Genomic DNA, 144,179 nt, shown 5'->3' with positions numbered 1-144,179 from the left:
ATTCTCCCGCCCCCTGTGTGCCCTTGCAAGTCATTCTGTCAGGACGCTTTACTGTTCTCTGGCCTGAGAAGGCCACCCAGCTTTGTCACCTGAAGAAATAAAAGTCAGGCCTGATTTACCTGATGAGGGGTTTTTGTCTGGTCTCTCCTTGACCGCAAACTCTACCTTGTCTCCCATGCCAAAGCTCACTTTTTTTTTATTCAAAAGCAGTGCGTTTGGAAACAACTCAACCCCAGCAGCGTTCAATCTAATTAGATGCCACTGCTCATTTTCAGGAAATAATTTTTTCCCTCTCCACCTCCTCTACAGTCAAGATAACATTTTTCCAAGTTGTCCACTTTCCTGTGCCATGAAGACAATGGGATATCATTGCTAGTCCCCCAACCTGATAATTAACAGCACATCACATATTAAAACCCAGACATGTGAGTAAAGGTCACCTCACTATTATTAAAATTACAACATTTATGTGCCCATCACGTGTCAGTAGTCTCACCGCAGGAGCTCCGTCCAATACGTTTGGTTATGTTTGACCCAATGGCGAATGATATTGAGGAGAGTCACTCAATATCATACGCCATTACAACGTAGTGAAAGCTAATTGATTGTAGCGCTACAAACGTGAATAAATGCAATTTCACAGGCAATCGACTAATGTTCAAGTGTTTGGGCTGGGATTAAGAGTGGTTAATAGTCTTCAGCAAGCACAAATGACAGTTAAAGCACATTTCCATCCACCGGACATTCATCTGGGCCCCTAACCGTCCTCTAATCACTTGGGTGCGACCACTTCATACGGCCAGTCGCAATAGCATTTTATCAATTTGCTTTTGGCCCCAGACACCTGGATATTGCTGTAAACGGCTCATGCAGTGAACTGAGAGGAAATAGAATAGAAAAATCATTCAGAGCTGCCATTGGTTGCTCATCTTGACTTTTATAAGTTAATCCCCTCTGCTAGCATTATCGATTCGCTCAGCGGTAAGGCTACTTTGGTCGCGCATACTAACGCTGAGTTTATTTCCAAGGTATATTTGCACACCGCAGGAGGCCAGCGTGCATTGCAACAAAAAGACGATAACAGCATTTCACAACTTTGAGGATCAAAACTCAAATATTACAGTGAGGTTCATTAATTTCAAATGTATTTATTTTTTAGAGAGATTTCTCATTTTTACTTTACACAATTGACTTGCAGAACTCAGTGACAATGGCGAGGTCGGTGTTCATCAGCTCAGCATGAGAGAAAGTTCAAGTAAAATCTTTCTTGAAGCTGTATAACGATTAAAGAGTTATTCAAACATAAGACAATGTAATTGCAGACTATACTAATTTCTTCTTTGCCGGTGAATCTGAATTAAAAAGTAATTTCAAATCACGTCTTCTTTTTTTGCCCTGCATTTATCTGTCTTTCAAGTTGCTGATGGGTTCATATATGGAAAACGTGGTCTTTTGGAGCAAAGTGTCTGGCCTCCACATGCTGTGGAAAGCTTTTGAACCAGCATCCTTCATTACCTCTGCCTCTACACATCAGAGAGACGCATCTTGAAAGCACCCACACAACACTAAAAGGAAGCTAGAAAATGTTGTGAGGTCAGTTTGGGAAACAGGTGTGTGAGTGAATGCATCATTGTGTGCTCTTCCTCGAGGTAACGCAAAAACAATGTGAAGTGACAGCCATGACACACAGGCCATTAATAATAAATGGGAGTCCCAGTGCTCACAGTGCTATCAACTGTCATCTAGACAACATCAACAACAACAACTCAAGAGTAACTCCCACAGCCACAAACCTTAATATTCCATCATTGGAAGTTCACTTGCACCCATTTCTACCAAAACTTCACTGTCCACATTCTCAAATTAGAGATAAAAACAATTGTTAAAAAGGGCAGTTCACCTTTTTAACAATTAATGAAAACAGTAAAATGAAAATTCTGTCATAATTGCCTCACTCTAGTATAGTTCCTAACCTGTATGACTCAATTTTTATGAATGTACTGACTGCACTTTACCATATAAATGCCATGGATTGATTCAAATTCTTCAAAAGCACTATAAACGCAGACAATTAAATTCCAAGTATTCTGAAGCCACAGCCTGACAACACCAAGGTCATAGGTTCCATTCCAAGGAAATGCAATGCATACTTTGAATGTGATTTAATTAACTTGGGATAAAGTATGGTAACACTTTAGAATAGAGACCAATTCTCACTGTTAACTAGTTGCTTATTAGCATGCTTACTGGCTGTTTAATAGTACTTATACATATTCTGCATGACCATATTCTACATCCCTAATCCTACCCTTAACAACTACCTTACTATCTATTAATAAGCAAGCAGCAAGATGAGAAAATTATGACAGAATTTTCATTTTCATTTTTAGATTTAAAAGTCTCTTTAAATCTTCATACAAAAACAAACACACACACACACACACACACACAATGTCATTATCTTGTTTTCCAGTAAAACATTGAAATGTTTGTAAAGCATGAAGATGACAAAAAATCCAAACTGCATAATACATCAATTTCCTTATTAAGATTTATTTTTCTTGTTCGATTTGCAAGTTGTTGTTGTTGTTGTTTCTTGTTTCAAGCATGAATCTAATGTTGCAGTTTATGCATAAAACAAGAAGAAAACAAAAATTTGTCAATGAGATAAGAAAAACAAACTTTACATATTCTCTGAAAATATGTCTTTTTTTATCTGACAAAAGCCCAATTCAAAATAAATTTACATATCACCTCAGTGATAAAACTCATGGATTCGGATGGTGATATATTCACAGTGGAGGAGTGAGTTCAGTGAAACCTGCGAACCTGGCTCACGTGGCCAGTCACATGATTGTCTGCTGTAAATAAAATTAATTTTATTTACAATTTTATTCTTATTAATGTGTAAAATGTATTTAAAAATACTTATCTAAAATGTATTTTTTTTATTCCAAGCATATTTTATAATAATCTTATTTATTATTTGATTATTTAAATCTCCTGTTTAAAAATAGGAAAATAGACGTGCTATATATTTATATAATTATACGTGATATATATCTGTTTATAATAGACATTTTAAAATTGTAATGCATACCTGCTGCTGCCATAATAAAGACCCATTTCAAATGTTTACGTGCTTTTCTTCTCTTTCTGCCCCCAGTTGCTGCGGTGGAGCAGTTATGAAGTATTGTTCTTTTAAATAATTTCCAGCATTTGAGATATAAATATGTATGCAAATTATACCGAAGTACAACTTTACGGTGTTCGGGAGTGTTCAAAAAGGATTTAAACATTGAATTTTGAATCGATTGTTTCTCGTAAACTCAGAGATGTGGATTCGGCCGGCAATTAAATTACCACACGACCTTGGTGTTTGTCAAAAAACAGTAGGTAATTCGTCCGGGGATTTTTACGGGGGTGGTGAGATAAAAACACCGGCATCCTGGATTCGGACGGCATTAAAATCACCAACTACCCCCTGTATATGGTGAAAATCACGTACGTCCCCCTGAGAAAAAATTACCATCCGAATAGGGCTATAGTTTTGCTTTTATCTAGAATAGACAAAAACTGATTAAGAAAAATTTTTTTTTTTTTTGCTTTTTGTTGACCAGATTCCCATCACAGCTTTGTTACTGTGATTTGGAGACAAGAATTCTGCTGCCACGACACGTGCTGTTCTAGAATCTTCTAATTGTGCTCCTCTCACAGTCTCACTTGCAGGCAGAGAGTGAGAGTGATGTTATATATTCTCACCAGTAAATGAGATTGTCCCATAGACTGCCTTAGGGTCTCTGATGCAGTCAGGGTGAAAAGTGGTGTGGCAGCATAAATTAGCACCTGAGCCCAGAGAATTTCGCAAACAGCGGGCAGGAGAGGATTCAGATGGCACCTGTCCACTCTGTCTGGCTTTCTATTATCACACAGACAAGGCATCAATTAAACATGGCGGGCACAGACAGCAATGCTGTCAGCTTGTTATGCATGTGTGTACACAAGTCTAGCGGACTCTCGGTTGCTGCAGTTTATAAAGTTGCAGGAAGGTCTCCCTGGCTTTGTGACGGGTTTCCACAGCAACAGAGCCTTTTCATAACATCAACTTTTTCCAGCTCAAACCGACTTCCATATGTTACTGTTCCTCCCTGGGAGACCAGTGAAGCTCATTTAAACTTATTCATCTCTCACCAATCACACAGCCAATATTGATGTGTGTACAGAAGTACAGAACCAATATAATAAATTAAAAAATAGAAGAAGAGGAGGACGGTGGTGTGATTTACTTGACCGGAGGGGTCATAAAGCACTGATTCATCTCATATCATTATCCAAAGTGTTACACTGGGGTGCCTTCATACTAGCACAGACATATTAGAGAGAAGAACATGAGTAATAGAATGAAGACGGCAGGGTTTTTTCTTTCTTTTTTTGCTAACAGAGCACGCGGTGTTTCCTCCTGTTGTTATTGAGTAGTTCATATTGGTAAGTGCTGTCGGACCTAATAGAGTTGGAGTTGATATTGGTCCCATAGGGAAAGTAGAGGCCATAATCGGAAAGTGAAGAGGGAACTGCTGCAAACTAAGCCTGTGGAGTGCTGAGTGAAGGAATTCATGAGTAATTAGAGGATGCATTTAGTGAATGCTTGCCCTCCTCTCGGCTGTTATCCGAACGAGTCCCTATTCTGTGTTTAGGGGATCAGAAAAACAATCCAACAACACTGAAAAATATGACGGAAAAATAGATAGACTCGCTGCGGTGGCACATCTGAGACATTTGCAATTTTGTTTCGGGGTTAAAATGAAGTTTTATTACCGTAAGTGTACATTTCAATATGTCTGTTCACAGAATTGTTGCTGGGATGCGTGTCAGGGGGATAAAGTAGCTTGGTTCTGGCGGGAGGAAATCATATTGATGTGATAAAACACATGGCACGATCTGCATCCATCATGCCCGACACCGCTAAGGACATGAAATACAGCATCAATGGCCCCTCCTATTTACATGAAATGATTGAATGTGTTGTCCTTTAAGGAGAATGTCAAGCCATTGGACAGCCCCTATTGAATTTCCCTGACTCGGCCCTGCCAAACACACTTGGTGATGTCTAAATGTTGGCTTGATGGATTGGAGTCAGAGAGTTTGTGACGGAAAGCATTCAGGAGTGTCTGGGTAAACACTTGTAGGGCTGTGTTTTCACATGAAGGACGGAGGTGATCGGTGGTGGGGCTTGTCAGCTTTTTGCCTTTGCCCTCGAGTGAGGTGACACAAGAGCAGGCTGGAGCATGAATACGAAAAATACTGGGATTCAAATGATTGGAATAATGCTGGCATCTAGTGTTTTGTTCATATTAGTATTGTTAAACTAATTGCACCTCTTATTTTAAAATGTAATGATATTTTGATGGAAAAACTGGCGACAGAAAGAAAGTGCCGAAAGAAAAATTGTTGTATTGTTTTTCAAAGGATGATTTAGCACCCTTGGAAGTATAAGGAGCATTCTCTGTTCACTCATCTTTCTCGTCTAGCAGGCACAAGGCTTCGTGATTAATGAAAATTTGCTGTGATCACTGTTATGGACCGAGCACTGGTGGATGTGTATGGAACGAGTTGATTTGTCTCTTTCTTGTGGCTGGAGGCTTCAGCAGGAACCCTGCTGTCTATATTAGCAGTTCAACCACTGCAGAAAAAGGCCCTCAAAATAAAGTATGACCCTCAGGACACATGTTTACGAATTGTTACACAAGAAGTGTTTATTGTTCTCTGTCAGGGATGTTGTTTTACTGTCTGGGGACTGGCTTGCAGAATTGACAGTGAAGCAGTGCCTTGTTCCTCTCCAATTACCAGGCTCAACAGCATTTTTTTTCCTGCACTCCCTCCTGTTTTAGTTTGACATTTGCAAGATGGCTTTCCTGAGTAAAACAAACAAGTGTCTCTTTGATTCTCTAAGGTATAAAGGGGTGGCCAGAACATTAGCCTGATGTTCATAATCCAACATCTCTGTACATGTCATAAAAGGATGCATTGTTCTATAAGAAAGATAATGCACTTTGTATCATAATTATAAAAGTTAATTTCACTGTTGATTCTAATCACACACACACACACATACATACACATACACATATATATATATATATATATATATAATGATGATAATGAATACAACTGATGTTTACAACGACAACAATAAAGAACTAAAATAATAGGCAATGCAAACCTGCCATGGATAAAGGAATGTCGTCTACTGTAATGATAGTAGCAAAATGATGGTACTTTACCCATAATAAAGTATTAACACATGATGTGTAATGAATTCAATTCAATTAATGCATGTTATAGCTGTAAAACTTGCACTCATTCAGAATTCGTACTTATTTAGAAACACATTAACAATTGTAGGGGTTAATACCCATTTATTTTTTAAAGGAAAGCATTTCAGAGCGTACAGAAACAAAAGTGATGCCACTGAGATAATTGTAAGCCATGAAGGAATTACACTGCTAGCCACCTCACTGTGGCAGATAACTCAATGACAATGAGAAGGCTGAATAAACACAATAAGCCCCCTAAAGGCTGTGCCACATCCTTTAAATGGGATTATTTTATCTACCATGATCTATAGATCATCTTCATGTAGGGAGGGTTGAGAGAGCTACAATCAGAAACCATTCATTACCATCTCTGCTATTTTCATTCCACAGCAACACACGGTCCTGTCCTTTACACATCTCTGAATGCCATGTCTGGTGGACCAGTTATAGCGGAGGCACCACTGAAACAAATGGCCTTGCTTGCTGTCCCTGCAGGGACTCTTAAAGATCAGGATCAAGTGTGCTCTACAATTAGACCACATCAATATGGACACTGATAGATTGTGATTGGCCTTGAAAGAAACACTGTGGGAGCTACAGCACAAAAACTCAACCTCTTACAAACAGACAGGCTCAAACAGACAGGCTATGTGTTTAACATCCTGTTTTTTCACATTGAAACAGAATCAGAATGCAGAATCAGAATTGAAGCCTGCACATTAAATGCTCTACTAAACAAGAAAAATTTATGAAAACTTTTAAATGATGTTCCATTCAGATTTATGGAAATTATTTATTTAGTATTATGCAGTAAACCTTGTTTAATAATTAGAGTTGATATGTCAAGATCACCGATTATTTAAAAAAACCTGGAAATGGCTCAGTGAGGAACTCAATCAACAATTTGGCTCGGCGACCTTTTTGCAGGATTGTCGGCTACAATATCTGTCCTAATTTGTTTGTCAAGCATTATTTATGCAGGAGCAGTTTGTAATACTTTCACAGATGGTCTATTGAAGCTCAGTGCCCAATTTACAGACTCTCCCATTTTTTCTTCATGACCAATCGGTTCCTCACAATTGACGACTATAAATCCAAAGAATGTCGCCTCGGTGCTGTTGGCATTGCACATGTGCTTTCATCCCCTAAGAACGTCACTTGGCCAAGTCCCACACATCTCAACATCCCAGGCCTAGTGCGTTTTTTTGCTAGGGCTGTTTGAAGGAGGCGCTAATGATACAGTCTCTTGTGTATCAGCATGTAAACACTGACGGGGTGTGAACTATGGCACTGCTTATTCCCATTTGGTTCAATTACAGCTGAAACCAAGAGCATCAGTGGCACCAGCTCTTTATGGGTCCGTGCCTGTTAGCAATGGCCACATGCTCTCCAGACAAAAATGGGAATAATCAAAGTCCGTAATTATTTGGCCAGTGAGGGGTGACGGTATGTTTTCTCTTGGCTGACGCAAGTAGATGTGCTTTCAGACATGCCTATAGATGGCAAAAGGTGGCAAACTGTTATAACCTCAGTCCACCCTGAAGTGCCGCTAGAATATGGATGTTTTATGCAGGCTTGCATCAGATAAACAACATTTTACAGCAAAAGCAGGATAAAATGTGATAACAGGGTCTGGTCTTTTGAGGTAAGATAAAAATTGGGTGTTTTAGATACTGAACATTCAAAATCTAAGGAAGCACAAAATGAAAAAGTGACCAATAAGTTTTTTTTTTTTTTTTGGATAACTGATAAATGACCAATATTAAGTTTTATGGTTTTGTATAAATAATTAAATACAAACACTAAAAACTTCTACAATTGCTACAAGTGAATTTAGGCATTACAACATTTTAATGTATAAATAAAAATGAATATTAATTGAGATTTACAGGAGTGTAATTAATATAAAACATCAAATATTTTATATAAATATAATTATTATAAATGCTTTGTTTTATTCATACCTTTGAGTGTGCCAATAGTAATCTAAATGTAAAAATGAAAAAACAATGTAAATGTAAAAATATAAAAGAACAAATATGCATGCACAATTAAATACCCAATAGTGACTGATACAATCAATTCAACTATTATTATTATTATTATTATATTATTGATAATTATAATAATAAATAATCCATGTAAATTATTGCTACAATAATAATAATAGGCACTAACCAATATTGTACCAATGTATCATGCAGAGGGATATAAAGATTTTTTTTTTAACCGTCTATGGATGTTCAGCCTGCCTATAGTGACTAAGCTTAGGCACTCTATTCTGTTCCTCTACATAGTGTCATTTTTACTTTTCTTCAGCCCCAGTGCAGCTGGGATCGTGGGCTCTTGGCCAGGCCGTCTGCTGTCTCTACCCTGATGCTGATGTCTTGGTCTTGGATGAACTGGAGGAGACTGACTAGGAGCCAGGGCACAGGAGTGGGAGGAGAGAGCAGGTCATTCAGGTTCTGGTTGGTTTGCTTGTGGCATATTCTCAGAGGGGGGCAGGACTAATGATGGAGATGATCGCATATTCGTTAATCACTGCCACTGGGAGAGGGGAGCACCCGAGGAGGCTGGATGGAGATCATAAAGTCAGCTTGGCAGAACTCAAACAGTTCAAGACCCTATGGAGCAACACATCAACATAGATATATGCAGGCGATAGTGAAGGTGGACCAGAGTTAGATTACAAATGGAAGCTTTTTCAGTAGCAAAAGCAGAATTTTACCGTCACATGAATAGTAATTGGCCTGCTCTTGTCATCACAACCTTTCACTGCAACCCCATCACCACAAACTGACATTTTTCTCCACCTTTGAGTGATTCTGTTTAGCATAGTGAAGTTATGAAAGTGGCTGAGTGCCCCCATGATTCTGAGGGATGTGACTATCTAAGACATTTATGTACGGTATTAGAATTTATGAAGGTTAAATGTGCTATTTGAGGATTCGTTACGTCTTATCTTCCGCAAGAACCTAGAACAGATGGGCCATTTTCCTTGTGTAATGAACACTTATTAACAAGGGGTCAAAGTGTTTAACATCTTCATTTAGTCTGTCTTTTACCTCTATGCTGAATTAATGTTGAAACGACTCCATGTGTGTCAGAGCTTTCTCAGTTTTTAGTCTCAGATTCCTTTTGACAGTCGGATATCACAGTAAGCGAGGCAGCTGGAAATGAAGCTTTACTCTCTTTGACCTTTTAAGAGTCATTAGTACAAGGTAATGTCGCACACTTTTCTATGGAAATTACAAATCTGCTCAAATCTGCCCAAGTACAGCAAAACCCCCTCCCGCCTTCCTTCGCAACCACAAATGACTAAATCAGAAAAATCCCTGTCTATTACTCCATAGTCCTCTAGGTCACTAATAATTCTTTGAAATTATCTTATTTTGAAGTTTAAAGGTGCAGATAACCAGCTCGATATGGCAGAACCACTGCCCTTGTTTTTGGCATTCTGTAGTTGGTTTGTTTATCTGTGAACGTTTACACTTGTCTAATGAATTTGCGGCCTCTTCATCACTTGTATTCTCTAAACACTGCAGTCATGCTACTGCATCCATCTATATAGTCAATTTTTAATGAGTTCAGGCAAAATGACTTAACGGTGATTTTTGTTCTTTTATTTTTGTTTTGTTGCTGACTTCTTGTTGCTGACTGTTCTCAAACCTTAGATCTGCTTTTCTACTCTTACCTTTCAGGTAGTTTGTGAAGAAAAAATAAATCCCCTGGTGGAGGGTTCTTTGTCAAAGTATTGCCGGCCAGAGGGGAAAATAGGTAATAGATCTGTTTTGATCAGTGCAAAATTAGTAGAATTCTAGACATATACTGTATTTATTTCACTCTGTTAGTCTAGAGCTCATTGCTGCCGGTACTATTAGTTGACCCGGAGCACTCAATGACCACTAAATTGTATTCAGGAGGTTACCACAGAAACTGTTCTCTCCTTTCCCACCCAGCGTAAATTGCCGCAATGCTTAATAACAAATGCATACTGTAATTTCTCCATCTCCTGTGTGCTGCGCGGTTCTTCATGCTTGTGTGCATGTCTCAAATGTACTTTTTTAATCAAAGGGGATGGGAGGATGGGGTATGGGGCAGTCTGGTGCAGGCATGTCGTACATTTAAAGCAGTACAGTGGGAACGTATGGCTGTCATGTCTGCTGTTACTAAGCTGCAGCAATGCCTCTCCGATGCCACTGTACCCTGTAAACACATGCAATGCTCCTCCAGGGACCTCCCTGTTTAACATGATCAAAGCGGCAACGGTACAAAATGCAATTTGATGCGACAGACTCCTCGCTTTTGCACGCGTTAAATTTATAGTGTGTGATATCACCGCATACAGAGGCTGATTCAGGCAGAACGTGGTGCTTTCTCTTGTTTTACATTTACTTTGTTTGCTGAAAAAGGGGCCAACATCACACCTAATTTGATATATTTTACTTTTTTATTTTTTTTGAGCACGCTTTATAGAGAGATCGGGGGAAATCTCCGCAACCAGCATGTCCCACATCCACCCGGATGATGTGACGGCAGCCATAGTGTGCCAGAACACCCACTTCACTTTAGACAACTACTTTAAACAGACATTTAAAACTCGAATACGCACTGCACCAGTTTCCCTCCATTTGAACAGATGCCGAGTGACAGCGCAGACGATTTAGTGTGTTAAACTGCACAACAAACTCAGCCCCCCGGTGTGCATCTGTAGGTCATTTCAATAATAACACAGAGAAAACAGTAACCGCTTCCCTTAAGGAAGACTTCAAAGTTTTCAAATTAGTTCAGCACTTTTGTGAAAGAAAAAAAAATAATGAGAGACAATGATCTCTGACCTTTACCCATGCTCCAATTCTCTACTGTGATTTGCCAGAAATAGAGGAGGTGACTAGATGACAAACTGTTGGCTGATTGCATCTACCAAGTGACAGCCAAAAATAAGGCTGCAGTCTGATAGACAGCAGAGGTTAGCACCTCTATTTCTCCAAAAGTGCGACAAACACACTATCCATCTGTGAGAAGTATTGATTACAGTTTTGCATGTCCGTCACATAAGGTGTTTGTTCATTTCCAGTGCAGACTCTTCAGGTATGAGATTGCTGTCAAATATGTGGCCAAAACTGATTTCGAATGCTCTGAAAGATTGCAAAAGATAGTCTGTTAAAGTGCTATTTTCCCAAAAACCAATGCATTTTATGGCTATTGCTAAAATTGGAGCCGTTTTGAAATGCAGAGGATTTTAAAACCATCCAATACAGCAATTTGACCTATAAGCAACAAAAAACGAATAGCGTTTGTATTTGCTCCCAGCTGCGCAGCTTAAATGTGTTAATTTGCAGACCTGTGCTGTGTGTTTGAGGAGAGAGATGGCCCACAGCACGACTGCATCCCAGATGATCTCACTGAAAAGAGTCAGGGTTTATAGGGCTGCAAGCACTTGATCATGGACCAGAGCTTTGGAGGTATCCAGAAAAAACATCAGTGGATTTTAGGTCAGTCCCTCTGCTGCCCCACATGGAGAGGAGGCCAAGAGCCTCTCTTGGCCTTTAATGTTTAATCAATAAAACCCACCCAGCTTATGACTACAGGCTAAAATATTTTGGCTGAAAAAACCTGCATGCATCTGAAAAACGTGACAAGGAAAGTTCGATATATTTTCCTCCCTCTGCAGGTGTGATTGATTGTAACTGACCGGTGCTGGGTGATTCAGGACTATAAGAGCTCAGCCAGTCATTAAAACACATCAGGAGCCAAACATCTGCAATGAAGGAAGATGATAACAGATTAGACAGGAGGATCTTGCTACATCTGACCTTTTCTATGGCATATTCTTTTTCTTTCGCACTCCTTTGTCTCCCTGGCTTTGCAGCGTGATTTTTAACACTCTCTCTTTCATGTATTTCATACTTCTATTCTTTCCTTTCGAAGCTCTCAGGCATGTTTGTGTCTGGATGCAAACGTGTTTTCCTGCATAAGTAGTTCTCGGTATAGACCATTTTGTTCTCGTACGTCATTATTAGCAGTTGGAGCTCAGAATAGAGGATTAATTATAGGGGTTTTGTAGTACTTTACTGAGCACAGCTAGAGCCCATTTAAAGACTTAGCGAGCTGGGGACTTTCCAAAAGTCTCTCATTTAATCTTTTCCATGAGAATGCTTTTTTTCCCTTCAAATGTAACATATACGTACAGTCGCGCTGCCTAATTATAACTATACAGCGACGAATGAGTCGCAGTCACCCACACAAACATACACACAAGAGAAAGCAATGATCAAAGAGAGTGTGTCGCTCTAAAAAGGCCTGTGTTAGACTCATTTCACTAAAGGCTCTTAAAACCTACTTAGCGTGGGGAAAAAATACACAAAGCATTAGCCCTCAGAATGCCAGACATATGTTATTGTTGTCTTGATTGTTTCTGCTTGTATATGGAATGCTTTAAATCTGCTCGTCAAAAACAAATCTCAGTGATACATTTACAGGAACGCCATATATAAAGACTCATATACGATTTGTAATACTGACCCACATTCTACACATTAGACCCAATCTATCCAGTTCTACAACGTGATGATAAAATAAACACGACACCCCAGGCAAAGAGAAGCTAAAGTCTCGTTCATGGATTTATTTTTAATATGATGTAATCCTACGCATAAATGTTTAGCAAGGTTTGTTTCACATTTATACATATTAGTGATTAGTGATTATTAGTGAAGTGACATTCAGCCAAGTATGGTGACCCATACTCGGAATTCGTGCTCTGCATTTAACCCATCCAACGTGCACACACACAGCAGTGAACACACACACACCGTAAACACACACCCGGAGCAGTGGGCAGCCATTTTATGCTGCAGCGCCCGGGGAGCAGTTGGGGGTTCGGTGCCTTGCTCAAGGGCACCTCAGTCGTGGTATTGAGGGTGGAGAGAGCGCTGGACATTCACTCCCCCCACCTACAATCCCTGCCGGCCCGAGACTCGAACCCACAACCTTTGGATCACGAGTCCAACTCTCTAACCATTAGGCCACGACTTCCCCATATGTTGTAGGCTGTTTAAATAAGCAGCAACAGCATTTAAGCAAAAAAAAAAGTAATGTCCAAGAGGATCCAAGTAATTCTAGTAAAAATGTCAGTAAAGGCACAATGCAGCATTCTCAGCCTGCACGCAAAAATGTCAGTTTAGGAGCATCTCCAAATAATTTTGTTGGGCTAGGATCTAACATTTACCAAGCAGTAGTACAGAAAGCCATAATAATCTAGTTTAAATGGGATATGAGCAATGTCTCTTCATCATGACTTTCATTAGATTGTGTCTGAGTAAATTCCACAGGGTGACAGATCAGCCAAGCAGAAATGCTTGCTGAATTAATAGGTAAAAGCCCAACCTGAGTTTCTAATATGACAGATACAGTAAAAGTAACAAATAACAGTTATAAACAGACTGCACAATGTACTATCCTCTTACTATTCTAATGCAGTATTGCAGTACTTACTAGAATTGGCTTTCGCCTTTTCAAGTCAAACCGCAGTGCAAAAATTCAGGAAAGACAAAGTCGATGTGTTCAAATGACAAAATGACCCCACATGAAAAATGAAGAGTTACCGGAACTAAACGGTGTGAGTGTCACCAACAAACTAGCATGGAGAAATCCACCACGGAATCACTTTAACACCACAAGTGAAGCAGGGGACAGATTGACTTTCTCCATTTAAGTGTATTATTTTTCAAACCCATGGGCCGTATTGAGCAAGTGGCAGACATCAACTCTCTGAGTAGCTCTCAAATAGAAACCAATACCACAATTCACTTAACTCAGGAAATAGGAAATAAAAAAGAGAAAAAGAAAGAGAGAAGGATAGAGAGATGTATTGTTCTTAGTAAATATTGTCAGGAAATACTTTACAGAGGATTAAACTCATACATCTTACTTAACATTTTTACATTTTAGATGCAAAAGTATTTTTCTGCCGTGAATGATGCCTAAACCATTATTTGTGTCAGTGGGTACATGCCATAATATTGTGCCAAAATGTAACCTGATGTAACTGCATTGCTTTTTGTTTTTATTTTGTCACCTATTCAAATTCACCAAAAATTAAAATTCTGTCATGTTATTCTCCCTCATGTCATTTCAAACCTGTGTGCACAAAATACATACTGTTTATCCAAACTATGAAAGTCAATGGCCAAAACATTTTTTTAAAATCTCTTTTTGTGTTCCAGGTTTGTAAAAACTTTGAGGGTGAATAAACAATGACAATTTTAATTTTGGGGTGAGATATCCCTTTAATTCTGTTAATTCAGTCAAAATAAGAGTTGAGAGAGTAAAGTTCCACAACAAGAGCAATGTATTTGATGTATTTACACCCTTGAGCTTTGCCACACCAAGTGCTTCTTTTTTACAAGATAAGCTGCTGGTTTTATTACATGATATATGACGTGTGTATTATTTGGACATGTTATTTTGCATGTTGAGTTGTATGCCGAGAGCGATATGTCCTATTTTTAGCACATGGCAAGGTAAACACTACAAGCTGACAGACTGCCATCCTAAAACAGTGCTTGACTAAATAAGCTGACTGATAGCTTTGACCCCAAAAATATGGCCTTGTCTTTGTTCTCTCATATTCCTGGTCACAGCCTCATCTCACCTGATCTACTTGCCGCTGTTATTTCATGTCTGTTAAACTAGGCTGGGTGAAGGCCAAACATGTTTCTGAAAATACATTTTCAAATACACGAAACACGATGCCGTTTTAGCTGCGATGCTCAATGTTTTTCTGATCAAGAGAAGTCTCTGGTCTTTTCAAACAACGCTGAAAGAATTGCAGTTACCAAAGACAGCATCACTGCCTGGATAAAAAACAACACCCTACTAGCAATGTATCAGTTATGGGGCAAAAAACAGTGGGGGTTCCAAAGTCAGTGAAGAACAACTGAGAAGAGAGAGGGGGAAATATCTCACACTTAGCTGATTTACTGAAGAAACCCAACCTAAGCCCAAGGACACACCAAGGGGTCAAATAAACACAGCATGGGCACTGAAATTTGAATGCCATGTCCAAGAAAATTGTGGTCTCCCAATTTTGCTAAAAAAAATGTATCCATTCATCTATTCTCTAAACTGCTTATCCGCTGTAGAATCACAGGGATGATGCTGGAACCTATCCCAGTGTCTTGGGCCAAAGATGGGGAACACCCTGGACAAATGAAAATTGTTAACCATTCAAACATTTTCATACCTTCATCATATAGCCAATTTTTCAGTCGTTACCAACTCCTACATACCATCGATCATACCATGACCTGCATGCTAGTCAATATGACCCTGTTAAGACCTGACACGAATCCTGTTATATTACTATTGATGTGCGCATGTAAACCACTACCATGCTGTTTGCCTCAAGTATTGTTTTTATATATAAAAGGTAGATGTCAGATCCATAATATTTGGATTATAGAAGCTCATTATCTCAAATACGTTTTTAATATGACTTAAAATAATAAAAAACTATAATTTTAAGGTACAGTTCAGCCAAAGGTGAAAAATAAAAACAGTTCAGCAGAAGAAAGTAAATCACACACATTTGGAATGACATGAGTAAATGATGACAGCATTTTCATTTTTGGCTGAACTGTCTTTTTAGTCCTTACAAGAATAAATTTCCTTGCAATGCTCAGGTAATGTCTGTAAAAGAAAGATATTTTTGATAAATGCAGCATAAAATGGCTGAAGTTAATTATTGTGTCTTTAAAGTCATTGTATTCATCAAAGCAGACTCCTTTCCCCTTAGCTGATCCTTTGCAGATACGATCGCACGCCTGAAGCAGTCATCTCTCTCACTGAGGCGATGCAGTGCCATCTTGTGTAAGAACATGCAGTTCACCCCTTACATTCAACACAAACTCTTCTAGATGTCTAAAACCTGAAATCTCACAATAGGCTGAAAGATGCAGTAACATCAAACGTTTGGAGTTTTTTTGTAGTGCTGGTTTCTTTTATATCTCATCTTGAGACATCAAACATTTTGGGATTTTCCTCTTATCTTGCTCCTATTCTCTCCTCCTGATTCGATACTGCATTATATGGTTTTTATGAAAGAAACACTAGAGCTTCTACATGTTTTGAAGGAATGGTAATAGCTCTGGCTAGGAAATAAGAAGATAAGGAGCGAGAGTGTACATTAGTGCTGTGGTTATATGGTGTGTATGTTTGCCTTGTTCTTTCGGAGAGGCGTTTTCCAATCATTATGCTGTAGTGTCTATGTATGGTGATAAATAAGATGTATTGTGTTTCCCTGGAAATCAAGAGAGGCGAAAAAACCAACTGGAATTAGATCCAGAGTTATCAGGTTCCATTCAACAGGAAACGTTTCGGCTTGAGCATTTTCAACCCTTTCCATCTCCCCTCCTTCCAGTCCTCTCTCTCTGCCCTGCATCTGTGCCACAGCACCTTTGTAAATCAGGCTTAAGGAGTCACGCTACTGATGGACTCTATCAAAATATTATCACAGGCCTGCACACACTTTTACACAGGATTACTCTCTCCGCCGTACGTTATTCTGCGACGACAGGACCGTTTACATGAACAGCCTCGTCCTGCCAGAGACAGGTCACATTTACTGCACCCATGTAAATATTTATGTCTTACAACAAATGCACTTTTTGGCAGGGCCCACTATCAAACCAATCCAAACCATCAAAACAAAATTAGGAAGAAGTGAAGAATCTCGCCAAGTTTGCTTGCACTCCAATATCTAGCCGTTTTGTTTTTGCTTCAGATCATGAAAGGAACGACCGCGACGAGATCATCAACTCAAGGTTAATGTGAAGAGGAGTTGGTGATACGCAGCTCCAATCTAGGCCCACTCAGCGCTGCTGCCTTTTCATTTCTAGTGTTCATCTTGTTATCTGTAATTGTTAAGGGATGAGAAGACCAAGGCCGGGGCATTGGCTGATAAGCATTTGTGTGACAGCTTTGCAAATTGATGCTTCTGGTCCAGTGCTGAAGGCTGCCGGCTGAGGATTGTGGGTGGGAAAGTGAGCTGCCTGGGCATAAGACAATACAATTATGAAAATGATCCATTTCATAATGTGTCTTTTAAACATTGACTGATCACATAGCTACAGCGGCCGTGGATGCAATAAGCGGACGGCAGAATGGGGTCTGTTTGCCTGGAAACCTAAATGTAAATATAATGAAGAAAGTGTGCACACCGCGAGAGAGGGAATTTAAAGAACATTGGTTTAAAATGTTCTCGTTTCATAGCCACCTCAGATTGGCAATAAGCACTACCATTGATGTTTTATTCATCTACATAAGTGAGAGTCAAGCCAGTCCCCACTGAAATATTACAAATTATCATTTATATTGCTTCATTTTGTTGGTGGTGGAGAGTGGCTCTCTTTAGATCTAGTGTAGAGGAGACTGGATAGAATGGCTCAGCTGCGGTGGGACAGACCCGAGGTGGAGCTTTAGAGGTCACAGGGATGACAGCGGGTTGGCGTTGAGGAGATCATTGAGATATGTGTTTGAGTATGAGAACAGCAGAGTATGTTTGTTCATTCATGTACTATATACAAGATACAGTGGCCCCACAAAAAACAAAAACAAACAAAAAAAACGAAATGATACTTTAAATATGAACTAAAACTGCCCATAGGTAGCGAGTGAGTCATTAAGTCATTCATTCATTCTACTGATTCAAATAGCTGATTCATTCAGGAGCAAAGCAAGTAACTGTCTTTATGAATGGGCCACTAAATCACTAACATGATTCATTCAAATAGCTCACCTGAATTATTTCTGATTCCGAACTAGAGCAAAAACACACAATATTACATTTTAGACACAGTTCTGGTAACTTTCTTAATATTAGCTCCTTATTTATTAAAGTTTCGCACAAAACCAGCACCGCATTTACTATTGAGCTGATATTCAGTAAAGTTGTCACTCTTCCTTGTGCTTAAAAATATCATGTGATTTAAATATAAAAGACAAAAACTCATACAGGTGAATTATTCCCAAATATCTTGAATTATGAGAGCATCAAAACTGCACCCTAGGCACCCTAGCATCAAAACTGCACCCTAGGGGGGAAGTCGTGGCCTAATGGTTAGAGAGTCGGACTCGCAATCCAAAGGTTGCGGGTTCGAGTCTCCGGCCGGCAGGAATTGTAGGTGGGGGGAGTGAATGTCCAGCGCTCTCTCCACCCTCAATACCACGACTGAGGTGCACTTGAGCAAGGTACCGAACCCCCAACTGCTCCCCGGGCGCTGCAGCATAAAATTGCTGCCCACTGCTCCGGGTGTGTGTTCACGGTGTGTGTGTGTTCACTGCTGTGTGTGTGCATGTTGGATGGGTTAAATGCAGAGCACGAATTCTGAGTATGGGTCACCATACTTGGTTGAATGTCACTTCACTTCATTTCGTGAAGTGAAAGCTTGCACTGTCAAGGCTTGTTTTTGCAAAGTGACTGAGATATTCGATAATGTCAGCTCACACAATGTTAAAACAACAATTACGACATTATCGTAGACAACAAATATTACACACCCCACTTTAGTCACAAAGTTTGAATTTTATTGTATTAGATGCATAAGAGCTTTTCTCAAAAATATATAAACTTTTCACTGATCTTGGTGTCTTTTTTTTAATCGATGTATGAAGTCCCTCTTAAGTTCGCAAACGTGTCCTAGCAGAATAACCACTGGTGTAGTTTGTCATATGAGCATATTCCACAATAAGAAAAGTATCCAAGACCATGTATTAATTTTGAACAGTAAATCTATTGCTTTATTTAAAAAAAATCTGCTTGTGCTTTTAGCTTGACAAAAAAAAGGCCACTTTATAGATCTTTAATCGTAGTGTAAATGTGCAAGCACTTTTTGGGGTCACTGCATGAGAGTATTCTCAGCTACTAGAGCCTTAGATCAATGTTTCTCAACTGGTGGGTCGCGGAATGTGCGGCCAAAGAAACGACATCAACAACAAAAAACGTAATTCTAAATGTTTTTCTGATGCGAGACTTGTATTTTAAAAGACGTGCATGAAAGCTGTTGACACTTCTGTCAGATGCAGTTTAAGTAAGGAGTGCCTGAGAAAAACGCGCTGTCCCGATTCAGTATCTGCGGTCAGATGAGATGTCAGTGTCATTATTCTATCGTTATTTTCGTAATTTGTTATGAAATAAAAAGTGTCTCACCTCAGAAAAGCTAACTATCCTGTGCTACCAGATGTTATACCATGCTCGTAGTGGGCATTCTTCAATAGCACGCGCGAATGCGGTGCCGTGCTGTATATATTAGTTAACTAAAACGCAGAAACTAGGAGCATGCAACGCGTGAAATAAAAGTACAGTACTGATAAATCACATAATGGTACTGCGTATGCTAGCTGGGAAGGATTTGCATGAAGCTATGATATTGATTCTATTCAGGAGCACTTTCCACTTTCATTAAAAGGGTCATAATGCGTTTTTAAAGATCATTATTTTGTGTATTTGGTGTAACAGAATATGTTGACATGCTTTAATGTTCAAAAACACATTATTTTTCAAATACTGTACATTATTGTACAGTATTTGAAACTGTACAGTCCTCTATGCCCCGCCTCACTCAATCGCTTTGATTTCTACAAAGTCCCTCCTTCCGATAAGTGCAGTCTGCTCTGATTGGCCAACTAGCACAGTGCATTGTGATTGGTCGAACACCGATAAAGCGCGAGTCGGAAATTTAATGCCCCTTACCATAATCGCGAGCTTTAGCTTTCAAAATAAAAGTAAAGACAGTTAATAATGTCCTTAGTTTTACCATCAGTTCAAGCCTGAGAGGGGAACAGAGTCGCGTGACAGACACAGTGATGAAGCTCATATGTATTTGCACACAAGCCGCGGTCGTGTGACCGTGTCTCCCTCTCTCACAAACGCGAGCACACACACACAGAACGCACAAAACTCGCATTTGAACAGTCAATAGACAATACTTAAGCTAATAACAAAACATACTTGCAGTCGCTGATTCAGAAGTACCAGATTGTCAGAGCAAAGTCAGAATTACCTCCTCTCCTAGGTTCACGAAACGGTTGTCCATAAAATGTATTGTGATAACATCTGGGTTGTGCTGTTCTGTTGTAAGTAATCTTAATGATTCCTAAATGCATCTACTTTCGGAAGGCCAAATAAAGTGCTTTTGCTTTGCATAGAAACACACAGTGTCTCCCTGCCATGGCTCCATCAACACTACTGCGTTATTGAAACCAAGCCTTACGCAAATATTTCCACATCGTGACATCAAGATGTGGGGGCGTGTTTGAGTTTTAGGGGGGCGTGGCAGAGTCTTAACTTTGATAAAGAATATCTCTTTGGCTTTGAGACTTTAGTCTTTGAAACTTCAGGGATCTTATCTATGCACAATCAGCTTGTAACACTCCAAAGAGGAAAACTTGAAATCGCATCATATGACCCCTTTAACAGTTCATGTTAGTCAGTGGCGGCTCGTCAAGGGAGGCACAGCCTCCCCAAAATTTTGAGGTGAACATGGGAGGAGGAGGACGATTTAAAGTTAATAAAATTCACAATTCATTTCAGTTCATGTCTCAAAATGTGTATTTTTTGTTTGTAATTTCACAGCTGTAATATCATAACATGCTACTGAAGTTGGGGAATATTGGGGAAGTCGTGGCCTAATGGTTAGAGAGTCGGACTCGTAATCCAAAAGGTTGCGGGTTCGAGTCTCGGGCCGGCAGGGATTGTAGGTGGGGGGAGTGAATGTCCAGCGCTCTCTCCACCCTCAATACCAGTGTGTGTTCACTGCTGTGTGTGTGTGCACGTTGGATGGGTTAAATGCAGAGCACGAATTACGAGTATGGGTCACTTCACTTGGAAAGCACCGCTTTTCTATCGTGAAACGCAAATGTGCCGAATCCGCTGATATAATTACAACCGTTAAGTGACAGTGAAGGGGAGGGGCCGGGGGAGAACTGAGCTCTCGTGCCAACGTTGGTAAAAAATTTAAATAAATAAAAAAATAGCCAGTCAGCATCGAGCGTTCACTTTCAGCGCTGAGGAGTGCTGAGAAATGAAACCTCGGGCTAGCCTCCCTTCTGGTATATCAACCAATCATTATAGAGACGTAAATTATGTGATATTAGTTTGAACGTCTCCCGCTGCGCTGATAATGTACGAAGTTACTTATGATGAGTAGCGATATTGAATATTTGATCGCCAACAGATTTAGCAAGCTGTCATTCAAACAGTGTATATACAAATTAAAAATAAAGGGAGAACACTGGATGTAGGTTACAGCAGTCGGTTTAATTAAATGGCAAAACAGGCAGCTCTCTTTTAACACAGACTTTTAAGAAGGGATGGATGTTTTCTTCAAGTGATAGGCCAGGTAAGTGAAATTATATTATCTTGCTGTACGAGTCGTTTTCTTTACGTTTTCTGACTAAAAGCAACCAAAATGCCATTTTAAAATGGTTAAGCAAATACGTTAATAATATTAATAGGCAAGGATCCCCAGACCAAGTGTGTCTCCTCTATTTCAAAACCCACGAGCCGCCACTGATGTTAGTATTGTATAGGTAGGCTAACTGTTGCTTCCATAACCCAAAAATACCATGTTATTTTCACTTTGTGTCATTTTGTATATGTTTAAATGACTGTGGTGGCCCATACCAACTTGTATTAACAAAAACTAGTTTGGGACTGCTATTTAATAGCTTTTCCTATTCAGTATTAGTCATGTTTATTCAGTATTAGTCATATTCTTAACTTAAAATAAATTTGCTTTAGATTTGTTTAACAAATTATTATATATAGGCCTATATATAAAAGTGGGACACGGCTTGATGACCATGGGAAAACGTGGGTCCCAAGGCCAAACCAGTTGAGAACCACTGCCTTAGACCATATCACAACACCACCTGATACCACCACACAGGAAAGCCACTGAACTAAAATGTAGTCTTTTCACACATTTCTTCCAATTGAGCTTACCACGTTGAAAAGGTTAAGCCAAAGCCGACCTGCTAAGTCCAAAACTCTCAGCAACAATCTCCCTCTCGTCCACCAATGCAAACATCACTCATCCCGCATCTGCATCCAGTCATTTAACAAAACCTCTTAATGTGGTCCTCCAGCACGCAATATGCACAACTAAACAACAGCATGAGTTCAGACTAAATTAGTCACTTCCCTTTTCCGTGGAGCGAGGCAGGGGAAAACAGATGACAGAAGCCCAGGATGTTGTGCTCCTATTGAAACAGGACTATGATTATAGATTTTATCCAGAGGATAAAATCAAGACGGCAAGCCGTGATCGCTGTGCACAGCCAGGATATACATCACAGAACAAAGTTGTCCTGCTGAAAACACGCATTCGCTTTGGCTGCAAAAAAGGGAGGCAAAGTAAAGCGTGTGGGTTAAATAAAGGTTTGTGTTGCCAGAGGAGACAGGGTGGTAGCAGCGATATATATCACCCAGCAGATATTTTGCCTCCGAGCCTCCTGGGACAGGGAATCTGTGACTCTGCGACTCTGCATGGGCGGTGAGTCCTGTTTGATGGACAGTACTGTGACAGGCGGTGTCACACAAGCAGTGTGTGGCGGGTGTGGGCTGGGCAGGAGGTGATAAACTCTGTCACTTTTCCAAACTTCCAACGCTGATGAGAAAGGCATCTACAGCTGTCCGGCCATTACCATTTCAGAGTCTCCACCTGCACTGAGCTTATGATAACCAACAGCTGGTTAGCCTGATAAACCAGCATCTCCTCTGGCCATAAAAGCAATTCTGAACATTGCTGTGGTTGATATGTAGCAAATCTGAACACAGCGCTTGGGCAGTGTGTGCATGTCTGTGTGTCTCTCTGTTTGTGTGTGTATGTGTTTGTTTTAGGCAATAGTGGGGGGTGTCTCTGCAACAGTAAAAGGTCATGGCTAATAGTTTTGAATGTGAGGAGGACTCCTGCAAATCCGGATGTGTCGTGCTGAGCTGATGGCCCTGTCACTGTGCCATGAATAGACCTACCCTTCCCACAAACAACACACACACATATTTCCATTTAAGAATAGGATAAGAATAAGCAGGGGGAAAAGATTGAGACTGACAAAACAACAAAAGAATGAATGAAAATTCGAAGGCAAGAAAAAAGGATGAGAGGAATGAAAGAGTGAACCCAGGAAGGAAGCAAACATAAGAGGAAGGAAAGAGTGAATGAAGGCAGGAAGGAGCATGAGAGGAAGGAAAGAGTGAGCAAATGAATGACGAAAGATGAGTGAGAATAAGAATAAAAATAAAAGGAGAAAGGAGGGAAGGATAGGATAAAGGAAAAGTGAAAGCATGAAGAAAGGAAGCAAAGGAGAAGGATAACAGAAAGGAAGAAAGGAAAATGGACGGATGAGTAGAAGGCAAGAGTGAACAAATGAACAAAGGAAATAAGACAGGAGGGAATAAGAGAAGGAAGAAAAGAGTGAGTGAGTGAATGAATAAAGAAAGAAGGAAAAAATGAAAAGAAATAGAAAGAAAGGATGGGATCAAGGGAAGAGCCAACAGATGAAGGAAGGATGAGAGGAAGAAGAAAAGTAAATGAATAAATGAAGGAAGCAAGGATGAGAGAGAAAAAACTGTGAAAGAAGGAAGGATGAGATATGAGATGAATAAAAGTAAACGAAAGAATAAATAAAGGAAGGGAGGGAGGAAGAAAGAGTCAGGGAAGAAAGAAGAAGGACAGAATGGACAAATTAATGAAGGATGAGAGGAAGAGAGGAAGAAAAGTGTGGAGGAATGAAGGATGGAAGAATAAGAAAAAGGACAGAGGGAAGTAATGAATGAAGGAAAACAAGTGGATGAAAAGTAAATAAAAAGAAGGAATGAAGGAAAGGATGGAATGATAACAGGAAGGCAAGAGTCTGAACAAATGAAGAGAAATATGGAAAGAAAGAAGAAAGAATGGCTAAGTAGAGAAAGGAGTAAGAAAACAGTGAGCAAATGAACAAAGGAATTTGGTAAATAAGGAAAAAAATTAAAAGGAAGACAATGAAAGAAGAAAGACAGCCAGAGAGCTCTCTATGTCCCACTGAATGTACAAGTGGAGTCACTCACGCTGGATTGTGGCTGCAGGATTCAGTATCCAGGGATTCAGCCATGATGCAAAAAGCTCTCGTCCAATTAGAGCACAGCCCTGTAGCATCCAGAGCACATGCAGGGCAGCTCTGCCCGGACCACCTCTCTCCGTGTCTTTGTCTCCCTCTCTCTCTCTTTTATCAGCAGCCATTTTCTTCCATCATCACTGCTGTGGAGTTTCAGGTGATGTGATGGGGCAAAGAAGCAGCATTCTGTTGTTTATTTCTGTTGTTTATTTTCTACATGTAATATTGCCCTTTACAAAAACTACAGTACAGACCCCAGCCCTATCAAATATTTCAAGAAAAAAAAGAGAAGAATAGAAATAATGTCATGATAACACAAAGCATAGAATGTAGATTTCTGTCATAGTTCATTATTTTATATTACAACTCAGGTTTTTTTTTTTTGCCTGTCCTCAGTTGTCTTTGACACAGCGAGTAACACACATCAAAGAAAGTGTGCAGGACTTCAAGTCAATATGCTGTTTGTCATAGGCTTATTATTTTCCTTAAGCTCTGGGCTCTGTTTTATCATCATTTTTCGACATTGTTTTCATTTAGGTCTCAAAAAACTTTTCTTTTTCAATTTCAGTTTCAAATTGAAGCTAACTGTGAAGCTCCATTAGAGTGACTCATTCTTAATTAAGCTGAGGACAATTTTTCATCAGCACTATTGTCAAATGTTATCAGAGCAGAGTTTGAAATGACCAGAAAGAAAAGACTTCCAGACTCATTTATTATCTTCATAATAAGTTGGAGCCAAATTAATGTTTGGCCAAAGTCAAAAACAAAAGATTAACAGCAAAAATGTCTGTGGTTACTATGGTTCCATCAATGAAATACATTTAGGATTTGATGGGAAACCTTTTGCTTTTTAATAATTAGTCTCGCTATACAACTAGTATTTTACCACTTACCAGACCATTGGCATTATCTCACCTTCTCTTTTCACTCTCAAACCTCTGACAGCTGTAACGGCTCATATCAAGGTGTTGACCTCCAATGTGTCACTCCCTCTTTCGTTATCCACATCTCTCCTTGTCCCTCTCCATCTCCCCCTCCGCCTCTCTCTCTCATCCTCTCCTTTTCTTTCTCTCAAACCCTGTTATCTGCTTGCGATCCTCTGCTGATAACAATGTCTTTTATCTGCGAGTTACCTGCACAAAGGGACCTCCGAATTGATCAAATGCCAGGCGGCTGATGAGCCCTCAACAGAGTGCTTTTCCAAATCCCACAGGGCCAGAGGGGAGGGCGAACTAGGAGACGGGCACATGGCATGCATGGAAAACACAATTCCAGCAGCTCGCCGGACCCCCGAAGCCATTAAAATGCATCATAAACACAAACCACGCTTCTACTGTCTACTCTCTAGATATACCCCCATTAGAGGCCTTTCCGGCTGCCTGCTGCGAAGCCTTTCTGTAATTCCGAGAGGAAAACTACCCCGCACAGTCAGAGTGAAAGATAGAAGACAAAGAGTTGTAATAGAACATGCTATTAATTTCATATCTACATATATCAAAGAGCATAATAGTAGGGCCCAATGCTTTCCACAATGTGGAAAATGGATTCTTGGAATTCAGTCTTTTTTTTTTTTTTTGCTTGTGGTGTTTTAGTCTTTAGACGTCTTCCACGTCACTGTATGAGGACACTCCACATGAACTTCATCTTCATTTCAGTTCACTACCATTTCATTCAATGAAACTATCTTCATATCTTATACACAGAAACTCAAAATGTCTTCACGACAACCCATCAAAATAAACGTTCGGTTTAACTTGAAGAAATTGTGACAAAATATATCAATATTGTAAATACATTTACCAAACTAATAATAATATTACAACTTTTTAAAAGGAATATTTTCCTTCAATATTTTTCTTTTATAGTTAACCATAAATACAGGAAAATTACAACAGACGGTTAAAACCGGAAAAAAGAAAGAAAGTGGAATTTATTAAAAATAAATTTGAATTTGGGAAAAGATAGATTTCATAGGGCCATAAAATGTAATTTTTGAGCAGCTTTTAATAAACTGTTTTTGGAATGTATACGTTTCATGATTTCAATTAAAGGTGCAATAGGTGATGGTCTTCAGAAACGTTTTTTGTTATGCTGGTTGAAAGTCTCTTCACATTACGATAGCAATCAAGTTAAGTGGTCTAAATGTATTTATATGCATATATTCTGTGGAAGGTGTAGGACCAAGAAATGTTCGTCCAATCAAAATGCTTATTCCGCATCATCAGCATGTTCACGTACGCTATACAGACAGAACGAGAATGGCAGGCAAACATCAACAACCAAGTTTTCTCACTGTGAATGACATATGATGTATTGTAGTAATGTTGTCTCTGGTCGCCTGGTGTGTGTGCCTTCATGCGTTCAGGGGCGTGGCTTTGGACAGCGATTTGCAGGGAGGGTGGGACATTCGCTTTCAGTGCTATCAGGCTAAAGTTTTCCAATATCTCCTACTGCACCTTTAATTCACATACTTTTTAATTACTGAAGTTCATTCTAAACAGAATCCAGAAAAAAATAAAACAGGAAAATAACAGAATCCAGAAATATTACAAATCCAAAAAAAGCAAAAAAAAAATAAGAATTTCTTGGGAAAAAAATAAAAATGGATCTCATAGGGCCCTCTAATAGCACAGAGAGAGAGAGAAGGGAATGTCATCCCTGAGCTACCTAGAAACAGGCTTGGGATGGATCAGACTGGCTTTGATATACCGACACTATCCACAAATCCTCCTCCTTGTTTATGGGTGCATTTGTGTTCACTTTTCAATTCCTCTTTTCCGTTCGCTGGGTGTTCGCATACGTGAAGCATGTTGCCATGTATATGTGCACATGTTCATCTCTGCAACCCAACATACAGTGCTTGTTTGGATCTGCCGCACCTGAGACTAAATATGCCAGGTTATATTTGGACTAGGATGCGTGTTTCTGTTCAAAATACACCCCCTCACCTATATGCATACACACAAACATGCACAGCTGGGCACAAACACTATCAGTGAGATGTCTTTGACAAATTAAACCCCTCCACCTCACCTGTCATTGAGAATGAGAAGGCTTCTGTGTCTCTGGATGGAGCAACATCCTCATATCCGGGTTCAGTCCTCCTGCACGGCTTTGGCCCGTGTTGTGCACTGACCCTCTCACAGCACAGACATAAATAACCCATGCTGGGTGAGAGGACTGCAGTGGCCACAGACGCTCTCGGGTATTCAGGCAGCAGGCACTCTGCGGCAATATCCAGTAATTCCAAGCTGAAAAAGCAGGGCTGAAAATAAGCTGAGTAGTGCTTTGGGTTTAATGTTCTGTTCTGAAGAGGAGCAGGGAGAACAAAGCCGCATTATCATCCCTCATCTTTAAAAGCTTATATTCAGATTTCTGAAAAAGGGCTCTATTATAATAGACTAAAATAGCAGTGGATTATCGACACTACAGAACATCATTGTCCTAATCAGGATTTTGGCTTGTTTCCCTGTAAAATTAACTATCATTAAAACAAGATACATTTATTTGACAAGCAAAAGTGTGTAATATAGTAAGACTTGTTTTCACAGAATATCTCTTGAATTAAGTGTGTATTTTCTTGCTTTAAGCATAAACCTCATTAAATGTTGCTAGATTCTTGCTTTTAAAAGGAAGGAAAAAAATTGCCAGTAGGGCAAGAAAAAGTCTTTGTATCATCATTTACTCACCCACACATTGTTCCAAACACTTTTCTTTCTTCCACAGAACACAAAAGGAGATGTTTAGCAGGATGTTCACACTGCTCTTTCATACATTTAAAGTAAACAAGAAAAAAAAAAAAACAGTGTCAAACTTATTTTTTAACAAATAAATTAATAAAAACAGTAGCTTAGTGTGCAAAATAGACCCAAAAGTGATTGTTCAATGAAAATCATCTCAAATCTCATTTGTGCACTTCTGTGCATATGGTGTATTTTGGCATAAAGACAAATACATTAAAGCAAATACGATTAGTGAATAAAAACTTTAATTTCAGCAATTTGTTCATCAAGAGCATTCATCTGTTTATTGAAAGAAAAATTTGAGGGCGAGTAAAATTATGACTTTTGTTTTGTTGTTTCTAAATAAGCCATAGCCTTTATGGAGTTTTGTTTCTCAGTTAAGATGCTTGTTAACTGCAAAAGAATTGTGAAATGAAGTGAAGAATTAGGTGTGAAACCATCAGAAAATTTTACCCCCGGTTTCACAGACAAGTCTTAAGGCTAGTCCCAGACTAAAATGCATGTTTGAGCTGCCTCAACTAAATCTTGCTATGACATATCTTAGAATATGTCAGTGCCATTGATCTGTCTCAAGATGCACACCAGTAACATTTTCTTCTAAGGCATTTTTTATAAAAGCTGCTTAAATATCTTAATTTAACTAAGGGCTAGTCCTGGCTTAAGCTAAACTCCGTCTGTGAAACTGGGCCTTTGTAGCATCTGCTTATGATCCTTGATGGTCATTGTGGCTTTATGTCTTAAGAGACCCCTTTTAGCCTTGGACATTGGCTAAATAATTCACAGACCTGGCCCCACATTCTACATTTATATGGGTGCTTAATTGCCAGTGGTTGTCTCCCCACTGTCAGATGCTAAGCAGAATTGACTATCTGTTCTCTCCATCGGACTTCAAACACATTCCAAGAGAACTAAATGACCCTCGGTACCAGGCCTGGCTGACCAGTGGAGTACAACACACACGCATAGAGATATTTCCTTTACTTAGACTATAATTATTCAGTTACAAAGGTATCTGGTATAGGCATGTGTTGTTTGTGTGTTTCCTTATTATATTAGCATAGTGACCACTCATTATTTGTATTAGTAAGCTGTAAACACTCATTTTCAAGTGTTTGAATGGATCTCTGGTTTAATATATGTTAGATGTCTCTTTCTTGATATCAAAATGATCTGCTCTTTATTTCTCAAACAATGATGTACACTATGTGAACGTGAAATACATCATAAGATTTTTACTGTACTGTGGGAAGAATTACACCGATCGAGCAGAACAGTCATAAAACATGCAAATAGATGTAAGTGAGACAAAGAAACACGTTCCCGCTGAAACTATGTGCATTGCTATTGGTCAAACTGACCAAAAGTGGGGGTTACTGGATCCAGATAAAAGTTCTCCCACACCCAAAGGGACTCTCTCTTCTCTTCACCTTCGGTGCCCTGAACAGGCACATAACCGTGGAAACCTCGCAACTCCCGTTTCGGGGGGAGTCCGAGCTTCTGGCAGTTTTGAGTTCAGTAACTTTGGCGATTTAACTTTGGACCCATCAACCCATGGCTGGAATAACGAAGCTTTCACTCCTAAAGGAATTCATCAAGAATTAAGAAACGCATTATAGATGCAGCAGGACACTTTACTCAGCATCAACAAACAAGTGCAAGTAACCGCTTCTTAACTATTTAGATGCGCTTCTAGCTTCGACCCCTTTTGATTAAGGTGATGTAATTCTTTGATTGTGCTAACAGGTTGTGTTTAGCTGATGTGCAAATCCTCTCTCTCTCTTTTTAAAAAGTTTTATGGACAGTGGTTGAGAGTGACTGATACGTTGAGAGTAAGTATTTCACAACACTACACCATGTTATTTTTATTAAGTGGCCATATTTTTTTATATTAGCAAAGTCCCTGAGAACTTGATAGCTTGTCTTCTGGAGGCTCCAGGTAGGCTGCAGTTCTGGAAAAAGGCGGAACTGAAAACTAAATGGTTCCTGATGGTTTCACATCTAATTCTTCACCTTATTTCTTAATTCTTTTGCAGTTAACAAGTATCTTTTCTTCTCTACCTTTTTTGTGACCCTGCTGACCATTGAGCATTTTACAACTCCCCAAGAGATAAACAGTTGAGTTTTACCGTTTTTGAATCCATTCAGCCGATCTCCGTGTCTGGCGGTAGCACTTTTAACTTAGTTAAGCATAGATCATTGAATCGGATTAGACCATTAGCATCTCGCTCAAAAATGACCAAAGAGTTTGGATAATTTTCCTATTTGCTGCCGCAAATTTCCTTGATTATTAAGCCGGAATGAGAGTATAGCTCCTAGCCATATCAGCATAGAAAATCGCAACTTTTAATTTTCCGTCGGTCTTAGTGCACGATGTAACTACAGAAGAGTCAAGTTTTAAATAAAATGATCGAAACTCTTTAGTCATTTTTGATGACCAAATGCTAATGGTCTAATCCGATACAATGATCTATGCTAAACTAAGCTAAAAGTGTTACCGCCAGACACAGAGATCGGCTGAATGGATTCAAAAACGGTAAAACTCAACTGTTTATCTCTAGGGGAGTTGTAAAATGAGCCTATTTCCAAAAAAAGTGGAGTGTTCCTTTAATTTTCCAATTTCTAGTATTCCATTAGTATTGAATCTTTCTCATGAGCGTTTAAATTTTTTTTGACTTTTCAGTTTGATTTGATTCTATTTTTTGGCCCATTTTACTGGTAAAAAAAAACCTGCTTAATTATGCACACCTATAAGGCATTTTTCACTTACAGTCCTCGTTAACAATTACATATAACTTATAAATGATTATATGTAAAATTAATAGTATTTTTAAGACTACTGTGGTTTGGAATTGGTCAAATATGCTTGGAAAAAAATATGATCGGAATATCAACTTGCATAATAAATACGTAAGACTTTGTGATTTTTTTACACTGGTGTGTCTAACAACAGCCGTGATGCAGTATGCACTCGAGGAGAGAAGTCCTCTCTACTGAGTGTGCCTTGTTCCAGCTCCAGCCTGGAACAGTGGGAAGGTATTAAGGAGTCAAAACAACGGCCTCTGTTTCTCCTCTTGTTGCGTCTGGGGTGGAACTAATCGTTGCGTCCTGCTGCTCTCCAAAACTACACTTCACAGCCTTTTTTCTAAGGGTTGGTCTGGTAATCACTTCTCCACCAGCATGCTCCGCTCTGGACTAATTAGGCCCCCCAACCCCCCAAACGGGTTCCGGCGAAACGATTCTTTAAATCTTCACTAACTGATGTGATGCCAGGGATGTGAACAGGTAGACGGTGGGCTCTTAGGGGGGGACCTGGCAGACTGCAGAGAGGAGAGTAAACTTCCCACAGCAAGGGCTTATGGGACTCCACTCATCCCCCTCTCCACCTCCGTTTGTGGATCCCAAATGAGAATGTGAGCCTCCCAGAGCAAAACAGACCTTATTGGCGCTGGAGAATGTTAATGATTGTTTATTCTCTCTTTGAGAAGGTGATGGAGGGGGGTGGGGGCTGGAGAGGTGATTGATTTGCTTCATTTGCCGTGATATCTATTGTAATTGTTACCGTGTTTGACAGCTGTGCCTTGGGCTTTGGGCACATGCCGAGAAGGAGAGTGCGCTTGTGGCGCTCGCTGTCGTTCCCCTTAATAATGGAGTGATTTGTAAATATGATTTATTTATTTGAAAGTTATTAGAGGCACACGCTTTATTTGTTTTGTGTTTCACAGCGTCACGCAAAGACTCCCGAACCCGTCAGGAGCGTGGCTTGGCTTTCAGTGACAGCTTGTTTTGTGCTTTAATAACGACAACGGGTAGCAACGCTTCCACAACTCACCACTTTCATGCTCACTTTACCAGAGGCGACGAGTTAAAAAAAAAAAAAAAGATAGAAAGAAAGAAAGCACGAACGAACGAACGAACACAACTTAAATGTGAGCTGTAACTGTCATCGACACTCCCCTGTCTCCTGCTGACAAATTTGACAGCTCTGAAGCAAAACAGTTCCAGGTAGCTGAGATAGTAGTGTTATCTTTGGAGATGGCAGGCCAGTTTTGAGTTATACCTGCCTGTCACTTGTCTTTTACAGGGATCTTCAGAGACAGCAGTGTAAAAATAGCTCGCCTTTAGAGTGCTGAACACCACCTCTGTCAATTTCTATGAGTTTTTTTAGACAAACTATGCACAATGTCAGCGCCACCAAACAGACACTTAAACAAAGATGCTGTTGCCACCAACTAAAGTAATGGAAGTGTGACAGCTCCTGTATACGTACTGAAAACCGAAAACTGTGATATCCCATATATGCATTTCACAAACCTTTAAACCTCACATGTAAAACTCTGCTGAAGCTTTGTACCATGTGCAGTAACACGAAAATGTACTAAAAGTATTTGGGCTGTGAAAAAGAATGTTTTGTTCACAAAAGTGAGACGTCTGACCTTGCTGGATTTCTCTCTATTTTAAAGCCTCAATGTGATTTTTCATTGCTTTCTGGATGGAAAATGTGTCATTGACCCATCTTTTAATGTACTTAAAAATAGAAAAGAAAAAGAATACCGTCAAAAATGTTAGGGTGATATAACTGTCCTGATATCATAAAGAAAACAGCATATTTTGGAAAACATTTAAGATGTGTACACTCACATGTTCTCAATGTTTTGAATTATTATTTTTTTTACTTGGTTACACCACAATCAATTTTTAATATAATAAAACGTACATTTTTATTTCAATAATATAAAAATCTCTTAAATCTGCAAGAATTTTCTTTATTGTGGACACTTTTGCTTCATTGACCCAACTCCATAAAAGTACTAAAATGAAATGTTTTGAATGTAATTAATGCATCTTAACAAATTTGGTGGTCAAATAGAGATACATCAGTCCACAAATCTTTCATCAGAAAAGAAACCATAAACCCACTGCATCTACACATCCTCCTAAAATGCTTGTGTGATCACTTCTTCATCCTTGAAGAAATCTAATTCTGGTTCCTGTCCTCAGAGACAAAGCCTGCAGCTCAACAGCAGGTGAGCACCTCCCTCTACTGGAGTCAAGCGGAACAGTGCTGCTTCACTTCCAGCTTCCACTCGAACGTCCCCGTTCTAAAGGGAACAGCTGGCATTCTTCACGCGTACTATGAAATATGCAGCAGTCACTCAAGCAGAAAGGACTTCACTGACCTGTGCCATGTGCTTCATACCGACGCACAGGTGGCAATAGCTGAGGTGACCCGTTCCCTCCCACTGTTTGTATTACTATGTAAAATAAATCGATGCCCTCCAACACACAGCATCTCAGGGGAGGCGAGAAGAGAGAAGAGGGTCGGTCGGTAGGTATGTGTGTGTGTGTGCGTGCAGGTACGAGGCTGTTTTACAATATCAGGCACATCAGCGCCTTGAAATACACTGACAAGAAATGGATCTGCTTTTGGCAGTAAATTGATTAATTCTGGAGTGTCAAAAGGAAGGACTTCAGATTGCCTGTGGTCTTTAAGGTAATACACCACGACGGTTTAAGATTCATGAAATGCATCGCAATAGCCTTGAAGTGGAGAGGTTAAAGTGGAGGAGAAAGAGAGAAAGAGAATGGGGGACAGAGCGCTTCTCTCGTCGTGCACTAGCGTCTTTTTCTCTGTGCCAAGGTCAGCGAGGCTGAAGAGGAGGCAGCGGTTGTCTGCAGTATAGGAACTGTAATCAATTCTTACATTTCAAGGGGAGCAAAATCTGAACAAGTCGCTCAAAGGAAGATAGATGAGAGAGCACAGCCACAAACACACAGATCAATAATATTCATAGCTCACTGAAAAAAACCCAATAAATTACAATTTTAATCAATGATCTGTGGAGGAGATGTACAGAGACATGCTGCAGTAAATTTGCCCTTAACCATTGCGAAATGCATTATTCAGAAAAGCTGGGGAAGGGGGTGTTTGTGGACTTCTCTTTTTGAAGTGCCAACATTGCACTTCCATGACTCCACTATTTATCCATCTATGTGTGTGGGAAGTGAAAATAAGGGAATATAAGCAGGAATACATTGGGACTTTGTACAAAATCTCAAAAAGATGTGCAGACTTCCAATTAGAAGTTAATAAGACAAATAATAACTGTAATTGTGTTGTATCATGCTGTGTCTGAGCATCTCTGACTGGATTTTCGCAATGGGATATAGGGCAAAAGAGCAAAGCTGAAAGGAAATTTTAGAAATTGTAATTTTCATTTCAGTCAGCATGATGGGCTACATCTTCTGATCTCAGTGCTTTCTAAGTTTGATAAGGTGAGAATACAGTCTCAGTGCTACAATACATCTAGCTCCTTTATCTCTGTCTGTGCAAATTATGTGAAAATGTTCAGTTGTTACCTTAAATGGATGGTTCTGTCATCATTTACTCCAAACCCGTATTGCTTGCTTTCTTCTGTGGAACACGAAAGGAAAAAATGTGATGACAATTTGTTTTCAGTGATCTTTTGCATGCGATCGAATAAACTAAAGCTTTTAAGCTTCAAAAAAGACACAAAAACAAGATAAAAGCATAATGAACGCAGTCCATGTGACGTGTGCTACATTTCACGTCTCATTAAATTATTCAATAGTGTTTTATGAGAAAAAGTCCAAAATTGAAGTCATTTTTCAATGATAATCTTCAGATCAGATCAGTCGATTCATTGCAATAATATGACTCAAAATAACAGCTTTTATGATACAGATATGCTTCTCTCATCAGTGGGCCAAGAAGAGTTAGCGAGGGTGTCAACGTTTTTAGCTGATTTTAGTGACTCCAATTTGTTTCTAACACAAAATGTATAATACGGCTGCAGAAGACACAAGTTAGGGGCTGCTCTTATTAGCCCCTTTAGTTACAGAACTAAAAGTACAGTACTAAAGTACTCGGACGATTTTGCGCAAACTATTTCCCAGTACCATTTAAAGGGTTGCATTCGCACCGACAGTGGGTACTAGGAAGTGACGTAAGATGGTCGACAGCAACGGCAACAATGAAAATAAAGAACAACGACGTTAACACCAGGAGGATGGAGGACGCTGTGATCGGAGCTGTGGTTTTTGTTGTGTCTCACGGGTTTCACAATAACGGACATGGAATGTTTACATAGTATGTGTTTACACTGTGTTTTAAATCATGGCAGGTGAGGGCGTTTTTGTAAGCGTTTAGCCAATCAGCGTACTTTCCTGTGGAATTGTTTTAGACCCTACTCTGAAGTAGGAGCTAATTTAGTTCTTCCAAACGGAGTTCCTGGAACTAAAACCATTCCTAGTTCCCACGGTGCGAACACGCCAGAAAGTGGGTAGTTCCACAATTAGTTTGGGTACTATGAAAAGGTTCCTGCGGTGCGAAAGGACCTATTATGGTACTTTTGCATCCTTTTTGAAGTTTGAAAGTCGAAGTCTCTATGTAAATGCATGGAGACATACGCATAGAATACAGCTTTCAATATTTTCTTTTGTGTTCTGCAGAAGAAAGTAAGTCAGCATGGAGCGACACAAAGGCAAGTAAAAGATTAAATAAATTTGTTTTTCCCTTTAAGGAGCAACTGTATTTCCTTCCACCTGATCTGACCCTTAAAAATTTTGTTGTTGATATAACCCAATATATCCAGATAAATAATATTATTGCCTTGAGTAAAACCACTTAATTGAGATGTTACCACTAAACCATTTTTACTGGGCAGGTTATGAGATGTGTCAAGCTCCATTATACAGCCATATTTTCCCCCCAAAAGCCTGTAAAATGTGGGTGGCATTCCACAAATCTCCCCTATATAGACTTTCTGACAGGGTTTTAATGCCACCAGTAAAACTTTTCAAAGTCGCAGAGCTTCCAGGAGTTGAGACTGTGGGGGTCGGGGGTCTTCCGCTCAGCTAGAGAGGCAGCCACACAAAGGTGGAGCGAGCTGCTATCAGTCCCTTTGAGATGATAATCTGCGAGATCGCTCTTGCAGCGAAAAACGGGGCCACGGAGACTGCCATCTTTACATTACTGAGAAAAGGCCAATGCCGATTGACAGCTACAAATGAGCCCCGCTCCTGAGCCTAGACACAATCACAGCCATCTAAACCCACACTGACGTTTTAATCCTCCCGAAATAACCTACGCTGAAATTCTCCCACAGAGGCAATGAGAAAGGGTGGGTGTGTGTACGCATGTGTAAAAAAGCAAGAAATGGGAAGAGAAGTGCAGACATGGAGAAGGATGCTTGTGTGAATAAGGTTTCTGTATGAATGCAACTGTGATTAGATCAGTTTACACTTAACAAGGGAGTCCAATATGTTCAATATTATGAAATGAGTCATTTTATTTCATAACAATGACACACATCACAATAGTTAATATTTCTGGGAACAAGATTGCTACAACACAAAAACTGTAACATTCTGATACTGCAGCAAACAAAAATAAAAGCCTAATATGCAAAGTACCAGACAGGGACCTCAAGGGATGCAACAAGCAGGTCAACGCTGAGCATGCACAACTGAACGTGATTAATCACAAACAGCCAATCAAAATTGCACGTGGACCAGTTCTCACTATTTCCACTCGATTTCGCTCTTCCAACGGCAAATAAAGCGTAAAACACATACCTTTAAAATTTCATGACTTCCATGATGCTTCTTTTTTTCTACAAAAAAAGTTGATGGGATGTATCAAATAATATCCGATTCCAAACTTTAATAAACAGAACTGCGTGCGGAGGAACATTGTAGCCGGGCTACTCCGCAGCGGTACCTACTCGAACCAGTCTGAAATAGCCCGAGTATAAACACTTATAGGTGTACCGAGGTGATTCAGGACAAGCCAAAACACGATTGGGAAAATGTAGAATGGGGTACTTGCTTATTATATAAATTTTGAACACAAAAAAGTTCAGGACTGCAGCTTTAATATGCATCAATAGTGATCCAACAAGATTTTTTTTTTTTTGACAAAAAGTGACAGATGATTTTAAAAGATGACACAACACACTGTCAAACAACAAAACATGTGCGAAGTGAAACCTTTTAAAAGTTTAGATTTTGTTTGTTTCCTTAACAATACACAATTATATGGATAGTTGCAGTTTATCACTTGTGTTCAGTATTTTCTCTGCTGTCCTATGATCAGAACTGACCTGTGACCCTCCTGTTGTGAATGACTGTTCTATAGGATCCCTCACATGTGCATTCACCCTTTGAGTGATCTATTGCCCACAGGGGCACAGAGTGAATGCTGGATGATAACCTTTAGTTGATGATTGGAGATATGTCTGGAAGAGATGACAGCTTGCACTTCATCTGAGAGCTGGAAAAGAGTGAAAGAGAGAGTGCTCATGGCCAGTGTCCTGTTAAGATGTGATTAGAAAGCCTGTCAGAAGTGATGGGTACTCTAAAGAAGCATCATACTGCCAGAGCTGAAGTGACACAGTGAATTCTAGAGAGTGAAGAGACTGTGTGCTTGTTTATGTGAGCAGGCAAGGAGAGAGAGAAACAAAGAGAGTTTGCACCATGCACAAGAGGATATAGAAATGCCACAGACGTGCTTGGTATTCAGTCTTCATATCCAGTGCATCCACTGACACGGATGAGGAATTGCTCCTTTCTTTTACGAGTCTCTCGATGCTGTCAGAAATTATCACAAATAATTGTACACACAGGAAATTAAGAAATATGACACAAATGACAAATGCGTGCATATTATGAGGAGGAAACGATATTCAAGAGTGTCGAAGGAGGACTTAAGCAAACTCAGTGTGATTTACCACGGCATTTAGTACATGCAGGAACATTTTGCCTGGAACACAAGGAGGAAACAAGAATATGAATGTTTGGGGTATTTAATGTTACGATTGGTTGGGAAACATTGCAATTTGTATTAGAGGGTTTTTTGTTGGGGTTTTTTTCATGTGTTTATAGCTTATTATATTATTATGTCTGGCCCTTAGTGGCACATTTTAAATTATGTTTTATATTTGCACAGAGAACAAGTCTGTTTTCCTTGTCGACAATATGCTAGGGAGTATTTTGTCTAAAATCCACTTTGCTTCTGGCTTGATGTTCATTGTAATTTGTTGTGATGACAGCATATCATTTTTCATTCCTTAAATATTGCAGCATTTTCATCATTCAAAGGCTTCCTGTACTCGTCTCAATCTCTCCGAGCACTAGTGGAAAAAGCGTCACTAGAGGAATACAGTAAATCAAATACTTTTTATTATAAAACTTTCAGTGAAAATATTAAATATCACACTTACAGTGTGCTATTATACAGAAAGCTCCTCTCCAGACAAAACTGTAGCCCAGGAACTATTTTTGACACATAATAAATTACACACTTTTTCAATTCAGACAGTGATGAAAGACATTTGTACAACATATGTAACATCACACGAATTAGGCTAAACGATGTATTTTTCCATTTGTTTGTGATTAGGAACACTTTTAAAGTCAAGTAATGAACAAATGAAACATACTGTAAGAGACCAAGAGTTCACTAATGGAGATCCAAAAGTTATACAACTAATAAACGTAAGTAATCTTTAAAATGGTTCAGGGAAAAAGGAAAGAGCACCCTGCAGTGCAACATCTACTTTTAAAAGTGACCTTTTGCACTTAGTGTATGTAAATGTCCCGTCGAGTCGTTGGGGACTGTTAATGAAGTGTTTGGAATGAAATGAGGACAGAATGAGTGCTTCTGCTACAACTCATGTGCCATCTGCTCCAATGTTTATTGTCAGAGCAGGACCGTCATACCTGAACCCTGGAAAAGGATTACTAAGGTAAAACTCCACTCTTCCGTTAAGCACAAAACAGTGGCCCAACAACTGCAGCAAACAGAAAGAGATGAAGAGCACTAACAAAGTAAACCGAGATGAGGTCCCAAGTCCTTAGAGGCTTGGGTTTGTTAGCTTCTCCTCCTCCTGAACATGACACTCACTCCTGCACACTAATTGGTCCCTACAAAGTGACTGAGAGCAACCTACTCTACTCTCTCTGACACACATCTGGGACGAGCTCAGCCCTCTCGTACACTGTGTGGGAGACAGGGATGCATGAACCGCAGACAAATTTCACACACATACTGGCAGTCATACACAAACTTAGTTCATCCACCAATGGACCCACTATATATTTCAGCAGAAGCACTGATCTTCATCAATGATACATCTATCTTGTCTGCTTTAGTCTTCTGTGGCGATCAGACGGGATTGTGACTCAACATTACAGGTCACACCAGTTTCACAGAGAAAACTGATGCATGTTAATGTATATTAAAATCAGAAGCCTGCATGGTGGAGATGTGACAGGAGGGAAAGTTGAAGTTAGTTCATATATATACAAGAACAGAGTGTTTTTATAGTGAAGTAAACACATGAAGTAATAAAATATATAAGTTTAATTATTTTGTGAAAAAAAGATGATGGAATGAGAATGTGCGCTGCACTTCTTATTGCACCAAAACACTGATTCAACAGATTCACTGACTCAAAGTAAAGCAGTCATGTAAAGCAGGCAGTATTAAGGTGTGGTTACATTTACCATTGTTCAGCAAATTCCAGTCATTTCAATAGGAATCCATGCGATCAAGACTTTTGCATGAGGAAGAAAGGTTTCCCCATGCAGATTTTGTAACAGGTTCAAGTTGTGAAACATAGATTTGTTGCGTTGACCAACAAATAAAGTTGCTTGGTTTGAAAGTGACTTCTGTGTGAGCTGTGCTTCATTCATAACTACACTGCTAACATTAGACAAGGGACAATTTTGATGCAAAATTTCACAAATATTTCACTAATGTGACCACACCTTTAGACTAAATGATTACAGGCTGAGTTGTTCACTGTGAAATATACTGTTTTTGAAATTAAGATAACAATAAATTCACAGTGGCTATAGCTAAACTCTTCCTCAAACAAATGATGAACAGTTGTTACTGATGTTTGTCCTGCCCCTGGTTTCCTCTGATTGGTCCACTGTTTTGAAGCTGACATTTATGAGCTGTGCTTTGTCAAACATTCAACTTCTCTTTACTCGACACTTGTCTTAAAAAAAAGCACTCACATGCAAGAGGTTAAAAAAGCAGCAAAACACCAAGCAACGGACAACCATCGAGAACATGTATACATAGATGAAACTATTAAAAAGCAGTGCAGTGGAACGCTGTGTGAATCATCCCTCAGTTCTGAACAGATCTGCTGGTAAACATTCTGTCTCATGGGTTTGCCTGGAGCTCAAAGACTTGACAGAAATTCTACAGTACTTCAGATGTGCACAGTCACACCAATGGTCATCTGGCGGTCTTCATTGTAGCATACAAATGAACTGATGATGGAAGTCTCTTAATGGCTTTAAACTCTGGTCACATCTCCAATCATAAAAGAACAAGCAGAGATATTTACAATATAAATGGCCTGCAGATTGGTTATGGAAGAACCACAATTCTAGTTATGATACACCACTGATGAAGCCAGAACCAGGAGCAGTTTTCCAATGTACAGAGTTTCTTGAGTTCCTCGGATACCAGGCTCTCATTATCTCTCAAGACATGGTCCACTGGAATACCTCTTTACCACAGAAGGCAAATATCAACTTTGTCCATAGTGGTTATCTGTATGACAATGATTTACAGATCTCAGAGTCAGTGAGGAGGCTCATGGGAAGATCTTCTGCTTTACTGTCTTTTGGAGGAGCAGGACTTGCAGCATTGTTGACCATAGAATTTGTGATTGCAAACACCATGCTGAGGCACCAGATGACACCAGCTGAAGAAGTCGATGCAAGGTTGGTCTTCTGTTAATGGAAAGAGACATAATGACTATTATTTATTCTAACCCTTAAAAACAACAGTGCTAACTAGGGATGCATCGATCCGATACTCAGGATCGGTATCGGCTCCGATACTGGAATTTCTGCCGGATCGGGTATCGGTCAGACGAGACCGATCCAAATCCGATATTGTGCATATACTATTCTGTGTTATTGTTAAGCCCCACGAAAGCACAAAAACATTAGAAAGCATCATAAAGTCAAAGTCCAGGTGTTCTGAAGCCCTTCCATAGTTTAATGTGAGGTACAGATTTACATTTACATTTACATTTATTCATTTAGCTGACGCTTTTATCCAAAGCGACTTACAATTGCTATATATGTCAGAGGTCGCACGCCTCTGGAGCAACTAGGGGTTAAGTGTCTTGCTCAGGGACACATTGGTACAGATGAATATTTAAGTCGTTAAATTCAAGTTCACGTAAATTCTTCTCTCCGCTGCTGCTGTCTGTCCTCCTCCGTTCAGCATTCAAACTGTGTCACGTTCGGTTAAGACAGTCAAGACGATGAAACTCTCTCCAAGAGCGCTCAATAACTGAGAGTTAAAACTGCTAAACGAAAAGGATGAATAAACTATGCACAGATTTCATGAGCTACGCACCAATATCTCTTTCCTTTGTGCTTTGAGCTTCTCTATGCAGAGCTGCGCGCTGTGACTCCGTGCTGATTCAAGCGCATCATTCTGCGCACGGGAAGCCATAAGCGCTTTGTGCCGCTCTCTATTGGAGTTTTCGTATTATAATGCTTTTGCGCAATGAAAGATTATTTATAGCGTTTCTTGTTCTGTCCTATCAAGGCTATTAATAATCTAATGTATAGCACAGTAATGGAGGCAGCAACATTTATGATATATATGATAGATGGGACTCCTATCATATGTCGCTGCCTTCATTGTGCTATACATTTAAAAGAAATGTCTTTTCATTTTGTAGTTTATATTTATAAATACATTTACTTGTTTTCATTAATGTATTTTACAACAATATAAAGAGTAATGTGTAACATTTTACCAGATATAGTCCTTCGCATATTCACTTTTATTTGTTCCCCACTAAATAATGTTATCACTAAATGTTTAGTGCACTCTAAATTTAATTGTGCACTCATGATTTTCTAGAATAAATTTTGCTGCTAAATTATCCACTAACCTAATTTATAATAATATTTTTGTCATAGATTATGAGTGGGCCTGTTTACACCTGGTCATTTCATGCGGTTTCGCTGATCTGATTTGTTGAAACGTTTCAATTTACACATGGCCACAAAGTCGAAAAACGGATATAAATCCGATCTTCAATTCCTGCGCTATATTTAAATGTAATGAAATTCACGTCAACGAAATCAAAAGATAAGCGCTGCATTTGATTAATTATCAGCTCATTTCAAGATCAAAGACCGCAATAGGAGAGCACGTGGCATCGGCACTGGAAAGATAAGTTTGTCTTATACTTTTAATGAAGAGTATTGTGTTGATCGTCTGCATCTTACTTTCAGTTTCATTCGCGGCAGTTTGCGTGTCTGCTTGCTGAAGAGATACTCAGCTACTCATCCGCGGCGATGCGTGTTGCATTAGCGCAGTCATCTGACTATAATGTCATATAGCCTATAACACGGTCTCACACGTTTATTTTTATTTTTTACATTTTGGGACAAGTAATGCATTTACACATGTCCAGTTTTGTTTGTTTTGTTTTGTTTGTAGATGTCCAGACCACCTCCTGAAGTGGTTTGAGTGATCAGATTTATATTACAAAACGCATGAAGTGACCAGGTGTAAACAGCCCCTATATATTTTTTCATGTTATTTTTTCATTAAAATGAAATTGCCTAATAGATTGTTTAACACACAAAAGAGTGACACAGAAGTATAGAAATTCTACATTGATTTAAAAAAAAAAACTGCGCTGGTATCGGATTGGAATCGGTCGATACTCAGAATTTTCTGGATCAGATCGGATCGGATCGGATCTGAAAAAAATGGTATCGTTGCATCCCTACTGCTAACACAAACACTCAGTGTTTTTGTAAGTGCTGTTTACTCTGAATAGAGACATTGTGGGGATGTTGAAAAGCACTTGGATATACTGCACCGGCATACTGATAAGGACCTGACCTGTGCTCAGAAGGCCCTCACACTCAGTTCTCCCATGAGAATAAACAATTATAAACACCTCTGTTCTCTGTGGAGGAGAGATCTTTGTTTTCATTAGCATTATAATTAAGCTGTGTACAGTACATGACAATTATGATTTGTTCATTTAAATTATATTGTTTAGTCACACAATGTATTTCAGTTTCTTATTTAAATCATGGCAGACAGTCATTTGAGCTACCAATGTGGTTTCAAATCAACAAGTAAAAAGTGCATTGTTTTTCCCACTACATAATGAATAAGTGTAAACACCACTGATGTTTATCAAGCTTGATAATTGCATATGATACATATGTAAACAAAGCAACAACAACAATTAACACTGTGGCTGTGGAAAATATACATGTATTATGCAACTGGCATATGCTTTATCTAAAGCAAATATATGTTATCAGTATATGTTTCCTGAGAATCCATGGTTAATGTTTCTGTGAACACTAAGACACATTTATTTAGAATTCTTTAATAAAAATCAACTTTAAAAGAGCATTTTTTTAAACAACAATGTTATGTAATATTATACTATAACTTATAATGTCTGTACTGTCACTTTTGAGCATTCCAGATGGAAAAAAAAAACGAATTTCTTAAAGTCTCACCGACCTCAAACATTTTAACTGTAGTGTACATTGGATTTAAGTGTCTTGTAAATCAATAAATGAAGGCTTGTACCTTTAAGAGTAGGTGAGGGAGGTGGGACGGGGACTGGGATTGGGCCAGGACAGAAATGTGTATTGCAGGCCCATGAGCTTATGGGTCTCTGATGAGGTAAACAGCCCACTGATGGACGCCCTTGTCTCAGACACTGAACGCTACGTGTCTGTACCCCACCACCACAGGACACCGTGCACTGAAAGACACACAGGCAAGACAGGAAGATTAGATGTCTAGCAGAATAGAAACAGAGCAGAACCCCGATTGGTTGTGATGAACTAGTTGCGCATACCTGCAGCCAAGGAGAGGAGTACCACCCCAGAGTCACAGAAGCGCCGCCCCTGTCTGGGCCAGGCTGGAGAAGCTGGGGAGGTGGGGGTTCTGGGCAGGGGCCATTATTACAAGCTCGCTCAAGGTCTGCTTGGAGCTTGCGGAGGTTCCTGCACCTCCTTGCAGGGAACTCTGTGTAGCCTCCTTGGGAGTCTTTCTCCCCACATTGCAGCTCTCTTCTCTTTACTCCTGCTCCACAGGAGGCCGAACACTGCATTAAACAACCGGACAATCAGATAATTAGGTAAATAAATAAATATATACACAAAAATATTCCTGACCCCTCACTACAAGATCAATTCGTTCCTCCATAGCAACGGGTTAACAATGCTGCTAGTTTGGAGGGGAGAGGGATACTGAAGTACAACCGCAGAACGGAAAATGCCACTTAGCGGACTGGAATCAAATGCTTGTTTTTGAATAAACACCATAAGGCTGGGATACACTAAATCTAAAGAGATTTTTAAATCTAAAGAGATTTTTAAAAACTAGGAATCAAACACGTGCTGACTTTGTAAATGGCTGCAGATGAAAAACTGCTCATCATACAACTGAGGATCACACACGCTCAAACCTTCAAGTCAATTCGAACACAACAAACTCATGCAGAAACATTCGCCTCTTCACTAGGAAAACCATAATAACTGAAAACTAAAATCGACTCACATCATCAAATTATAGTTTGAAGCTAATTAATCTGAGCCCATCACACTCTATGTGATTTTCAGTGAAATCTGCAGACTGGCTCTGACTTGTGGCAACTATAGCATTAACCCCTCTAGACTGTAAATCAGGCTAAAAATCTGGGCAAAAGTTCTGTAGTGAATTCTAGCAATGTGTCCTTTCATACTGTCATACAAATACACTTGAAGCAAAATTGAAGAACAAACTGGTGTGATGCCATTTTGAACAAAATCAGGGCAAAATTAAGTTTGTTTGGAATTTGTAACAGCTTGTAGTAAACAGTGATTATACAATAGGCAGCTGTGCTCTCGGGCTCTGACTACTTTGATTGGTTTTCTTAACTGCTGTTTTCTCACCACTGTCATTTTTGTTGTATGTTGATGAAAGCATGAAGCACATGTTTACATGGAATCATTGGGATGTTCATCAACAGTATATTACTTCAATAGTGATTCAAACTTAAAGTGAATAACATTTTTTTTCAAACTTTGCCATGAACTTTGCCATGAATCAGTATGCTGTCTGGATATGGATATAGCATTGTGAGATTTCCATGAAAATGTCTCTTTAACATGCACATGAATGTTTCTTCATTAGGGCTAAATGGGTGAATATATGTGCATGTTACATATGTACTGTTTGTGTGAGTGCTTCTACATAACCTTTGATATTCCTATGAGGGGCCTTACCTCTCCCCAGGCGGTAGTTATCCATTGAAGACGCTCATTCTTGGGGCAGCGGCTCAGCACACAGGTCTCCTGGGCTTTGGGCTTCAGGTGTAATTTACACATGCTGTCAGGCACCACCACAGCCCTGGCACCTGGATCAGTGCTCCTGCAGAAAACACTGCGCTTCTTCAACCCTCGCCCACAGGTCTTAGAGCACTAGAGAGAAGGAAGGAAAGAAAGACAAACACAGAGAGAGAGAGAAAGAGAGAGAGAGTGAGAGTTACCCTCGTGTGGTCTTTGAGAGATGTTAGTTTAAACATTGTAAAGGTCACAGTGGCATGCAGTTCACCTCAAACAACAGTTGATATGAACACTAGAGACAGGCGGTGCGAACTCAACCTGACCTTTAGGAGGAATTCAGTCAATATCAACTTCTACTGCAAAATCTTCTCAAAGATTTATGATTTAACATATTACATAAGATTACACTGAAACAAAAAAGGTTAAAGAATTCAGTATTGCTGCAAATGATGAAATTAACTCTGGCAACGTGTTTCAACAAAGTATACACAAGTAGCAACAGCAAAACAAAATATTTAATATTACAAAATATTAGATTAAACCATGTGTGAAGTAGTCATTTATCTAAAGTTACACTTTCCAACATCACCAAAGTTTCAGAGAGAACACTTTTAGAAGTCCAATACATGCAGAACAGATTCTTAATGAAAGCAATGTAACAGTTAAGAGATATGGAGCACAATGCGTTACATGTGCAATAACAGCAGGGGGCAGTAATGTTTCAGCACTGATGTGACGTACAGATCGATTTCCATTATGTTGTTCTGGGCATCTCAAACCTTCACCTCATTTGCGGTCACTTTTCAAAATGTAATACGCCTGTGCTGTAATTTAGGGAAAGATTTCTATAAAAGGGTATATAGCAGAATTTCAGAAACTTGTTCTGGTCAAGCTCAGACAACTAAACTTTATTCATTATAACTTGATTATTTACACAATGGCAAGAAAATGAACAGGGACAAAATAAAGAGCAAAAATTGCCCTTTTTTAGCCTCAAGGAAGGAAAGAGAGTTAGCGTACATTAGGGTTATTGTACATGAGGCTGACTTGAAGTTAATTTTAAAAACATATTTTACATGTTTGATACTTATTTCTGTAACTATCAAACAGGATGTAATGCTTTAAAGGGAGACAAACCAATTAATACAACAAAATAAGACAAAATGCACTGCTAGTGCTCTTAAGTACCTGGCTTTTGTTAATGTGGGATTTTACAAAAGAATAACAGAATCTGCATGAAATATGACTATTGTGTTTCATACATGACTTCAGTATAAGTTTTATTGTTTTTGAAAGAAATCTCGTGCTCAAAAAGGCCACATTTTGTCCAAAACTACAGTAAAAGAGGAATATTGTGAAATATTATTACAACTTAACAAAAAAGTGATGGCAACTTTTTTTATGATGGCAAAGCTGAATTGGCAGCAGACATTATTCCAGTCCTCAGTGTCGCATGATTCTTCAGAAATCATTCAAATATCCTGATTTGCTAATCAAGAAATCACATTATTCTTATATTTCTTATTATTATCTTTGTTAAAACCATGACTTTCAAATTGAGTGGTTGAGCTGCTTAATATTTTCGTGGATATGTGACTTTTGAGGATTCTTTGATTAATAGAATGTTCAAAAACAAAATTTATTTGAAATAGTAAAGACATTATTATAACGTCGCAAAAGATTTCTATTTCTATTGATTTTAGTCGCACACCTGATGATGACATCTTATTAAATCCAGTGGAGGTAATGTAATGTAGGTTACATGTTTATATAAACATACCTGTGACCAGGAGCTGGTGCTCCACTCTGGAGGACATGCCTGTGTGTTGCAGGGCTGTAGTTGGGCCGGAGCCATTACTGGACATAAGGAGTGAGCCGCCACCTCTTCCCGCTGGTACGTCACCTTCCTCATGCAACGGATGTTTCGCGTCTGCTGCCCACCTCCACATGTTCTACTGCACACTCCCCATTTACCTGTCGTCCAACTGTCAAGACAAACAATTTGACCTTCAGACATGAACCTCGTGTATGAACGTTTCAGCCCATTTTAACATGGAAGAGAACATTTTACACCCATATGGCACAGACATGTGAGACACATACACACACACAGAGAGCCTTCTTCAAACAAATCTACATAATGTGATGTTTATTAGATTATGACCCCACCCCACCCTCTCCTGTGGGCTAATATGGGCATATACAAACATGCACTTATCCTTTACGTTGAAGTTTCCGGCCTAAGAATTTATATATTAGAGACGCATCAAGAGAGTTCATGAATACGATTTCTAAATATGCAACATGCACATTACAAAAATACCACTCCAAGTTTCTGTAACAGATTAATCCGTTTCACTACAGCAATATGATTAATAACAGTTGGCATGCATCAATGTCTCCCTTCTGTATACTCATAAAATAAGAGTGCTTCCACACAATATTTGTGAAATTGTAACAGTGCCCCTCTATGGCCAGTCTTTCAGTTTAAAAAAAAATCACAGAATGTTGAATCTGCGACAGCCTAAATCTTCTCAGTGAAATCACTGACAAACACATACATTAAAGAAGGCTTTTTTGATTATCAGCGAGAACGAAGACAAGAAGAACTCACCTAAATGTATTCTGTATATATTTGATTTATTAGCACATTAAAACATGGACAATAAATAACTAAAGCATAAAGAATATACAGAATATGTTATTCAGCACAGATTTGCAACAAGGACAATATTTACATATTTTGTTAAATGTTGGTATGTTTAAATAAACTAATAAATGCACTTCCATTCAAAAGTCTGAGGTCATTCCTTTTATTATTATTTATTTATTTATTTTATGTTTTTAACTTTTGGCTCACCAAGGCTGCATTTATTTAATGAAAAATACAGTAAAAACAATATTTTGAAATGTTACAACAATTAAAAAAAACTTTTCTATTTTGATATATTATTAAAATGCATTTTTTTTCGCTTTCATTCATGCTGATTTACCGCTTAAGAAAGATTTCATAGTATTATCAATATTGAAAACAGCTATACTGCTTTTTTCAGCATTTCTATGATGAATAAAAACTTCAAACTGCATTTATTTAAAAAAGAAATGTTTTGTAGCATTAATGTTTTTAATCTCACTTTTGATCAATTTAATGCATCCTTGCTGAATAAAAATGTATTTCTTTCAAAAATTAAACCTACTGAACCCAAACTTTTACCAACCTTTGTTTTTGTGGACTAAAAATAATGGAAATCTTGTTAACTTTAGATAATGGATATGACATGATGACAAAATACTGACTAAATTTGGAGTGTATTTATGTCTAAAAGACAAAAATTACAAAAAAAAAAAAACTGTGTAAAACTCAAGACTAGTTGCCAGAGAAGCTTGGTTCCAGTGCTCAGATTGAAACTCTGTCCTTGCTTCTCTTGGCTGTGGATGAAAAGAGGCTTTAAAATAGAGCTGGGCAGTCTGGGGAGAGATTAGAGCAAATGATGACAGCCGTGGCCGCAACACCGGACAGACGCCCTGGGTCGACTTCTTAGAAGACCCAGTTCCACCCAACCACTCACACAGACCTGAGCCACCGAGCTGAGAAAAATCATTTAATTTTCTCTCCAGCCATCTGACAAATTGGAGGGAGATGGTTAAACTGCTATTTTAATTGAGGGAAGAAACACGATCCACAGCACAATATGTCTTTTCACTCACCCTCGTCCTCTCCACATAAATGACAATGTGTCATTGGTCAAAGAGCTGACTTGCCGTGCCTCGCTGCAAACCACTGCTGGCGCTTGTTTTGATTTTGTATTTCTGGAATCTTTCAATAACTTGCATATTTCAAGCTATACAATTAAATAAGACATATCTTTGGGGACAATACTGCAGACTGCTTCACATTTCCGGATACGGTCTGATTTAGCTGGCATTTTCTCCATGTCTACCCAGAATGATGCACCCATAATAGATACTCATTCCAAATCACTCAATGAAATTTAAGCTACCATTGGCTGTACCGCGAGACAAAGGCTGAATTTTTAGCACTCTCTGGGGAATGGTTTGGGTTTGGAAGCATTTGTAAGTTTAAGAGCACTAAGAGAACCATGTATTTTCCTAAACCCACGCAACATTTCGCATTTTTGCTAAAAATATTACTTTAAACAGACCAAAGCATGTGCTCTAACCACTTTAGCTATGTTTGGTTGTATGATATTGAAAATTGCTTTTATTGTTATTCATTACAATAGTCTTTGGTGTTTTGGGGTGATCATGTACACAACAGTTCAAAAGTTCAGGGTGAGTAAGATTTGTTAATGTTTTGGAAAGTTTCTAATGCTCATCAATACTATATTTTTATTTTTATTTTATTAAAAATACAGTAAAACAGTTATATTGTGAAACATTACTACAATTTTAAATACAGCAACTGTTTTTTATTTTATTATTTTTAAAATCATGTGATGCAGGAAAGCAAAGCTTTTTAATTTCCTTCAAAAATCATTCTAAAATGCTGATGTGGTGCACAATAAATATTTCTTATTATTATCAATGTTGAAAACAGCTGTTGCTTTTTTTAATTATTGATGCATATTTATGCAATTATTAATGCAATAATGCATCCTTGCTAAATAAAAAATAATAATTTCTTTACAAAAAGGTGGCCAATTCTACAAGAGTCTGGTAAGAAATTCCTAAATCTATCTGCGCTTCAGGAGTGGTAGTTGAACAGAAAAGCAAACATGCAATCATGCAACACAACAAAGAAACCAAAAGAAAAGAAGGAATATTCAGAGGGCACTGCAAAAGTCTTTAAGGCATGTGCATTTATCTTTTCATGACATTTTAGGGAACAAATCAAGCTGGCCGCTTCCCAGCACATGTTTGAAGTCACCGCGCTCCACGCTTCACAGAAGCAGCAGGGCAGCTTTTGCAGCCGGGAGCACGTCGTCAGACAGAATCCTGTAGGCCATAGTCCGGAGATTAGCGCTCGATTCCTGGCTAGCTAGACGCACTCAATTCCCACAAGGATGCAGCCTCTCTTGCTCCATAATAAAACATGGGCAGACCTGTCAACGCTGAAGATATTTGCTGGAAAGATAAGCAGAAGCTTCTGTCTTGCTCTCCTGTTTTGAATGCATGCCCATACTTTTTCTGGAAGTGTTTCCAATGGTCTATTTATTTTCCCTTTCCTGCACCCTTTTTTTAGTTTTCCTCTTTTCAGCAGTCATAAATCAAAGCACATAATGCCTCAAACAAATAATGTTCCGGGGTCGATATCGTAAGGCCGTGATGTCATTAAATATGGGGGGAAACAGACTCGGCTCTGCATACAGTGGGGGAGGTCATTCGTAACTGTGGGATTTAGGACCTGGCTGTCTGAAGAATAAACAAACTTACAGTATGACCTACACCGAGAGAAGAAAATCCATTTTGAATGGTGGGAATCTCATGAAGAGAGAAGAAAAAGAACAAGGCCATTTAAGATGTAACATAATACCCTGTCGTACTCGTACCTACATTGGAAAAGCACTTAAAGGGATAAAAATGAAAACTCTGTCATCATTTGCTCACCTTCATGTCGTTCCAAACCTGTATGACTTTCTTTATTCTGCAGAACACAAAACAAATTATTATGAAGATATTTTTGTTAAGAAAGACTGAAACACTGACTTTCACTGTAAGGACAAAAAACACTGAGACATTTTTCAAAATATGTTCTTTTGTGTTCTGCAGAAGTCATACAGGTTTTAAAAAATGACATAAGGGAGAGTAAATGGTGACTGAAGTTTCATTTTTGGAGGAACTATCCCTTTAATAGCTTTTCCAATGTAGGTACAACGGGTAACTCATTGTGTGACCCACAGGATGGTGATATCATCACTAGTAATTTCTACTGGTAATCAAAGCCTCTCACCAGGTTACAGTGTCTTAGGGTTACAGGCACACACTGGTGGTGAGTGATGGGAACCCGTGCAGTCTGTCTCCACATATCCAGCACCGCCGCAGACACGCTGCTCTCCCGTCAACCCTGCTGTTGTTTTCAATTACACTGTTATTGGACTATTTGTCAGGCTTTGAATGGGACAAGCCAAATCGGTTAGAGCTTGTTGCTGTAAGGAAACAATCATATGGTCTTGATTTCCCCTTTTAGCATCGCCTCGCCATAGCCCGCACATTATAATTGGTCGCAGCCAACATTTCACACGATGCAAGGCCAGAAAGAAAGAGAGAGCGAGAAGAACGGAGGGAGGAAAGCCAGGAGGGGTGATTTGTTATCTGAGCTCCAGAATGGTGTGTCAATGCCTTTCACCCTGGCAAGTGAGGGATGTTGGGTATGTAGATGCCTCTGTAAGGCAAGAGATCAGTAAATCAAGTCGAGCTGAGTGTTGCTCTTGTAAGAATGGCAGCAGGACTCTCAAAAGGAAGATGAACCGGCAGATTGACTTCAGCTTTGAGACAGCCAGAGAAAGGCTGTTTTGAGCAGTTCCTTTTATAGTCTCCAGAGCCCAGAGGAGGTTTCTGACACCTAGACTGAGAATGTTTTTCCCAGGGTCCCTAGAGAGACGCTCTCTGCTTTTCGTTCTCTTTTTTTCATGCTAAAGGATCATTAAGCATGTTTTTCGCACAGTACAATGCCTCTATCCAATTCATTCATCAACTTCTGTAAGGTGCCTTTTTTCCATTTATCTTCCTCAATCCAAATATAACACTTATCCTTTTCACTCATAACTCTCATTGTAAACATAGTGGGAGTCTTTGATAAATAAGGCTTCAGTTCTTGGAATATTTGAGTAGTAATTCACTGTAGTCAACAAAAAGACAAGACAGAATGAGAGACTAGTATTTGTGTGTGTACACGTGCATTATTGTGAAAGCTGGTGTGTTTATGTATGTATGGGTTTGAGTTTGTATAATTTAAGAGGTGCGTGTGTGGCAGGCTGTGGCTTGGAGCTGGAGTTTGGGCAGTAAGGGTGCAGTCAGTCCCTGTCTGGAGGCTATGTTAATCCTGTTTTCTTTAAGGAATGAAACAGAGAAAAGAAACCAAGGAAGAACGTGACTTCTCAGAGCTTTAGGCTGGGTTCGGCTCATGCTGAAGCCACCACAGCTGATTTCACACAGACATACCAGGGCACCGTGCCCACCAATAGCCCTGGAAAGCAGGGTTGTACAACATTTTCAAAAAAAATTGGATTTGAATGGAAGTAGCAAACTGGTTAAAAATTAAGGAAGTTGAATTAAACTAAAGTGCAATTTAAATACATTTTTAGCTAGAAAAGGATGGTTCGTAAAGAAAAAAAATGAATTAAAAAACTTATTTGAGATCCGCATGAAATCAAAATCCACGATTTGTTTTCTAAATACGTTATTACTGTGCGTGATTCATTCATACATATGTTAACTTTTTTGATGTGATGTTTAATGTCAATGTCATAACTTGATCTTACAGTTGAAATGACAGAAGTAGATTTTTTTTCCATATTGCAGCATCTGAGTGAAAGTAGTGACATATGACTGACTTGAATCCACTCTTTCTTACAATCAACTGCAAGCTTGCATTCAGATCTGCCTCCATCCAATCAACTGACAAAACCAAGTACCCACCCTACATTTCTTTTTCTGTTTCACAAGGATGTTACTGTACAGCGGGTAAAATAAGTATTGAACACGTCACCATTTTTCTCAATAAATATATTTCTAAAAGTGCTGCTGACATGACATTTTCACCAGATGTTGGTAACAAACACATCCATACATACAAAGAAAACAAAACAAATATGTTCAGAAATTAAGTTGTGTAATAAAATGGAATGACACATGGAAAATTATTGAACACATGTAAAAAAATTAAGTAATTAGAAAGCAATCCGGCCCCTTGTCAGTGGAAATTAATATTATCTGGTTCAGTCCCAACACCTATCATGATGATGAAGATGACACGAGGATGGACATTTCAACAAGACAATCCCAAACACACAGCCAAGGAAACTCTCAATTGGTTTCAGAGAAAGAAAATAAAGCTGCTAGAATAGCCCAGCCAATCACCTGACTTGAATCCAATAGAAAAACTATGGAAAGAACTAAAGATCAGAGTTCATAGAAAAGGCCCACAGAACCTTCAATATTTGAAGACTGTTTGTGTAGAAGAATGGACCAAAATCACACCTGAGCAATACATGCAACTAGTTTTTTTCCATACAGGGGGCATCTTGAAGCTGTCATTACCAAAAAAAGGCTTTTGTATGAAATGTTAAATAAATTTCAGTAAGCATGTTCAATACTTTTTCCCTGTGTCATTCCATTTCATTACACATAACTTAATTTCTGAACTTATTTGTTTTGTTATCTTTGTATGTATGGATTACTTGGCTACCGACATCTGCTGAAAATTTCATGTCAACAGCACCTTTAGATATATTTACTGAGAAAAATGGAGACATGTTCGATACTTATTTTACTCGCAGTATATCACAATCTGGAAAAAAAGAACAATCTGTTGCTATTTCCATTATATCACAACTTTAAAGAAGTTTAAAAGGTCTTATGTTCAGCATTTATATATTATTTCTTTCCAATTTAACTTCCAATTCAACTATCTGTGTTGGATGTGAGCAATTCAAATTAAAACTTAAGAACTAAAACGGAGCTAAAACTCAATTGTATCCAACTCTGCTGGAAAGAAGCAAGCATAAGACAAGGAAGTCAGACAGAATAGCACACCCACACACACACTCACACACACACACACAGACTCTTACTATGCAGGGCAGGGCTGTGTGTTGCACAGGTGAGAGCCCACCACAGGTCTGGTCTCAGGGTTGCAGAGTGAAGAGTTGACCTGCGTGTTCTGATCCTGGAAACAAATGGCTTTCGTTGAGACCCGACCTGAGAGAGAGTTAGAAAGAGATACAGAGAGATAGTGAGCATAAATACAACTACTCTCTTTGGATATTTTGCCGAAATCCATCTCTCTAACCCGGCCTAACATATGTCTTTATCACGCGATAAACTAATGCATCCTCTGAGCAATCTTTCGAAAAGGAAAGCTTGGAGCACGCTATCCGTGACTAGTCTTTCTGGGGATTATGGGAGCTCAGGATGAATGGCAGTACTGTAGCGTGGCTTCTGTTGTGGCAAACAAAGCCGGGCCTCTGTCAGTGTGAGAGGCCAGGAGGGGCGGCCCAGAGGTCTGTTCTAAAGAAAAGCATGAATGAAACTGTGTGAGAGCACAGATAGATATCTGGGCATGTCATAGTGCTGTCTGTCTGCCACCAACACTCAGACAACAGACTGTGAATGGAGGAGCCACTATCACAGAGATGAGCCAATGTGATTCGGAGGTCTGGAGGAAGGAGGGGCGCACTTTTGTTTTGTAATATTTGAGTAGTAATTCACTGTAGTCAACAAAAAGACAAGACAGAATGAGAGACTAGTATTTGTGTGTGTACACGTGCATTATTGTGAAAGCTGGTGTGTTTATGTATGTATGGGTTTGAGTCTGCTCACAAAGGTGCATTTGATGGACCTGGACAAATATACACATACACTTTCTTTCTCACCGACACACAACCACAGAAACTCTGCTCTCTAACACTTGAGTCAACCAAGTAAACATTTACTGTACATACAGCATCCACTCACCCCCAGCACAAGGCGCAGAGCAGTCAGAGCGCACCACGGACCAGGTGTAGTTGTGCTTCTTCTCCGGATGGGGTAGAGTGTATTCCCACGATATACCAGGATTTTTACCCTGAAGAAGAATCTGTGAAGGAGAAGAGATGGTCAGGGGTTAGTGAAATCATTCAAGCAACGGGTTTCTGGTTATCCAAGTATACACAACTGTTCAAAAGTTTGGAGAAACTGATAGAAATGTAATATTTGGATTCTGCAAGGATGCATTAAATTCTTGAAAAATTGAAGTCGTTTATAATTTTGCAAAAGATTTCTATTTCAAATAAAGGCCATTCTTCAAACATAAAAGAATCCTTAAAAACACAAACACAGTCCATGATGCATTACCATTTTTTACTGTTTTCAACACTGATAATAATAACACATTAGAAATATTTTTGAGCACCAAATCAGCATATTCCAGCTGAAGACTGGAATAATGATGCTGAAAATCACCCTACTTTTGTTTCAGAGTGCACAATAATGAGGCCATTTGTAGCCCGATTAAGATACACACATGCTGGAGAAAGTCAAACTACAATCACATTATCTAGAGCTATCAGTCTTAAAGGGCATATTCCAGCCCAGACAGCAACATAGTTTTGGCCCAGATCTGGCCCGTGTGAAATCCATGCGGGCCAGATCTGGGCCGATACTGCTTGCTGTCTGGGAGGTTAGAGACTCCAGTGAGTCGATGTATAGAAAAATAATGTAGGAACTGGATTTTCTTTAAAATATACTTTAAAATACGCTATTAAGGCTTCTGGAGTCGTTTTTGTGAGAGAATTTTACTTCTGCATCTGAAAACCGCCAAAAACGGAAGTGACGTAACGAGAGGGAGAGCAGTCCATTTAAACCATAGGAAAACAATGGATCGCAATGACAGTTCGGACACGGAGGAAGTTTTAAATGTTTATTTATACTCGTATGACGAACCACAGATAAAATGATGAGCCTGTTATGCAGCCAAGAGAGCAGAGACAGGCCAGGATTAGACAGAACAACGGTCAGAGGAGACAAATTGAGAACAGGGCAGGTGCCTTGGTGAGACCAGTGTTAGCTTACACATATACACACGTATAACGATATGTAATCAGGCAATAGCAAAGCTAGTATTGGTCATCTATGAGTATTGATACTTACCAGTAACAGAAACTAATGAGCGTTGCTCAGGCGTGTCACACTCGTTAATATCCGACACTAACGTTAATGATATATCGGTGTCTCATCACCGCAGGAGAGATAAACACCTTTTTGTTTCATTAAGTGTTTGGGTGGTAAATGCTATGGTCACAGCTGAAGAAAGTCAGTGCTGCAGGGAGTTGGGTACATTACATACCAGGTCTTTAGTGGAGAATGTAACCCGCACACTTGATGTGCAGTGTCTGACTCTGCACCCAGGCTTTGAGGCTTGCTGTCTGAATCCATGTGTGCTACAGATATGCTACCTATATGCACTTCAGACAGGAGCATGGACCTCTCCAGGCCAGCAGATATGAGTGTGTTTAGGGCAGAGCTCATTTATTACTCTGAGCTAAATACTTGAATGTATAAATACATAGTTTATTAAAGATTTGAAAAACATTTTAAAACCTTCTGAATAAATTTTTGTTCAATTACAGGTTGCCTATATTTAGGTAGGTCACAGCTACCTGTAAGTCACACTTTTTGAAGCCATTGGTCTAACACAATCAATTTTGACAGCATACAGACAAGTTGTCCGCTGGGCCTATGGTGTTCTGAACAGCCCTTACCTGCATGTGTTTGTGTCAGACATTAGAAGACAGTTTACAGAGGAAGGAGGACTTTATAAAGGTTTTGAATGGCCCCATTTTGTTGACAATCAATCAAAAATAATCACAATCACAAATTGTCTTATTGTATAAAAACTTGTTTATGAAGTTTACATCAGATATATATCAAGCAGATCTGCATGGTTAATTCAATTCAGTTTTATTTATACAGCAATAAATCATAAGAAATATTATTTCATAGCACTGTTAATATCTAACTCAAAACACAACACTGCAACTGTTAATTAACATATATATATATATATATATATATATATATATATATATATATATATATATATATATATATATATATATATGTGTATATGTCTGAACCCATGTGTGCTACAGATACCCTATATGCACTTCAGACAGGAGCATGGACCTCTGGACAACTTGTCTGTATGCTGTCAATATTTATTGTGTTATACCAATATATATTTATATATATTATAGATGCACCAAACATACTACCGAAAAAAAAATATACCATCTGACCAATTTAAAAACATTTAACAATCTTTCAGTCAGGGTATCACACTAATGTGTTGTTAAAGTGTGTTAAATCGTGAATGCTGTGCTAGATAGACGCCAACAGCCTCATATTGTTGATCCTCTGCAGGAATCTGGAAAGAGGAGGTGTAGTGGAAGACATGACAGTGCTGCGTTCTCGTGGAGCCTGTGGTGACCTGCAGTATAACACTCTCAGACTGATGCATATGCTGGGAGTAGCAAACACAAGTTTAGATCACATTCACTGCTGACAGTGCTTTTCCACTTGGCCTTCATCACATCTGCATCTCCATTAGGAGTGGATGCTGCAGTCCAGTAGAGGTGGTTCATAACAGCTGGCCTCCACTGCTTCAGATCTTCACACTCCCATCTCCCAAAGCCTTATAAACACACAACATGACAAACAAGTTACCAATTAGTTGTGCAAATAAGCTGTTACTAAGCTGTCACTAGACTTGATGGTTATAATATTAGCAAACTGAGCTAACTTACCAGCTATGCCTTCTCATATGGTAACGTTTTTACACGGTTTTTAAAAAAAAATAACAATATTGCTAATGCTTACAAGCTAGCTGCGGTGCTTTACAACAACCTATATACATCTTGTTGTTTCTCATTATTTAAATAATTATGTTCAATGCTTTGGTAGTTAGCAAATGTTAAAAATCAAAACTTACGGTGCACAGTTGACATTTTCGTGGAGCAGCATCTCCCGTCGGCGGCCGAATCACAGGATGACCAAACCAGGACCCGATGAAGGGGCCGCCCAAGTACTCCTCGCTGCAGACTGTAGCGGTACCTACGTCACGTATGTGTTTACCGCGCATGCGCAAAGTGACATAAGGTATGTCTACAAAACACATGCGTAGTAGCACGGTAAAGTCACATGCCTACGTTACGTATGTATTTACCGTAAATACGCGTGTGTGCCGTACTGCGCATAAACAGTAGGGGTGTGTAATACTGCAAATTTTGGTATGGATACGATACAGAGCAGTTTGGGGTTCGGTGCCTTGCTCAAGGGTCTCACCTCAGTCGTGGTATTGAGGGTTATTCACTCCCCCACCTACAATCCCTGCCAGACCTGAGGCTCGAACCCACAACCTTCGGGTTACAAGTCCAACTCTCTATCCATTAGGCCACGACTGCCCCACGACCTGTGATTTGAGATTCGGTGGCAGTACGTCAAAGAACATTTACTTACTTGTGTTTTCTTAAAAATGTGCGTTTGTGTTAGTGGCTTTTAATTGTAAGGATGCTTTGGTCATAATCATAGAGAGTGTCATTGCAAATGTGTGCGATTTCAAACTTTTATGACATGTTTATGACATTTATGATATGTGTTAGTATTCGAAGTGACAGGGATTCTGCTGGTCTTTAAAGGATCCTAAAGTCTTAATTCGCCTAAAAAGAGCCTTTAAAGATGTTTTAAAATAGAGTAGAAAGACTTATATTAATAAAGGAATGCCATTGATGGTTGCATGTATTGCAAAAAAAAGAAAGAAAAATGTGTCATATTTGTAATCTTTTTCATTGACTAACATTATCAAAGATTAATAGATACTGTAACAAATGTATGGTTCATTGTTAGTTCATATGTTAATTAATACATTACCTAGTGTTAACCAATGACCTTATTGTAAAGTGTTACCTTTTAAATTTACCTTCATGTGACTTCATATGACTTTTTAGGGACATTGTCAGTGAGACGAAATTCAGGGCCCACTTCATGTGGCTAGACAGATAGTTCTTTAACTCCTTAACATGTAGTGAGTGTTCAGTCTTGTCTCATCTTTCTGCCCGTCTCCTCTCAACTATCAGTTTTTTTTTCCCTGATATGTATTGCCCTCAACTGTAAAACTTTCAAATTGAAAAAATTAAAACTTTCAGGCTATGCTTTCTCAAGCCAAGCCAACCTAAACTTTGACTTGACAAACTTTTTTAATTTAGTTGACGTTAATGCTGATTATAAATTAAATCTCTAAGGTACTTTACAGACAAAGCAAATAACACTCTTCTTCTAACACCATCCTATAATATATTTAAAAATACATTTAAAATCTTTTCCTTGTATGGCTCTTTTGCCTTTCTTCAAAATGATTTAATATTGCTTTAATATTGTTTGTTATTTTATGTAAATTAGGTGTTGTGAACTGGAGTGTATACAGACAGGAGTTCCGGGTGCTGTATTCACTGACTGCCACAAAGACTGCCCACCTGGGAATGTCGAGAATGGGGGGGGGGGGGGGGGGGTCCTGCATAGGTTTTATGCATTCAAAGAATTTGAGAGCTACTGCTCGGTTGATTGTTTTATCAGTGATGGAGGTGAATTTCAGAATGAGTAGATACAATTTTTTTTTCCCACCTTAGCGTTCATACTTTTATATTTTATTAGAGTACTCTGTTAAGTATGTGCATGCATTTTAATGACGTGTTACATCACGCACGACGCGAAAACACCCTTTTATTTATTTATTTTATGTTTTTTTATTGCAAATCAAAATTTTACAATATTGCAAAAACACCTAACGTCATCACGCAATGCAAATTACACACGCATGCGCTGTCACCATGTTAATGCGCATGCGTGTTATAGACATACCATACATCACTTTGCACATGCAAAACACATACGTGACGTAGATACGTGACGCCACCACGCTACAGTCTGCAGCCAGGGGTGTCTCGGAACCGCACCAGCTCGGAGTCTCACTCTTCGGTATCATGTTGAACTGCATCATATCGCCGGGATGATAATTTTCCGGTATAAAGGGATTGCTAAGTTACACACCACCGTGTTGTTTGAAGCAGATGCATTAGTGAAGTCCAGTCTCTTCACCCGCACTAACACACTGAGGCCTGGAAGATGCCGTTCTATTTCTTGTTAGGAAACCTGTGGACTCGATGTCCTGACAGAGTTAGTGCTACCTCCACAAACACAATAATTTACCATGATAATGATAAATTGAAATAAAAATAACTACCGAAAACACACTGACTCGCGCCCGCTCCCACTAAATACTTTCCCAGCAGAGTGAGGCACACACAAGTAGGGCCGGCTGCATCCTGTGGTGGACATGCAACCCCGCCCACATCCAAGTGTGACATCATATTGGTAGGTTTAGGGGTGGAGATGGGGTGGGTTTAGGGATCAGGACGTGGAGATGGGTAGGTTTAGGTAAATGTAAGGTGGGAGGAGTTGGATCTGGATCAAACCACGCCCCCTGGATCTTATGGGCTGCAGCGAGACACTCCTCGGCACACAACTCCCTCTCATGACGTAATATGACGCGATGTTGAAAAAAAGCGCTTTTTGAGAGCTGTCAGGCAAAGCGTCACTTTTTCATATAAATTTGTGCCCTCACGCCTTGTAAAACATTTTCAAATCCTGCATTAACGGTTCATATGATATTTTCACACAAGGTTATATATTCACTTGAAAATAAATTTTAACCTGCAATATGCACTTTAATATGCAAAAACCGGACTGGTGTGATTTCAGTTGTTTAAAACCTCAAATTATTGCTTTAGTCTGACTGAAATTGAACTGCTGAAGTGCATGCAGTCGTGCTTATTGTCTTGTTAATGTTCTCATATTCCAGCAAGGCAGAAGGTGCCAGTGTGTCTGCAACTGTTTTGTGGCTGTAGCTCCATTGGGACTGAGAGATGACACCACAGTGCTCCTAGTGACCCTGATTTAAAGAGATGCTTGAATTAGACTGTCTATGTGTTTGAACTGAAGCTTGTCAGCTTGGAAAACGGCACAAGTGGACCAAACTGTGGGTTAGGTGAATCTGCATATTTAGTGGTATACTGAGAGACTTTATTTCCAAGCAAGTTTTACATTGATGTTTATGTTTCAGTGGATCTGTATGCTATAGTTTTGGAGGCTGTTCCTGGAGAAAATCTTGTAGTCATTCATGTGAGACTAGACCACAGAGGAATTTCAGCCAGTTCCTCACTAAATCGGTGCCCAAGGCCAATGAGGACAGCCTGAGGATAACTCTAATGCAGTGGAAATGTTCTCCGACAAGAAGAGGACCTTTGTTTTTACTTAGACTTTGCCACATGGGGTTTTCCTCAGACTATTTGTAATATAAATGCAATGACACCAAATTCACTGGAACAGGTAAACTACCAAACTATATGTAGAAAGTATAAACAAAGCAGCTAAACAAGGATCAAATTGTAAGGGTCACGGAAGAATTGCAGCAATGTTTACACGAACCAACAGTAACTGCAAGGCAGCCCAATTTTCTCTTAAGTAAGAGTGTGAACTTAAGCAGTGGATTAGGCAGATGTCACCCATCCTCTAATTACTATGGATTTACCCTCGGTTAATGTTTTGAACAGGAAGTGTGTGGCAGGCTGCTGCTGATGTGGGAAGATTATCCTTAAATCACAATAAACACAATAATCCAGTCTCAATGCTCTGTCAGATTATTGGGTTATCTAAAACCATCCAAAATCTTTACTAGCCAAACTTGGGTTCAGTTTAGTGTCATAACTATGTTTGACATTACAGATGAAGAGGTACGGATTCATGTGAATTCATGTTTCATGTTCAATGAGATGAAGGTGAATGTTGAGACTGAACCACTAACTGAATGTAATTCAAGTAAGTCCAGACCTGTAGAGGAGGAAAGAATCTGTCAACAGAATAGCAGAATATATTGTGCGAATCAAACAAAGGCAGTATTTGAAGGATGGAGGATTTCCAGAGGAAGTAAAATAAGTATACTGAAACACAGTGGCAAGTTAGCAAACTTTTTAACATACAGCATCTTGGCTCACTCTCCCTCTGAGCGTCCAGGCTGAATCTATTGCCCTGGAAGTGGTCCATGAGACCCTGCACACTAGCCTGTTCAAAGCTGGTCCAGATTTAAAGTTGGCACTCAACACAGAGCAGCTATTCCAGAATCAGGCTCAGGAGGAGGTCTCTGATCCATCTGTGATCCGGCTAGCCATCTGACTATGGATACAACACATGGGGAAACTCTACCTCTTCTGATCCAGTGTCAAGATCCGCAAGAGTCCATTGCACCATGTCTGTGCTCTGATATAGGAAGTCTAGAGTTTCAGTCTTAACATATGTAACAAGAATCACAATTTTGAACATCGATTCAACATGCAAAACATCCTTCCCCATCCAAATACTGTAAAAGCAAGTTTTCTGATGCTTCCTTGCATCGTTTTTTGTCTTGTGTTGCAACCAATACTTTATCTGATGTGCTTCTTGCTCTAGACGCACCCTCTCTATCTTTCACTCTAGTCATTCTCAATAATGACGGAAATCTGGGGTAATTATCGTAGAATATCAGAGACTGAATCAGACAAATTTAAGATGCATCAGAACATTGAAACCTAAGGAGCTGGAATTCAGAGAGGCCCCAAGGAAACAGGACAATGTCATAAATTAGATTCTGGCACCACTAGTCTGAAGCAAGCAAACTAACCAACTTTTTCACAGAACAGCTTACAACCTTGAGACAAAAGAACACTTATTGATAATTCCAATTCAGTAAGGAGACTGTCAAATTTGGGGCAAATAATCAAGACTGATGGTCAAACAGATGGCTATAACGTGTTCCACGATTGAATTCACGAACTTCCTTAGACTGACTTCTCCCCCACATAGAAGACAGACCAAACCAAAATTAATTTGTCTAAAGAACATGTCTTCGTTCTCCATAGAACTATACAAATACTTTCTTTTTCATATGCATATAAAATCATCCTAAAAGGACATTTCTATGCAGAACCCCATATTATGGGGGTGGTGATGGCGCAGTGGATAAGACACATGCCTTTGGTGTGAGAGACCCGGGTTCGAATCCACTGAGAGACACCAATGTGTCCCTGAGCAAGACACTTAACCCCCTAGTTGCTCCAGAGGCGTGCGACCTCTGACATATATAGCAATTGTAAGTCGCTTTGGATAAAAGCGTCAGCTAAATGAATACATTTAAATGTAAATTATGTTTGTAACCCACATATTAGACTATCATGTTTTAATCAAATATTATGTATGTCTTTTTAATCATTATTGAATAGCTGAAGGATTCCTATGTGTTTGGTATGTATGAGTTTGAAAAATCATGGTTTAAATGTTTCTTCCAATCAATTCTTTGTCAAATGCATCATAGTCTTGTTATAGAAACCATGTTCAAAAGTATACTTTGCAAGGGCCTGTAAAGTTCGGACCTCTGACTGAACAGATGACATGTTGATTTATTGATTGGGTGAAGAAACAAAGCAATACCCCGAGCAAGGACAGTATCTAATTGGTCAAGACGTCCAGATGGGACGGTCTGAAAGCCGAGTTTAAAAACTCAGGACACCATCGAACTCTCTGTGAGTCACTCTCTCTCCTCTTCTTCTCTTTTGCCACCGCGTTTTGACGCTGCTCTTTGAGCGTGCTCTGGCCCATGTGCCAGCTGCTACCACAATGAGAAGAAAACCACCTAGTCTCATTACCTCCTTTTATTTTTATTCTTTTACTTTAGTCTCTTTTCTTTCCGTGGAGTTTCGTGTTCTAATGTAAGTTTGCTGCAAAGTTCAGCTCCGACTGCACCCGCTTCAAACTTCAACCAGACCAACTCCGCATTTTCAGCCAATGCCCAAGACCTCACTTCAAAGACTATTGAACTTCCAGCCAATCAGCAACTTCGGGGAACCCCCTTTCTGCAACAACGACGACACAAAGGAACCCCTTAACACAGGCCATGCAAGCAAGTAACACCTCCAGGTTCTAACTGAACTGGTGTCTTTAATATAAATTTTAGCCTCATTGAGAAACTCATAGCGAGGGTTAAATAAGTGATTGATGGTTGTTCAGGTCTATGCAGTTGAACATGTTGCTGTAAACTTGGGATTTCACATTTTCATTCTCTTAAACGCATCCTTTCCTTACTTTCTCTCTTTCTGCAACGTGTGAATGCTTGTGTTCATGTGTTAGATTAGTTTGTCTTAGGTTTATATAAATAAAATCTTATTTATATTGAAAAGAGAAGTATCTTGTGTTTTGTGCTCACAAGTTAATGTCTTAATCTGCCGATCTTGTTACTGTGCTATTAAATAGTGTTTTCACTATATTTTGGATTTTAATATCCAGTGCAGTGTTTGTTATACGGCTGGTTCAGTGAATCGCCGTAACACTGATTCTGTTCAAATCCCTATAAAATCATAAATGATTCCCTTTGAGCTAAATTAAACTATTTCTTTAAATTACATATTAATATTACGTTTTTATTACGTTGCATTATTAAACTCTGTTGAACAGGACTACTAGGACAGGTTCATTATCAAGCACTCCCAGTATAGGGTTCCTACACAAAAATCCATCTGTGCTCTGGCTAGAAGCGTAGCAGTTCCTCCGGTCAAGAAGAAACATGTGACTGAAAGACTGATGAATGCGAGCACAGAAACGACATCTAAATGGATCACTCTGGACTGGTATGTCCCTCTTAAGACATGCCACAAGAATGTCAATACTTAAATTTAAAAAGTGTTTAAATCAGAAGCATGTCAATTTTAAAGGGAACTGCACTGTTATGTCTCGTCTAGTGCCTCTCAATACACATTGCTAAGCCAATTACAAGCTCTGGAACCAAGTCAGTATTTACATTCACATTTCTTGACATGCATTTCCCCAAGCATTCAGTAAGGGTCTTGAATCAGATAATTATCTATTTTCCATAGCAGGTTAAACTGAGAGATCCAGCAAAGCATAACTGACCAGCTGCTTCCCTTGAATCGTGACCCTAAACTCTATTGAGTTCAATTGCAGAAATCTTAATCTTTTAATCTCTCTCTCTACCCTCCTCTTCTTTTTGAAATTACAGAGTATACTTAGAGAGATTAATGCCAACTCATCTGCAAATCAGACCTCTGCTGCCATCGCCTACCCTGGGGAAAACGGAATGAAGAGAGGGCATGTGGGCTGAAGGAGAATGCTGCATGCACGTAAAGCACAGGTTGAGTGCGGTGCAGATCAAAGGCCAGTAAATAAGATCAAAATGAAAGAGTATTAAATGAAGTATGCCTAACTTTTGTACAACTTACACAATACCTGCAGTAATATCAAGGCCAAATGGATTTTTAACAGCTTGAGGTGTTGGTAACAAAAGAAAACTGGAAGTATGATATAATGGATCTGCATTTCTTTTAACTGGTAAGTGAAGTCATTCAAATATGCAATCATATAATTTTTTCTTGGAGTTCAAATGATTAATTCAAACTTTACAATGACATTTTTATTGGTTGAAAAAGATTTCGGCAGCATAAATATTGAATTGTTTGGTGCCACAGCATTATTCTTCATTTTAACTTAATGTTTTCTAGATTTTGACATAACATCTACTTGAAATCTTGACTTAATTTCTCTTAAGCTTGAGGTAAAATCTCAAAATCTTGACGTTATCTCAAGATCTTATTAATTTTCCCTAACCTCAACATAAGCAAAGCTGTTTTCCTGAGACAATTTTTTCTTGGCCTGGAGATAACAAACCTAAGCGTAATATATAAATAATGCTGCAACATGGATGAGCAAATTTTCTGGTAACACTTTATTTCGATAGTCCACTTTAGACATTCTGCAAACAGTAAGTAACTTTGCAACTACATGTCAACTAGCAGTTATTAGAGTATTAGAAGTCTGTCTGCTTAATATCTTCTAACACTTTATTTTGATCGGTCCACAACATACAACATACTATGAGAAACTTTGAAAGTATATGTCAACTTATTTTACTAACCCTAAGCCTACCCTAACAGTCTACTCTGAGAGTTCGTAGACATGTAGTTTCAAAGTTACTTATAGTTAGTAGAATGTCTGAAGTTTCTGGCTATCAAAATAAAGTGTAAACAATTTTCTTTCTAAGAGTGCACGAAACATTAGATACCAGCCCACAGAACTACTACAGTAGAACACAATGTCAATAAAAGGTTGAAATGATTCTTCTGAAATCAAATGATCTCTCTTATCCCCACTTCAGATTTGTGCTGATATATGAAGCGCCCTTACTATGACTTAACCTCAAAGGTCATCTGAAACCATACCCATCATCCTTCATGTAAGCGGTGCTCTGTGCTGCCCATTAGCAAGAGCACAGTGCAGTGAGTTCAAAGCTTAGTGCCATTCACATTGTCGCACCGTTTGATCTTGAATCTCTACATGCTGAAGATGAAAGTCACAATGACCATGTTGGCTCTGGCCTGCAATTAATCCCAAACAGAGGCGTTAGTCTGCCCGTTCAACTCATTTGTGTGCCTTCTCTTCTGTCTCTCCCTCTATCTTACCCTCGTTTGTTTCTCATCTCTCTCACTCACCCACTGTCCCTCAGCCTTGTTTTCATCTGACCGAATGGCCACAGCACTCTTGCCAAGACCCTGTCATGGCTAATTCGCTAACAGGTGTCAGGCCGGATGGGGACGGGGGTGACTCACTTCAAAGAGCAGCGTCTCATTAGTGGGGCCTGCGGCGTACAAGGTCTCAGGCCAGTTGAAAGAGCGTTGATAGTTGAACGTAGTGCCTGCAAACTGGAACCTGCCAGGCCAGTCCACCGTCCAATCACCTGTCAGGTAGTAGGTACCGCGTTTCAGACTGCGGACAGCCAGGTAGCTGGTGGAGATCTCCATCTCCTGCACCCTGATGCTCCTCGCTCCAGCGGGAACCATCACAACGGGGTAATATTCTGAAGAGATGAAAAAAAAAAAAAGCGAAAATAGGTTTGCCATGTCTGCTCACTTTTGCAGTTTCTGCATTTTTAAAGGCCAGAGGGAACAGGCATCTTTGAGCTGATGCATTATCACCTCCTTCAGTCGGAGGAGAGCAATGAGGTGCCAGACTTGCAAGAGCTCCTGCTGTGTAAGTGCTTTAAAAAATACATTGCAGTTTTCTGTTAAGTCTGAGGACAGGATCTCTAAAGTGACAGACTTGCCTATACTAGGCAAGGATTTTTTTTTTTCGTTTCTTTCAGTCTCTGTGATCTCTTATTATATTTTATTAAAGGGCACTAGTTCTTTTACCAGGTTTTCTCAAACTGTTTTGATCAGTATACAGTACCGATTTGTGAAAGATTCAAAACGTTGGGGTCAGTAAGATTTTATTAATAATTCTTAATTGAGAAAGGATGCAAAAAAAATTAATTAAATTGATCAAAAGTGACCTTTAAGGCATTTATGTTACAAGATTTCTATTTGATCAAAGAAAAATGTGCCATGGTTTTCATTCAAAAAAATTAAGCAGCACAACTGTTTTCAACACCCCAGGTGAGAACCACTGCTTTAGGCAATTTTCTATTATTTTATAATGATTTACTCCTTGTTTATTTCTCTCGAAGCCAAAATATTGATTTATCGAGAGAAGATCAGAAGGTATAAAACAAACATGCTCTACAAGAGCCTTACCATTGGCTCTGTGCTGGAGGGTGTACTGGCCACTGTAGAACTTGCAGGTGGAGTTGTCTCCTTTACACACTCCACAGGCATCCAAAGCGGCCTTTGATCCCAACACCTGGTCACAGCCCACCGGCTACACATGAAAAGTTATTAAAACCACATTTTTTAACTGACACACGCAGTTTAGCCCACTGGGCCTGATGACTATAACAAAACGCTTGTGTCACTCAATTGATGCCCGAAATATGACCATCTCAGAATCATCACCTCCTCACATACCTCGCATATCCCATCAATGCACACGCCTCCTTTGTAGTCAGAGCAAGACGTCCCATCTTTGACTTTGCTGGACATAGCGAAGAAAAAATCAAAGTCCTCAGCAATGCAGTACAGCTTACAGATGTCCTCTTCTAGATAGGAGATGAATGGGGTCATTAGATCTTATAGCTTCATAGTGATTTTATGTTAGATCTTCTGAGGCTGTGTACTGGTACCCTCAGCATGCTGCTATGAAGTCTCACGCATGAGGACATATGGAGCGATAATCCTGTGAAACTTTTTCAGATCAAATGCATGTGGAATTTTATGTAAAATTCTTTGAAAAGCATGCACAAGCCCAGACTATCAATGATTCCCATACATTTCAGTTTGAGCTTGAGAATGAGATTGCTCTATCAACAAGCTGCTGTCCAAAAAAAAAAATAATAATAATAAATTAAATTAATGTTTTTTATTAAATTAAGTTAAATTAAATTAAATTAAATTAAATTAAATTAAATGTGACTTTTAACCTTTTTTCTGAGTCACCAAAACACAAAACACAGAACTTTGCTGTCCGTCATGCATCATTTATTTTTAGCAGACACAATGCAGATGTGTACTACTGTCTAGTACTAACTACAGGGCATGTTTAAGCTGTGTGTGGTTGGCTGTGAAGCAACTGGAAGGCTCACCATGCTCTAGAGAACACAGCCACAGAACATGTTACACTAAAATTTAAAACTCTGTTACAAATGGGCCCATAAAGCTGGAATGCAAGAGAGGCGGCTCTATCCAACTCTCCTACTGAGAGAAAAATATGGACCTATCAGAGATGCATCTGCATCCACACAAATCCAGGCTCATTCAATACAACAGCTCAGTTTGAACTGTTAGATGTCTTTCTTTCTTTCTTTTTTTTTATTTAGGAACATATTAGATCATAATTATTGTGCTTTTACTTCAAAGGAATACAAATGATGCTGTGACAGACTTACAGGTCTAGCTGAATAGAAAACTAAACAACAGTAAATCTAACAATAAAAGCTGAATAATGCCCTTAAAAGTAAAGAGGAGGGCAAGCGAAACTTAACAACAGGACACGTCAGTGGTTAATCCAGTTTGATCTAACTCCAAAATCCCAGTCAAACAGGGGTAAGTGCTTCCTAATGTAATGGAGATGCAGGTAAAACCTCACTCCCCTGATCTCAAGAAGCGCATTAGTGACTGATGCTAGAGACAGCAGACTTTATCGTCTTTGTCAGCGCATCCACTTCCCATACCAGAAACGCTGTTTCGAATCCCACTTGGGGCAAGTGCGGGGAGTAGAACCAGTGGGGTTACACTAACTCCTGTTAGCATGGAGCTCCATTCACCACACTGGTCTTTCTCATTAGTTTTAAAAAAATCTGACAGGACAGTACCCAATTGTTGCTATCCTTTCCCTTTTTCACTCCCAGTCCGCTAACACATAAGAAAGCCCAAATACACAAACAGGGTCCTATTCAGGTCCAGACCTGCCTACAGGGTTGATCAGTGCACTGCACTCACAGAACGAGTGGATACATGTTTCCAGTCCAAATCCATGCACAGCTTAGACAACACACATTAGGAAAGATGAATTGCTTGGGTGGAATATATTTGTCCTATGTAACAATCTCAATACATATTGTCAGAAACTAATGAGAATGATTACTATTTAAAAACACAGCTGTTCTTGCTGACTCAGATAACAGAGGGTATTAAAAACCAAGCAGGTAAAGTCTGAGATGAATGCGTTTTAGAGGTTTGTTCTTAGTTATGTCAGACAAGGTTACACATAGGCAACCGTTTAAAATTTCGAGGTAAGTTTATTTATTTATTTATCAACGATGATTCATTAAATTGATGAAAAAGTGATTATACAGGTTTTACACTGGTATCGTGAACAAACATGTGTCACCGTTTCTACAGAAATATTAAGCAGCGCAACTGTTTTCAACATGAATGATAATAATACGAAATGTTTCTTGATCACCAAATCAGCATATTAGAATGATTTCTGAAGAATCATGTGACATTTAAGACTGGAGTAATAGCTGCTATTTTAAATGTAATATTTAGCAATAGTACTGTTTTGCTGTAATTTTGCTTAAATAAATGCGAAAGATACTTTTCTCAAAAACGTTTTAAAAATCTTATAAAAGCTGACGAACTCATTTATAATACATTCCTTTTTTGGAAAAAAAAAAGTGTGAGGCTCCCTCATCCAGTAAATGAAGACGCATGGGGATTTTGAACCCACAGCAGAGGTTTACTGTGCTCTCTTCCAGCTGTTAATGAGACATTTGCTTTTATTCGTAATGAATACACTAAGGCCCAAATATCTTCCATACCTTCCACTTTGGTGTATGGCTTCCATTTGTAGTACCATCCCCTGAAGGGTTTGCTGTTGTACTCGGCGCACTGCTGAGCTCTGAAGTCCACTCCATTGGGCTGGCATGGCTTGGTGTTACACAGCTGGTGCAGTCGACCGGGGCCTTGGCAGAACTTGCCGTTGTGCTGTGGGCTTGGGTGAAACAACCAGCAATTAGCACAAGCGAACATGGAAGCAAGGAGAGAAAGAGAGAAAAAGAGAAGAAACAGATGTGCCTCAGCAAGCATTCAACACACGAGAGGAATGACAGCCATTCGGTATTTTTTGGAAGAGGAGCTGGTGAGATGCATTTCATATGATGCGCATTAGCATCTGCACTAAGGGAATGTCTTTGTGCGTTATCGGTGATGTGTTTCACTGAATCACATCCCAACTGACAGCTGTAAAAGATATAAAGTGTTTGGGATACAATTCCATTCATGAGTTGGACTCGCCTGTGTTTTCAACAGCTATGATTTTTGAATAATAAACTTCAACGAGAACAAGACAACACACAGCTGTGCTGATGTACTTTACACATTGCGTTATCTGAGTCGACTTTGCTTGCAGCCAAATAGGAAACCTGATTGAAAAATGGTTTATTTTGGATGGCCCCTACCATGTTTTCTTAACTAGTCCACCAAAAAGCTGACCTTAATAAACAGTTATTTGGTTGATCCAGCAAAAAACAACCACCAAACTAACATAAACCTGCTTGGAACAACATGGAAATTCATTCATTCATCTTTACTTCTCTAAAACCTGTAATGGCCAACTCTTGCAAACAAGGCTGGATATCATAAAAGGTCAGCCCTGAGGCTTTGGACAATGTGTTCAAACGTCACCCTGTCTTGCTGAGGCCGCTTGAGGCTGGAGAAGAGCGGCAGCCTCCTCCCAATGCCACAGGAATGCCTCCAAGTGCCACATGAAGCAGACAGTCACCATCTTTCCTGAGGGAAAAGCGGTCCAGCAGCTCCTGTAACTGAGGCTGTAAGAGCGGAGGCATGCTTGCGGCATGGCTGCATGTTTTAAAGTGGAAGACTCTTGGGTACCCTCTTGTAGCCTAACCTCAAAGGACTGCACCATGGGCCTATCAATGTGTGTGTGTGTGTGTGTGCGCCTGTACATGTTCCTTTAGTCTCTGGCCTTTAGCTTTTTATTACATGTTCACACTTGAGGTTAGGAAACCACTCACAGAGAGGACAGATGAGCCTTCCACGCACTTCTAAAAATCGCTCATCATCTTTTCTCATGTACAGTGATCAAACAGAGAAAGCATGGGGAAATACACACAGTGAGATAAATGAATGACTTTTCTTCTGAAAACTGTCAACATAGTAGCATTGTCTACAGCCATTTTCAAACTGTGGTTCTTGACCCTGCAGAGTGGGAATAAATGGGTCACTAGTATGGCAGTGCATTCAGATAAACGCAAACATACAGTGCGACCAATTGAACAAATGATTCTAAAGAGCTGATTATTTTAATGAATTGTTTACAAAGAACTCAATTTTGAATCAATTTGATGAACTGATTCTTTTTATTTAAATCATCAAATCCATTAGAGCGCCTACTGAGTCGACATATGACTCACTTACTGAACAGTAAATTCCAGCATTTTTGAACTTCCGTTTCCATCCTGTGAAAGTCAATGGGTTTTTGGTTAAATGTCTGAAATAAAGTCAGTGGTTGACACAAGTTCAATGCATTTTTACGTTTTGTTTTACAACATAAAACACGTCAGTAATACCCCACTCTTTGTTTAAGATTTTATGTGTCGATATAAGGTTGTAGCGAACAAGTGGCTAAATAGGACTACAGAGGTTGTGAGGCAGAACAGGTAAACTCACTAGTGTGCTTTTACAGCCTCATTGTGTTTATACTTGGCTCCTTGCAAACTACGCTAACTAAAACATTCCAGTTTGTAAATTTTAAGTAAAGATCAAAAGATTGGTTGGAAACTTGCGGGTGACTTTGAAGTTGTGTGACAGTGGAGTAGTTTGTTTATAGCCTATTTTAGTTCATAAAAGCTGTTAATTTGTGAAGATTATCTTCACCAACTCATATAAGAATCATAAACTTTTGTAGGTTGCAAAGCTTCTTTTTTTTGCAATAATCCAAATGCCATTGGCAAATCCTATTGGTTTTTGTTGAGGGAAGCAGGGTGATGTTAATTTCCAGGTTGCCCTACAAAAATATATAGGCAAATACTATATATTCAATTACTTTCATAAAAACTTCAATACCTTTTTTTGGGGGGGGTCTCATAAAAAACATTTCACTTTTCTAGGTGCATCCTGGCATGAAAAAGTCTGAAAACCCTTGATCTATGGGTGTGTATAAACATGTTGCATTGGGAAATCATGCCTCACTTTTCAGGAGAAGCCAGTGAGATCAATGATATTCTAACAGTGCAGTTAGACGGCTGTTTCTGCTTTTGTTTTTGGAGCAGGTTTTCAGGCTGATCCTATTAGAGCTTTAGCGACAGTGTACTATGGGCCCATATGGTAGAGCAGTTACAAAAACACACAGAGCACAGAGAGATATTGAAAGAGGAGAGGCGGGGGGGGTGCATGTTTTCTGATTAGACGTTGAAATAACTGTGCCCAAATCAATTTTGTGCTATATGCTAAACTTCACACAAGAGTTGTTGGCAAAAGGGAACATTATTCTCTTTTTCTCCTTTGTCTACAAGACTTTGTAGCATCATTTTCCAACTGGGGAATGTTAAATCTCAGAACAGCAATATAAGTGCAACTTCAGAGGAAAAGGGGTCACCCTGCCTGTCTTCTTGCCTGAAAACTCCCTACATAGACCCACATCCTTCTCTACCCCACTCTCTAAATATATCTTCCTTCTCAAAGACCTAATTTTTTAATCAAACCCTCATTATGCCCACACTGTTAGCCATTAGATATCCACTTTAAAGTCAAGTCATTAAAACAGAGCCCTCTACATATAAATAAACAATACCAAACAATGATGCAATGAAATTTAATCTTTGTTTGTTAGGGGCTTTCTGAAGTCCTGAGGGTGATTGTACAAGCATCCTACTCTTTCAACTTTGCCCTCTGGTAATGGTGCATTAATGCTACCCATACTTTGTTAATTAACACTATCCTGTATGGTAAATAAACTTCAAGTAGACAATCCCATCAACAAGCATCTCCACTACGCTGTTGCCAAAAGATGTATTTCTCAAACACTCATATCAAAGACACATGAACTTGTAAATCTGGCAGCTGAGTATGGATAAAGTCAAGGGAGTACATTTACCAGATCATATTTATTGATAAATGTTGTTTGAGTGAGATGACATCTCATGCCTCTGGCTTCAACAGCTGTCTCCTGAGGACCTTATACTGAAGTGATGAGTATGGGGATTCCCCTTAAACCTCACTGCCAGAAACAGAAGACATACGCTGCAGGTGCTGTCTGAGAGCCATAAGGGAAGATTGTCCATCAAAATGCCTCTTTTTGAAACATTTTCGAGTGAAATTATATAGATAATATGCTGCTTTTTATGCAGAATGGAGGCAGATGTTCAGGCTTTGCACCACAGCGTCTCAGTAAGAAGAGAAGTCAGCTACAATGATCACAGCAAATTTGACTGCAGTGTGAAAAGCAGCGATATTGTCTTATTTTTACTAAACCATTAGGGGGGCGACACTGATAGAGAAAATGGAGGCTAATACCTCCCCAAAATCAGATTATGGTGCATTAAAAGCAAGCCCAGCTAAGCCTCTCTCAGTGGATCAGATGCCATTTAACTAATATAGACCAACAAAATCAGGACAAACAAATAAAACATTAAAGCACTCACACTGAAATCACTTTATTGTCTTGCAATAGAGTAGGAAATGCCTGCTCTTTTCTAGCAACATGCTTCCAAAAAAGCAATCATATTGCAGCATCTATCCAAATGTTGTGCATCTATGTAAAGGATCTTTAAATAAGCCTAATCTTTAAATCTACCCAAACACTTTGTATGAGGTCACAATGGATCATATAGATCATGTTTCGTATGAACCCAATTTAACAAACACACGATTTTTGGACTGGGTATTTCCAGGGCATTAATGAAAGCCTCCACTTCAACTCACATCATTTTGAATAGTTTCTTTCTTGCTTTCTTTCTTTACTGGAACTGTTCATGTTAGACATGTTGGTCTGGCTGTCTAAGGCATTATAAGTATTTCTTATTCCAACAGAAATATGTTAAGATGCTCTAGACAGCCAAATGTTGATGAAGCACAATTCCATGTTCCATCAGCTTGACCAAACCACATGTAGAGCCACCTGTGGTCTATAGAAACCCAATCTCAAATAAACCTGCCACCACATACAGAGAGGAAGCACCTGAACCTTAACACACAAAAACTCCATCTACTATTTGACAGACACTGAAATCTTGAACAATCCTGTTTTATATTATATACCTTAAATCATGTAAATCACTCTTGATACAAGCATCTAGCAAATGTATACATGTAAAAATTTATTTTATTATTATTATTTTTTTTTTTTTTTTATGAATTAATAACTGTCTATTTATTATTTCTAGTGCAGGAATGATTATGAACTTAAATTTTCTAGGTACTCCATAGATAGTCTCTGAAACAGTGAACCCTTACATACCAGGGCACATTTTATCCAAGATTACTCAGTGTGTCAAAGTTCAGGGGTAATCTAGGAGTCGCAGTAGGTCAGTTGGTCAGGAAACACATGTGCTTCTACCATTCACAGCTAATCTGCCATTCATGGCAGCCTTGCGATGAAAAAGTACCATTAACTTTTTACTGTAGTGATAAGTTTTTATTACCATAAACAACCAACCAGAGCGCAATATTTAAATAAGTTCATTTTGCAAATAGAGGCCGTATTTATCTGCATTTCCTCTCTCACACAAATAGAATTTAACCCTATTCTTCAAATGCATAGTGAATAGTTCATTCAAAAAAATATATAATAATGTGTCAGTATCTTTCCATGAATGGGTTTCATCTCTGAGTTTTTGGTTACCTGGGGCTATTGCAGGATCGTTCTCGGTACATGACCCCTCCACCACAGGTGCGTGAACAGTCAGACCACTCAGACCACCCCGACCATTGGCCATGCACTGCTCTAGGACCATGATCACCAAATTTGACACACTGTCCTCTCCGGCACCACTGCATTATGGAAAAAGAGAATAAAGAATCTTGAACACTGACCAGCAATGTATGAAGGCCTGTTTCTGCATTAGATTATTTATTTATTTTTTCTCATACTGTGACTTTCTTGCAATTACAACCTTATACCTCACAATGTTATATTATATCTCACATTCTTGAAATTATTATTATATCTCAATAATTTATGTTATTTCACAACTCCACCTTTACATCTCCAATTTTATACATGTGGGCTGGCTCATCTGTCAATTTTTTTTTTACTCTTTTTTTTTTTTTTTTTTTTTTTTATTCACACAGAAATGTGTTTACATTTAAAACAGCCACCTGGTCCTGAGCAGGCGCTATAGTTGCTTAGGACCAGCACATGACCAGCTTAAACCAGCTCAAACCAACTGCCATGTTTCAAAACACTACCAAACCAGCATATGCTGTTTTTTTTTTTTCAACAGTGATAGCTGACTACTATCAGACAAACTGATTTTTTTCCATGTCAAAGAGAATACACAGTATGAGAGGGAAAGTGAGGAAAAGGAGAAAGTGTTTCTGTGAAGATCTTGAGCCTGTTGGTTTGGGATGGGGCCCAGAGTTACACCTGAACAGCAGGACTCGTCCTAGCCAAGCCACACAGTCCCACACATCAGCACCTCTCATCCCTATCAACCAGTGGAAAGTACTAACTGTCCTTATGGAACATTTACACAAAGCAGAGAACAATACCACAGGTGTGCATGAAGAAAGATTGTGAGTGGGACTGGTCAGTTTGTGTTTCTCTTTAATGGTGGTTCAGTGAGTTCAGGGTGAACAGACAAGCACTCACTCACCATGTCTGGTCCGCAGATGGTGCCCTCGGCAGCAGGCATGAACTTGGTCTCACACCGGTGTCCTGTTCTGTGGCACCACAATGATTTACAGATGTCCTGGTGGGCACGAACACACAGAGAGCACAGTCAAAAACGGGCCTACACCCGCTGGGAACCCTTCAACCTCCCTGGCTTGCACCTCACCACGCTGACCTCTTGTTTCTACAGCAACGGCCAATCAACTTTCCCAACAAATAAAAAAGCCTGTCAAAATCAATCACTGTGCTGCCCAAAAGAAACGCGCTATTATCATTGCATTTTGTTTCTTCCCACAATACGACAATAATAATGGGTGATGAGGGGTTGGGAGTCTGGCCACTGCTGGCCGACGGCCCGATTGCATCTGGCAGACAGTGAGAGAGAGACATGGTTTACAAAAGCTAGCAACACTGGTCTGTGGATCATTGGCTAGCTAACGCTGCTAGCTCCCACGGCTAATTACATTTCAACGACTTTGTGACAAGGACAGGATGGCTTGGGGGGGGGACAGAAAACAAAAACATTGGGTTTTATCTCCACAATCGTTCTTAATTAAGATGTACAGCTGCCTTCCATCAAGGTCGACGTTCAAGATTCTTTTCAGCGCAAGTACAAGGTCTCCGAAGCGCACAAAGGCAACAGGGAAATGAGGAAAAGAGGAAAGTCCATAGCATGAGAGTTAATCCCACAGATAGACTCTCGTAATGTTCATTCCCAAAGCATAACTATTTGCATATCAATGTGTGCGTTAGATGCTAAAGGCTACAGCGTATGCCAAAGGGGGCCCTGTCCATCTTTGTTGAACCTGTGAATGAAGACTTAGGGTAGATTTTGAGACAATGGGTTTCCACACAGAAGACAGTTTTCTTACCAAAGCTCAGATGTGTGTTTGTGTTGATCATGAGGTCTCCACACACAAACATAACAGGTTGAAGCACATTTAAATATCTGAGACTCTAAATGAACTCAGTCTCTGTGAAATCTATTGGGGCATTTTATTTTGTTGAAAGGATTGACTTAAGCTAAATAGTTTAACAAGAGTTGCTTGACGTTTCCAACTTGTGTTCAAACTAATTTAGCATAAAGATCCACTGAAGCGCTCCAACTATGAAGAGAAGCCTAATACCATATTTTATACACTATGGGTTACCTTTACAAAGTCCAGGCTGCACAGTTTAGCTTTCGAGCCAAACTGCCATTTGCACTGTATATCAGCATCATACAGCTGACCTGGAAGCTGCTCAGGGTACTTGTACTGGCCTATCTGCTTGGGCTCATCCACTAGACACGAAGCCTGAGCTGTACTGTGAACACAAACGCATGCAAAGAAAGATGAGCACAGAAACAAGCATAAAAACCATACAATATTATACATATCTCGAATGGCATAACATTTTGCATATTTGTAAAAGCATATGTATATATTATATAAGCAAAACCCATATATATACAGTGCCCTCCATAAGTATTGGAACAGTAAAGACAAAATTGCTCTGTTGGCTGTGGAGTCAAGACATTTGCAAATATGATTAAAAGATGAATATGAGACAAAACTACAGAATATCACATTTTATTATTAGCCGTTTCAACATATACATGTTTTACCAAATAAAAAGAACAGCACTTTTAGAGTTCATCCCACTCATTGATGTGGGCAGAAGTATTGGGACAGTTGAACATAAGGCAGATATAAAAGATTAAAAGCTATTATTTAGTTGCAGATCCCTTGCGCACAATCACAGCAGTGAGTCTGTGACCCATAGACATCACCAGACTCTTGGTCTCATCCTTTGAAATACTTTTCCTAGCCTTTAATGCAGCCAATTCCAGTTGTTGCTTGTTTTGGGGAGTTTCTGCCTTTACTCTCCTCTTCAGCTGGTGAAACTCATGTTCAATCGGATTTAAATCTGGAGATTGACTTGGGCAATCTAAGACTTTCCATTTCTTTGCCCTTATAAATTCCTTGACTGAACTGGCAGGGTGTTTTGGGTCATTGTCCTGATGCAATATGAAGCCCTCCCCAATGAATATGGTGGCATTTTCTTGAATATTGGTAGATGGTTTTGTACTCTTCCAGATTCATTCTGCTACTGTCATCATACATTAAGTCATCAGTAAATTTGAGAGGGCCTGTTCCAGAGACAGCCATGCATGCCCATGCCATGACACCACCTCCACCATGCTTTACAGATGAGGCTGTATGCTTGGGATCATTTGCAGTTCCCTTTTTTCCTCCACATTTTTGCTTTCCCATCACTTAGATAAAGGTTCATCTTTGTCTCATCGGTCCATAAACACAGTTCCAAAACTCTTCTGGCTCACCTTTGTGCTTTTTTGCAAACTCTAATCTTGCCTTTCTATTTTTGGAGCTGGTCAGAGGTTTGCATCTTGCTGTGTAGCATCTGTAATTCTGTGCCAAAGTCTCCTGAGGACAGTAGATTGTCAGAGCATCACCCCAGCTTTCTGGAAGCTGTTGGTGATTTTACAGACACATCTTTTAGGGTTCATTTTCACAGCTTTTATGATTTGTCTGTCATCAACTACTGTTGTTTTCTCAGCTGATCAGGTCGTTGTTGGTTGCTGGTGTCTCTGGTGGTTTCCAAACTCTTGATTTCTCCATGCCCTTTGTTTTTGCTAGAGCTCTAATTGACTTCCTCTTTTCTTTTAGCATCCAAATTGCTTGCTTTTCACTCAAGTCAGCTCCCTCATCTTCATCCTGGTTTGTGTGTGTCATCATCGAATGCAAGATTCAGAATGCAGAAGTAATGGATATAACTGATACAACACATTCCCTGCTTTTAATATCTGAAGAATTAAAGCAACAGGACACAGCTGATCACTTAGAAAGACCTGTGAGGCAACTGTTCCATTACTTATGCTCACATCAGATAGAGGGATGAAACTCTAAAAGTGCTGACCTTCTTAACTGGTAAAACATCTATGTGTTGAATCACCCAATAATAAAATGTGACATTCTGTAGTTTTGTCTCATATTCATCTTTTAATCATATTTGTAAATGTCTTGACTCCACAGCCAACAGAGATATTTTGTCTTTACAGTTCCAATACTTTTGGAGGGCACTGTGTATATATACAATGTGTAATATATATATATATATATATATATATACACACAAAAGAATATATAATATATATTAAATAAGTTTACCCTAAAAATCGGTTCAAGTATTGCCGACTACAGGCAGACCATGAGAAAACACCATTATTCCCAGCCAGTGTGGGAGACATTATGTTCCCTTCAGTCTTCCGGCAGGGATTCCCCTCTCCGTCATGGATCATTCCAAAACTGGGGCAAAATAAAAGGAGGGAGCAAAAGAGGGAGAGATGGAGATTGTGAGTTTTACCCAGTGAGACTATTAATGTAAACCTCAGGACAAAAACCACTCCCGGAGTCAGGTGGGACATTACCTTTATAACCGAAAGCTCTTTCATCCAACAAACCCCATCAATGATTTCTGTACTCTAATGAATAAGTAACAGGATTCACACTCACATTTAGATGTTGACTTTTATAAGCCCTGTGAGAATCAAACTTATTGGTGCATCAATATAAACATATGCACTATAGTCACGAAATTCAGACCTGAGCAGTGTTGGCAAGATGTGCCATGTGTTTCTAAATGACCACTCCTCAATAAATGAGTGATTAATGACTGCTGGCCAGTGAAGATTTTGCTCTAAACACTGTGCACATTGGAGGCACGTGTCCATTTCATTTGACCAGAATGTTTGAACTGCTGAGAATAACAAATCCCACAACATGTTATCAGCCTGATGGTTCTCCAGGATAGATTTTGTTCCAGTTTATGTTGAGAAGGCGCCAAAGGACCGAAGGAATCGAAATACATCTGTCATAAAAACAAAATCTCAAAATCCCCTTATCACAATGGCAACCAGCAAACGCAAACAAAATGCTTGCCTGTTGTACAGCATATGGTTTTCCAAATTGAAATAGTGTGGGACCTGACAGCATGAGTTAACGTACTTATGTCCTGACTCGTGGGCGATGGTGAAAGCGAGGCCCAGCCCCGTGTCTTCATTAATAGTGCAGCTACGATACTTGCTACACATCCCACTTATTGGAGCGAAACCTGCAGACGGGAAGACAGAAAGGACAGACAGATCAAAACATGGGTAGAAGGAGAAGATATGCGAGTGACACGGAGGCAAATTTCTTACAGAAACTTAATCCAACATGTCTTGATGAAAATAGTAATACATTAAGTATCACTAAACACATCACAATGTTTTCAAACCTATAGAATTTGAAACGGGATCCCATTACGCATAAACACACTTTTAGGCTATATTCCTGACTGTATGGTCTCAGCTTCGGTTTGAGTTTCACATCATAGAGAGGCAATTTAAAAGCAGTGCTTTCCCCCTTTGCCATACATTCAAAGAAGTGCATATTTGTGGTTTGGAGCTTTAGAGATGAATTCATTACATTTGGCTGACACCTCTATAGCAAAAACTGAAGAAGCTGCCAACTGACTGCAAAGTGGATTTGAGATTTCTTGGATTCAGGTGAAGTTCTCTGCCTGAGGGCAGACTAGGATACACATCACCAACTACAAGCTCTTTCTAACCTTGGCATTCTGCAATTCACCCTCCAGCAACTCCATTAGCCACTGACATCACAAAACATTACCCACTTCTGCTATTGGAAGGTGAATGTCAAGAGCCTTACCCAAGGTGTCACACGGTTCATTCTTCCAGGAGCAGATGTCCAGCCCCGTCAACAGTATGGCATGGTCGTGCCGCTTGCCGTTTTTACCTATCAAGCCTGATTGCCACTGGCAGAAGCTGTTGAGTGACTGGTCTGCGTGGTGGTTGATAGACAGACCCAGCTGACAGCAGTGAAGCCGAGAGAGATGAAGTGTTCAGAGGGGTGGTGAGAGAGAGAAGACAGAGTACTGAATGATCAGGCATCTTTCAAGTATGAAAAAAAGGCGGAAAAAATTTCTGGGAAACTTCGAAAATCAGATATGACATTCAATTTACCTTTAATTAGAATAAACTAGCTGTGCAACCAGTGCTACATGCACCGTTTAGTGCAAAAGCAAAATTAATCATATTTTGGAGTCTTTGTTGAAAGTGATGCAATAAAAAGACTGCTGCAAATTAATTTCAAGGAATATCAACATACAGCTTACTTCGTGTTAATCCGATTTATGAACCAGTAACACTTGTGAGTCATTCTTTAGTGAATCAAAAACATACGATGTGACCAGTATAGTTTGATTCCCCCAAAAATTCATTTTAAATTAATAAGTGATTTACAGCAACCAGTTGACTCTTATAAAGTCAGTTCTTTTTAGTGAATCAAAAACCTACAGCGCAACCATAGTCTGATTCCTGAATGAATGATTCTAAAGAGCCGATTCCTTGCAGTGAATCATAAAACAGGATGCAGTGACTGGTATATTCTGATTAACAAACAAATGACTCCTATGAGTGATTTTTATTGGATTAAAAATATACAGTGTGATCAGCATAATCTTATTCCCAAACAAATGACTCTTTTGTGCTTGTAAATCAAAAACATACAACGTAACCAACTTATTCACAAAAAAATTACACTTATGCAGCACTAGTATTGTCCGATTCAAAAACAATTGACTGAGCTATTTCTTTTCAGTGAAGAGTACAAAAAGATGAGTTACTGGTTTGAATCACCAGAGCGGTTACCGATTCAAATGAAGTCTGAATTGTTTGAGTTTTGTGTCAGTTTCATGGCCGTTTAGATATACAGACACAGAGACAGGCATACACACTAGTCAAACGAACTGGGCTTTGGGTGTCAAACGCACTCGGGCATAGTTCAAAACGCCTAGTCTAAAATACACCCTTAGATAGATATATGAAACAATGTGTATTTGTGTATGTATATATCTTACCGGATCTTTCTCAAGTAGGAGGAGGCTAACCACAACAATGTTGATATCATTTCCAATAGTTCCATCTTTGAATAGACTGGAGACCTGTTTAGCAAAAAAACACTTTGCACATTACTATAGGTAGAAGAAAAGGTAGAAGTAAACAGTCATATGTTATATGTTGTCTGCACTATGTTTGTATTTTCTGTACTGGAAGCTCCTAACACCAAGACAAATTCCTTGTGTGTGCAAACACACTTGGCAATAAAGCTCTTTCTGATTCTGATTCTGATTCTGATATGCTGCAACAAGGTGTCTTCTCCACAACAATGCTGCTGATAGCTCTGCTCACCATGTTCATGACAGTAAGGACATAGGTAGTGACGTTGTCTCTGCCATGTTTCTCCAGCATCTTCCTGTCTGCCACCACCAGAGTTTCCACATTCAGGCCACCCTCATTGCTTGATGTAATCTCTGAGCGCTTCACCCGGCTTTGCTGCTCAAACTCATCAGGCATGATAAAATTATCCTCTGTAGGAGGCTTGGGAGTATCTGTAGTTAGAATGAGGTGGAGAGATAAAAGTGCGGAAACTCATGAAAAAGGGTGAGAGAAACTGGAAATTGCCTCAAATAACTGCTTTTCCGTTTTTCCATGCTAGCTCCCTGATACAAGTGCCAGAGAGGTGATGACAGACCAGGAAATACACAGTCATTAACTCCACATGCTGTTTCCAAACCTTCATTCAATTTCTTTCAGTAAAACAGATCATAAGGACATAGTAGTTTTGCTTTTGGAATCAGTATAAATATCTCAGAGGACTTTACTGTTGTTTATACACTTGCATATTTTACAAGTATATAACGTGTAATTAACTTTTCATCTAGAAATAACTAAAAGGAAATTTCCTTACATACATTGCTTGCGGCGTCCGCAGAAGTGTTGTCTCTGGAGCTTTCCATGCTGGTGACGGTGGTGGTGGTGATGATGATGGTGGTGGCTCTCGTAGGGGTTGTCTGATTTAATGCTGCTGGACCAGTCAGTCTTATCAGCGTGCACTCTGCGCTCAGCTGATCGTTTGTAGATGACATGTGGATGATGTCCAGAGGGGGCGCTGTAGTTGTGTTGTAAAGCCAAATGATGCGGTAGCGGAGTGATGAGAAGTTCCTCGTCGGAGAACCGGATCAGACCTGACTGCAGAGTATAAAGAAAGAGGAAGCTATAAGTAGGTAACCAAAAACAAACACTGAGGTTGGACTGCATGTAGGATGCATATTACGGTTTAAAATTTTGGGTCAGTAAGATTTTTTTATGTTTTTGAAAGAGATCTCTTATGTTCACCAAGGCTGCATTTATTTGATCAAAAATACAGTTAAATTAAATTAAATTAATTAAAAATAACATTTTTTTTTTTTTTTATTCAACTTTAAAATGTAATTTATTCCTGTAATGGCAAAGCTGATGTTCAGAAGCCATTACTCCAGTGTTACAGTTCAGAAATCATTCTAATATTCTGATTTGATGCTTAAGAAACATTTCTTATAATTATTAACATTGCTTTTATTTTTTGTTTAATCCATGATAAATTATATCTTTTTTCTGCCACTTTTGAACAATTTAATTTATTATTCCAGAATAAATGTAATAATTAAAAAATCAATTCTGGATAATTCTATATGATTTCATCTAAAAAAATAATAATATAATAAAATAATACAATCAAATGTTTTAAATGCTATGTGAATCTAGGCATAACAACATTATAATGTACATTACATTACCTCCAGCTGTCATTATGACATTATGAAAAATAGATTGATTGAAATATTTAAAAATAAAGGAAATGAGTGTGTAAAATAAAGTACCCAAAATAAGCCTGTATATACCATATATTTATATTTCTCTAATATCAGCTGATATCCAACACATCTCTAATTGCCCCCAAAATAGCAGGTTAATAGAATATTTCACGTTAAATGCAAGTTGAGCTCTACTGAACTCTACACACTATACAATGATTGCCCAAAAGATTTCCATTGTAAGCACATGTTGACACAACTATCAGCATGTTTATTGTTTATTTTTACAAACTTTGAACTTGTTCTCAGTGCTAATAAACAGCACGGAACAGATGCTGTCGACAGAGGTCAACTTCTAGTTAACCAGGAGTATTCCTAAAGGGACACGTTAGCCTTGAGATAACCCTTCAGACAAAGTTAAAATCAGAGCACACAGATGTGGGACTGAAAATATATCAAATCAAAGACGTAAAGGTATTTAGGTGAGTTTGATGTCATGGAAGAAAAGCCCTCCAGGAGACCATCGACTTTTACATCCCTGGTTGTGGGGGATTCTTGGTCCCTCCAGCTGAAACTTTGGTGGTTAAAAAAACAGCTGTTGCAGAGTCGCAAAAAACGGGCATCACCATAGTTACAGCTGTCAGTAAACAATAAACAAACGATGACATGGTGGGATGTAGAGCAGCCTGGGGCATCTCAAGGCATCTTAAGGAGCTGCCCATTTATCAAATGTTTCAGTACAGAGAGCAGAAGAAAGTTCATCTGCAGCATAACCTTTCAGCAGCTTGTTTAACAGTGATGATTAGCATGGCCAAAAGCCAGACGTGACAGATATAATAGATTATCATATCTACATCCTCTCTCAACAACACTCAGCCCTTGAAACGCTCTAAATAACTTGTTTTCTCAGAGGAAAAGGAAACTTGAGAGGTAAAAGTGAAGGCACCTACTGTTTAGTATGTTCACAGCTGCATTTATTTGATCAAAAATACTGTAAACTATTAACTGGTATTACTAAATAAAATAACTGTTCTATGGGAGCTTTTAATGGATCTTTTAGCGCTGAATTAGATGGCATGTTTGAGAGGTTGGTGGAGGTCAGATATGCACGAGCAGTTGATTAATGAGGTTTGGGGTCAAAGGCGAGCCCAAAGCTTATCGTCTGCTATGATAGTGACACGCATTGGTGCCCTGGGACACATCCGCAGCAAGCCAACACATGCGCACATGGAGCCATTACTAATAAAACATGTCAGAGCTTAATTGCTTCATTATAAGTCATATACACGTGTCTCCAGATTTATTTGGATTGGGTCAGCGTTTCTACGAAGCCTTTTCCAGCTAAATGTAGCAATATTTCAGTGTGAACCACTTTTCACTGTACTGCCAATGGGAAAAGCAATACATGTCAGTTTCATTAAGCAAACTTGCACTAGGCATTCAGACTTTGCCCTTTATCTTTAGGGTTGCATGATGAATCTTTGCAGGGTATTTAGAAGAGCAGAATCACAGAATCCATAAAAATGAAATAACACAGAATGTCAAAGAATTTGGGAAACTTGGAAGAATAAATTGAAAGGAGGGTCATAAACTTAATTAAATTGTGATATGAACTAGTGTCTGACAATAATAAACTGCAAAAAAGTGCTAAATATCAAGTCTGCATGTCTCTGTGTTTCATCTACACATATTAAAGCATGTTGAAGAAATAATATAGTAAGATATTTCTGTCATTTCTTCAACCAACCTAATTCAAAATTCTTTTGGACTATTAAATTTTAATTAAACTATTAAAATGGAATTCAGAAAACTGTCAGTGACTGGTTACATTGTTCTGCCAGTAGATTTGTGACAAATGATTCGTTTTGAGTGAGCCATTGAATCATTCATGCAATCAAATTGTTCAAAAACGTTACAACATAAAAGGCAATACTGGATGTAAAACGTAAGTTACTCAACATTAACTTTTTTGTTGCTGTTATTTGTATAAAAACAATATAACTTATGCAATCATGATATTGTTCTGAATATATATATATATATATATATATATATATATAAAAACACAATTTTCAACACAACAAACATGATGAAAGAATCTATTATGAAAAAAAGATCACATAAAATATCACAACAATCTATTATGAAAAAAATAATGCTTACATATTTTGAACTAGATTTGATTTACATTAGTTTCTTTAGGTTACAGGGAATTTTTGTATAAAGTTGGGTTCTTTAGGTTTACGCACTGTACATAAAGCATATAATGCATGTGTTTATTGATGTGAAAAAAATCAATGAGTGCTTTACTGCTCTTGCAGACAAGCTAGAGTGGAATAAATGATAAAACAGGTGTATCTCTATTGCTTTATTGACTTTTGTCTCTTTCCTGTCCAATATTTGAAAACAAAATGTGTAACCAACCTACCATTAATTCAGCAACAATGACTATACTCAGCACCTCCTGACAGTCCTGGCTTTACTAAGTGGGAAGTGCTGCAGTTGTAAAATAGGTCATATTACTCCAGTCATCGGTACCTGGACCATATTCAGTCTGGCAGAGCCATTAGTGCCAGAGACAAACTTCTGAGAGGGCGACCGACTCCCTCTGTTATTGTGAACTAAATGAGGGGGATATTTTACCTTCGTAACCGCAAAGATATAATAAACATACTGTGCTAAAGATGAGCCACTCTGTCCTGTCAGAAAGGCTAGGAGATGAAATAAATATTGAATGTTTTCTTAAATGCTGGCTACAAGACACAAATTCAAACATAACATTTGGAGACCTGTGGTGTTGTAAAGAATCCGTTGGTCATGGGACGGTGCATCTTCCTGAATGGCTTGAGCTGCTCTCATCACTGAACTGAAGTCATCTTCCCTCCTTAAGACTAGAATTTTAACCTCTGTCTCCCAGACTGCTGAACCTCACATATTCCGTCTGGCTTTGGAATTCTACCTAATCCCACCCTCCACAAACAGGCAAATCCTTGCAGAATAGCTGTGCATTCAGTCAGTGATTTAACCCCCTTCTGTTCTTCGTGCCCCTGTGTGTTTGATTCCGCGTACCCTGACCCCTCCCATCTCGCAGGTGGCAAAGTAAACACAGGGCACTCCCAGGGCTGAGGCGGTGCCCGCAAAAGCGCATGCTGTGAAAGCAGCGGTAGACCATGGCAGGCTGCTGCTATGATCTGGGGCATCTGCTCCCACCATTAAACACAGGGCAACAGGTCACTCGTCTCTCTCCAGCCACGCTGACCTCTCCTCTTATGGCTAACGGCTTTCTTCCACTAACTCAAGGCAGTAAAACTGACACGACTTATGTGAGATAGAAATTGCCAAAATCTATAAAAGTGATCACAGCAAATACGGAGAACTTGAGTATTTCAGTTAATTGCAACAACATTTGCTATAAATTTAATTTTGAACATGTATGTTCAAAATGTATGTGCATTTTTATATTTGCTAGAAATAATACTGACGTTAAAAGGATAGTTCACCCAAAAATGTGTGTGCTTTCCTCCATGTATGTTGATGCTGCTGACATAGAACACACATGCGCTGACACTCTCTATAATGGCAGAAGATGCTAACTTGTGGGAGAAGAATTGTTGAATAAAGTCTTTGTTTTTGTTTTTGCGTGCAAAAAGTATTCTCATAGTGTCATAAAATTATGGTTGAACCACTGATGTCACATAGACCATTTTAACGATGTCCTTAATACATTTCTGTGCCTTGACTGTACCCTTGCTGTCTAAGGAGGGGCAGAGACATCTCGGATTTAATCAAAAACACCTTAATTTCTGTTCCAAAGATGCACAAAAGGTCTTGGAATGACATGAGGGTGAGTAATTAATGACAGAATTTTCATTTTTGGGTGAACTAACCCTTTAAGTTTTCTTTATATTTTTTTCCTTTGCTATGGAAAAACAAAACATTTGTTTCTTTCTTTTTTACAGATGCAAAAACATTACTGATTTCAACTTTTGATACTTACTGACCCCAGCAGTGCTCAACAAAACAAAATCTCAAAAAAACAAAAACAAGCCGCAACACAAAGGAAATAAGTCACAACATAATGAAAGCAAGCTGCAACACAACGAAATTGGCACAACACAATAGAAACAAACCACAACACAAAGAAATTAGCACAGCACAACGGAAACAGGCCACAACACAAATAAATTAGCACAGCACAATGGAAACAGGCCACAACATAATGAAAACAAGCTGCAAACCAAAAGAAACAAGTCACAACTCAATGAAGTTAACACAACACAGCGAAATTAGCACAGCACAACAAAATTAGTCATAGGCCCATGTGTTATTTTGTGGAGATTTTGTTGTGCGCACTACTGGGCCACCGTACAAAACTACTACTTACACCACATGTACACATGTATCCACATGTATCTTGATGGAAATTCAGCAACAGCATGTAGAATACATCACAGATATCCAAACATTCAAACTGCATGGCATAAAAATGGAAGTACAAAATCAACTGATGTAAAATTTTCAGTAGCAATGCAGCTCTGGACTGAAAGTGACAGTTCTGTCATCTAAACTGAAAATCTCTGACAGTGGCCCTGGGCCAGCAGGACATCCTTATTGTTGAGCCCACTGAATATAAAAATTATTAAAACATGGATACTTGGATTCGGTTTATCAAGAAACTCTCATACCACCACTACTAAAAATGTAATGCACACTGTGGATGCAAAAATGCATTCCCCTCCCTCAGGACTTCTCTTCTCATTCACACTGTCTGTATTTGTGGGTCTCATTTCATTCATGTCAGAGTCATGGTGTGTGCCACTGTAAAACTGAAATCTTCAATCGAGCACTGAGAACATCAAATACATACAGACGACACGCATAAGTTTGCCGTCTGCCACATACAAATCAACCAAAGAAGACCAGTATGTAATTTACTTTCTTTAAATAACAGGGTTAACATTCTTTTTTGATGATAATAGTGCAGAATCGCCCTATTATTAGTGTATTGGAATTACAGTGTAGTTTTACATTAAAACTTTACTCACAACCAGAAAACCAAAGCCATTGATCCATGTTATGCACAAATGATGAAACACTGCTTTCAAAAATAACTGGACAACTCCCGATGCTATGATGTGGGTTTGCACACATCTTTACATTTGAAACTACACTGTCAAAAAATTGACGCTTTGTCTTCATTCATTTCCACTCTTTTTAAGATAAATAAATAATGAAATAAACTCAAAGCATTGTCAGAATGAGTGGGGATGGGAGAAGACGTTTGGGACATTTTAAGAAAAGCCGCAAGATAAACCATGTTAGCACATTACTTAAGATGAGCTTCCTGCAGTGAAGCCCTCCTTGTACAGGGCACCCCGCAAGCATGTATTTAACCAACATCCTGGAGGACCTCTGCAAGTGCCCTACAGTCCACCTCACACAATTATCACACATGTATTCCATTTGTTTTAGAGACATAACAAACTTTACTGTCAAATATCTAACAACTTAGTCCAGCAGTTAGCAGATGGAGGTGCTTTGCTTCAATAATGGGGGCCACTCCATCTGGGGCCAATTTTTTTTTTTTTTAGCTTTTTGGCCATTATGTCTGATGGGATGCAGAAAGAAAGGAGCTGGCTGAAGACACGAGAGAGGAAATAACTGACAACTGCAGGGATCCTATTATCACAACATCAAATGTTTTATTTTATTTGTTTGTTTGTTTGTTGTTGTTGGTTTTTTTACACTGGCAGTAAGGATCACCACTTTTTTTATTTAATTTTAAAAAGTTATTTATTTATTTATTTTTATTAAACATCTGGGAACTGTGACTGTGCAAATGCATTGTTAAATACAATTTGTTTTGTATTTTTGTTGTAAAATCTCAGGGGGTAAATATTTGAAGTCAAATTTGTTCAGCTGGCAAAAAGTCTGGGAGTCTTTCCTATAGAATATATGAATGGCACTGCAATGTTTTTAATGTAATAATGTGTGGCAGGTGATCACATAATTACACAAGTGCCTAACTACAGCCTTCTACAAAAACCACCTGACTACTTAAAGCCTATTACACTCGAGGGAACGAAGGGAAGCACTCAACCACAGTCTCTTCTCCGGGTTTCACATTCATGTGCCAGACTTCTAGTTATCTCCTTCGAGAAACACTTGTAAGAGATGTAGATTAGAGGGACAATGTCTGCTGCCAGATAAACATGTTTCATTTTCACAGTGAACACAGAAACCATGAGAGCTCTTTTAACTCTTACTCCACTCATTGAGTCTTCACATATTCAAAGGAATATCAGATGTTGTGAATTAACTAATAAAGCATGGTCCTAAAAGCACTCTATGAACGACTTAACTGCAGGGAACGTCTGTTTTATGTGGTTTCATTAGAACTGTCTGATTATATCACTAGTGAGTCTTCAGTGCAAGTATGGGAAATAATTTATTGCCTGTCTCTGTGATTCTATGAAACGTAATTAGCATCTCTTTGTGTAAACTGTGAGTGTTTTTAAAGCTTCCAACTGTGGTATTATAATCTAGATGAGTAAGTGTTTACATGCTGTTAAAGGCTGGAAGGGAGAAGTGAGAAACCCAAAGCTGCTTATTACCCAGCTTTAAAACACATCTGCATTCCACTGCTGGGTTACATCTGACCAGAGCATCAACTCTTCTGGATTCAGTGGGAAGAGAGTGAGAGTTTGTGTGCACAGACAAATAATGAACACTTCAGGGGCATTTGGATATATGAGATCTATACAAACTAAATATACTTTTAAATATACTTTTAACCCTGGGTCTAAATATACTTTTAACCCTGGGTCATGAAACACTAGGATTTTTGCAGTGCTAAAATTATTAGGTCTGAATGATTGAGAGTGCTAGAATGTTAAATGCTATCTATGCAATAGACAACCAATTAAAAACTAAAGAGTGTTTTTTCCCATTAAATACTCCTTTGCAATCAAAGAAAATTTGATGTGGTGAGTAAAAGACCTATATCATGTATACAATGATTAAATTACAAAATTCAGATCTATATCACTTTTTTCTTGGGCCATGTTTTGGTGGATTCAGTTCAAAACAGGAAGTCCACTATTTATAGCACAGTCACACCATAATACCCAGATATAAAACATAAGGGAAGGGGGAGTCAAAATAGAAGGGGGAGAGAGGAAAAATGATCTTGCCTCAAAAAAAGATTTACTGAAATTCTTTAGCAATGCTAAAGATTTGGGACATTATGCGGTGTTAACACGTAATGCAGCACACTTTGTAACAAGTTGTAAGACACAAACTTGCAGACTTTACAATGATAATCTTCAAAACACAACTTTCAAAACTGTTTTATGGAGATTTTTTGGAAAGATATTCTGTCAGTTGAACAACTGGAATATTTTTAAACTATAGTACAATCTATTGTTCGCACCCTCACAGCCTCGTTTTCATTCCTTTCAAAAATTAGCCTAAATATGGCACAACACCAACTAAAGTATTTTAAACCAGTTGAAGCAAGATCACAATGAAAGCTGGTCTAGTGGGTAAGCCAGTAAACCTAAATAAACAAGAGACATGACTGAAAAGAAGAAGCTGCTGGCCAAGCCTCAGATATCGCAAAGCTAGGTTGTCAATGACAAAAGGGTGTCCTTTCATAACTCTATTACTCTAAGAAAGATGAATGAGCTTGACTAAAATAATTAAACCTCAGTGGAGAAATGAGAATTTTAAAATGCCCGTCCCAAATGGTCCAAGGCACGAGATATGGGATTCCTTATAATATTTATGGCTTCTCAGAGCTGGTGCGACAGCCACTTCACCACTGCCCATTAGTTTTAGGTCTTCAAGTGAGTGAGAACAAGAGCTATTACAGGACCAGCCTGCCTTTCCTCTTCCTCACTCTCTCCCACAGCCTCTCTCTCTCTCTGGCATCCCTAAGCAGCCTCTACATCATTGTCACCACACAGACCACCAGGGAATAGCCCCTGGCAACTCCTATAGTGCTAACATGGCATAACACCCCGTGAATTATGAAAGGGGGAGTGGGGAACATTTGTAACTACAAAGGACCCCAGCATATATTCACTCTGGTTTCAATTGGTCTGTCTGCCCTCCCAAAACTTAGACAAGTATAAATGTCCACCACGTCACCTGAGCATTGGCACCCATGGTGCAGCGCATTTGAGTCTCAGCTAGCAGACTCAGAGTGGTTAATCCAAGGAACTGAGTCTAATAGTGACAGGAAGAATCACAGACATGCCCCTGTAGCTGCAGGTATCACTAAACTGTGATATGATACATCATTACACATATTTTGCGATTCAGTAAATCACATTTTCATAATGGTATTGCTATGGTAAACAAATTATTGTAAACTGACCAAGCAAGAGAGACTGAAGCTGTGTGCAATACCAGTCTGAGAGTTTCAAAACATTTGATATAAAGGATACATTATATGATGATATCTTTTTAAGGACGATAAATATGAAGGTTCCTAAAATATGAAGGCATCTACATAATTTAAAGTGGTGGTTGATTGCGATTTCACTTTTTTAACGTTAGTTAGTGTGTATTGTTGCTGTTTGAGCATAAACAATATCTGCAAAGTTACGAAGCTGAAAGTTCGGTGGAAATGGAGATATCATCTTTTAAAATTCTGGCAGTTTAAAGCCTACAAAAATGGCTCGTAGGGACTACGAGTTACTTCCCGGGTCTGGTTTGTCACGAACCCAGATAAACCCCGCCCTCGGGAACAGGTAACGAAGGGGGCGAGGCCATACTGTGCTACTCATGAGAAGAGGAAGAGAAAACTAGGGGAGCACATTAAAATCTATTCATATATGTCTTCTCGATTCTAATGGACACACAACTTTCAAAATCAAGGTTCTAAAGCAGCGGTTCTTGATCCTGTTCCTCGCATCCCCTGCTCTGCATCTCTCTTTCTCTCTCTCTCTCTCTCTCTCTCATTCAGATCATCAGCTCAGCTCCAACAAACTGTTCCAATTTTACACTTTTCACATAGCAATGAGAAGCATTATACATGTGGTTGCTGTGCTGTATTAAAGCTTTAATCAGGATAAAACTGTATATTAAAAGCTAACAGAAGCAGTAGCATTTACAAATAACAGTGTATCTAAAAGTATGAACCACCAACAACAAACAAACATACCATTAAGAGCCGTGCTTGCACAGGTTCTGCACGATTCTCTTCACTAATATCCTCTGCGTCTCAATCGGGCTCACACTGATAAGCAATATTAACGACGCCATTGTTTACAATACAACCAGAGCAAATGCTGCTCAGCTGATGGGCGGGACATTTAGACACGCACTAGAGGCAGTTTAGCCAATCACAACACACTGGGCCAGCTGACCAATCTGAGCCCATCACGTATTTCTGAGGGAGGGGCTTCATAAAACTAGGAAATAATCGGGGTGTTTATCAGAGAAGGGACAGAGCGGTGTAGAATAATGGTAAATTATGTGAAAAATAATGTGTTTTTTAAAAAAGGAAGCATGAACACATGTTTGACTGTACCTCATAAACACAATCAAGACTAGAAAAAATAAACAGTCAACCACCCCTTTAAGCCCAAGTTAAGATGCAATCACATTTACCTTTGTTCAGCAATGTTTTACAGGCAAAATCCAGTCATTTCAATGGAAATCTTTGTGATAAGGAATTTCGCATGAGGGCAAATTTTACAGCGGGTTTAAGTTGGGTGCGCTTGGACCAACAGAAGGCTGGTTTGAACTGTGCTTTGTACATCGCTACATTACATGGACCTTTTTTTGCCCAAAAAAGTTCGCTAATATGACCACCCTTTTATACTATGTGAGAAAAACAGTAAATGTGAAGGTATAAAAACAACATTTAAATAAATCATTACTCCCATTTATGTTTTCAGCCATAAGAAACTAAAACATTATCCGGAAAATATTATCTTTACATTTGTTGAAACTATATACATTGAAAGAAAGTATTAACTTAAATAAAAATCTTGATTTATGCATTATGATTCACAATTTTTCCCCAGAAATGCATCCCTAAAAATAATGCATATATATATATATATATAGGCACAGCTATCTTGAATTATTTATGCAAATTCATGATAAAAAATAATCATAGGGTCTTGTTATTAAATTATAATGCCACTACCCCATTGCCCCAATGCATCTGTACTTCATTTATGATGCCAGGAAGAAGGTCTCAAGCAGTGAAAATTTCAACAGAATCTCTCAGTACCAATCATGACAACAAACATGTCTGACAGAAACCCCAAAGCACTTTCTCACAATTTCCTGAAAGAGTCTGAAAAGCACTACAGATGTGCTCTCGGAGTCTGTATGGTAATTCCCAACCTCTCTCTTCCATTGATGTTTGAATGGCCCGGTGCTGTACTCTCACTGCAGTGTATCCACACAAGCTTTGAGCGCACTGACAGCTTTCCTCCTTTCCAGTCAGAGTGAATTAGCATCACAACTGTCCCTAAGTGCAATCCCACATGTTAACGCATCAGCTTGAACCAGCAGGTCTGGTACTGAATAAACACAGCAGAAGTGCTTCAGCAGCAATTCACACACATACACACCTCACACATTCACAGACAGTCTAGCACCCACAAGGCTGGTCTATGGGCCAGGCTATCCATAAAAGATAAAAGAACACTTTGCCATCCAAAAAGACTTCATGAAGCACCCCCATCCCCCAAAGACCCAAGAGAGAGAGAGAGAGAATCTGTGGGAAACCTGTTTAGCAAAAGTGACAAAAAGTGACCTTGTAACTTTTGTGCATACTACATAATTGATTAATTATCTGTTCAGTCATTTGTTTTTACTTGTTAGCACAGTTCACGCAAAAGATAACATTTACATTAATTCACACATTGAATATCACAATCTCCTCAATCAGTCCAATTATGAAGGCTTAACGTTAATTCAGTTCATTCGATATGAGTATCAGGTCCTTTTTTAAAAGGTGGGCTTGAATAAGTTACTCATATAGGAACTTATTTCCTATGTCCTGTCATGTAAACTTTAACTAGGCAAAAGAAATTATAGTCTGACTGTGAACAGAAGAGACAATGAGGGGCTTGGGAAAGGTCATGTCTGAGTTCAGCATGATTGGACATGTTTGGAAAGAACTGAAATTCAGTGAAGGGCAAATCTAGTGAATCCCCTGCCCTACAAAGCCCTACTTGCAAACCATTCAAAAGACCAGGAGGATAATTAACTATACTCAGCTTGTCTGCCTGGTGGACTCTGAAAAACGTCTTGGGTTACTTGTGTAACCCCAGTTCCTCAAGGGAACGAGACGCTGCGTCAACGACGCTTTGGGGAACGCCAACAGCGTAACCGGCTCTGAATACCAATCAAATCTGTCCAGAAATGGGAAGGGACGTCACGGGCGAGGTGACGTAATGACCAGCTGGTATAAAAGCACGTGCGGTGAAACCGGCATCAGCTTCTAGAATAAAGCAAGCGCTGGCAGGGATGCCAGAAGTGTGGCCCCGTGACTCAGCGTCTCGTTCCCTCGAGGAACTGGGGTTACACAAGTAACCCAAGACGTTCCTCTTCAGGAACTCGAGCTGCGTCAACGACGCTTTGGGGAACGAGATACCAACGGCTCCAGACTTCCGCACCCCTGCCCTGTGTGTCCAAAGAGGCGCACAGCTAGGGCAACAGAACGGAAGAACCTGGAGTGGCTCGCATGTCCAGGCCAAGAATCTGACGAAGGTCAGAGGCATGGACCAACCCGCAGCGTTGCAGATGTCCTGAATAGGGACAACTGCGAGAAAGGCCTTGGAGGCCGCCACACTCCTAGTGGAATGAGCCCCGACTCTCATCGGCGAGGGGAGGTCAGAAGACTCATAAACCATGTGAATGGCATCCACAATCCACCGACCGAGGGTCTGCTTGGAAGCAGGCAGACCTCTCTTAGGAGGACCATAGCACACTAGCAACTGGTCCGTCCTTCTCCACATGGCAGCTCTGTGGACGTACGCGTCCAGTGCTCGCACTGGACACATACGGTTTAGCTTCAGCTGGTCAGGCTCCCGAAAGGGAGGAGGACTAAGCCTCAGTGCACCACGGAGGAAACATGTAACTAGGGGTTGTGCGCCCACTGTCAATCCACGAAGAGGGGTGTGGTAAGCAGATTGCCGCCACATAGACCTTCAAGGTGGAGTGGGCTAACCCTGCGGAGAGTCGAGCCTGCAGGAACTCCAGCACTGTACCTACTGGGCAGTTAACTGGGTCGAGCTGGCGATCTCCGCACCATGAAGTGAAGAGTCTCCACTTCAGGGCATACAGTTTCCTCGTAGAGGGAGCTCTGGACTGGAGAATGGTCTCAACAACCTCGGTTGAGAGACCAGAAGCTATCAGCTGTGCCCCCTCAAGGGCCACACCCACAGCTTCTATAACTCCAGGCAGGGGTGCACAAGGGTGCCTCCTGCCTGTGAGAGGAGATCCCTCCTGACTGGAATCTCCCATGGAGAGCCGTCGAGGAGGAAAATCAGGTCCGAGAACCATATTCGGCCCGGCCAGAACGGGGCTACCAATAGCAGCCGGTGTCCGTCCCGGCGCACTCTCTCCAGAACTCCGGGGAGCAGAGCAATCGGGGGAAAGGCATAAAGACGAAGCCTCGGCCACGTCTGTACCACGGCATCCAGCCCCTCGGAGCTGGATGACGTAGAGAGTACCAGAGGGGACATTGCGCTGCCTGAGTAGCGAAGAGGTCCACCTGAGCCTGGCCAAACACTCTCTAGATCTGCTTCCCCACCTCGGTGTGAAGCATTCATTCCCCGGATAACAGCCCCTGCCTCGACAGGGTGTCTGCTCCCCATGAGGTACTAACTCAGATGCTCAGAAGGGAGCGGCATGCTCAAGGTGACCCTCTAAGTTGAGGGGAACAGTGCCAGCTCGACCAGCAGGAGAGCCGGGAGGGAGCAGCATGCTCGTAGGAGACCTCATAGAGAGGGGAGCAATGCTAGCTCTACCAAGGCAGAGCTCTGGAGAGTGGAGCACTTAACTTTCTCCATGAGAGGGAACTCAAGACATTCAGAAGGGAGCGACATGCTCAAAGGTGACCCTCAAAGTTGAGGGGAGCAATGCCAGCTCGACCAACCAGGAGAGCTCGGCCTCATAGCCCACACAAGGATCTGGTGTGCCAGCCTGTACAGGGGGCGCGAACCGCAGACCTCCTTGGTGGTTGCTATAAGAGACCACCGATGTGTTGTCGGTGCGAACTAACACATGGCAACCTCTTAGGTCTAGGAGAAGTATTTCAGAGCCTGAAACACGGCCAGCATCTCGAGCCTGTTGATGTGCCAGGCGAGATGATGACCCCTCCACCGACCGTGGGCAGGGTGGCCACTCATGACCGCTCCCCAACCGGTGAGGGATGCGTCCGTCGCTAGCGTACGCGGCGACAAGGAGCTCCCAACACCAGGCCCTGGGACAAGAACCAAGGTTGTCTCCACATGTCCAAGGCACGTAGGCACCACCGCGTGACCTTGATCATGCGAAGTGGGTTTCCCCTTGGGGAGAACCCCTTGGTCTTGAGCCACCACTGTAGGGGTCTCATGTACAGCAGGCCAAAAGGTATCCCGTTGGACGCAGCTGCCACCAGACCCAGCAGTATCTAAACTGCTTGACAGTGAGTGACTGGCCTTCTTTCACCCTCCTGACTTTCGTGAGGATTGACTCGATCCGAGCAGGAGACATACGTGCCTGCACCGTGGTCAAATCCCCACCACCCCCAGATAAGTGGTTCTCTGTAATGGAGAAAGCACACTTTCCTTGGGGTTCAGTCTTAACCCCAACACTTTTAAGTGAGCGAGAACAACACCTCAATGTTGAGCCGCCCTCCGCTCTGATAGAGCGAGAATCAACCAAAGGTCGATGTAATTGAGTATGCGGGCGCCCCGTAGCTAACGCGGCGCCCACACGCTCGTAAAAGTGTGGGGTGAGAGTGCTAGGCCGAAGGGAAGTACCCGATATTGGTAAGCTTTTGCCCCCAAAAGCCAACCTCAGGAATTTCCTGTGAGTGGGAATGACGGAGACATGGAAGTATGCGTCTTTTAGATCTACGTGTCAAACCAGTCCTCGGACTTGATCTGAGATACTTACCTGCTATTAGACCAGTCCTCGGACTTGATCTGAGTACTTACCTGAGCATCTTGAACTTCAGTCTAGCAGACTGAGCGGTTCAATTGATGCAGATCTAAAAAAGGGACGCAAACCTCCATCCTCCTTGGAACTATGAAGTACCGGCTGTAGTACCCGGACTCTCTTCGTAAGGAAGACCCACCTCGATGGCATCTTTCCTTAAGAGAGTATCTACCTCTTGTTCCATTACCAGAGCCTGCTCGGGGCCCACAACGTGGAATTCACCCCATTGAATTGAGGCGGACTAGAATCGAACTGGATTCTATAGCCTCTCTCTACAGTGCGCAGGACCCATCGAGACACATTTGGCAGTAGTATCCACGCTGCGAAATAGTCTACTAAGGGAACCAGTCTCTCGAGACTGGCCTCTGGTGTAACCCGGAGCGGCTAGTTCGGTGCCCTGAAGCGGAACCCCGGCAGGGAACGGCCGAACAGCTGCTCCAGAGACCCCCGAAGGGGTGGCGAGCATCTCAGCTCCGCTACGATACCGGGCGGAAGAGACTGAGATATGCGCTCGCTGGAGACCGCTGCGCCCTGAAGCACCATAGGTGGCAGGGTTGGCAGAACGATCTCCTGAGGGCGCTGGGGGGCGACAATCGCTGTGCGAACGTCGCTCTACCCCAGCGGGGGCTACCCTCATAAGCCCTGATCCCACTCACATCAGGGCTTCTTGGCCGAAGACGTCTTCGCCTGCTTGGCTGGGAGGTCTTTGACCGCGCACCCTTCTTACCGCCCCCAACCCGCTCCCGCGGGGGCAAGCTTGCCTATACGAGGAGCCAGCACGCAGCAGGGGCTGCTCTCGCCCAGCAGCCCCATGAGCTAGAGAGCGGCGAGGGAGAAACCGCTGGAACGCCGCCACCTGCCTCCCGAACCAAAAAAAAAAAAAAAAAGGCCAGACGGCAAAGTGGGGCGTCCAGAAGGAAGGCCCTGTCACGGTTTTCCATAACACCGACAGGGTCAACCAAAGATGCCTCTCCGCCGCCACCAGGGCTGCCATAGATCGCCTTGACGGTCTCCCTGGCGGCGCGGAGAGACAAATCAGCAGTTTTGCGGAGTTCACGGATGTGAACTAATCCACTAATCCCCTGCCCTCATCCAACTCCTTGAGCAGGTCAGCCTGGCATGCCACCAAGATGTGCAGACATAAGCCAGCCCGACCTGCTGTCGCGTACCCCTTGCCTTCAGAGACGACGCAGCGTCAGGGGACAGATAGCTCGCAAGCGTCTGTTCCACCCGCGGCATCGCTCTGTAACCGCGCTCACTCGTCCCCATCACACTACCGAAGTAATAGAATGAGGGGACGAAGAGGCGGGCCGAAATATTTTCCCTACAACCTCGACACCTCAGTGTGGAGGTCGGGGAAAAAAAGGCAGGCTCAGATGTGGAGGTGAGTCTGAAACCGCAGAGAACGCAGTATAACCCTCTCTGCGGTTCGACAAAACACTCCACAGGCTCCTCATATGGGACGACAGAGTGGGTGCAACATGCTCGACGCCTCCCATGTCAACCTCCTCGGAGGAAGACGCGAGAAGCGCCGATGCCGCTGCCCGAGGGGAAGAAACCGCCACGCGTGCTTCCGGACTCGGGGAGCGGTCGCGGGATCCGGCAGGTGCGGATGGAGAAAGAGACTCGCTCGTCTCCGATCCCTCTGCCAGATCCCGTTGCGAACCCCACGAACGCCGTCTCCGCTCCGCCTCAGCGGAAGCGGGTCAGTGCCGCGGGGAACGCTAGTGAAAGAGCCCTCTCCGGAGAAAAGAGCCTTTCGGGAGCGAAGCACACGCAGAGGAAAACCCTCGCAGTGCAGACAGTCAGCCCCCTCGAGGGCTGCCTCCGCATGCCTCGCTCCCAAGCAAAGCACACACAGTATCCTCCGCACACAAATACCGTTTGCACGGAGGAACACACAGCCCGTATTGCGCCTCACTCCTTTTCCCACTTCGCTTTGACATGTTTACAAACAGACAGACAACGGTAAATAGGACTCACAAGACACAGAGCGCTTAGCTGAATGACAGAAAGCTGATGCCGGTTTCACCGCACGTGCTTTTATACCAGCTGGTCATTACGTCACCTCGCCCGTGACGTCCCTTCCCATTTCTGGACAGATTTGATTGGTATTCAGAGCCGGTTACGCTGTTGGCGTTCCCCAAAGCGTCGTTGACGCAGCTCGAGTTCCTGAAGAGGAACTCTCATTCACATTTCTGTCCTAATCATGAAATGCTGTGTTTACCTGTATATGAGAGCTAGAAAGAACATGTAACAGAAAATACACTACCATTCAAAAGTTTGGGGTCGGTATCATTTTTAAACATTTTTGAAAGAAGTCAACAAGGCTCACCAAAGCTGCATTTATTTGATCAAAAATACAGTATAACATTTTGAAATACTATTCCAATTTAAAATACTAATACAATTTTAAAAAAAAGTATGAATTTTTTATATATTTTCAAATGTAACTTACAGCTTTGGTAGTATACACTCAATAGTAACAAAGACAAACAATCAACAAAGCTGAGGATTTCCTTCATTTAGAGCACTAAAATATCAGGAAATAGCATCTCTACTCAGTTGGACATCGTGATAAAAGCAGTGGGAAGTTTTCCAGACATGCATGTTGACTGAGATAATTAATTGATTCACGTCAACATTTCAAAAGCTAAGGCTATTTAGTCAACCAATTGTTAGCCTATCCAGCAGAGTTTGCTAACATGCTAATTGTTAGCAAACAATGGCATCAATTAACATAAACTGATAAGGAACGTTAAGTTTACGGTCTCATTACCTGCTCCAAAAAGGTAAGCTGACAGGGCAGTGAATGTGTTAAAGTTACCGAATAAGTATAACACCTAAATATAGCAACACTACCAGAATAGATCATACATCAATAATCCATGTTGAACAGTATAATGAAAGATCTCTAAGCCTTTCATTGTGGTACTAGAGCCAATTCTGGACAGCATGGTGGCTCAGCCAGTCAAAACACGTCTAGAAAGCAGGATCAGCCATTTCAAAGGGGGGTGGGATTGAACCTGTCACCAGCCATATGGAACCGTGACCCAGAGAAGGCCCGAGGATGTGGATTTGTCTGTGCCTAGGCTGGAAAAGCAATTCTGAACTTGCACAATCATGCGACACAGCAACTTGATCCGGTGGAAGTTCTGACCTCTGAACAAGAAGTAGCAGAGCAGCACTTCAGAAGCTCCACCAGCTAATCAGCTTTTACAAACTGAAGCAGCTTTGGGACTGGCATTCATATGCTATCCTGGATGCAGCCCACCTAGAAGATTCTGAACCAACTTCAAAACAGCACACATGACCAAACTAATCCACAGATCAACCAGCATTTCATTACTACGATGATGTGTTTTGTTTTAGGGTTGGATGGAAGACGTTTGATCGTGCCGCTAAATCTGGGGCCAGACAATCCATTCGAGGCAAGTGATAACAGCAATTGAAGGGCGCTCAGTAATTAAAAACTTTAAATGAAGCAGGATTTAGCGAGTAAATCCCTCTGTTCCTGATTTAAAGGCCGGGACCGCCTGTTCTTCATTTAACAACTGAATCCCTGTCCATCTGCTATGTTATGCATTGTTTAACAGCGAGCAAGAGAACTAATACAAGCAAATCAGACTTTCATCAACTCACTAACCTAATGGACGGCATTACCTCTGAATGTACCGACTGTGGGGGTTCTCATCCACATTGATTTTACTTTTGGACTGGCATTCTCGCAACACAAAACCTCTCTCTCTCTAAGCAACTGCCTCCTCGGCCTTTCACGGCACAAGGGGTTGCTGCGGATCAGCAGAGGGATGAATGGGTTCTTATTTGTACTTAATCCAAAGCTCCTCATCAAGCGGCGATGACATGGAAGGGTTAAAGTCCTCGGTGACTCGTTCTTTTTCACTCCAACAAAGAAAGGGAGAGTGAAAGAGGCAGAGTGACAGAGTGAGAGACCCCTTTTTTCGCAGACATTTCCTTTTGCTTCTGTACATTTAAGCACAAAATCTAAAGGGACACATAGGTCTCGTTTGGCATCCTGTATATCTGAAATTGGGGCACCTTTAAGACCGCCGAGAGAATCACCTAGAGCTTGGGCCATCGTTCAGAAAAAAGAGCTTCAAAAGAAGGGGGAGTAGATCAAAGAGTCCCTGCAGTCTATTCAGATGCAATTGCTCCCAAATCACATTGTGTTGTCACACAGTTTTAAAAGAATGGGTCACTGCTGTTTTATTGTGGAAAAGCTACCACTAATGAAAAGGACAATGCAAAGATTAGCGTTGCCAGCCAAGCACCTGAAACCTCACTCTGTCTTTAATTGTGGAGAACAAGGGAGACAGGAAAGCAGGACAAACACTAAACAAAAGAGCAGGGTGTGGAGGCAGAGAACATCAGCAGAACTCTGGGTATGATTTTACAGCAGCCCACCATCCAAGGTGAGATGTGATCCTCTCTGAAGGAAAACATAAAGACCGTGTCAAGTATACCTCAATGCTCCACTATGTCTGCAGTTAAATGCTCCAGTTGACCTGTTTTAATAAGCTTTTTTTGCACACTATATACTATATATGCTCTGAGGCACACTTATATACCTAAGCTCCTTATATACCTAAGGCACAATGTATACTTTACTAACTGTAACTTGAACATGTACTAGCAACATTGGTAGCCACTTGAAATTTTCCATGTACTTAATGATTAAACAAACAATGGACAGCACATATAACCTTTGTTCCAAAATCTAATAAGCTGACTCAACAGGCCAGGGGACAAAAAATGTGAAAACATTGGTGTGGCATACAGAAGCTGGAAAGATTTAATAACAGCGATTTCATACCCAAGTTGCTTCTCTTCTCTTTTTTTTTTTTTTTTTTTGACAGGTAAGGGAAATGAGTATTGTGTAAACCGCTATCTAAACCTCACTATTATTCAGGTATTTTACCAAAAAACTTAGAGATAATCATACTGATCAATGTTAATATATAGCAGTGCGAAGTCTAAGTGCACTTAAGACACAAAGCCTTTTCCAAATTTTTAACAACTTAATTACACTACCCCTTAAAATATGTTTTGGTCAAATTCAAAGGCAACATCACAAGGCAATCCCAGAATGCTCTGCAACAAGATCAGTGAAAAAAATCTGAGATGATAGTTGATTACTGAAATAATTACAAACTTCCTAACTATTTGTTGAATGAAATACTTTCATATGATGCATGATTCATAAGTTGCTGCCTATATAGATCATTTAAAATCAGTCACTTATGAGGTTCCAATTAATTTAGGATGCCTTCTTAAAAAGCAGTTGCCTATGTAAGACATTAATGTAGCTCATTTTGGAGTCAGTGAATCTTTGAGCGAGTGTAAAAGGAGCCACTTACCAGACCTGTGCAGGTGGATATAGCCACAGAGGATTCAGAATGGTTTCGGATGGAACCCTGATAGAGACAGTTATGAATAGAATGGTCAAGGGTGGCTGTATTGATGCCCTCTGCACCCAGTGTCTGTACGGTAAACCCCTCTGCCAGCACATGGGACAGCTGCAGGTCTAAGTGTAATTCCTTGCCAAATGCAGAGACATGATAGTGCACTGGACCACCAGATTCTGACAGGGATCTCCTGCTCCTTCCATGTCTTGACACATCGTGGGAAATGTAGCCTCCAAGTGAGTCCACTTCCACTGGTGTGGCAAAATCGTAATCTGTGAGGGGAACCAACACAGTTTAAATCACCTAACTCAATACCAATCCATCACCAGTTATATTGATGACTCATCCAGCACTACAAAGGTTTTTTTGACCAGTCAAACATTCTCAAATGAAGAAAGGAAAACTGCACTGCCAAACCATCCCATGGGGTCTTGTCAATCTACTTGTTGGCTTATTTACTTTCCCTATATTTGGTCTAACTCATCCATTTAAAAAAAAAAAAAAAAAAAAGGAAAGAATTTACCTCCTGACTCTAAATCGGTATATCACTATTTAAACTTTATTTAATTTTGCTATACACGTGTCTGTAAGCAACCTTTCGGTACTGCCTCATGTCCTAGCATGAGATTTCAAACATTTCAGTGCCCAGTGTGCACCCAGTGGAAATTACGAATAAATTAATTTATACTCAGCCACTATCTTTCTATAAACCTAATGTCAAGCATTTCACCAATAGCTCAAAATGAACATACAGCGTTCCCAAACTTTTGACTTGTATCGTAAATATTAATTAAAAAGGCAAAAACTCTCTGTGACTTATTAGGCTACTCAGTACGCGGCAGATAAGAGTGGAGGGAATCCTTCTAATGCGCCCACACGCGTGCTGGCGCATGACCACCGGCACGGAAACTCATATTTGGGAGTATATTTATGTTGTAAGTCTCTTAATTCACCGGATCTGTGTGGCATGCATATTTATATCTTTATGTGTACATGTATATCCAGGTAGGGATCTTTGGTTCAACTAGAGCGGGAGAGCATGCATCGGCATCCATCACTGGCTTGTCATCAATCAGAATAGAAATACAGTTGCAGTGCTTAAAGACACAAACCTTGATAGAGGACGCCGGGGTCGCCGGTAAATGAGACCGATGTTACAGAGTGGTAGCAACAGAACTGCAGAGCCTGCAAAAGTGCAAATAACTCACCACAATTAACTTGATAAGAACAATGAGTATAAAATATATGAAGAATAAATAATTAATTCTCAGCGTGTCACCTGCCTTTATAAAGTTCCCAAACGACACACTCGCCAATAATCTCACTGAAGTGCTGCTTACCAGAGGGACTTGTAAACTCCAGAGCAAAAGGAAAAGGCAATCCATGTTGTCATGCATGCACCTTTACTGTTACCTCTTCGAAAACGGGGAAAGGAACATTCTGCAAATCCATGCAATGCAATATAGAGACATTGCTAATTGTTTAAACTGCCCAGTTTCTGTCGTTCCTCAAGTAAAATCCACGGAGTTCATTAGGGTAACGCGCACCGCTTCTATTTGCAAAGCGCAGGTACAAACAGAACTGCTGACTGCTGAGCAATGACAGTCGGCGAGTGTATGTGTGTGTGTTTGTGTGTGTGAACTATACTGAGATAGTGGCACCGGCTGATGGGCAAAAGGTGGGGGTCTAAATCTCCACCAATCAGCGATGACCATCTGCGGGCGATTCTTAGCCTTCCTCACTGTCCGACAGTCCATAAACAGATCACAGAGTTCATTGAAATGGGATACATGTTTGTATCACTCCCTTTAAATGAACGGTCCGAGCAAGTAAACACACGCTGTCGAAAGAGTTTATGTGTTCAATGTGAATGTGGAGAGTTCTGAATGGGCTGCCGGATGATTTATGATACTTTATGCTGTACTGTTTAATGAAGCGCTTTCACGTCAGGTCTTGTTCTTAAAACTCTACTGTCATGAATATCTGTTCTGCAAGCGCTCAGCTGATATTTAACGCTTAGTCTACACTGAATACAGTAGTTTGTTTAATGGATTATTTTTGGGTGTTCTTGGTCTAAAATGGGACAGCTCATCTACTTCATGTTCAGCCTTTTTCAACGTTGTGCAAACAAGATCTCCTGACAACCTGATTCTGGTTGTAGCCTATAACGTCTTTTTACCAGGCAACTTTTAAGCAGAAATATTTTAGAGATGTGTCTGATATGCCAAATTATGGGACCATTTGATCTGAACAGAGCAGATATTAATCAGAAATAAATTTAGCATACTACAGTTCTTTTCATATGTGACTTTGAATTACCCTTTAGAAGGCACCATTCAAAAAAAAAAATAATAATTTAATTCCCAAACCTTAAGTAACCCAGATCATTAGAGTTATTTTTGGGAATCGGGCTACACTAATCACACGGTTTTCATTCAATGAAGCTCACAATAGTCATTCACTCAGGAAGATCTGACTAATATGAGTCATTTGTTGGTTAATTGCACTTCACTTAAAGCACAATTACATTCACTGGCTTGCTCATTAAGCAATTTTTGCGGTATCGGTCTACACTGATTGCTGATGATGTAAATTTCACGCTGTGGATTCAATACTGTGGTAACGCTGAATAGTAGCAAACACTGTCAAAATATTTTATATGAGTCTGCACTTAGTGAGAAAATCCCGTATTTTTAATAAGAGATTTAACCTGGTCTGAATATTAACTGGTTCTTGGTTCCCAGCCCTATGATAACCAAACAGAGGACTGTTATGGCACACTGACTCCAAAGTCTTATTAAGACAAAAGCTCTGTCTACATTTGGGTGAATTTGAGCACTCACATTTGTTTTCCCTGTTCACCGGTTTCTTAAAGGAGCTCATAAAACTACCTGATTTGTATACTAAAATGTTTATGAATCACATAAAGTTAAAGTCGAGGTTCAGCCAAAGAATAAAAGATCAAATCAAGACGTCATAAGAAGTGGCTTTTAAGTAGTTAGATATTTATTTTGTTTGTTTTTCGCAAGGGTTTCGGATTTTGTCTCTAATGAACAGAGGAAGCCAAGATTACCGTGCTCTACACAATATCAACCATATGACAAGTAGCTCAAGAAAGTCTCCATGTGAAAAGAATCATCCAATGAGTTTAACTGTGCTTTACAATCCATTAGTTTCTTGCTTAATTTTGAAAAGTCCTCAGAAAGAGTGTTGTCAGATGTTTTAGTAAATGTTGGCTGGGGGCTCAGGTTGTCAAAGCCAAATGCATCAAACCCCAAAGGAAGATGGTTTTGCTTTGACTACAGTATTGTTATTTACCCAAGATTCTGTGCCAATACTTCTTTCTCTGGTTTTAAAACTGTGCCCAAACTCCACTGAATGGAGTAGGCACAGATAGCTAAACATGCAACACCATACCATAAGCCATGGTTGACATATGGGTTTATGTATACAGTACATTAAATGGAGTGTCAAAAATAGTCAAAAGCTTCTCTCATAGATGTCTGTCCAATAATCAGTCAGACTATGCACACACCAAACCAATGAGCAGTTAAAGCCTCGAGAGGAGGGCACAGATATAATAGAGTACTTTCCAATACAAACTTCTGGAATAAATGAAATGACTCTTAAACATGCATCTTCATCAATTCAGATTTGCTTTGTGCAAAAGATTGGCACATATGATCGTTTAAAGCAACTTTTGCAATTTAACAATGTAATAGGCAGTGAGGTCAGAACTTAGCCTCTGACCTCATATTTGCTAACATTTGTTCCCCATCTCTTTACATGGCTGTACACCATTTGTTTTATATTTGTTTGCATGTTGTGGAGAAATGGCTTTTCCAGCAGAGGCTCCTGCTGGGGAGAACTATGCCAGGTCAGGGTAACCCGTATCTGCTCCTAATTTACCCCGTACTGGGTTTGGAGAACAGAGTGCAACACTGGAACCGTAATGTCTGATGGTCAGTCGAAGCACATCTCCACATAATGATGATATGTGGGTTTCAATTTGTTTATGCAGAAATACACAGCACAGCTCATCTACATGTAGGCCTATTTGATAACATCAGGTTTTTTTTATTTTGCTGAGGAGGACAAACCTATAAATCATACAAATTGTAGAATTAAACACATTTGATTATATAAAGACATACATACAACCTGCTTGTAAGGACCAATTTCCATTCTACTCAACAAAATTGTTTATCCATAATAGAGTCTATGTGGGCTGTATCTTTGGAAGTAAATGTGGTATCCAGACTAGGATGTTGAATGGAGAGGTCATAAATCTTAAACCCTGACATGAATCTATACACCTTTGAGTGGCGTTTGCACCCACTATTTATTTGACTGTGTCACTGAAACCCCAAACAGTCTAGGAAATAACTAGGAAACAATGCCTTTCAAGCCTGACCTCTTGACTTCAGGGCATACCCTAGAGAACATCCATGATATTTGTTATCTTATGACTTGAAGGCCTGAGGAAACTTCCAACTTGAATTATCTCAGACATCATGACAAATATAGCAGCATGTACATTCATTAAAATTCTGAAAGCTACCAACATTTTTACTTTAAAGGATTATCAGTGTTTTGAGCGCTTGTGTCCACATGTGCGTTATGGGTTATTGATGCTGATATGGCTGTTTACTCTCTGTTTACTATCTGTTTACTATTCCCTGCTATTGTGTACCTGGCCTGAGAATATAGACTTCAAAACAGTGTCAGCACTCTATAAATGATCAAGCATTTTTCATAATGTTAGCACTAAGAAGCAGCCCAGTTTAAGAAAAACAGCTTGACAATGCCAGTGAAACTCCTTGAAGTTCAGAGGAATAAAAAATAAATAAGTCCAATACTATCAACATGACATGACCCAAGACCAGGGTCAAATGCTCGTCTAAATACATTTATGGAAATACAAATACACAGGAGAGTGGTTTGTATATGTGTAGCTCTGTTTTGTAATACCTATTTGTCTAGCCTTTGTGTTTCTAGAGTGCATTGGCATGCAAGCATGCAGTATGTGTAAGTCTGTGTGGGGGGTAAGAGGAAAAGACTCAGATATGTATTAAACAATGCCTCAACATCTGATAAGACTGTAGCTAATGACTACTTAATCTGGGATGAAGCCCTTCCTCCATTCCCTCTTAAAAGCCATCAGTGTTGACCCATAAATCCATTGTGTCTCATTTCCAATACATCCTGTAGAGCACAAAAAATATTTTATTTACCTTTATTGTGCAGGTTAGTGAAGAGCAAACATAAAGTAAGCAAAAAAATATGTAGGATGGGATTTAATTGTAACCATTGATAATTGACTGGATTAGGGAAACTGTAAGGTTACATACCAAAATGAAGTCATGCAGGCAGAATGCGATTTTCACAAAAGTAATGAACAATAGGTGTTGGTTAACATTATACAATAGCACGCTTGGCCTCAGTGATGGCACCAAAAAAGGAAAATCATTTTAGATTAAGTGCAAGTTACTGCTTGGATTAAATATTAAGGAGACAAACTATTTTTCTTCAGATATTAGCATTCACACAGATGAATGATTCACAATAAGACCAGAAACATATACATATAAGTAAACAAATGAATAACAGTATAAAGATTTACAACTGCTTGATACCAAAATACACAGCTCTATAGGTTCTCTTCCAATGCACAAAAAACAAAGTACCTGTGTAAGGTATCACTACAGGTGGGCTTTACCCTGCAGGCTTTAGGTAACGGGAAGATCATTTGTGGGAGACGAGGCACCTGGGAGTCTGCCGATTCCTCTTTAAAGGCCTTTGACTCTGATCTATCACAAACACACTGGGACAGACCTACTGAGCTTACCTGCATGCTCTAGTTTCATTTGTTCCTGTACTCACGCCTTTAAACGTCAATGTTTATTTATTGTTGTACCTGAAAGCTCACAAAACTACTCAAGCAGTAAACATGCAGATCCTATTAGCATCTGATTCATGCTTGTTGAAGCAAATTAGCGTAAACCTCACAACCATTGTGTTCTTGTTTGCAGTGAGCAAACAGACCAGACTCTGTGTATTTTTAGGTTAGCGGTCTGTGCACGAAGAATCTTCTGAGTGGCGTGTTTGACCATGAGAAACCATCATCCTTCATTTGCTCTCAGACATAGAATTTTACTCTCCCATAATTGCAGCCTAAATGTTGTTTTGGTTATTTTCCCCCCCGTGTGGAAACATAAAAACTGCATGTGTGGAGAGGTTGGAGGAACAGGCAGAAGTTTGTTCTGAAGCCTCTTTTTTGACTTACCACAATAACCAGTTAGAGCCGGGGGATAAGGAGTGGCACCAAGGACACTCCAAATACAAAAATCAAGATAAAGATACAGAGCATATGACTACTTTTACTCAAACAATTTGACATGCGATATACTATAGTACGATATGCGTACGATACAATATACCAAGTAGATATACTACATAGCACAGTATGGAACTCGTTTATCCGGTAGGCTACCTTTTGAGATTTGAGAAAGTAATGCATCAGACGATCACGGCTTGGTATTTTTTATAAAAAATATGATCTCGTAAAAATATGATCTATAAAAAAAAGATCTCATCAGCATTTCTTTATTTAAAAAAGTGTCTAGGTAAGGAATAATAAACACCCTAATTTTCATCCATAATGTTTTCTGTAGGGGTTTAAAAAAAATCAAGAACAAAAATTGTTAAAGAGTTCTAAACTATGAACTGATGCACCCAGCTCAGAGAGAATGACAACATGACTAACTTTTAATTTGAAGCCAATATAGATCTGAGGGAAAGCAAATGGGATTTTAATGCGGAACCCAACTGCTGTGCCGTATTTACAACCTAACATTGATTTTATATAAATGAATGCACTTGATAAAGTAATGTGAAGAGGAATGGCAGTTGCACCTCAGTTTTGCATTAATTTTCAATAATCCAGAAAACCAGTGTAAATTCTCCAATTTACACCACTCTCAAGTAGTATTTTTCAGATGTGTAGAACTACTTACACTACAGTTTATACATTTTCCTTAAAAAGCCACACACTACTGGTACTATTTTAATACAATTCAGTAAGAACACGACAAATTACTTTAAATTACTTCAACAAGCCTGGAACAACTTCATAGCCTTGAAAAAAATCGAATCAGAATCAAAATATATGATACTTGATTTATAATTGTCATATACGTATAATCTTGATTTACATATTTTATGTCACATTGACATTGAGTTTCTGAGCATTCAAAGTGTCTTTATGCATTCTTTATACAGATTTCTAAAAGCCAAAAGCTTCTCATTGTTTTGTATCACTGAGCTCTGATTTCAAGGCACCACATGTACAGTTTAGATAAGTTGCCAATGAACTGAATGTCTGAGTCGTGGTGGTCCGTGAGAGCAGAGGATGTGATATCGTCCTTAGTCACCTCATACATCACAGCCTATCTGCTGACCTGGGCTTGCTACTCTTAAGGATTTATCTCCTATGTGGTTACATGTACATCTGACCCTTTGACCACCCATAAAGTGAATGGCACTGTAACCTACACCCCTCTAGAGGATAAAGCTAGTCTTTGATCACACCAGGAGGCAGGGCCCATGTCAGCCCCGAGCAGGTTGCTGAGGGAGCCATTCTGGAGGTTAAGATTAAGAGAGGTGAGTGGAACTTAACATTAAAATTACTGGACAAACAAACAATTGGGAAGAGAGTTATTCACTACAGAAGCATCTTTCCAGTTCTGAATTAATTCTGTAGCCAGGCCCTCTCTCGGGTGCTGACTTTTTAGGTTTTAGCTTGAGGGGTTGAAATAAAAGTATGGATTATTTTCTAAAAGTTCAACTGGTCATACTTACATACATACTATTGCCTACAGCATATGATAGCACAGCTTAATATTTATCTGAGTTAATAACATTTAAAGCTGCACTGAGTGTTAGGGAATTCCAAGAATAGAATAGAATAATACATTCAAAAGTTAAAGGTGCACAAATAAATAAGCAATTTTTTAGTATAATGTCAGTAAATCTAAATGGATGAAAAAAAGTATTCTTATAATTCACAAAGAATGAGACTGGCTTGCTTTCTGATTGGCTAAAAATGTTATTTTATTTTATTTATTTTTTGAGTGTTTATCAGAAAGGCTCAGACTCTGTCTAGCTAACTAATGTATACATGCATTCCGACAGACAGACAGACAGACAGACAGACAGACAGACAGACAGACAGACAGACAGAGAGATAGATAGATAGATAGATAGATAGATAGATAGATAGATAGATAGATAGATAGATAGATAGATAGATAGATAGATAGATAGATAGATAGATAGATAGATAGATAGATAGATAGATAGATAGATAGATAGATAGAAATCATGGCCTAATGATAGAGAGTCGGACATGTAATCTAAAGGTTGTGGGTTCGAGTCTCAGGTCCGGCAGGGATTGTCGGTGGGGGCAGTGAATAACCAGCGCTCCCTCCTCCTTCAATACCAAGACTGAGGTGAGACCCTTGAGCAAGGCAAGGGAAACCCCAAATGCTCCCCGGGTGCCGCAGTATAAATGGTTGCCCACTGCTCCGGGTGTGTGTGTGTGTGTTCACTGCTGTGTGTGTGTGCACTTGGATGGGTTAAATGCAGAGCACAAATTCCAAGTATGGGTCACCATACTTGGCCAAAAGTCACCTCCTTTCCTCCTTCCTTTCCTGATAGGAAAATAACGTCTAATCTATGAAACAGACTTACTTATATTGTGAAACAAGCATGTGTTGTGTGCTATTTTATAGGTTTCATCAGAAAGAACACATTATTTCACAATCATGATGCATCACAAGTCCAATAGCAAAAATTAATGCCTGATGTTTCATAAGCATGCAATGGACACAGCCCACAAATATAGACCGAATAATCTCACTGGACTCACCTTTAATGACTGCCCACATCTCTAAAAGCCAAATGTCATAGTAGTGTGAGTGTAATATTCTACAGAAATCTTTTCTTTTACATTTGGTTTCGCCCAGAAAAGCCTCATTTATGGCTTATTAACTGATTCGTGCTAAAGTCTGTCCTCACAAAGCCGGATTTGTGTTACATGTCTACTGCATGCCTTACCATTTCTCCAGTGTAATGTTCTTTTAAAGCCCATGCATTTCACTTCAGATTTTATTAAGAGGATATTGCAAAATAATGTCCATCTATAAACACAATTTATGACATGTGTCCTGCTGCCAAAAGTTATGGACATAGCAGGAGCTGGTTGATGGTCTGTGTACATGATTAGTTGGAGTTAAAGTGCCTATGTTTGACAGAGAGGTTTAGATTTAGGAACAACTTAGGACATGCACATATTTCTTTTAATTTGATCAGGCTAAAGTGAAGCCATTAAGCTTGAAGTAATGATCAGGCCTGCTAGGATTCAAGACTTTACATTTACATAACCCAAGTTGGCAATGTGATTTTACTAACAAAGGAAAAGTCAGTGAGAGTTGGACAGAATGAATGAGAAAAGACCATAAAAGTGAGAAGATCTTTGGTGAACAGAACTGAGGTTAAAGAGATTGGGAAAAGGAGGGGATGTGTTTCAGCATGCTTTGGGAATTCCCAATGTAGCCCCCTGCTGGCCGGCCCGTCAATAGCATGAAAACACACGGACACAGACACATTCTTCTCTTACTTGCTCCTTTCACTTTCTAAGATGATTTGCTTTCACTTTGTCAAATTAGCCCCCCTCTACCTCTGCTTTCTTACATTCACACGAGGTCTTGCAAATAGCCGCAGGCAGCATTAGCTGTGGGCCGAGTGGCAGTCTGGCTTTCTTCTCTTGTAGAGAGGCTAAAGAGACGTCTCTGGGCATCAACAGGAGGCCAATTCACTCTGACCCATTCACAGTCGTCACTGCCACTGCCTGTCCTCTGTTCAAAGAAACTCTCTGCTCAAACAGCCACTGAGTTTTAACCTTTTTACAGAGGACATTTTTTATGTCATCTTCATAAGATAGTAACTGATAAAACGTTAGAATGTAATATATATATATAAAAATTGGCATAACAAAAGTTTGGTTTAGGATGTTGCCAACCTGCAAAATTAGAATTACAGAATGTTGGGGTGAATGTTGAATCTTCAGTAGATCTTTGATGGTGATATAATGTACAGTATACTATATGCAGCACCACTCTACTTGTCTGTGTCCTTTCCAGACAGACTGTCAGACTAGTTTTTAGCACTAGTTTTAATTACTCTTTCTGCAAGTTACATAGCTACACCAGTAGGTGGCAACAGTAACTTTTTTTTTTACAAACATTTTTAATGGTTACAAAGTAATTACTTATTCAGAGGACTACCTACACAGCCATTATTATGAGTGAGTCATTGAATCATTCATTCATCTGATTTGTTCAACAACATTGATTCACTTAAGAATGAAAAAAGTGATGGTTTTAATAAGTAAACCACTGAATCGATAATTTAACTGACTTGATCAACGACACTGATATACTTAGGAATAAAACAAGTGTCGTTGTGAATGAGTCACTGAATCATTCATTCAACTGATTCGTTAAACAACACTGATTCACTTTGGAATGAAACAAGTGACTGTAGCTAGGTCTGAAATTGTATACTGTACTGTGCACACACTATATTTAAATAAGAACTTACAACTTGACCATTAAAATTGAAGTTCTATATAGTGTGAATGTGTGTCATATGAATGTAGCAACCTGGTCTCATGGCATAAATGTATCTGGGGGCACTTTTTAATGAGACCCTTTTTACGTAGCCTATTACTGCACGTTTCGCCGCAGTTTCAAAGAGAAATGTCCACTGAGTGTTGCTAAAACATGGGTTCAATACATACACCCTGGCACGTGTTTATTACATATTGCTGTGTTTTTATTACGTTGCTTCCGATACGTATTGCGGTGGTTCAGAATTCAAATATCCGGGGACCGTCACTGAAAATTAATGCTCTATCATGTTGGAAATACAATGCCCTACACCAAAACCCAACCCTAAACCTACCCGATAGTGTTGACAAATGCAAAACTGATATAAAAACGCATTTGTTGATGCAACCATGCTATTTATACTTACTTATATGCAGATTTGAACTGAACTTTTGTCAAATCGTAGTTCCACGGGGTTTGAACCAGAGCGCCTCATCTCTCAAGTACGTCAAAAAAACCTACCATCTGTGAAAACCCATAGATATGAAGATATGTGTGGTGCTAACGTTCAAAAGCAACTGTTTTCAAATCCCAGCATATTAATATTGTTTTGAAGTCATAACATGATATTCTTCAAGTAATTGTGTGAAAATAACACTTTATTAATCGAAACTCTGTAAATTTGTGTGAAAAGGAATAAAAGGCGTAGGAGTTTTACTGCCTCTAGTGTTCATTCCTTTGGAAATTGCAGTTATATGTACTTATTGGTACGTATTTCATGTTTTGCTAAAATGTGCCCCGAGGAACGTTTATGCCTTGAGACCAGGTAGTAATGTAATCTGTAGTACATCCTCAGTGTTGTCATTATCATGTGAGTTACACGGTCAGTTGCTTTGCTTCACTGCCACTGACAAATCCTCTCTGTGGCCTCATAGTAAAGTGTCCATTGAATGTGCATTTCAGAATCTCACCAGAAATTCACCTACTGGTTTATGTGTTTATGAATTCAGACATAATACTGTTCTCACATACTATTTTTCACCTACTATGCCTAACAGTAGAAAATAATGCATACTTGGATGCAGCCCACAGTCTATATCGATTTTTTCAAAACCACTGCTTCAGGAGCTTCACTACTGTGTTTTAAGGCAGAATCTACACTCTCAATGTGAATGATGTAACATCATATAAGTGCCACAAAGAAATCCCACAATGTAAATATTGTTTAAAACAAAACTCATTATCAGCAACAGATATATAGGATTCACTGAAGTTCCACAGAAGATTCATCATCCTGCCTTGACACAGTGTAACCACCTCAAAGAATGAATGCACAATGCAGACTCTTCCACATTAAAATACAAAGTCAATCAAGCTCTTAAACAATACAGTTGCTGTAAGAGGGACTAGGCAGATAAATATTTAACTTTCATTGACATTTGGAAGCTCAAGACAGGCGTGACGGGACACGTTGTGACATGGACTCAGTTGTGAATGGGAGACAGCTAGCAGGGCTCCTTCAATAGCAAAGCCACCGCTGTTAACCACAATCAACCATTCAAGTTTATATTTTTGGGTGTAAAGAGAAAAAGTTGGCAAAGACTATGTGAAGAGCTCCAGTTACCCACCCAACAATGCGAGTTTATGACCTATTTTTTTCCTCTTCCTTTTTCTTTGCATTGAGTGCCTTTATGTCAGTGAATAAAAGGGCATTACTTCATTCTTGTCCTAGGTGGACATGTGAGTAACTCATAGCCCTCAGTGACTATCAGTTGATGGCCAGAAATAAAGTGCTGGGCAGTTAGCAGATTGTCCAGGTTGAGGTTAAATATGTAAGTTATGTAACAAAACGCAAATATGCTCACAATTAAAAATTCAGGCCTTTACAGGGTCACTAAAGGCTGTTTGAATGGAAGTCAGTGGAGAGTACGATAAAGCACGGATGCCAGGTTTTATTGCAATGCCATGAACATAAACATTAGTGATTAGGTAACTGTAATTGCTTTTAGCCATAATATTGATCTATAAAAACCCGAGTGACTGGGTGAGTATGTGATTGTTTGCATGCAGGTTATTCCTGTGATGGACTCTTTTGCATTACTCCAATACCACTCTAACTCTGAAAAAAATGCTTGCTTCAGGCAAAATCATGTAACTCAGCTGTAACACAGATACTCAGATACTCCCTTCTCTCTCATTTATCTTTATGCCATCTCTTGTCAACTACCTGATGAGGTGTTATGAGTGTGAAGTGTAGGTTTAGATATCTTGAGATCACTCTTATCATCAAATCTTGGAAAGGAGCAGTCTTAATTTTTAGCTTACTTGCACAAAATGGTCATTTAAACCAAGCAGGACAAAGCTGAGGTTTCCTTCCTACAATGGGCCCTTAAAATCTCCCAGACTTCCCCGGTTATGGCTCTCGAGCTCTGTGGAAACAGCTCATCACTTAATAAATTGCCCGATTGCTTGGCTGCTAATCTTTAACTTGTTTGCCATGATATATTATTTCTGACATAAGCTATATTTGGAGTCATCAATGAAAAAAATGGTTGTTTTAAGAGACGTCAAGAAAGTTTTTGCAACAGATTAATTTACAACACTACACATTCTCTAATTTTCATTGGTTTCGTCGGTGGTTAGAGACTATCGTAAACCTATCCGAACTTCCCGTCGCTCACGTGGCCTGGCAAAGACTGCAGACTCTCTAACACAGTCGTGCCACATCAGCACAGACCCAATGGGTAGAGGCAGAGCTGATAGAGCACAGGGGATATAGCTACATTTTTTGAATAATGGGAGGGTAGAGCAAATCCAATCGCTCACTGTCAACAGCTCGGCTCCACAGTGCCCTCTGGACCACATCATGATCTGCTGCTATATTTATGAAGCCATAAATTACCATCCAGCCGTCCACTTTGTTTTTTTGTTTTATTTCTTCTGATCTTTGGCTGAAATAAATACGGTACGCATGCGTCTCAGAACAAAATATACGCACCCAGAGCAGACAGTCATGCAGATGCCAATGAGAAAACAGGATGAAATAAACAAGCAAGTGACCCAGAGAATAAATCACGTGACGGTTCTCACGAGCCACGTAATGGCTTTTATTAGAGAGGTCTTAACCCAGTCATCATACTGGTGTTTAACGGTCCTGCACAACAGTGAGGGAGAGCTGGGAAAATTAACAGCACCCCATCAAAGCCCAGCACTCCTACAGAACTGTAGGTTCACGGGCTGTAAAGCTTAATAAAGCAAAGAAAACACGCACACTTCGGAGACAGCAGACAGGATCATTTACTTCCCACATGTCTGTTTAAACACACACAAAAGGTTCATGCAGAGAAAGTCTTCTCATTGCAATGGGCAGAAGCATGAGCTCACGCTCACCCATGTGTTTTATTGTGTAAATACATCTGACGTATGGCTTTTTCCCCTTGAGAACATTTTGTCTATCAGCATGTGTTGGGCGCGGGGGCAGATCAAATACACCGGCTTTCTCCCAGAAATCACCACGGAAGCTATGATGAACATGAGGCCTGTGGGGAATATTTGCCAGGGATTACTCAAATGAACTTGGATTTATGCCTTAAAGAGGATCAGCGGGGCTTTGTGTTTGTGGGAGCTGCCTGTCACTCATTAGCGCTGTGGGTCTACAGACAGAGCAATGCTTGAGCTCTCTGTATCAAATACAACAGCTTCACCTCCCAGACAGACATGATTAATATGACCACACCCAAATCCTTTTTACCCGATTATACAGTATCATGTGTGTTTGAGCAATAACCACAACGGTCTATGTACCACAGATGCAAACTATCATAATCGCAATGCAGTTTAGAAATATGTGAATAACAAGATATAAATCATAAGGTCTATTTTTTACATTTATGCATTTGACTGGTGCTTTTTATATCCAAAGTGGTTTACAGTGCATTTGAGGTATACATTTTGTCATCATATGACACTGAAGGCTGCTGAAAATTAAGCTTTGCCATCACAAGAATAAATGACATTTTAAAACAGAAAATATTTACTTGAAAGTCAAGTAATATTTTGCAATTTTACAGTTTTTACTGTATTTTTGAATAAAGACATGCATTTTTGAATAAAGACATTAATACATTTTTCTTATTCATTTTCAGACTGCATTAAATGTAAAAATCCGGTTATACTTTATTTCAATAGTCCACTTTAGACATTCTACTAACTATAAGTAACTTTGTAACTACGTGTGAACTACATGTCAACTAATTCTCATTAATTTGCAGCTACGTGTCTACTAACTCTCAGTAGGGTAGGTTTAGGGTTAGCAGAATAAGTTGACATATACTTACAAAGTTTCTAATACTCAGTATGTTGTATGTTGTGGACCCATCAAAATAAAGTGTTAGAAGATATTAAGCAGACAGTCTACTAATACTCTAATGACTGCTAGTTGACATGTAGTTGCAAAGTTACTTACTGTTAGTAGAATGTCTAAAGTGGACTATCGAAATAAAGTGTTACCGAAAATCCCACTAGACAACAATAAAACTAGACTGTACTGAAAAGGCAGTGTCATTAAAAATACTTAAACGATAACATTTAGAGCATTAGCTTTGTCAGCCCTAAAATGTTAGTTTCCATCATTTGAATGCAATGTAAAAGTCAAACACTAAATAAACTGAAACATGAATACTCTTAAAGAAAAAAAAGATGTAAAAAAACGAAACTAGTACTAACAATCACAGTGTGAAACTAACAAAAACTAAACTAAACTAAACAGAAAAGACAGACTGAAAAAAAAACTAAACTATAAAATCTCAGTGAGCCGGCTGTGCCACATGGCAGTGCCTCATCTAGGAGGACGTGACAGACCTCAGGGTGCCTAAACTCTTCCACCGCACTGGCAGGACACGCTCCTTCAATCTCTCTCTGGTCAGTGTCTAGGCTCAATATGTCAGCATTTCCAAAGATAGAGGGTAAACATCATGAGGTAGACAAATTTGACAAAGTATTTTTAGAATCGTTCTATAGGAAAATTTCATCTCTGATTATGATAATTCCTCTACTTTGTGGTGTGCCTTGTCTATGGGTGGAGTGATTGCCTTTGATGTTTCTTTAAACATTCTGCTTATTCACCACAAAGCAGAAAAAGGCATGTCATTTTGGAGCTGTATTATAATTATTTACTTAAAGCAACATGTATGGCAAGCCGTTTTAACATTTAATCTATAAGCCACACTAGTATCTAATTTAATGTTACTGGTACTTATTTTTTAAATACTAGTATCTTTTCCATTAAGTACTAGTACTTAGTCATTAACTACTAGTGCTTATTCTTTAGCTACTAGTGCTTATTCATTAGATACTAGTACTTAATCAGTAGATACTAGTACGTTTTCATTAGATACTAGTGCTTATTTATAAGGTACTAGTACTTATTTATTAGACACTAGTACTTATTTATTAGATACTAGTACTTATTCTTTAGATACTAGTACTTATTTCAATAGTGACTAGTAACTATTATATTGTTAAGAATCATGGAGACCTACTGTTTATGTAGCCTTGATCTACTAGGCTACATAAACAGCGAAAGCTGAATGTCTTTGCCCATATGGGGGATTTCCTGGAAGTAAGTATCACTAGTGGAGTTTCGTGAGGGAGCCCTCCAGCAAAGAGTATGAATGAAAAGAAATTACATGAATTGAGTATTCGTTATTGCTCACAAAATAACGAGTAAAAATAGCTAAAATAACTATGAACTTTGAGATAAACATTTGCAAATCCTTACATTTTTCTTCAGTGTAGAGAAGTGTAATTGTTTTCCCTTTTCTTGCAGCTATATTTATTATTATATTTATTCTTAAATACTCAGTTTTGTATATCATAGTGAAATAGTGTTATTACAAAAGTAATAATCCTTATTTTGTTTAATGTTTTTTATTTATTGGTATATAAAAACAAATTTGTTGACCAAATCGTGCAGCCCTACATGTACATAAAACCTGTTTTTTTTTTCTTTATTAATAATGTTTGGCCTTTTTTTTCCAAATAAAGAAAATGTTTGTCTGAAAACCATAAGGTTCGGATTTTGTGTGCCCTGTACAGAACATTAATGTAAAAACATTCAGTGTCTGTAGCACCAGTGTTATATGCAAAAACATTAATGCACAGCCCTGATATGATATTTATTGTTTTTACTGGAGGAAAAAGAGGAAAATAACAGATAATAAAATTGGTGTCTTATCTCCATCCTGCCACTAGAGGTCACTCGATGACCAACAAACACATTAGACTACTATGTTTACGTAATTACAGTGTTTACAAAACTGACAAAATAGGTTTTCTATGTGCTTGTGTACAAATGATTGTTTCTTTTCTATCTGATTTCCACAAAAAAGTACATTCATCTCCTTTCCGTTTCTTGTCTAATCTCTCTCCTATATGTTGCTGGTTCATTAATATTCAACATACGATTAGCATACTGGACAGAAATGCTAATTTTAAAAGTACTAGTATCTATTAAGTTCAGGATATCTCTGGTCTAAAACGTTACTAGTAATTAAAAAATAAGAACTAGTTCTATTTTGTCTTAACAAGAAGAGTATAAGTAAATACTAGTCACTATTGGAATAAGTACTAGTATCTAATAAATAAGAACTAGTATCTAATGAATAAGTACTAGTAACTTTAAAAAAGACACTAGTACCTAAAGAATAAACACTAGTACCCAAAGAATAAGCACTAGTAGCTAATGAATAAGTACTAGTACTTAATGGGAAAGATACTAGTACGGCTTATAGATTAAATGTTAAAATGGCTTGCCATACAACATGTGCTTTAAGATATTATTGAAAAGGGGTTGAGTGTTTTTAGGGATCACATGTGATGATTTGCTTAGCTAGATAAACCTTTAGTCACGATAGATGCCATATTTGATTTAGCATGAATGAAGCTGAATCTGTGATGAAAGACAACCAGAGGCCCATCTGGATAATTTATCCTACTTTCACCAATTTCAATCCTGTTGCTAATGTTAACATGACTGGAATCAATCATCTATGCAATAAAACAAGAAGAAACTGCACATAAGGACACAAAACTGCGGCATAGAGCACACAAAAATGTATTTTGGTATTTTTCATTCAAACCCAAAGGCACATAACAATCAATAAGAACATTTCAGAATGTAGAGGATATGTAAGCTACACTAAGCTAATCATTTTTCTGAGTAAAGGAGTGAGTTGTGGGAGTTGAAAGGTCTGTTTGAGCCTAAAGTCCCAGTTATGGATCTCAAAAATCCATGTGCAAGAAGCAATTCACCAACTTCAGTTATTTGAAAGAAGAACACTTAAGCACTGGAAAAATTCAATAAGTTGCCTAAAGCCCAAGACCCAGAAATCATCAAATGCTCAAGCACAGAACGTTTTGTACAGTACTGTTCAAAAGTTTGGCTTTGGAATGATCTATAATGTTTTTGAAAGAAGTAAAAAGTTTGGGTTTCCTACTGACCACAAACTTGTTAACAGTACTGTATTTCAGTCCCTGCAATAGGACGATGGGAACCCTATAATTCAATAATATAGATTTTTTTTACATTTAATATTAATATTTAAATGAATTAATATTACATAATAAAAAGTAATGCTTAAATATTATATGTAATTTAAAAAGCAATTAAAAATATATGAATATATTATTAATATTTTATTTGGGACAATTTAAAGTTTTTTACTGAAAATATAGCTCTGTGAAAATAAAAGTGGGCTTCTTTTATGGGTTGGTGTTCCATGCTGAAACTGTGAAATTGTTATCCAAGTTCTACAAGTTAGGAGATGAAGTGATGAAGTGCATTGGAAACAAAGGTCTTAGTTTGCCAAAAGAGACTCAATAGGAAGATGGCATACTTTGCTTTTTCATGACCAAGGGGTCGAAGTTTGGCAGGTTAGCATGACCCAGTTCACCCCTACTGGTAATTTTTGTAACTACATCCTCAAAAAGCAGGACTGAGCGCTCATGAGAAAAGATCTCAGCGTACTTTCAGGGTTCCTTCTCCAGCAGAATGCCATTAAGATGAATGGGAACGCTAATGTATAGCTTTCTCCAGGTATTATGGACCTCTGTGGCTCTTACTGAATAATTCAAGCACATTTTAGACCTTGTTCTGACAGAAAGCAAAACTTATACCAGGAAAATCGTATGAAATATGACTTTTTGCCAGATGGATCCAAGCAGGTGGTTTGAAATCGGATAAAAATCTGATTTTTGTTAAAGCATCTAGTAAATCTAAAGTCATATATTAGCACAGTGTTCAGAGATGTTATTTTGTTTGCATCGACACAGTCAGCACTTTTAAAGTGAGCACACACACGTAGCAGCATACATACAAAACAGGTATATACAATAGCCCAGTTTTACACAATAGTTGATTCACTCTACAATCTTTGATCTACAGGGTGTGTGGCTGCAGAGGCTCACATAATGAATTAAACAGATCAAAACACTCAGCACTGCACCAGTCCACAGATGATCAACATCAGGAGCAATGTGGCTTTGTCATGTCTAACTTTGTTCTGCAGTGTGTACAGTGAGCTCTTTCCTCTTAGGTGATAAATCAAGCACATTTATTTTGCTTCTGCAGTTGTTTCAGGGGCTTTGGGTATAATAGCGTTTCAACTGGTCTCCGGCTCACACACTGTAAATTATTCTGTCATCAGCTTCATTTCTCTCGTTGAAAGCCTTTATCCCTCTTGTCTAAACAGAAGTGTTAAACCAGGGCTGATACGTCCTGAAAACTCTCCACCCTCAGCGCATCTCAAATGTCAAGTCTCGTTTTCACATTTAAATGAGTCTGAAGAGCGGTGGAAATACATTTCTGTAAATGTAAGAGTCATCAATTAAGAAATCCACAGATGATTTGTTCCTCGTTAAAACATGCTCACTGCGGGAGAGCGGGCACAATGCAGCCGCACGCTCAGACGTGTTTGTCTGCAGTAATTACTGTAAATACCCATTATCCACTGTCTGTCACAGTGTAAAACCACAGCTGAGCATTCGTTTTCTTGACTGTGCACCCTCAATTATTTCTTCTCAAAATATTGGGAAATGAAATTTGACATTTTAGAGTCAAAATGCTCAGTGAAGAAGACAAGCATAAGCATTGGGGAAGTTGTGGCCTAATGGTTAGAGATTCAGACTCATAATTCAAAGGTTGCGGGTTCGAGTCTCGGGCCGGCAGGGATTGTAGGTGGGGGGAGTGAATGTCAGCGCTCTCTCCACCCTCAATACCACGACTGAGGTGCCCTTGAGCAAGGCACCGAACCCCCAACTGCTCCCCGGGCGCCGCAGCATAAATGGCTGCCCACTGCTCCGGGTGTGTGTTCACGGTGTGTGTGTGTTCACGGTGTGTGTGTGTTCACTGCTGTGTGTGTGCACGTTGGATGGGTTAAATGCAGAGCACGAATTCCGAGTATGGGTCACCATACTTGGCAGTATGTCACTTCACTTCATAAGCAACTACTTCTTTTTATTGTTAAACTTTAAATAATATTTTGGTTCAGTACATGTTGTTCCAAACCCGTAAGACCTTCTTTCATCTTCGTAACACAAATTAAGATATTTTTGGTGAAATTCTAGAGCTTTCTGACCCTGCATAGACAGCAATACAACTACCTCGTTTAAGGCCCAGAAAGGTAGTAAGGACATCATTGAAATAGTCCATGTGACATCAATGGTTCAACCTTAATTTTATGAAGCTACGAGAATAATATTTCTGCGCAAAGAAAACAAAAATAAGACTTTATTCATACAATTCTTCTCTTTTCTGCTGCATATTCATGAGAGTACCACGACGCATCGAATTCTGACACAGAAGAGAAGAAATTGCTGAATAAAGTCTTTATTTTTGTCTCGGATTTCATCAAAAATATCTTAATTTGTCTTCCGAAGGTCTTGCGGGTTTGGAATGACATGAGGGTAAGTAATTAATGACTAAGGATGCAACGATTAACTCCGAGCCGGTTGAAAATTAATTAAAATATGTGATGATTCAAATCGGTTGTAATGCTAAACAAATCCCGATTCAATTAGGGGTAGGAGTTTATATGAATAAATGTCTGAGGGGAACTTACTGTCTTTAGAAAAGTTTAGATGGTACTTTTTTCTTTTCATCTTGCCTCTGTAAAATGCATATTAAAGTTCATAAGTGCAACGCTGCTTTGTTTAAAGCAGAAACCAAGCAAACGCTTTAAGCGCCACCTGCTGGCAGAGAGTGAATCTGCGTCTCATTCAGCTCATCTGCTGTTTCTGTTTCATGCAGATATTTTTTATGTATAGTTTCACAAAACTGAAGTCAGACCATTCTGTTTTTGCTTCAGATTTCGAAATTTAATCTAATTCAGATTAAAAACTGATCATGTTGCATGTATGCAGCATCTTTGTTTGGATCGTGATTAAAATGCAGTGGTTGCCTCTAATTTTAAATGGCTAGAGCACAGACAAAGCCTTATTTTGTTTATATGAAGAGATTTATTTTATTTGTGTTACGTATTTATTTGATATGGGGCTTGTTTTAAAATTTCAGTTGAGTTTTGTTTTTTACATTTTGTTATTTAGCAGATGCTTTTATCCAAAGCGACTTACAAATGAGGACAATAGAAGTAACTGAAACCAACAAAAGAGCAATAATATGCAAGTGCTATATTAGTATATTACTATAGTGTTATATTTCAATTTCACAAAGAGACGTGCAGCATTTTGTCCAAGCAATAATAAAAGGATACATTTCATTTATAGTATGTCTTAAATCTAATTTTGTTTAAAAAAAATGTGAATCGAAACAAATCATGAAATCAAAATTGTGAATCGAATCGAGAGTTCAGTGAATCGTTACATCCCTATTAATGACAGAGTTTTCATTTTTGGGTGAACTATCACTTTAAGTTCATTTGACAGCATTTTTGGCATATTACCACGAAAAGTCATTTTGACTAATCCCTTGCAAAAATCAGGGTTACTATAATTTACTTACAATAGAAGTCAAATTTAGAGTAGTAAAATTGGATAATATTTTATAGAGAAATAGACAGTAAGCAATGTTTATACTCAAATAGTTTTAACGTGCATATTTTTGTCGCTATATAACAGTGAGTATTTTAGAGTATTTACAAAGAAACGAAAGCAGTGGCACGTTTTCATCCATATTGTGACACATCCGAGTGAAAATGGATTATCAATAAATAAAAAATGTAGGGACCAGCAGTCATTCCTTTTTTTTCTGTTCCCTTGCCATGACAGTCCGTCCCTCACACCAGACCTCTCAGTGGCATAATGAAAACAACCATATCCCATCATGCCCCACCCTCTAGCATGAATAATTGCATTTTGATGGGATGACATTCATTTCCCAATGACCTGTTACAATAGGGATTGTTAATGTGATCTGAGAGAACATTTTGAAAGGGCTCTTAGGCAAAGGAAACGCTGTGTGTGGGTTGCTGTGTGTTGGCTTGGCTTTAGAAGTCCACGTAGGGCCCTTTGTCTCCAATTTTCCGCCCTGATTGGTCAGAATGAGCAGCGACTCTGTTTTGATATGGCCACGTAGTCCTGGAGTTGTACCACGACTGCTACTCACATTGGAGACAATCAGCATTATGAACAAGGGACCAGAAACATGACATCATCTTACGCTCTGTAAATATTTACATGCAGCGTAGGTGGATACCGTACTGCTCATGGTCAACAGTAAAATTACATTTTGAATGTGTGGTTTATTTTCTCAGTTTATTTATTTATTTTTATTATGATGTTCTCAACCACTCATTCAAAACTACATTTTAAGTCCATTAGATGTAGGCAACAATCTTCAGGTCACTTTTTACAGTGTACTGGTTCAGGTCATAATAAAGATGAATTAATATGACATTACATAAATGATATGGTCTTACTGGTAATTTATTGAAAATTTGCAGATATGAGGTTAGTGCTTGTTTGATATGCGGTACATTTATCTATTAAAGCACGTACAATACTGTTTTGTTAAATATAGAAATATAATAATCTAACAAACAAATCAATAAATTTACAAGACAGATCATTCCAGGATTTGATCATAAGTCCATCCATTTTCCAAACCGCTTGTCCTGTATAGGGTTGTGGAGATGCTGGAGCCTATTAGCATCTTGGTAGCTATTATTATACTTACAATAATAGTAGACTATTATAGTAAATATCAAAACAGATGTTCAACATCGATTGATGTTTAAAGTTAAATAAGTGCACAAAGCTTTAGGCCAGTAGTAAAAAAGAAAGATTAGGCTGATTTGTATTAAGTCTCCAAAGGAACAGCTCTTGAGAAAACAAATGAGAGAAAGAATGGAGAACTGAGATGGATTTAGTATGATCGGGGGAAAACGCAGAACCATGAACAGACAGAATCCATAGAATAAAACTCTGGTTTACACCAGCACCTCCATCCACCCGCAGCATACAGTACTGCAACACACCTCACACTGTGAGAGAGAGCTCAGGCCAGCTTACTTTCCACTGTCTCTCAGTCTAACGGATAGAGATGGCCTTTATCCATTTACCACATTAATGTTTTCAAGTGAGAGTCATTAGTCTCAAAGCCAAATATTGACTTGAATTTTTCAAATAATGGAAACTACTTTACTAAAGGCCTTAATACACATCCCTACTTCACTGAGACTGATCGTGGTTTAAAAATCTGAGCCAGTGAAAGAAATTACAAGTATCCTGGATAGTCTGAACAGTGCTTCAGTGTTGCAGGGTTGCTGGCAGCTGCAGACTCCAACTCTGTGCATCCTGAGGCTCTATCCCGAAGTGTAAAGCTCTTTCCCAGCTTTGGATACCCTGCCCTCTGGTCACTTGCTGAGTCAGGACTTCGGTTTGGATGAACTAAGCAAAGCCCACGTGGCCAGTCAAACCCAGCTAAACAGCAGATGAAAGGACAGGAGCAGATGTGATCGATTAGAGGCCCCACCGGAGTCTAAGGCTTACCCACATACACCCACACAAACACTCACTCCCACATAAAACAGAAGAGCATCACAGTTTAATGTTTAAGCAACCAGATGGAAATCATGCCACACAGATAAATGTTTACCAATAATCTCAATAAGATGTTTTCTATTGTAGCTACCCTGCATAGGACAAACGTTTTAGAAAATAGATGAATGTTTTCTATTATTTAAAGCGGTGAATTTTGAAATGGGGTCCTTATGGGGCCACAAGGGGAGTGCTAGAGGGTTCACAAAATATTAGTTTTTTTGTTTTTTTTTTATCTGTTAAGGTTAACTTAGTATAGTAAAGATGTTAATATATGGCATGTATAGTATGGCCTTATAGTAAAGATATTGATATATGGCATGCATGATTTTTTTACATTACCAAATTAAAACAATTTGATTCTACTGTCTAAAGATTGGTCAGAAATGATTAGATTGATTGTGATTATTTTATTTTATTGACAAAACTAGTAACATAACTTTTCATGAATATATATGTAAATACTCCATTATTCAAAGGTTTAGGGTCAGGAAGATTTTTTTTAAAGAAATTAATACTTTTATTCAGCATGGGAAAAGTGACCGAAAAGACATTTATAATTCTTCAAAAGATTTCTATTTCAAATGAATGCTGTTTTTTATCATTTTCTATAATACATTTTTTATTGAGCATCAGATTATGTGACATTAAAGATTGGCATAACGGATGCTGAAAATTCAGCTTTGCCATCAAAGAAAAAAAAAGTACAGAATGAATGAGAAATCCGATCTATTATATCCTTAAAGAGCTAGTGAAAAACCTTCAATAGGCACATGAATAATCACTCTTCCCATAGATCTTCTTATCACTGTGAGGATTAAAACATTCTGATGGAGCTCTGTTTATGGAGCAAAGGTCAGAGATCATAAGCATACAAGCCTTGAGGTTGAAAAGCATTTATTAGCTCCACTAAAGAGTACTTAAAAAGTGATTGGCAGAATAGTGGCATGGTCTTTCAAATGTTGGGAGAAATAGAATGGTGTCAGCTCTCATTCTTCAATCCGCTAGCTTATGAACAAACATCTGGTGTGTCTGGATGGAACAGTATCTGTAAGCGTCACTCAAGTAAGCTGAGGGGTTTTAAAAATACAGCACAAGAACAGGAAATGACATGTTCCACATTGCAATGCAAAATAATGCATGACATTTGATCTGAATAAGGTTCAGAAAAAGCATTATTGGCAAAGTGCACTCACATACACAAGGAATTTGTTTTGGCTTGCAGGAGCTCTAAGCACTTACATACGTATAAATGTATAAACATCTACACAGAGTAAACAGAACAAAAACGTGCATGAAAGTGTGTGCAAATTGGGTAATAGTGTATCACATAAATAGAAATAAATATTTAAATTATTTATACTAACTGAAGCAACATGTAGTCTGGTGTAGTAGCTTTTCACGGTTCACCAGATGCTCCAGTGTCACACTTCATCACACATTCACCACACAACTGCCATTAAAGGCATGGTTCTTTCAAAAATTAAAAAACTTCTGTGATCATTTACTCACTCTCATATTGTGTCAAAACTGAGGGAAAAAAAAGATATTTTGAGAAATAGAATGATCCAAACTTTGTTCCCATGATTCTTCAAATAAGTTTGGAAAGACATGAGAGTAAGTAACTTATAACAGAATTTAAATTTATTTTGTGATGGACTATTCCTTTAAATTACAGTAAAACATAAGGATTAATTTTTCTAGTAAATGTACCTCATCTGCTGTTTATACAGTAGAAATGATCTAATGAAACGTAATATGTTAATCGTCAGCTCAACTTTATACACAGTTTATTCATTAGTTATTTTGCATTTTTGCCAAACCACACAGAAAAAAGACTGCTGGATATCATAAGCAGTGAAGAATGTATATATCCTGCCTTTTTTTAAAAAAACGTCTTTAGTAGACAGGATATGTAAACACTGAAATCAGATGTGCCTTGATCCACTACTCTTTTTTCAGATTTCAGACCATTATTTGGTCTATTATAAAAGGTGAGCCTCTGGCATCAGCACATGTACAATCATCAACTTTTCCTTCCTCCATCTGACAACTAAGGACACACAGACATTCACACATGTGTTATACAATAATGAGGATTTGATGTGAAAGGAAAGGAAGATTAAAGTAAGGGAGCGCCCCGGTTGTCGTTTCATCTAAAGACATTATTAAAAAACAAGAGTGATCCCTCTAAGCCTGCCGTCAGTGAACAGATGAAAAGTGGGCAGATTTTGGTGCTTGGTGTTCTTGGGAAAAAAGTAGATGAGGACACGACCTCTCCTCATCGTCAGATGGGCCAAGCTTTTTCTTTAACCTCTCAGACCCTACGTTAATATGCAGAAATATCGCTTTCCCCTTTATCCCCTTTATTTCCACTTACATTGTGTCTCCTTTCAGCCAACACACTCTCATGGCAATTTCATGTGCAATGTTCTTTTACGCCCCACTAGCAGTTAGGTTTAAAGCTCGACTTTTTTGCTTTTTTTTCTGAAAATCATACGTTTCTGTACAAATCACATAGTACAAATCCATATGAAATCGACACAGAGAAACAACACCTTAAGTTATGTGACACTAAATAAAGGCAAAGCTAAACATGATACATAATAATATATATAATAATAATAATATAATGGGTTTATGGGATGATTGTTAGAAGTTTATCAAATACATAATTTTAGTTTAGGCTTTCAAGCAATGCTGTGGTACTAGTAATTACTCATTTTCTCCTCAGGAAATGGTAAAAAGATAAATAAGGTAAACAAATGTTACTGAAGCATATACTTTGTTGTCACACTGAATATATTTATCCAGCAGTTTACCACCTTCATCACCTCTTTTAGCTGCTCACCACCTCCCCCCAGTGGCAATGCGTTGTATGATGAGTCTTGGTGTGATGATACCATTCTTAAAACATTTCATGATTCAGCAGGTTGAAGGAGCCCCACTCAGGCATGAAGTCTGTTGGACTGCGAGAGCATGCAACTCCAAGCTTGAGAGGCCTGAGAGGATGTGTACACAACAGACAAGAGGGGCCTCTTTCCGTTCTTTGCTCATGACTTTATCTGCATCGCTTCTCATCACAGACTCTGTCCAGAGCTGTTGCCAGCAACCAGGATCTCATTCCGACAGGGAATATCCCTCTCTCGTGACTGCCTCAGGCACTCTGTTGCCATAAATTACGCAGCCCAGTGCAGGAAAGTGTGTCTACACCTGTGTTATTGGTAGACTCCCTCTAGGATGGTAAGAATGTGCTTCAAAGAAGACAACATCTGCAGTATGAGAAGGTCATTCCTGACCCACATTTGGCACTGAGCGAAACCCTCTCTTATTTCCCATTCTCTATCTTTCAATCTCCATTTGTGGTTTTCACCCTGTCACCCGACGTTTTCACCCTATTTATACTCTTCTGGCTGGCAAAAGTATGTTCACTGCTATCTCAAGTTTTTCAGTCTCTCATTTATAATAATTACTTAAAGCAATAACCTTCCAGTTCCAGAGACTACATTGGAGACCGTATTTTGGACGCGGAGCAAATGAATATTTTGGAGCATGTCTGCACTCGAACAGCTTATTCAAAGAGTCAAGGTGGAAGGCTCTGGAAGCTGAAACTGCATGTTTGTGTTTGTGTGGGTTCATTTAGCTCCATATTTTGTTTCCTGCTCCCCTTAATCCCACATCCTGTCTGGTTCCAAGCAAAATATAGGGTTTACACTGTTTTTTTCTTCTTCAACCCAGTCTGTTTTATTTACAATTTTTCCTTATTCTTCTGCCTCCCCTGCTATGAAGCATCCTCAGACCCCCGCTGTTTAAGAATTCAAACACCACAACATCCACCTACACCCCTGCACATGTGTAGAAAGCATTACGGTTAAGATCCACCTCATGCGGGCATCGAAGCAAGCTCAAGGATAACGTTCCCTCAAGCAGGTAGCATTACATTGAGCCAAGCCAAAAAGGACTGGGGGGAGATTTTAACAGAGATCATGTTTGATTGTGCTTGGGCCAGTAAGATCTCCCTGTGCAAGCACTTGGAAGTGTGAACGCAAGTATCTGTTAAACCCGTCATTAATCAAGAACGTTCCTGCCATATTATTGCCACTGCTTGCCAATGCTTCTGGCTGTGTGGCGTCTGTAACATTCAGGTCAGATTAATTCGGATTCAAACAGACAGTAGAATACCTGCAGCCACACTCCTAAAACAGCCAATTATCCACACTCAGAAACTGAGAAGGACATTAAAATCCTGGCCAAAAATCTGAGCTGTTGGACAAGGTTTGGGTTTTAACAGGTTTAAAGTTAATTTACCTTACATCAACAGCAAACATATTCCCGTTAGTCAAACTTTTCTATTCAAATTTCTTATTATATAATAATATATAACCATTTTTCTCAAGGCATGGAATGGGAATCATAAGGATTTGAATAATTCTGATTCCAAATTGGTTCTGCAGTATTTGATTCACTAAAAAGCACTGGAGTCTTTCTCTCAGAAATTGAATTTTAGAAACAAATTTAAATATAACATTTGTCACATTAATGTTTTGGTATAGTATGAGGAACACAGGTTATAGTTACCATCTTTTTCACAATAAAACACCCCTCTGGCTGCCTGCATGGAATTATCTCTATCCAAAAAGTGGTCATCATACTTTCAGTGGATAATGGGCTCCATCAGTTCACAGTTAACATGGTAATAATTACTGTCAAATTAAACCACTCAATGGTGACTTATCACAGAGGCACACAAAATACTGAGGGGAATGAGGGGCCTCATTTTTTTCATTCTCTTATTTTTAACCCTTCCACTTTTCTACTCACTGTGTGCCTCAGACACAGTTGTCCATTTGAAACTGTTTGTTCTGTAAAATGAAAAACCGAGAGATGAAGCAAGCAATAAACATTTGCTGATGGCTAATGATTTACACAGAGCAGGGATGAGGTGTAAGTCCATCTGCTGAGTGATTCACTGCAGGCTATTCACTAAATAAAAAAATATATGGACATGCTGAAATCTTGATACGATTTCAATTTAAATAATTTAGTAATTTGACCTGTATATTAAAGGGATTCTCCACCCCAAAATTTTAATTTTGTCAATACTCACTTACCCCCATGCCGTTCCAAAACCGTAAAGCTTCGTTCGTCCTCGGAACACGATTTAAGATATTTTGGATGAAAACCGGGAGGCTTGTGACTGTCCCATTGACTGCATAATAAATTACACTGTCAAGGTCCATAAACGTATTAAAAACATTGCCAGAACAGTCTATCTGCCATCAGTGGTTCAATCTGAATTTTATGAAGCGATGAGAATACTTTTTGTACGCAAAGAATATAAAAATAACGACATTTATTTAACAGTTCGTCTCCTCTCTGTCTCTCTGTGTCAGCGTAGCACCATTTTGAAGAGCATCCGATGGACGCAAAGTGCGTATATTCTCAAGGCTGCGCGAAACTCAGCGGCCGGTGCAGCGCATGCCGCGTCCTGTGTGAAAGGGCCTTAAGTACGTCTCTGTACTCTGTGAGCTACCGAACAAACTTTCCGTCTCTGAAAATCCATACAAAGCTGGATATGTGCGATGCTAACATTTGAAAGCATCAGTTTTCAAATCTCCCAGCATATTAATATTGTTCTGAAGTTGTAACATGATATTCTTAAAGTAATTGTGCGAAAAAATACGCTTTATTAATCAAAACTCTGTAAATTTGTGTGAAAATGATGAGTAAAAGGTGTCAGAGTTTTACTGCCCCTTGTGTTTGTTTCTTTAGGAAACTGAAACTGCAGTGATATGTAGTTATTGGTACGTATTTCGTGTCTCGCTAAATGCCATGAGACTAGGTTGGGAATTACACTGTTAAACATTATTATTTAAAAAAATAAGCTGAAATAACGCAGGCTGATGGCTTCAACAAAAGCATATACTAACAACCCCATAGTTCAGAGAAACTGAACAGGATTTTTACTTCCGGAAACCACCTGTTGCACTCTATGAAGTAACGTACTGCAGAGAATCTTTTTACAATCGAAGCACAGATTGAACAATAGATTGACCAAGAAATGTTAAGCAAACAGCATTGAAGAAGGCATAGCTGAGATATTGTTTGAGGCAGTACTGTAAATGGCTGTCTTCAGATAATATAACATGACATCTTGGCCCTCTTTTAACTTTAAATCACCAATTATATAACTATGATAATAGCTATAAATTAGCTATGATTTATTTCATACCTACATCAAGCTGACATTCACAAAATGATGTTGTATTCACCTTAAAAACTTCAAACATGCAACTTTAATCACATTAGCAACCTCTGGTATTTATATGCCATGTTGCTACAACAGTCATGTGGACCTCAGCACCAGTGTAGCAATACGCCAAGCACAATACCATGCCAGAGGTTCAAACCTGACTAATTGATCAAAATTAGACCATTGTTTTCTTTGTGTTTGCTTTTAGGTAGGGTAATTGCAGTTGTCACTCATACCATTTCAAACCTGATATTAATTTGTACCCTGAGTGTTGATTTCCTGAATTGTTTCTCTCTCGACATGTCAGGCCGAATGCAATAAAGCAATTTGAATGTCACTCTAAACTACAGCTGCGAGAAAGTCTAAGAATCTGGATCATGAACAGCCGCAGACTGTCACTGTATGATTTGTGCATTTCACGCAACTTTATTGACTTTCTTGTTCTTGCACGGACTGGAGTGCTTCCAAATTTTCAGAATGTTTATTTGGTGAGATAATCTCTGCAAAAGAGCACATGTTGATGGGTGCACGTCACTCCCCTTGTTCCTGTGCCGACTGTAAAGTGTGTGGAGACTAGCAGGCATTACATTGTCAATGATGGATTGTAATTTTATTCTTTCATGTGTTGGCTTCCTGTATATCTTAGATCCCCAGGACTGCCTGAGGATACAGAATATAAGTATGTGCGTGAGAGAGTATATGATTAAACAGGATAAATATTTAAATTTAAAAGGGTAGAAAAAGCATAAACTGTGCTGGAGAGGTAGTACAGGGACCTACGACTCAAACGGCACAACATATTGGACAGGATAACTACCTTGTAACTGCCATATAAACTACAGAATGGTTACAAGCACAACAAGGGGTCTAGATAGTAAAGGGCAATGCAGGTTACAATAAATCAATGTCATCTTATTAGTAACTGTGGGTACTTGTATGAAGTGTGGTTCTAAGCACACATACATTTTCGCATGTTCTGAAACATAGATTATTCACTTTACATAGATTATTCAATTGTGACAGCATTTTGTTAGCATTTTACAAATTAACAACTATAGAGATGTACAAACATTTAGGAATCATTTTAGGTTACGATATTGAGTCCATGAAATTAATAGGTTGATTTTTTTATTGTATTTGATCAATGAGATTAATTAAAGGTTTCATGCAATTAAATTATTATAATAATAACATTATAAATTAGAATGGTTTCATTTTGTTGTGTATAATTGTTCGTGCTGTATTCATTGGATTTCATATTTCAAGTTATACCCTTTAAATATATTTAAAGTTATTTAAAGCTGATATATTTATCAAGCCATAAAAACAAGGTGTCTGTTGATGAGAGTCCAAAGCAAGGACTGGTGGGACAACAGCTGTCCTGCACCATTTTACAGACAATGAGAAAGGAGAATTTTAGAATGATAGGCCTATTGCAGTTATTCTGCTTGTTCTGTGCATCACACGTAGGGGTGTGCGATATTGACAAAAAATGATATCTCAATATTTTCTGGGATTTTTTTGTTAATGATAATTAGACGATATTTTGCCGAGTGTGTTATTGTGCTGATATCTGACAACCGTGGACAGCTGCAGTTTTTGATATTCTTCATATTCTGTGTGGCCAGTTCACATCAGTGATAGAAATTAATATTTTCCTATAAGTTTAAACTGATTTTGACTCAAATTCTTACATTTAATCAGCCAATTAGAATAATAAGACATTTAGGCTGTTACCAAACAAATAAAATCAGTAAGAGAGCTTAAATGTGCTTGTTTCTGTATGATATAATTTTAGGCTACATATATCTATTAAAATACTGATATTCTGGTCTATAACTCCCCGAACTTCCCTCTGCACTGTATCTTGGTCTCTCATTGGCTGCAGGTCATCGCTGATGTAGTTTTTAGTCAGAAATCATTGCACACAGCGTGATTGTGAATCGCCGACAGCTCCAGATATTTAGCATGCCAAATATTTCACGGGCATCGGCAACGCATCTGCGATTCCCTCAGATCGCGTCTTTGATAATTCACACTGCCCGATTGTCACTCGTGTGAATGAGCACCGATTTACCTCCGATTTTGGGCATTTGTCGGCGATTTATCAAAACCTGTCAGCGAGTGAAAAATCGGGCTAAAATAATGTAGTTTGAACTTGGCATTACCGTTCTGTGGCGGAGCCCATGATGAAAACACACTGCGGTTGGCATAGATATGTATAGATTCCCTATTCGACCGCTCCAGATACGTTGACGCGTCCGGTATTTTGGAACGGTCAACTTAATGTCACTCACCATTATAATCAATGAATATTTAAAAATATATATGCATGTAACTTGCTGTTGTAGACACACACAGTCAACTTGCGCTCAAGGGTTCACAGATAATTCCAAAAATGGTGGATGCTTGCATATCACAGCTCATAGAAACAGTCGCTAATGAGGCATCTACGTATATATGTCTATGGCGGTTGGCGCCGTCCCTTGAGCTGGGACTGAAGATCAAGCTGCACCTTTGGGAGACACTCAGGTTCCCTACACCATAGACATATATAGACGCCCTATTCGACCGCTCCAGCCACGTAGATGTGGCCGCTATCTTGGAACGGTATTTTTGACGTCATTCACCATACTGTAGGTTCACACAGAGCCGTTGAGCCGTTCTGTGCATGATTGTGGCATCTTTCGAATATTCAGTGATTACTATGGTGAATGACGTCAAGTTTACCGCTACAATATGGCGGACAGCTTACGTATAGTGGCCCATAGAAACTAATGAGGAACCTACGTATATATATCTATGCCCTACACTGGTGGAGACGGGGCAGCTTGATGGACACGTCCTTATCACTGAGAGCTTCTCCACACCCAGCAGAAGCTTCACTCCATGAATCCATGTATCAGTGAAGAGCCCCTGCCTGAGGAACCACGTAGAAAGAAGCCCAGACACGTGTTTATCAGTGTTTTCTGAGCAGTTGTAATCGTGTTGCTTTGCGGTTGCTGGGCTCTTGTAGTGTTTTTTCATGCATTGCTTCATGGTTGTTAGGATGTTTGGAGTGGTTGGTTGACATGTAGTTGATTTTAAACCATTGAGTTAGAGTAAGTTAGGGTCCCTCACACGGTTTGCAGCTTGACATGCTGTGAGGGCTTGTGTGCATCAGTGATGCTGAGAGCTACACTACTGATACTTCACAACTACTGGCAGGGTCACCCATAGCGGACAGGTCTCAGCTGAGATGCCAGACGAAGACAAACCGCCTGATTCTGGACAGCAGCAGACTGGCCTGATGTTCCTGGCAGAAGATCACATTCTAATGTAAACGGACAAGTTGGATACAAATACAGTAAATCATAGTTGTCAATTTAAGTTAGTAATTAATTTTGCTGTTAAATTGAGGATTATGAAACCTTTGGTTGAATCGGTTGAAATCAGTTGAATAAAATATTTTATCACAAATAATTGCATGACTTTTTGGAGTAAAAGCTGCAGTACTTAACTTTTTTGGTTAAAATGATCGGAAATCAATTTTTGAGTAAGTATATATATAATCTTTATTACAGGCTCTAGGCCCAATAGTAGGACATACAACACAAAAAAAAAAAAACATTTATATAAACCTATAAAATACACACATTTTTCACAAGAGTCTTAAAAGGCAGTCATACCAATGCTTCCATAGATGTGATTGATATCGGACCGAGCTACACCTGGGACTTGTGAGCCTTACTATAATACCGTTTTGTGACTCATCAAGTCGACACATAAACTTAAACATTAGATTCCTCAAAAGGGCCTGTAAACAGCTTAGCCTCAAGTCACAAAAAAGCTTACTTGCAGTGCTGCTCCTGGGCTTCTTCAACAATATCCTCAGACAATCATTATACCTGCAGTTTACGCATGGTCTCCTTTTTGTAGTTGACCCATAATGGTGCTGCATACATAGGGGTGCAATAAGCACGAAACAAATGCACTTTCACATCATCAGAACAGTAGTGAAATTTCCTAACTAACATGTTCGCTTGGATATACAACATTCGTCTTTGCCTATACATGTCAGCATCATCTTCCATCTTGTCAGTAATAATATGCCCAAGATATTTTGTACAGTTAGATACACAGATACAATGTCCTGACAGGTAAAACATAGGGAAGTGCACCTTCTGATCTTCCTTAGTCCTACATACCAACACAAAACTCTTCTTTGCATTGTACTGTACATCAAACGCAACCCCATACTTGGAGCATATATCCAACAACTGCTGGAACCCAACAGTGCTGGGGGACATAATAGCTAAATCGTCTGCGTACATCAGGTAGTTCAACAGAGTATTCCCTATTACACATCCCGTCTTACATTTCCCCAACTGCTTTGAAAGGTTATCCATGTATAAGTTAAACAGGGTTGGAGACAGAAGCCCCCCCTGCCGTACTCCATTACTTACACTGAAGGATGCCGATAGGCAATTTCCCCTTTTAACCTGCATGCTTTGTTTGGCATACCAGTAAACCAGTATACGTATGATGCATCCCGGCACACCCCTAAGCATGAGTTTAGTAAAAAGCTTATGATGATTAACTCTGTCAAATGCCTTGGACGCATCAATAAACCCAATAAACATTGTAGAGCCCTGCCTTCTATAGGATTCAACAGCTTCTTTCAAGGCATAAATACATAGATCAGTACTATGCTGAGACTTAAAGCCAAATTGATTTTCTGTGGTACAAATGAGCCCACTCAATCTATCTAGTAGCATCTTTTCTAACACCTTTGAAAGAATGCTAGCTAGAGCGATGGGTCTATAGTTGTCAAGACTCCCTATTTTCCCTGCCTTGTCCTTAATGACGGGCACTAATGTAACGGTCAACATGGTGTCTGGCAGTATACTATGAGTCAACAGCCCTGTAAAACAAATGGATAAAAGGGCTGCCACTCTGGGGCTGGCTAACTTGAGATGCTCCGCAGTGATGTTATCTTTGCCACTGGCTTTGTTATCAGCTAGTTGCTCTATAGCATTATAGGCCTCATTGGGAGTAAAGTAAATTACATCCTCATTTAACTCACCCACACAATAGGGCTCACTTTTAATACAATTAAACAAAGTTGCATAATGCTGTCTCCACAGCTCTGCTATATTTTCTACACCAGATACACCCTCAATATGACAAGGCAATATTGTCTTGGTCCTATTTGTAGCTTTCACCTCCTTCCAAAACTCAGTGACATTATTGCCAAACAAGTTTCCAGCCATAGAGTGAGCTCTTAAGGCTTCCTCATGCTTTCCAACAAAGCGCACTGCATATTTATATTTAGCCCTGGTATGCTTTTTGTGTTCTAACTCTGGCCCCTGTCTGGGTCTACCAGCTATAACCCAGGACCTATGAGCCGTCTTAGCAGCTTCTTGGTGGTCAACTACATACTTATTCCAGCCAGGCTTGGTATTCTTAGCCTTTCTGGGGTGTGTATATAAAGGGCGACTGGCATCATGTATGGCACTCACTATACCATTGTACATTTCACGTAGATCATTACAGTGAGTGACATTATCACAATTAATATTTGAACACAAAATAGCACCCATGGGTAGCTGTACTTCCCTTAGGAGAGCATCCGTCCTCCCACAGTAGTACAAGACATCCTTTCTATGTAGTTTATCCCAATCCACTTTGACCATGTTGGCACCCTCTTCTGTCAGACTACTGCAGTCAGGCAAGTTATCAACATTTATAATCATAGAGACAGGTAAGTGATCAGTTGTAGTCAACTCATACAGAATTTCAACTTTTTCCAGACTTTCATGAGCATCAGCTGTACAGATTACATGATCCAGCCAAGATATAGTGTTCCATGCTTCACTAATGTAAGTATAACTACCGGCAGGTAGAAAATTCATACTGGAAAGAACCAGTTTACTATCATGACAGAACTGTAGCAAGTGCTGACCAAAAAGAGATTTGTCATCAGAGATATCTGCATTCAAATCACCCATCACAAATATATTTGCATATGCACATTCCCTAATATAAGTGTTCAAAAAGGCCAATCTATTCATATATTCATCTTCATTTTTATAACAATCATATGGGGTATAGACATTTAAAATAATAAAAACATTCATAGAATGCACAACTTTAATTGCAATGCACCAGTCCACCTCCAATCTAATAATACTGATCATTGGATCATATTTCTTGCGCCACAAAATGGCCACACCTCCAGGTATTCTACCACGCACCACTTTGGTGCTTAAATCTGTTGTGGATTCTCCTGCTCCATGAAAATCACTGTGGACAGAATTAAGTTTATCAAGATCCTGTTTGGCTAAAAATGTCTCTTGCAGGCAGAGAATGTCTGTGGTCTCCAGTAGCTGGTCAACCACAATCCGATGTGCTCTGTCCCCAACACTCTGTCCTAGGCGCAAGCCTCGTGAGTTGTATGACACCACTCTGAACACCATCACTATTGCTAGTACTAGGCATGAGATACCCCTGGTCCCATTACAGGCACGTTCATCACTGATAATGGCACAGCTGTAGATTTAGGTTTGCGAGCCTCATAGAATCGCCGCACAAAAGTACCTTCAGGCCACAGCTCTGGATTATACATTTCATCTACTTCTTTGCACTCTGCGGTTATTTTAAAAGAACTAAACCGACTTTGTACAGCTTCTATCTTTTGGCAGGTTACATTACGCCCAAGTTTATCTTTCATATATTTAGTCAAAGTCTCAGAGTCCAAATCAGGAGAGAATTTTGTTGCAAATACACTCACCAGTTTGGATTTTATGACTTGGATGTCTCCACCTGTACCAGTTCCAACAATGCCGGCAGGTTTCTTCCCTTTGTGAGGATTCAGCCGAGGTTTGGGCTTTACTGAAGCATTTTCATGAACCTGTTTTCTGCGGTTGTTGCTCCTCTTGCCCTGGACCAGGTTCCAGGGTGGAGTAGCTGCTATGTCACTCCACTTTACATGAGAGTCTTCCTTTACAGCACTGGTTGGCCTGCCCAGGCCTGAGGCAGAATTCTCCATCTGGTTTGAATCTCCTTCGCTGGTCTGACCCTCCATGTCATCTTGGGTCTTCCCACAGACTTGAGGAGTGAACACTCTCTGAGTCGTCACCGGCTTGATGGTTTGGAGAACAGGCCCTCTCTTCAGATTTGTTCTAGGCTGCTCAATAGCAGTTCAAGAAGCAATTTGGTGGAATTTGCAATCCATTCTGAACCAAAACAGTCCGTAGCCATCAAAACAATCTCATCCTGCTTCACAGTTTTGAGCTTGACAAACAGAAAGTTCAAAAGCTCATCTTCCACAATCACTTGCCCTGTATCTGTATGGTAGATTACAGGTTTTGTTCGAATTTTTCTCCTGCCTGTAGCAGCTCCACATGCTGCGGCGGCCATCTTGTCATCTTGTCATATATAACCAGCCAGTGTTCAAAACTATCTCCTTACCTTTGCCTGATTCACAACTGTAAGCTTATAATAATGTTTTCTGATTTGAGTGGTGCTGGTAGGAATTTGCGGGATTTTCATGCGTGGCGCTGCGTCATGTCTGTAAACATAAAGAGTTTCCTGGCTAGTAGGCTATCGCATGTGAGGATCCTGCAGGCGGTGGATCGTGAAGCCTTTTCTCACAGCAGCTAGAATAATTAAATTTATCACTTTGATGGCGGATTGTCCAGAAAGGATTATGTGTTTATGAAACATGTGACTGAAATTAGATTATATTCCAGTTTTAAATGTGCATCTGATTACAGATACGTGGGATTACACAAGATTTTAATTTTATAGAGAACCAGTTCTAAGTAAGAATAATTAGCTTTTCGGGTTAAAATAATTTCTTTATATGAAATACAAATGGTGTGACAATTAGAGATTACACTAAATAAATTGAAATCTACAAGCTAATACACACTACATACAGTAGTCATGCAATGCTGATGTTAACATTAACAATTTGAGAACAAAGTATAGCAGTAATAATAATTCTGCCCGGTTTGAAGTGATATGAGCTAAGCCATCATTAGACTTAATCACCACTGGTAGCGTGATTTATCGTAATGCTTTTTTCCTCAGTTGGTCAGAACAAAACTGGCTTGTTACTAACTTGAACAGATAACAATAATCGTTAAATTCTTATTTGGGTCATACTTTCAAGACGAAGAATCTATGATTCCTAAGTACAATGAATATCCACACCAGAGCGGTGACTAACAGCCACACATACTCCTCAAAACATTACATTCATCCACACTGGAGCAGCGCCAGTGCACAACCCACGCAAAGAAGATCATTTCATAAATAACTGCAATTGCAGGTTTCAAACAGAGATGGCAACAAAGAGGCTAAATTTATCTGCAACTTTAAATTAAGATTAACCACAGATTTTGAAAGTGCTGAAATCTCTATTTTTTGCTTATGATCTTGCCATTTAATGCATTTAGCTCCTTTTCAAAATAAGAAAACAAAAAAAAAACAAAGTTGTATTAGAATTTTCTTTTAAACTAAGCTTTACTGAAAGTTAAATAAAAACACTCAAACTAAAACTGTACAACACTGGAAAAAAGTTAGAAATAAACTGAAACAGAATAAAAATGAATTCCATTGACAACGCTGCTCAGTGCATTTGTTAGTTGTATTTTACAACCTGTTGTTAAAAGTAAAAACTTCCGTTTCAGTCTTTCAATTTCAAAGTCTTTACTCTTGTCGCCATCTAATGGCAGAACAATTAAACTAAAATCACCATCACAAACACACTGTCACAGTGCACACACGAGGGAGGGACCAGGAACACACAGGCGAGAATATAACTTCAAATAATATACTTTACTAGGACAAGACATCAGGACAGGACATGGCAGGACAAGGCAAGGCAGACACGGACATCACACACCGGTGTTAATGAGTAGACCAGACGAAGTTTAACTGAACAGACAGGACTAATATACACAGGTAAATCATAGATAATGAGACGAACATGGCTGGACAAGAATTAACTGATGATTACATTTAACAAGGACAGGAAACAAACCAAATATGGGCACAAGAGGCAGGAACACATGACACACACACAACAGTTCCCTGACACACACACACTATTTCCTAATACTATATGCTACTATATGCTACTCTTAGCCTGTTTATATTAATCTTGTTCATATACATTTAGGAATACATTTAAACCTTTTTTCCTTGTCATTTTTTTTTTGTAATCAGCATATTTAAAAAGAATAGGCTATTTAAAAACGTTTAATTAGTCACAATTCTTATTTTTCCTCTCGTCTCTATCACTGAAGAAATTCAAAAAGCCTTCAACAAACATTTTCGCCAGTAGGTTTGTTAGTGAAAATACTATTTCCTGACAGCAAGAGAGTCTGTTTAATTCAAGTTAAATTTACAGCCTTCACAACAGGCTACAAGCACGCACAGACTTGGTTCCAGAAGAATTTTTCCCCGAGTGAATTTTTAAAAAAGTATTACATGATCAGTTGAACTGAACCATAAACCGAACAACCACATTTTAAATGAATTCACATATTTGAAACTCTGACAAAAAGACAAATGTACAAAACTGTGTATTGAACTGCTTTTGGTAATGGAAAGAACTACAATCCCATGAAGCCCTGCGAATGACAGTGTCTTAATTTAAAATGAAAGAGGTCAATTATACTGCTTTCAGTATGTTTGATAAGTTGATACACCATATGTTGTTCTCTCATGACAGAGTGTGTGTTTCTGACCTCTGAGGGGTGGAGTTCACTCTAGTCCCACATTCACAGTTCATTTGTCTGTAAATTCATACATCATCCAGAATTCCCCTGGTCCTCAGCACTGCAGCACTGCTTTCTGTCAACCCAATCCAGATTAAATAGAGACTGCTGTCAGCTCCCATACACAGTCACACTATATTATTCCCTGCAAGCATATCCTGTGGGGAACATTTTGTGTTTAATATTCACAGTTCAGCCTTTTAATTTCAGTGGGAAGACTTAATTAAATATAAGGCGGGTGTAATGAGCCCTGTTTCCATTAGTTTCATAACTTGAAGGAGAAAAACTACTATCATAGCTTGATCTCATTTCACACTCTACAAACACCTTAATCACTATATTCAGAAGTTTAAACACTGTTTAAGTCTGTGAATAAAGTCAGAGCTAACTTTATAAGCATAAATATGTCATTCAAATCCACAGAGCTGAGAGTCATCGTATAAAAATGAATTAAAAAATGTAATTAGATATTGTCTTATTGTTAGATAGCATCTGAACAAATGA

General features: G+C 39.3%; 1 protein-coding gene across 1 annotated transcript; it reads right to left on the bottom strand.

Moving 5' to 3' along the window:
• Nucleotides 1-38,392: 38,392 nt before the first annotated feature.
• adamts18 (ADAM metallopeptidase with thrombospondin type 1 motif, 18) lies at nucleotides 38,393-105,567 on the bottom strand. Its single transcript, XM_079446441.1, has 23 exons — nucleotides 105,213-105,567; nucleotides 105,042-105,114; nucleotides 103,882-104,201; nucleotides 83,447-83,723; nucleotides 82,884-83,083; nucleotides 82,553-82,636; nucleotides 81,343-81,502; nucleotides 80,638-80,743; nucleotides 79,801-79,938; nucleotides 77,782-77,935; nucleotides 76,614-76,709; nucleotides 75,641-75,789; nucleotides 70,599-70,771; nucleotides 68,245-68,375; nucleotides 67,975-68,098; nucleotides 67,012-67,259; nucleotides 55,229-55,349; nucleotides 54,346-54,472; nucleotides 47,373-47,577; nucleotides 45,533-45,727; nucleotides 44,122-44,370; nucleotides 43,848-44,025; nucleotides 38,393-40,987 (listed from the first exon to the last, which is right to left on the bottom strand). The coding sequence occupies exons 1-23, from the start codon at nucleotides 105,324-105,326 to the stop codon at nucleotides 40,869-40,871; spliced, it is 3,741 nt and encodes a 1,246-aa protein (XP_079302567.1). The 5' UTR covers nucleotides 105,327-105,567; the 3' UTR covers nucleotides 38,393-40,868.
• Nucleotides 105,568-144,179: the final 38,612 nt, after the last annotated feature.

Source organism: Barbus barbus (genome assembly GCF_936440315.1).
Source record: "Barbus barbus genome assembly, chromosome: 2".
Lineage (NCBI taxonomy): Eukaryota > Metazoa > Chordata > Actinopteri > Cypriniformes > Cyprinidae > Barbus > Barbus barbus.
The sequence above is the reverse complement of the archived record's forward strand: the minus strand, read 5'-3'. Positions and strand labels throughout refer to the sequence as shown.

Coding starts and splice junctions, on each gene's coding strand:
- adamts18 (XM_079446441.1), bottom strand. CDS start 105,326: ATGCATGACAACATGGATTGCCTTTTCCTTTTGCTCTGGAGTTTACAA. Junction 104,202..105,041: donor CCCCGGCGTCCTCTATCAAG/GTTTGTGTCTTT, acceptor TTCCCCTCACAG/ATTACGATTTTGCCACACCA. Junction 68,376..70,598: donor GCCATACACCAAAGTGGAAG/GTATGGAAGATA, acceptor TCTCCTATCTAG/AAGAGGACATCTGTAAGCTG.